The 139,102-nt window shown below is 53.7% G+C and overlaps 7 protein-coding genes, 1 non-coding gene and 2 pseudogenes across 13 annotated transcripts in view; 8 read left to right on the top strand and 2 right to left on the bottom strand.

The window, feature by feature from the left end:
* The window catches only part of Slc12a9 (solute carrier family 12 member 9), a 9,633-nt gene extending 1,832 nt beyond the window's left edge, over positions 1-7,801 (top strand). Inside the window, exons 4-14 of the mRNA XM_026413218.2 lie at positions 1-129; positions 478-786; positions 1,391-1,498; positions 1,602-1,713; positions 2,238-2,395; positions 2,503-2,585; positions 2,815-2,939; positions 3,089-3,281; positions 3,412-3,586; positions 4,201-4,347; positions 6,513-7,801. The exon at positions 1-129 is cut by the window's left edge and continues 3 nt beyond it. Of these exons, the coding sequence (XP_026269003.1) occupies positions 1-129; positions 478-786; positions 1,391-1,498; positions 1,602-1,713; positions 2,238-2,395; positions 2,503-2,585; positions 2,815-2,939; positions 3,089-3,281; positions 3,412-3,586; positions 4,201-4,347; positions 6,513-7,396 (2,423 nt within the window). The 3' untranslated portion in view covers positions 7,397-7,801. The remainder of the gene's footprint in view (positions 130-477; positions 787-1,390; positions 1,499-1,601; positions 1,714-2,237; positions 2,396-2,502; positions 2,586-2,814; positions 2,940-3,088; positions 3,282-3,411; positions 3,587-4,200; positions 4,348-6,512) is intronic.
* Positions 7,802-8,144: 343 nt separating this feature from the next.
* Positions 8,145-11,486, top strand: Trip6 (thyroid hormone receptor interactor 6). Of its 4 annotated transcripts, none has more exons than XM_077802611.1 (9): positions 8,145-8,393; positions 8,678-8,755; positions 8,878-9,015; positions 9,171-9,554; positions 9,819-9,912; positions 9,996-10,165; positions 10,584-10,762; positions 11,016-11,136; positions 11,246-11,486. In XM_077802611.1, the coding sequence occupies exons 3-9, from the start codon at positions 8,959-8,961 to the stop codon at positions 11,375-11,377; spliced, it is 1,137 nt and encodes a 378-aa protein (XP_077658737.1). In that variant the 5' UTR covers positions 8,145-8,393; positions 8,678-8,755; positions 8,878-8,958; the 3' UTR covers positions 11,378-11,486. The 4 variants fall into 4 exon arrangements, with proteins under 4 accessions (XP_077658737.1, XP_077658738.1, XP_077658739.1 ...); XM_077802613.1 differs by having other exon boundaries at positions 8,207-8,393; positions 8,903-9,015; XM_026413227.2 differs by having other exon boundaries at positions 8,207-8,393; positions 8,628-8,755.
* A 1,457-nt stretch (positions 11,487-12,943) lies between these two features.
* Positions 12,944-25,067, top strand: Srrt (serrate, RNA effector molecule). The gene is made up of 20 exons (XM_026413223.2): positions 12,944-13,200; positions 13,434-13,563; positions 17,923-18,051; positions 18,297-18,443; positions 18,647-18,835; positions 20,656-20,825; positions 20,942-21,126; positions 21,276-21,374; positions 21,458-21,575; positions 21,735-21,892; positions 22,179-22,240; positions 22,338-22,416; positions 22,676-22,864; positions 23,218-23,391; positions 23,477-23,630; positions 23,752-23,945; positions 24,134-24,290; positions 24,469-24,558; positions 24,672-24,798; positions 24,890-25,067. The coding sequence occupies exons 2-20, from the start codon at positions 13,442-13,444 to the stop codon at positions 24,963-24,965; spliced, it is 2,619 nt and encodes an 872-aa protein (XP_026269008.1). The 5' UTR covers positions 12,944-13,200; positions 13,434-13,441; the 3' UTR covers positions 24,966-25,067.
* Positions 25,068-25,139: 72 nt separating this feature from the next.
* Ufsp1 (UFM1 specific peptidase 1) lies at positions 25,140-25,782 on the bottom strand. Its single transcript, XM_026413200.2, has one exon. The coding sequence runs from the start codon at positions 25,688-25,690 to the stop codon at positions 25,241-25,243; it is 450 nt and encodes a 149-aa protein (XP_026268985.2). The 5' UTR covers positions 25,691-25,782; the 3' UTR covers positions 25,140-25,240.
* A 78-nt stretch (positions 25,783-25,860) lies between these two features.
* Positions 25,861-31,891, bottom strand: Ache (acetylcholinesterase (Yt blood group)). 3 transcript variants are annotated; one of them, XM_026413226.2, is made up of 6 exons: positions 31,794-31,874; positions 30,529-30,712; positions 29,150-30,239; positions 28,309-28,793; positions 27,411-27,580; positions 25,861-26,591 (listed from the first exon to the last, which is right to left on the bottom strand). In XM_026413226.2, exons 3-6 carry the CDS (start codon positions 30,215-30,217, stop codon positions 26,470-26,472), a joined length of 1,845 nt encoding a protein of 614 aa, XP_026269011.2. In that variant the 5' UTR covers positions 30,218-30,239; positions 30,529-30,712; positions 31,794-31,874; the 3' UTR covers positions 25,861-26,469. The 3 variants fall into 3 exon arrangements, with proteins under 3 accessions (XP_026269011.2, XP_026269010.2, XP_026269009.2); XM_026413225.2 differs by lacking the exon at positions 30,529-30,712 and having other exon boundaries at positions 29,150-30,242; positions 31,794-31,891; XM_026413224.2 differs by lacking the exon at positions 30,529-30,712 and having other exon boundaries at positions 31,794-31,868.
* Positions 31,892-32,818: 927 nt separating this feature from the next.
* Positions 32,819-35,504, top strand: LOC113199973 (WASH complex subunit 3 pseudogene; annotated as a pseudogene).
* A 5,333-nt stretch (positions 35,505-40,837) lies between these two features.
* Positions 40,838-40,909, top strand: Trnav-uac (transfer RNA valine (anticodon UAC)). The gene has a single exon. It is a non-coding gene; the product is annotated as a tRNA-Val (tRNA).
* A 25,430-nt stretch (positions 40,910-66,339) lies between these two features.
* On the top strand, positions 66,340-67,229 carry LOC144256958 (uncharacterized; annotated as a pseudogene).
* Positions 67,230-68,719: 1,490 nt separating this feature from the next.
* Positions 68,720-74,678, top strand: Muc3a (mucin 3A, cell surface associated). The gene is made up of 11 exons (XM_026413132.2): positions 68,720-70,286; positions 70,394-70,582; positions 71,877-71,992; positions 72,093-72,151; positions 72,628-72,776; positions 73,137-73,202; positions 73,532-73,694; positions 73,852-74,025; positions 74,109-74,200; positions 74,449-74,501; positions 74,637-74,678. The coding sequence occupies exons 1-11, from the start codon at positions 68,720-68,722 to the stop codon at positions 74,676-74,678; spliced, it is 2,670 nt and encodes an 889-aa protein (XP_026268917.2).
* Positions 74,679-91,988: 17,310 nt separating this feature from the next.
* Muc12 (mucin 12, cell surface associated) lies at positions 91,989-111,119 on the top strand. Its single transcript, XM_077802891.1, has 17 exons — positions 91,989-92,671; positions 93,266-93,354; positions 93,439-93,738; positions 94,294-94,512; positions 95,893-96,016; positions 97,580-97,663; positions 104,009-104,082; positions 104,446-104,547; positions 105,008-105,135; positions 105,412-105,476; positions 107,499-107,650; positions 107,980-108,051; positions 108,158-108,320; positions 108,964-109,125; positions 109,653-109,729; positions 110,871-110,959; positions 111,046-111,119. Exons 1-17 carry the CDS (start codon positions 91,989-91,991, stop codon positions 111,085-111,087), a joined length of 2,625 nt encoding a protein of 874 aa, XP_077659017.1. The 3' UTR covers positions 111,088-111,119.
* The last annotated feature ends 27,983 nt before the right edge of the window (positions 111,120-139,102 follow it).

Below are 139,102 nucleotides of genomic sequence, written 5' to 3'. Positions count from 1 at the left end.
TGATCAGCAGGACTCTGGGGCCCGAGGTTGGGGGCAGCATTGGCCTCATGTTCTACCTGGCCAATGTCTGCGGCTGTGCTGTCTCCCTGCTGGGACTGGTGGAGTCAGTGCTTGACGTCTTTGGGGCAGGTTTGTGTTCTCCCAACCTGGTTGGGGCAGCCTTGTGGGTTTGCAGGGTCTGGGATTGTGGGATGAGGAAGGCAGAGTTCTGGTTTTCTTCTCCTTTGTGGCCAGCTTCATATAGGAAATATGGACATCCCAGTCAGAGAGACCACCCTAATCCCTAAATGATAGAGCAAGATTGGTACCTATCAGGGAGAACTAGGTTGCTGGGGTAAAGCAGCTCAGTGGGGAAGTGGTGAAGATGGGCTCTCAGACAGCAGTAGGCAGAGGGGTCTGCTTCTGTTTTCAGTCATTTCTGGGGCTGGGGCCTTCCCTGGGGTCATGCCTTCTAACTGTATCCCTTCCTTTCTCCAGATGCCACAGGGCCCAGTGGGATCCGGGTCCTGCCCCAGGGTTACGGCTGGAATCTGCTCTATGGCTCCCTGCTCCTGGGCCTTGTGGGTGGTGTGTGCACATTGGGAGCTGGCCTCTATGCCCGCGCCTCCTTCCTGACATTCCTGCTGGTCTCTGGTTCTCTGGCCTCAGTGCTGGTCAGCTTTGTGGCGGTGGGCCCAAAGGACATCCACTTAACTCCTCGGCCTGGTACCAATGGCTCCTCGCTGCCACCCCGATTCGGCCACTTCACTGGCTTCAATAGCAGCACCCTGAAAGACAACTTGGGCGGTGAGCTGGGTGCTGTGGTGCCAGGGTCCTTGAGTGAGGCGTGGGCAGGTATGGGGTCTGGGCACTTAGAATCTCAGGAGGAGATTCCCAAGTGTCAGAGAGACAGACTCAGGGGCAGGAGGCCTGGACCTCCAAATAGGGCAGGCAGATCACAAATGTGTGTGGCATGTATTGGGCCTGGTGGAGAGAGCGCAGAGCAGACTCTGCCTTAGAGGAACTTGCGTGCAGGTTGGAGAAACACAATGTGCACTCAGGAAATGATTAAGTAATTCAGTAAGACCCAGCGTGATTCAAGCAGAGGAGGGGACCAGCCCATGGGCTGCCAAAGGCAGGGGCAGGGGATCTGGTCTGAGCTGGGCTGGGGAATTCAGATAGCAAGGAGCAGGGAAGGGAAGCATATTTTGAAAGAGAGTGGATTTGAACCTGTAGGAAGGAATAGAGAACTGGGGAGCAGGCAATGCAGGGCCAGCAGAGGTGTCAGGGCTGGGGTCTCCATGAGGGCAGTGAAGAGGAGACAAGGGCATTATGGAATTGAAGGACTATAATACCTAGATACCAAGAGGGACACTGATATCCTCTTTGTCCTGGGAACAATCCTTTGCAGCTGGCTATGCCGAGGACTACACCACAGGGGCCATGATGAATTTTGCCAGCGTCTTTGCTGTCCTTTTTAATGGCTGCACAGGCATTATGGCTGGGGCCAATATGTCAGGTGAGAGTCTCTGCTGCAGCTTTCTGGGTGAGTGGGAAGGCCATCCTGAAGGATATGGGGCAAGCAGAAGGCTGATCTCTTCCCTCTGCTCCTCTCCCTCCAGGGGAGCTAAAGGACCCCAGCCGCGCAATTCCTCTGGGCACAATCATCGCTGTTGTCTACACCTTCTTTATCTACATCCTGCTTTTCTTCCTCTCCAGCTTCACCTGTGACAGGTGCCTGGGGTTGGGGGAGTGAGACAGGCCCTCAAGGGAGTGGGTGGGTGCTGGAATAGGCTGGTGCCTCTGGATCACCACCAGAAGCAAAGGTTGGGGAGCAGGTACTCAAGTTGTTGGGTGGAGGGGTGCATGGGGACACTCCCACGGGGAGAGAGACAGAACTGCTGCTGTCCTTGGGGAGGGCTGGCTCCATGATGGTAGCTAAACAGTAGCCAGCAGCTGCCATGTGCCTGATTTGGTTGTGAGCACTCAGTTGGGGGTGGACGTGGGGGATGGCTTTCCAGGACTTTGCATTTGTACAAATATTCTTCCTCTTGTGCCTGTACTATTGGGAATGACCAACCAAGGCAGTCCAGGATGACCATGGAATGCCAAGTATCACTCTGATCCTTAAGATCACAGCTAAGGTCAGTTAAGAGGATCAAGCTCTTAACCGATCATTGTCATGAGGAATTTTCTCCCAAGGACCTTCTGATGGGTGCATGGCGATTATCTATATCCCGCTCTGCCCTCCCTCCCAGGACCCTATTGCAGGAAGACTATGGGTTCTTTCGAGCCATCAGCCTGTGGCCTCCGCTGGTGTTGATTGGCATCTATGCCACGTCACTGTCAGCCTCCATGAGCTCACTCATCGGTGCCTCCCGCATCCTGCATGCCCTGGCCCAGGATGACCTCTTTGGTTTGTCCCCCTCTGTCTTCATGCCGTCTGTGAGCATGAGCTCTTGAGTCTGTCTCAGTCCCCACTTGGCCCAAGCTGATATGAATCCTATGATTCTGTTTTTATAGGAGTGATCTTGGCTCCAGCCAAGGTTGTGTCCGGAGGGGGGAACCCCTGGGGCGCTGTCCTGTATTCTTGGGGGTTAGTACAGGTAAGCCTTCCTCTGTGAGCTGCCCTACCCCTCACCCTCTAGCTGGGAGGATCAGGATCAGACTTACATGTAGGCTGGGAGACGTGTATGGAAAGGTGGCTACATTGGCATTTGGTGGGGTACACTGTTTTTTTATGATGTTCACTGGGACTTCTTGGGGTGCTTTGGCATTTTGTGGGGGATGCGACGGCACTTTGGATCCATGCCCCACCTCTTGGTCCCTGCCCAGCTGGTGCTTCTGGTAGGGAAGCTGAACACCTTGGCTGCCGTGGTGACTGTCTTCTACTTGGTAGCCTATGCTGCAGTGGACCTGTCCTGCCTGAGCCTGGAGTGGGCCTCTGCCCCCAACTTCCGGTGAGAAGCTAAGATGCCTGAGTCCCTAGAGAAAAGGAGGGAGGAATAGGAAGGACTGAGCCTAGGGTGGTGGGCTGGGGACTTGAGCACATGCCGTTTGTTGGACACCAGCCTGAGTTCCCTTCCTTCCTTCTCTCTGCCCACCCCAGCCCCACCTTCAGCCTCTTCTCCTGGCACACCTGCCTCCTGGGGGTGGCCTCCTGCCTGCTCATGATGTTCCTCATCAGCCCTGGGGCTGCCGGCGGCTCCCTGCTTCTCATGGGCCTGCTCTCTGCCCTGCTCACGGCACGAGGAGGCCCCAGCAGCTGGGGCTACGTCAGCCAGGCCTTGCTCTTCCACCAGGTTGGGGGTGCTTGTGGGAAGGGGTTGGGGAGGCGATCTATGAAAGCCCCCTGCCCGGGAATTGGTGTCCCCGTCCGGGAGGAGCTGACAGGCGGCTGCCCATTCAAACCCATCCTCTCTATCACCTCAGGTGCGGAAGTACCTGCTGCGCCTGGACGTCCGGAAGGAGCATGTGAAATTCTGGCGGCCCCAACTGCTGCTCCTGGTGGGGAACCCCCGGGGTGCCCTGCCTCTGCTGAGGTTGGCCAACCAGCTCAAGAAGGGAGGGCTCTATGTGCTGGGCCATGTCATCCTGGGAGATCTTGGTGAGCTGCCCTTCTGCCTGCTCCTGTCCTTTCTCTGCCTTCATCTTAGACGCCTCATGCTTGCTTGCTTTTTTTTTTTATATTAGGGGTTCAAGCCAGGGGTGCCCTACCACTGAGCTATATCCCCAGTACTTTTTATTTTTCATTTTGAGACAAGGTCTTGCTAAGCTGCTGAGGCTGGCCTTGAATTTGCCATCCTCTTGCCTCAGCCTCCTGTCACTGGGATGACAGGTATGTCCTAGCCTAGCAAGTGCTTCTTCTTAAATTGTTCTCCCATTGGGTGTAGTGGCTCATGCCTGTAATCCCAGTGGCTCAGGAAGCTGGGGTAGGAGGATTTCGAGTTCCAAACCAGCCTCAGCAACAGTGAGGCGCTAAGCAACTCAGTGAGACCCTGTCTCTAAATAAAATACAAAATAGGGCTGGGGATGTGGCTCAGTGGTTGAGTGCCCCTGATTCAATTCCTGATACCAAAAAAAAAAAAAAAAAAAAGAAAGAAAAAGAAAAAATTGTCCTTCAACCAGTCATAGCCCTGCCCATACCTATCATTTGGGATTTGGACTCATTAAGAAAGAATCAATGAGTGTGGCTCACAGTGTTATTTTCCTTCTCGGCAGATTCCCTGCCTTCAGACCCTGTACAGCCACAATATGGGGCATGGTTGAGCCTGGTGGACCAGGCCCAAGTGAAGGCCTTCGTGGACCTCACCCTGGCATCCTCTGTGCGCCAGGGGGCTCAGCATTTGCTGCGAATCTCGGGCCTTGGTGAGTGCCCCTCCCTGGGTCCCTTTAGCCTCCTCTATGGCCCCTTCCAATCTCAGCTTCCTTCCCACAGAGAATAAACCACAACCCTGCAAGCAGAACTCACGATGTGGTACAGATAAGACTGTGCCCGATGATAGTGGCTGCAAATGGTGCGATATGGTCTAACAGAGGAGGCTGAGGGCTAGATATGGAACGATCCTATTTTGTTTCATTTTCTTCCTTTTTTTTTTTTTTTCTCCCCTGAGCAAAAAATTGGAGGGTAGGCTCTGAAGAGTGTATTTCTTGGGACAATGGGAGAATTATCTGAGTCTTGGACTGCTCCATTGAAACAGATGGTTGCTAACCACCAGGGTTCAGAGCCAGCATGACCACGAGGCACTGATGTGGCCAGCAAAGGTTTTGTGGAGAGATGGTAACTAAGCCAGGCCTGAAAGGGCCTAAGTGGTAGGGAGGGGCGTAACATGGTCCCTGACACCACAAAGGGTGCTGGAGGGTGTGTGGGGCTGATCCTTTTAGATGGAGTGGAACATTCCCAGCTTTGTGATCCTCATTGCTGAGGTTTCCAGCCTTGTACCTCAGGTTCCTCTGAATCCATGCTCAGCCTCCTCCTTCTCCCTTAATCCCAAGACTAGTAGTGTCTGTCACCTGGGTGCACACCTCCTCCTCTGTTTAGAATCTGGCTAAAGTTCAACAGCATTGGACATTGCCCTGCTTGGTGTGAATCAGAACCCAGGAAAATGCTCAGGAGGGGTTGTGACTAGTTTGATTTGTAAGATCAGTCGTACTTCCTGCTTGCTGAGAGATTTAGGGACAGTACCAAGTATGTTGAGACCCCCATCCCAGCATCTGAGAGTGTGGTCTTTCTTGCTTTTGTTCAGAGAGACCATTGTATTCGTGTGTTCATGAAACTTCTCCTGTGGAAGATGCTTCCAACAAGAGGGAAAGGACTTCCTCTGTAAACTCCCTGAGCATGTAGGATTTGATCTCAAAGATTTTGAGCCATTTATTTCATGAGAAGGGGTTTTAGAAGAGGTCTCGGTCTCTCTCTCTCTCTCTCTCTCTCTCTTTTTGTACAAGGGATTGAACCCAGGGGCATTTAACCACTGAGCCACATCCCCAGTCCTTTTAATATTTTATTTAGAGACAGGATCTTCCTAAGTTGCTTAGGGCCTCACTAAGTTGCTGAGGCTGGCTTTGAACTTTCGATCCTCCTGCCTCAGCCTCCCAAGCTGCTAGGGTTACAGGTGTGCATCACCGCACCTGGCAGAAGAGGTTTCTTGAGTCTGGCTGTAAACTTAGCCCTGTTGAAGGGGGGTAATAACCCGAATGCACACTGGTGGTTCCAAAATTAAAAACCAGAAGCTATGGGTAGAGACTTGGGTTGTTGAAGTCATCCACACCCAGCTTGGTGGCCCAGAGAACGACCTCTGGTGTGGGTGGACTGTGTTTGTCTGTTTGCCCTGGGACTCACCAGTGTGAGGCTCTGGGCCAGTGACTTCACCGCGTGGGGCCTCGGGTTCCTTCTCTGTTCAAGGGGGCGATAAATAGTATCTATCTCATAGCTTTACTTCAAGGCTCAAAGGAAGAAAAATACAAAGAGCTTTCATGCAGATATTAGCTCTTTTTTTTTCAGGGCCAGGCTATGGATCACCATTCTCAGGGCTTTGCAGTAATACAAGCAAAAGGCAGAGCCCAGCACTTTTTCTGATCCTCCCCCCTGTGGGGCCTGGGGTGCTGTTTCTCTGGGGTTGAGACCCTGTGCTTGAATGACCAGGGTGTCTGGTTTGCTGGGTGGAGTTCAATTCTCATTTCCCATCCTGAGAAAGGTGTGCTGCTTTTGGCTTGCAGTGGGTAACAGCTGGGGTCCCCGGCATCACAAACACTAATTAGTTAAAAGAATCCTGAGGTGAACTTTGTCTATTTAAGGGGAGAAGATTAGCCATGGAGATAATCAAATAGATGCATGTGAAAGTGTTTAGGAAAACTAAGTCATTCTCCAAGCATGCGTCATGTTTGCACCATAATGGCCCTGGTGCAGCAGGGACCTAATACCTTATGGCTGACACACGTTGATGACAGCGTGTGTGAGTGGGTGCGGATCAGCGTGCAGTAAACTCAGCCTGATTCCTGTCTGTTCCTTTCTGCCTCCCCCTCTCTGCCCCCAGGCGGCATGAAGCCCAACACGTTGGTCCTAGGTTTCTATGATGATGCTCCCCCACAGGACCATTTCCTCACAGACCCAGCATTCTCTGAGCCTGCGGATGGCACCAGGGAGGGTGGGTCTCCTGCCCTGAGCACCCTGTTCCCCCCACCCCGGGCTCCTGGGAGCCCCCGGGCTCTCAGCCCCCAGGACTATGTGGCCACCATGGCAGATGCCCTCAAGATGAACAAGAATGTGGTTCTGGCCCGGGCCTGTGGGGCCTTGCCCCCAGAGCGGCTGAGCCGGGGGTCCTGGAGCACCGCTCAGCTTCATCATGTGGACGTGTGGCCCCTCAACCTGCTGCGGCCCCGGGGTGGGCCTGGCTATGTGGATGTGTGTGGCCTCTTCCTGCTGCAGATGGCGACCATCTTAGGAATGGTGCCTGCCTGGCACAGTGCCCGGCTCCGGATCTTCCTGTGCTTGGGGCCTCAGGAGGCCCCTGGGGCGGCTGAGGGGCGACTCCGGGCACTGCTGAGCCAACTGAGGATCCGGGCTGAGGTGCAGGAGGTGGTGTGGGGTGAGGGTGCTGGGGCTGGGTCGCCAGAGGAGGAGGAGGAAGGGGACTTTGTGAACGGTGGGCGGGGTGAAGCTGAAGCCGAGGCCCTGGCCTGTAGCGCCAACACCCTGGTGCGGGCCCAGCAGGGTCAAGGCTCTGGAGGAGGGCCTGGGGGGCCTGAGGGTGGGGACCAAGGTCCTGCCACAGCCCTTACCTTCCTGTACCTGCCTCGGCCGCCTGCTGATCCTGCCCGCTACCCCCGCTACCTGGCACTGCTGGAGATACTGAGTCGCGACCTGGGCCCCACGCTGCTCATTCATGGTGTCACCCCTGTCACCTGCACTGACCTCTGAGGCTCTAGGTGGCTAGTGAAAGCCCTTGCTCATCCTGATTAACGGACGATCCGCCTCCCACTGGCCGGGACCTTGGGTCATAGAACCTAGCAGATGTTTTAAGCAGATGCTGAGTTCTGGATGGCCCAGTGTTCTTTGAGAGAGGGACCTAGTGCACTAATGCTGGGTAGCTGTCCCCACTGAGCAGGGGTCAGCATCTGCAGCCCTTCTCCCCAGCTGGGCTTCTCCCTTCACTGGTGCCTTGACGGGAGGGGCTGGTCTCCTCTGCGACTCTAGGCTACCTCAGTGTCCCCATCCTCGTGACAGACACACTGGCCCCTGGGGTGGTGATGTTCTAGTTCTGTTTTATTTTTCTAACTCTGCTGACCATGAATAAAAGACCGAAACACTAAGGTCTGGCTGAGCACTGCTGGCGGGTAGGTGAGAGGGAGGCGGTGGGAAGGGAGGGGTCTGGATGGGGTGGAGACCCGGAGCTTCCAGCAACCCACAAGGAGGCTGCCACGTGCAGAGCTGGGGCCCCGGGCCTGGGGGGAGTCCTTGGACTTGGAGGCTGGCGCGGCCTGCGCTTCCCACCCCAAGCTGCCTGCAGCCCCCGGTGACTTAGCTCCGATGGAGAGCCCTCCCCTCTGGGCAGGAGGGGGCCGACTCGGGGAGGGACCGCAGATTAGGGCCTAGGGGCCCACGTGACCCTCCCCCAGGAATGTGGTGACGTCACCTGGGGCGTGGCCATCCCCAAAATTGGGGAGGAAGGGAAAAAAAAAAAAAGCCAGAAAAAAGTTTCTTTCCCGGAGTCCCGAAAGAGGTGTGGGACGGAAGAGGAGGGGTCTGGGCCACTGTCCCAGTGCTCTGTGGGGCCCTGATTGCTGTCCGGAGTCCCAGTTCCAGGCCATGTCGGGGCCCACCTGGCTCCCCCCTAGGCAGCCGGAGCCCGCCAGAGCCCCTCAGGGGAGAGTGCTTTCCCGAGGCGCTTCCGGGCCTCCACCAGCCCAAGGAGCAGGTAAGGAGGCTCCCAAAAAGCCACCGGCCACCCACACTCACCTCTGCTCACCAGCCCTTGCCCCTGCCCCGCCTGCTTCCTGCTGTCCCTTCCCCAGGTCAGCTGTGGCCAGCTACCCAGCCCTCCGCGGGTTCCTAGGTGCCCTGGGAGGAGAGAGGTGGAGAGGACGGCCTCCTAGAGGGTGCACCCTCCTTTCCTCCATCCCCACCTCTGGTCTTTCTTCCCTCACTTCAGCACTCCAGCCTCACCCCAGGGTCAATTTTTGCCCCCTCCCATCTGAGCAGTGTTACCAGCCCCCCGGGGGATCAGAGGATCGGGGGCCAACCTGGGTGGGTTCCCATGGAGCATCTCAGCGTTCCCAGGTGAGAACCCGGGTTGGAATGGGGTGTGCAGGGGAACCCCCCCCCCCCCCCCCCCGAGCTGAGGGTGAGCAGGACCTAGGGCTAGAGAGAAGACACTGTGACCTGCATTCTCCTTGCTTTAGCTCCATCCCCAGGGGCTCCCCCCAGACAGAGGGGGCCTGCGCCCAGGAAGTCTGGATGCTGAGATAGATTCACTGACCAGCATGCTGGCTGAACTGGACGGAGGTCGGGGCCATACTCCAAGGCGACCAGACCGACAGGTGACTCCCCCATTCCTGTCCCTGCCCCTGCTTCCCAGCCTGCCTCTCAGCACTCTTAGCCCCAATCTGCCCCCCTCTGTGGGTGGCAGTGCTTCCCTGGGGGCCTGCACGTGGCCTGGGCCTTGCTCATGCTTCTGCTCTGCCTCTCTCCCCAGGCTTATGAGCCCTCTCAGCCCCCTGCCTACCGCCCAGGCTCCCTGAAGCCCAATGGAGGGGGTGCTCCACCCCTCCCTCTCCCAGCATCCCCCTATGGAGGCCCCACTCCGGCCTCCTACGCTACCGCCAGCACCCCAGCAGGCCCTGCCTTTCCCGTGCAAGTGAAGGTGGCACAACCTGTGAGAGGCTGCGGCCCGCCCAGGCGGGGGGCCTCTCAGGCCTCTGGGCCCCTCCCAGGCCCCCACTTTCCTCTCCCAGGCCGAAGTGAAGTCTGGGGGGCTGGCTATAGGAGCCACCGCGAGCCAGGGCCAGGGGGTAAGGAGGAGGCTGCTGGGGTCTCTGGCTCTGCAGGAAGAGGACGAGGAGGCGGGCATGGGCCCCAGGTAAGCCTGGGGCATGGGGGTATGGGGGCTTTGTAGACAACTGGACACTGATGTGGGGGTGTGGCTGGGAGCTGTTGAAGGTCTTGGTTTTTGAATAGAATCAGAGGTTAAGGACATCTAGAGGGGAGGGGAGCCGCCCACTGGCTCCTGGGCTGAGATGCTCTCAGAGGCGCTCTCTAGCTGGAATGGCCTGGCTGACCTTGGGCGTGTTTTTAGCATTGGGGACTAGTGGTAGCAGTGAATCCTTCTGATTCCCACCTCCAGGTCCCTCTAAGCCAGCCTCCAGAGGAGGAGTTGGAAAGACTGACTAAGAAGATGGTGCACGACATGAGCCATCCCCCCAGCGGGGAGTACTTTGGTGAGCTCATGGGAACAGGCAAGAGACAGTGGATCTGGCATCCTGGGTCTGTGCAGACTGACTCCATCCCTCCCTGTCCTCAGGTCGATGTGGCGGCTGTGGAGAAGATGTGGTTGGGGATGGGGCTGGGGTTGTGGCCCTCGACCGTATCTTCCACGTTGGCTGCTTTGTATGTTCCGCATGCCGTGCCCAGCTCCGGGGCCAGCATTTCTATGCCGTGGAGAGGAGGGCGTACTGCGAGAGCTGCTATGTGGTAAGCTGCTGGGGTCAGGGGTGCCAGAGTCGGCACATGGGGCATCTATTCAGAGGAACGGGGCTGGACGCTGGAGGACCCCACCTGTTGTGCAAGAAGGAGAGAGGAATTAAATTAAATGGCTGCTGGAGGGGAAGGACAAGGGTCCGTTACACGTGGGAGGCATTTTAGAGTTAAGTGAATATAGGAAATTCCCACAACACCCTGTGGGGCACAGATGATTCCTGATTGGTTCTATAGGAAGTGGAAGCTCAGAGAGGTTAAGTTCCTTGTCTGTGGTGCTGGCATGTGAACTCAGATCTGCTCAAGTCCCCTTTCATTGGATCATATGCAGAGGATACACACAGATGAATGGCTGGTTGACAGGGTACCTTCCTTGCCGTCATGGCTCTGACATTCCTGTCCTCTTTTCCAACAGGCCACCCTGGAGAAGTGCTCCACATGCTCCCAGCCCATCCTGGACCGGATCCTGCGGGCTATGGGGAAGGCCTACCACCCTGGCTGTTTCACCTGTGTGGTGTGCCACCGTGGCCTAGATGGCATCCCTTTCACAGTGGATGCCACCAGCCAGATCCACTGCATTGAGGACTTTCACAGGTCAGGCCTGGGCCCAACCCAACCTCAGGATGTCTGACCTTTCCCATCTCTCTTATCTCTGCTTCATGTCCCAGGACTGGCCCTTCCCATTTCCAGCCCCTGGACGTCTCTCCTCTCTTTGACATCACTCTCTTTCTCAAGACTGTGTCTCTGGCCTGTCCTCTTCCTTGCTATACCCTACCTTTTCTGAGCTCATTGTGAAATCCCTACAACCCTGGGGCCTGACAGCTTCCCTGGTTCCCTCACATGCCAGGAAGTTTGCCCCACGATGCTCAGTGTGTGGTGGTGCCATCATGCCTGAGCCAGGTCAGGAGGAGACGGTGAGAATCGTTGCTCTGGATCGAAGTTTTCACATTGGCTGTTACAAGTGTGAGGTGAGGGGGTGTGGGTAAGAGCAAAGGGCTCTCAGGGACAAGTGTGTTTGGGTAGGGTGAAAGGGTCTGAGAGTCTGGGGCTGATGAAAACTGTTTCTTCTTCCAACAGGAGTGTGGGCTGTTGCTGTCTTCTGAGGGTGAATGTCAGGGCTGTTACCCACTGGACGGGCACATCTTGTGCAAGGCCTGCAGTGCCTGGCGCATCCAGGAGCTCTCAGCCACCGTCACCACTGACTGCTGAGTTTTCCTAGAAGCATCTGCTACAAACTTGGTCCCCATCCATTGCCCTCCCTGACATCTATCTTTACAACTTTGTCACCAAATGCTGTCTCTTCTTTATCCAATCATGAAATAATAATGCCTCAAGAGTTTACAAAACACTTTCAAATCCATTGTCTTTTCTGAGTCCCACAGCAGCCCATTGAGAGCCAGATCCCAGATTGTATGGTTCTCAGCTGGCAGAACCAAGGTCACTTCCTGGGTTTTAGCTTTGGTCTTATCCAGTGTTACCGCTGTTGGCCAGTCCTTGCTTCCCCAATGTTGAAGAATAACACCAAAGAAGCACGCTGAGGCAGGGTCAGAGTAGAAATTAGAAGTTTATTAAAGGACAGCAGAAAAGACTTCTCCCAGAGGAAGAAGGGGACCCAAGAGGTGGAATCCGTGGAAGTGCGGATTGTCTCCCCTTTTTATAGTTTTGGTGATGGAATGTAGGTGGGACACAGGTAATCTGGGCAGGAAGGACTTCATTAACACTTCTTTTGGATGGGCTATCTCCAAATCTGCTGGGGCTGTTCCCGGGGTTCCATTAACATTTCTTTGGGGTGGACTTTGGCCTAGGGCCTTTCCATGAGTTGTCCTGTTTCTCAGAATCATCAGCATGGCCTCCATTTTAGATTTCACTCGATATTATATTAGACCCGATTTACTTAACTACACTGACTACCTACCTAATTTTAAATCTGGCTTCACCAGTTGCAGTTCTACTGTAATTTTTTTTGGGGGGTGGTGGTGCTAGGGATGGAACCCAGAGCCTCAAGCATGCTAGGCTGCACCTCCAGTCCTGTACTACATTTTTTAAATTTGTATTTTAAAAATTCTGTGTTTTGTTGTGAAGACACCTCTTCTCAGTACGGTAGAGAGGCTGCTTCAGGGAGGCAGTATTTGCCACACTTGAGCCTCACGGTCCATTCTTTGTGAGGGGACTTGGGTTTTTCCCTGGGGGTGCTGTTGCATGTATTTCGGGACAGGCCAGATCCTGCTTGTTGCTCAGCGGTGTGACCTCCAGCTTCTGTAGTCAAAGTATATTTAGATTTGTCCATTTTGCGGCCGTCTTTGTACAAGGAGAGGAGGAACAACGGGGTTTTGCAGGTGGCGCTTTCTGCGGCACCAATAAAGGCTGGTTCTCTGGTGGGTGCAGAAAATGGTGGGAAGAGATGCTTTAAAATGGTTGCTTCTATCCTCTAGTCCCTAAACGCTTAGGTTCCCCAAGCCCGTGCCCTGCGCGACGAGGGGGTGAAACCACCCCGCCGGGGAGGTCAGGAGGCGCCGGGTGCACAATGTGCACAGAGGGAACCGGCGGGATGCGAACTGACTCTGAGTGCCGTGGGGAAACACCACCCTCCTCCTGCGCCCAAGGACGCGCTACCTTCAGGCTCTGAAGGCGGTACCGTTTTCGCGAGACCCACGTTGATCCAGCTCGGCTCCCGTAGTTCCTTCGCATTCGCGTTCGCGTAGTTCTCGTCGCGGAAGCGCGCGAGACTTCCATGTCTCCGCCCCTTCCCGTCACTCCTTATTTTCCCCTCTTCGCGGCCCTTTGGTTCCAGTTCGGGCCGCGCGTGGCCCGTTTGTGGTCTGGTCAGAGCCCTGCCCGTGACGCAGGCGCAGCGCTAGCGGTGTGCGCGACCGCCCATTCTCTGTGGTCTCCCTCTCCTCCCTTGTTTTCGGCCCCCTGGCTGAGAGCCCTGCGCCTCACTCTCACCCTCTGCGCCTCCCTCGTCGCGCGCCCGTGTCGCCTGGAAGACAAGCCCGCCCTCCCGCGCGACCAACGGCCGCGACCGCTCCCAGGTGGGGGAGGGGAGAGGCGAACTGGGGGTCCGGCTGGTGCGGCCTGAGGCCGGGGACTCTGCCCGCGGGCGACCAGGAGACCCTCGGGGCGAGTGGGAGCCATCCGGGATGGCGGGCCGCGGAAGGCTAGCTTTGGAAGGAGGGAGGCGGGCGTACTGGCCCTGGGGGACCGTCACTCTTCTAGTCCTTGCTCAACTCCCTGCCCCTCCTCCCCGGGCCTTTGGCCCCCTCAGACCGCGCCATGGGTGACAGTGACGACGAATACGATCGAAGGCGCAGGGACAAGTTCAGAAGAGAGCGCAGCGACTACGACCGATCCCGAGAAAGAGACGAAAGGCGGCGAGGAGACGACTGGAATGATCGGTAATTGTGTCCCCTACCTCCCGGGTTTCCTGCCCCGCCCCGCCCTCATTGCCTTTCCCCCTAGTTTAGCTAGGACGGACCCTAGTGAAGTTCGTCGTCGGACCGTTTTCTGTGGTTTAGCTTATTTGCTGTTGCCAAAGAACTAGCCGTGGCTTAATTTTTGAAAAATCCTCAAGATCAAAGCACTAGAACTTTGAGGATGAAAAATATTGTTTACACAGGGACCCCAAAGTGAGAGTTTTTGTTTGTTTGTTTTTATGGCGGGGAGGGTACTGGGGATTGAACTCGGGGTCACTCAACCACTGAGCGACATCCCCAGCCCTGTTTTCAATTTTATTTAGAGTCAGAGTCTTACTGAGTTGCTAATGACCTTTGCTGAGGCTGGCTTTGAACTCATGATCCTCTGCCTCAGCCTCCCAAGCTGCTGGGATCTTGTTTGTAAATTATACCTCAAAAAGATTGGTTCAGAGAAAGGATAATATGGAATTGATTAGATAAGAGAGATTGTAGACCAGTTCTCCTGCAAACCATGCTTAAATTTCTTATAATCCTTTTGCCTAAAATCTTAGAACTCTTTGGGCAGCGCCAATTGGATTAATTGATTAGGTTTGAATGAGCTAAGAGTGGCTCGATTTTGAAGAAAGTTTGAAATGACTTGTGATAGAATTTATTCATTTATTAGAGACAGAGTCTCAATGAGTTGCTAATTGCCTCACCTTTTTTGAGGCTGGTTTTGAACTCATGATCCTCCTGCCTCAGCCTCCCAAGCTGCTGGGATTATGGGCATGCACCATCTTGTCCAGGTTCAGGTGGTGGTTTCTAAGGGGAATATTAAAGATGCTATTCTGAATTGTGAAACTAGATAAGATGTAGTTACTGCTCTTAGAAGCTGTGTGGGGCTGCTTGGCATGGGGGCCAAAATGACCTTGGGTGCATGCTGCAAATGCATATATGTAAGAACATAGGGAAGATGGTAAGTGTTGAGGGAACAGATGTTCCAGGCGGGGGAGTAGTGCTGGAGGTGGGGTGTGAGAGAGAGATGTAGGATAGTGATAATTAACTAGACTTGGAAAGGTGAGTGGGAATTCCTTAGACACTACTAACGGGAACAGGTGGGTGTTGTGTACGTGATGTTTGCAGATCAGCATGGATTCAGGTTTGGTCAGTGTTAGTGGTTCGCAAAATGCCTAAAACCCTAGTCCGTCTGTGAGGCTAAAATTTTGGGTGGGGGGTGGTGGTACTGGGGATTGAACTCAGGAGTGCTTAACCACTGAGCCACATCCATATTTTTTTTTTCTTATTTTTGGTACCAGGGATTGAATTCAGGGGCGCTTGACCATTGAGCCACATCCCCAGCTCTTTTTTGTATTTTATTTAGAGACAGGATCTCACTGAGTTGTTTAGTACCTTGCTTTTTACTGAGGCTGGCTTTGGACTCATGATCCTCCTGCCTTAGCCTCCTGAGCTGCTGGGATTACAAGTGTGCACAACCGTGCCTGGCCCCATTTCTTTTTGTTTCAAGGTGGGGGTCTTGCTAAGTTGCTTAGGACCTCACTAAAATGCCGAGTCTGGCTGGGATCTTGGAATTCTCCTGCCTCAGCTTCCTTGGAATTCTCTGGGATTACAGGCATGTGTCACCACAGGAGGCTAAAAATTTTTTTTTTCTAAAGAGAGAGAATTTTTTAATATTTATTTTTTAGTTTTCAGTGGACACAGCATCTTTATTTTAATTGTATGTGGTGCTGAGGATCGAACCCAGTGCCCCGCACATGCCAGGCGAGCGCGATACTGCTTGAGCCACATCACCAGCCTAAAATTGTCTTTATGGTCAACTGAGATAGCATTGTTTTAATTGATGGCTCTCTGGTAATGGTGGGTAAAACTGGGGGTACAACAGCGTTTAAAAAAAACAAAACCAATTTCATTTAATATTCTTGATAAAGGGCTGGGGATGTGGCTCAAGCGGTAGCGCGCTCGCCTGGCATGCGTGCGGCCTGGGTTCGATTCTCAGCACCACATACAAACAAAGATGTTGTGTCTGCTGAAAAATAAAAAATAAATATTTAAAAAAATATTCTTGATAAAAACAATTACAGATTTTCATTTGATGACTTGAATATGTGTACATCTTTTCAGTACCTATGATGAAATGAGAAATATTCATAAACCATTTTGAATATAGAAAGACTGTGGTTTTCTTGAGCAAGAGCAGTTGTGTGAGTTGAACTGAACTGAACTTTTTCTATTTGATGCCATTTTATTTGAATGGTTTTCAGTGTTGGTTCATATTTGGTAATTTGTCCTGACAGTTTGGGAAAGTGAATTAAGAGACCCTGTTACTTTGAAAAAAGTTGTCAGAATTTGTTGCCAATGATGACATAGATCTTTCTAGTAAAAAATTAATATTTTCGAATACTTGTATCTGCCAATGTGAGCTTGACAGCTTCTCAGTACTTAGACTTTTCTGATCAGATAAGTAATATACTAAGGAGTATGATATTTTGATATTGTATTAAGAGACATGTCAAGAGCAAGGTAAAACATGGGGTAAAATGAATGTAGCAGAGAATAGAATGTTCACTGGTCGTAGGTTGAACATTCTAACTACCCTTAAAGAAAACTGAGGCAGAGCTGGAAATGATGGTGCATGCCTGTAATCCTTGCAACAATGAAAGCTAAGGCAGGAAAATCACAAGTTTAGGACCAGACGCAGCAACTTAGCAAAACCCTGTCTCAAAAAATAAAAAGACTAAATAATGACCAACAAATTAAATGCAGAAGCTATCTTCTCTTAAGCCATATCTTGAAGAGATTTGTAAACATGTAAAAACAATGGCACTTTTTTTTTAAATGGTAGTTTTTCATAAAAACATGAAATTTATATCTTTATAATTTATATTTATATTCCTAAGTATTAAATTGTCTTAACTTTAAATGTAGAGGGTGTTGATAGACACAACACACATAAGCAAAACCTCTTTGTTATCTTAAGTAATTTGTAAGAGTAGGGCTCAGGGTACAGCTCAGTGAGAGTGCTGGCTTATTATGTGTGAGGCCCAGGGTTCCATCTCCAGAACCATCAAATAAAATAAAAATAAAATTCCCCCTAAGCATATAAAGTGGGTCTCAAGAGCAAAGATTTTTTTTTTTTTTTTTTTTTGTTGTTGAGATTGGGAATCATAAAAAACTAAAGGTGGAAAGTTCTTTCTGATATGCAGATGTTTACACATAATAAGGAAGAAGAAGGGAAGAATAGAAATTTATTACATTAGAAAAAGGGAATGAAGGGAAGGGAAGGGAAGAGGGATGAGAATAGGAAAGACTGTAGAATGAATTGGACATCACTTTCCTGTGTTCATATATGAATACTTGATCAGTGTAACTCCACATCTTGTACAACCACAAGAATGGGAAGTTATACTCCATGTATGTTTAATGTACCAGAATAATTTCTACTGCCATGTATAACTAAAAAGAACAAACAAACAAAAAAAGATGGGGTTGGGAACCAGACATAGTGGCACAGGCCTGTAATCCCATAGATTGGGGAGGCTGAGGCTGGAGGATCACAAGTTCAAGGCCAGCCTCAGCAATTTAGGGAGGCTCCGGCTAAAAATAAAAAGGCTTAGATTCAATCCCTAGTGTCTCTCCTGCCCCCCCCCCCCCCACACACACAAAAGATGAGATTGGAAGTGGCTGGTTACCAGTGGGGAGATTGGAGTGACAGGCAGGAAAGCCAGAGTTTTGAAGAGGTTATTTAGTGGCATTTAAGCAAGGGGGACATGGTGTAATCAGGTTTGTGTTTGGGAAGGATTACTTTGACAGAGAGAAGGGGAGAACGTAGAACAGGTAACCAGTGCTGGAGAAAGGACAGGGACAAGGACTCAGGGCCAAGGCTGGGGATGGCGGAGAAACAATAACATCAATGGTGAGGATAATGCTTGATAACTGTGTAGCTGGTAATTTTTTCTGAGACAGTAGGTGGTAGGGAGCAGGAAACAAGTTTGGGCCCATAATGGTGGGAACCACAGGCTCAGTTCTGACAAGCTAATTCGAGGTGACCAAAAAATATATAGGATTTTTTTTCTTTGTGGTGCCAGGGCTAGAAGCCAGGGCCTGGGCACAGTGGGCGTGCTCTCTACCACTGAGCCATGCCCTCACCCACCAGTGGGGAAAGTTCAGTGGGCTGGGGTGGGGGAGGCCACAGTGATGGAAGGAGGTGAGTCTTTGTGTTTAGAGAGTCATTTCATGGTTTTTGGCGTTTTGTGTCAGGATAGGAAGGGCCTGCCCAGGATGGTGGCCTCGGCCTGTTCAGCTGTGTCTTTCATTGTCATTACTCCTTTTGTTTCTTCTGTCCAGGGAGTGGGACCGGGGCCGGGAACGCCGCAGTCGGGGTGAATATCGAGACTATGACCGGAATCGTCGGGAGCGCTTCTCTCCTCCGCGCCATGAGCTCAGCCCCCCACAGAAGCGCCTGAGGCGAGACTGGTGAGTTGGCTTCAGCTTCTCTTCTTCAGTGTTGGTTCCGGGGCCTCGGCTCCCTTCCCTTGCCTCTGCAGAAAGCTGCTCGTTTTCTTCTCTCAGACTCATATGACCATTGTTTCTTAGTCCTTTAAACTCTTGGGTGGGAGACGTGTTCTGTGTTCTGTGCGTGCCCCTCCCTCTGGCCCTCCTCTGTGCTCTGGAAAGATGATTCTGGTTCTTTGTCTGATTTTTGTGTCCCCTACCCTCAGGGATGAGCACAGCTCTGACCCATACCACAGTGGCTATGACATGCCCTATGCTGGGGGTGGTGGGGGCCCAACTTATGGCCCTCCTCAGCCCTGGGGCCACCCAGATGTACACATCATGCAGCACCACGTACTGCCTATCCAGGCCAGGTAAAGACGTGGGGTTCTGGGAAGAAGGCTTGGGGAACAGTTTGGGCTGCTGGAGCCGGGGAGTAAGCTAGGGAGCAGGGCTGCCTGTGGGTGGTAGCACTTGGTGCTGGGGGTGGTGGGCCAGGCAGGCGAGCAGCTGGCTACCTTGGTGCCCCTATTCCCCCACCTCTTCTCCCACAATCAAGACTTCCTGTCCACCCCAGGCTGGGCAGCATCGCTGAGATTGACCTAGGTGTGCCGCCACCGGTGATGAAGACCTTCAAAGAATTCCTCCTATCGCTGGATGACTCTGTGGATGAGACCGAGGCTGTCAAACGCTATAATGACTACAAACTGGATTTTCGCAGGCAGCAGATGCAGGATTTTTTCCTGGCTCATAAAGATGAGGAGTGGTAAGTGCCCCTCCTTCCCTGCCACCTTTCCCTGGCATGTTTCCCCTGGCCCTGCCAGTGGGGCTGCAGCCCTCTCCTACTCCCATTCCCCAACCTGGAATTTCCTGGGGGTGGGGGAGGGAAGTATAACAGCATTGGCTGATGGGGTCTCCTCCTTACTTTGACTGCCAAGGCCCCCTCCCATGCTCCCCCAATCTCCCTTCTCCACTGTCCTCACCTGGGACACCTCCAGGCAGCTGGCCAGAGCCACCTGGCTCCTGGGGGCAGCAGATTGCTTCCCACTTTCTGGTATTGGGTCATTGTCATCCCTGATCACCAGGACCCAACGTGGCTGTGGCATCCTCCCAAAAGCGACGAGTGACTCCAGACAAGAAAAGCAAAGATCTCAGGGTCATTTGACAGAAAAAGAATTTTAATTTTTTTTCCTTTTGTGGATGTTTTAATTTTAATCAACCATCTTTTCCCCCCTTCCTGCTCCTCCTCCTCCTCATCCTCTTTCTGCTCCTCCTCCTTGAAAAGAGCCAGAACTGGGAACTACACCCGCTCATCGACGGAGCTCGGAGCAAACCCACCTCCACCCCCACCATACCCAGCCCATACATGAGCCCCTGGGCTGAGCCGCGCTGCCCCGGCCAGGCAGACAGGCAGGGCACTGCTGTGCACAATGCAGCATTTAGCTGAATGTGATTGCTCAGGCAGTTAGTCAGTCAGGGCCCCCACCGCGGAGTCCCGCGGGGGTGGGGCATCTGGGCCGGGCGCCCCAGCCAGGAGCCAGCCGGTGGCCCACCAGCCAGCATGGGCCCTGGGCGCCACTAGTTAAATCTTGAGCTCTGTTTGACCAAGCAGCCAAGGTAAAGATCCTGGAGATGACGCCTGCGGCTTTCCTTTCCTCTCTGCTCAACTGTGGTTCTGTTCTGTCCTCACCGTGCCTTCTTCCTGACTACCCTGTGTGTCTTGTCTTGATCTCACACACCTCTCATTCTTTCTCTGTCCCTGTTCTTGCTTTCTGCCTAACACTTCCTTCTTCTGGTTTTTTCATTTTGTCTAATGCTTAGTTTTTTCCTTGGTTTTCAATTTCTGGGCCTTTCTCACTCTTCCTCCTTCCTTTCTCTTTTTTCTCATATTCCTAATTTCTTCTGTTTTTTCCTCCCCAAGGTCCTATTGAAATGTTTTATTTTCATGCCCCACCCTAACCCTCCAGCACTCCTTTTTCTATCCCGGGGGCAGTTCCTGAGGCTGTGTGGGCACTTGGTTCTCCCTTTGGTCTTTTCCTGTCCCTTCACCATCTTGCTTATCTTCCCAAGGGGGGAGAAAATGGCCTGCCTTTTGGCTTTTGCTATCCAGTGCACTTCAGGTTTCCTCTGTCTTCCACCGAGGGGTGGAGGGAATTGGTGGGCACCTTTCTCATAATGACTGTAGTCTGGGGTCAGCAACAAGAGGGAGGTTCTTTGGGGTCTGCAGTTACTGTAGCCCTCCTCTCTGGAGCTTGGGAAACTACTCCTGTTTAAGTTAGTGTTTCCCAAAGACTTGAAGCTGTAAATCTGCCTCTCCAACCCTGGCCTCCCCCTGTAGTTGTTGGTCTTTGCAAATCCAGAGCTCTTAGTTCCTGGTTGTTCCCCAGGTGTTTGCAGAGCATAACCTCTGGTTCCTTTTGGGGTGTTGGGTGGTTCTAGTGCACCTCTGTCCCATAATCTCTCTGTTTTTATGACCTTTTATGGGTGTGAGGATGGGGGCTATGCCCTGACTTTCCTGGGCCCCGCCCCACAGACTGGCCCTGGCTTCTGGTGACTATTTTGTCTTTTCCCTCCCCGCTTTCTTAGGTTTCGGTCTAAGTACCACCCAGATGAGGTGGGGAAGCGTAGGCAGGAGGCCCGGGGGGCCCTGCAAAACCGACTGAGGGTATTCCTGTCGCTTATGGAGAGTGGCTGGTTTGATAATCTCCTCCTGGACATAGACCGAGCTGACGCCATTGTCAAGATGCTGGATGCTGGTGTGTGGACTTGGCTCATAGGGTGGAGGCTGTTTGGTTGGGATCTGGGTTAGGAAACAGAAGGAGATTGATAGCAGCCAGGGCCCTTGGATTGTGACTTCTGCCTTTGTTGGTAGCTGTGATTAAGATGGAAGGGGGCACAGAGAATGATCTACGCATCCTGGAGCAGGAGGAGGAGGAGGAGCAGGCAGGAAAGCCTGGGGAGCCCAACAAGAAAGAGGAAGGCCGGGCTGGACCAGGCCTGGGGGATGGAGAGCGCAAGGCCAGCGATAAGGATGACAAGAAAGAAGAGGGCAAACAGGTTAGTGTGTGGCCTCCAGAGGAGCTGGCAGTAGGGCTGTGCATTGGCTGCGGTGGAAGGGGGGACCTCTAGACTTGGCTGTGGAGGGTGAGAAGGGCTCTGAAGCAGGTGAAGGGGAGATAGGACTCTCCAGGAATCTCTACCTGTAGGCTGAAAACGATAGTTCCAATGACGATAAAACTAAGAAGTCCGAGGGCGATGGGGACAAGGAAGAGAAGAAGGAAGACTCTGAGAAGGAAGCCAAAAAGGTGGGGTGTCTTTCATGGGGGCAGCTGGTGAGGGCTGTGGTCAGGGCTGTCTTGACTTGACCCTGTTGCCATGGCTCCCACAGAGTAGTAAGAAACGGAACAGGAAACACAGCGGTGATGACAGCTTTGACGAAGGCAGTGTGTCAGAGTCGGAGTCTGAGTCTGAGAGTGGCCATGCTGAGGAGGAGAAGGAAGAGGCTGGTAGGTCTTACTTTCTGCGTCTAGTCCTCCTCCTGCATGGGCCTCTGTGGGGCAGGGGGCTGATGAAATTGAGGGGAGGTGTTAGGTGGGGACAGTGACTGTGGTTGGGGGTGGTAAAAAGCTCTTCTATCTGCTGCATTCTCACCCCCTCACGTGTAGAAGAAGCACTAAAGGAGAAGGAGAAGCCCAAAGAGGAGGACAGGGAGAAGCCCAAGGACGCTGCTGGGCTGGAGTGCAAGCCCCGGCCCCTTCATAAGACCTGTTCCCTCTTCATGCGCAACATCGCGCCCAACATCTCCCGGGCGGAGATCATCTCTGTGAGTGGGGAAGCTGGTATTAGTGCAGGGCTGGCCCCAGGTTCAGGTCCTCGGGGTAGCGGTGGAAACAGGAGGTCTGGTGCTGCTGTGGTTGCCTTTGATAAGGGAGGCCCCTGCCTCTTGCGCTGTGGCACTCAGGTGGTGGTGTTCTTGAACTCTTGGCTGGTTTTTCCTTGCCTGAGGATGGGAGGGGTTAAAAGGCACTTCCCCAGGGTTCTGAGTGGGGATTGGAGGAAGAGGTGAGTTCTGAATCATTAAATGGGGTCTGTTACTTTGCTTCCTGCAGCTTTGTAAACGGTACCCAGGCTTTATGCGTGTAGCACTGTCGGAGCCTCAACCCGAGAGGAGGTGAGGAACTGGACCCCTTGGAGAGAAGATGCAGGGGCGAGGTTAATGGCTAGCACTTCTCCATTCCATGACCCTGCTGATGTTCGTTCTTGTGTAGGTTTTTCCGTCGTGGCTGGGTGACCTTTGACCGCAGCGTTAATATTAAAGAGATCTGTTGGAACCTGCAGAATATCCGAGTGAGTTCTAGGAGTGGGGCTTATCGGAGGATGGGACTGTGGCTCTCTGTGCCCACGTGACCTGACTCCCTTGTGTGTTCAGTCTGCTCGTTTTACTTACTTCTGTTCCTGGATGAGCTCTGAGGACAAGACAGACACTTTTTGGTCCCTGTCCTCAGGGAGCTCACAGTCTAATCACTGATATTCGCAATGGGGGTCAGTCTCTGAGTTGCTGCTTCTGGGACAGTAGGCCAGCTTTCTGATTTTGTGTTCTTTCTAGCTCCGGGAATGTGAACTGAGCCCCGGTGTGAACAGAGACCTGACTCGTCGTGTCCGCAACATCAATGGCATTACACAGCACAAACAGATAGTGCGCAATGACATCAAGCTGGCAGCCAAGCTGATCCATACGCTGGATGACAGGACTCAGCTCTGGGCCTCTGAGCCTGGGACACCTCCTCTGCCAACAGTCAGTGGCCCAAGAAGCTGTTTCCAAAGCAGCTGATACCACCTCATTCTCCTGATCCTTGATCTCCCCTAATCTGTAGCAGTGATCCCTTGGGCCCACCCACATCCTCACTTAATTGCCCCTTTCTGCCCCTGGGAAACATGTCCAACTTCCAGCAGGACAGACTGATGGCGTTGTTTGTGGGCTAGGGCAGGACAAGTATAAAAATAAGAAAAGTGTTAGGAGGCGGAGGTCAGAATTTATCCAGGGAGCTCTGAACTCCTTTCCCTTCCACGGTGCCTTCCATTGCTGGCAGTCCCTGGGCTCCCTGCGCTAAGGTTTGCTCTTTACTTCTCTGGCTCCCTCCCGACCAGAGTCTGCCTTCGCAAAACCCAATATTGAAGAATATCACTGACTACCTGATTGAGGAAGTGAGTGCTGAGGAAGAGGAGCTGCTGGGGAGCAGTGGAGGGGCCCCCCCAGAGGAGCCGCCTAAGGAAGGGAACCCAGCAGAGATCAACGTGGAACGAGATGAGAAACTGATCAAGGTGCCAGCTATAACTGTGGGGTATGCAGGGTGGCTCATCAGTGAAGGGGTGGAAGTGGTGACCAGTGGCTTCCTTTTGCCCATAGGTGTTGGACAAGCTCCTTCTCTATTTGCGCATCGTACATTCCTTGGATTATTACAACACCTGCGAGTACCCCAACGAGGACGAGATGCCCAATCGTTGTGGCATCATCCATGTTCGGGGGCCCATGCCTCCCAATCGAATCAGTCATGGAGAAGGTACGCTCCAGCGCCCCATTCCGTTTCCCATTTTCTCCCCAGTGGCCTCTGCTCCCCTCCTTTCCTGTCCCTTGCTTCCAGCTCCTGTCTCCAGAATAACTATCTCTGGTCCCAACCACAGTGTTGGAGTGGCAGAAGACCTTTGAGGAGAAGCTGACTCCACTACTCAGTGTGCGGGAATCCCTCTCAGAGGAAGAGGCTCAGAAGATGGGTCGCAAGGACCCTGAGCAAGAAGTGGAAAAGTTTGTCACCTCGAACACCCAGGAACTGGGCAAGGATAAGTGGCTGTGTCCTCTCAGTGGCAAGAAGTTTAAGGTCTGGGATGTTAGAGAATTAGTGGGGTAGAATGTTGGGAGGAGAGGGTCACAGGAAGGCCCCCAAAGGCCCTGGAAGGAAATAGTCATTGGCCTAGCAGGAGGGAGGCTGTTGGCCTTCCAGGTTGGGTCTGGGAATGAGGGAACCCATATCACTTGCTCTGTCCTGACCCTCTCCTCTCCACCCAGGGCCCTGAATTTGTTCGCAAACATATCTTCAACAAGCATGCAGAGAAGATTGAGGAAGTAAAGAAAGAGGTGGCATTTTTTAACAACTTTCTCACGGATGCTAAGCGCCCGGCTCTGCCTGAAATTAAGCCAGCTCAGCCACCTGGCCCTGCCCAGAGTAAGATACGATCCATGGGGGGTCTTGCATCTCCCCTTTGCCTGTCCATGGATTCCTGTCACCCCGCCCCCCAGAAGTGTCTACCCCACCCTCAAGCCTATTTCTAGAAGTCATTTGTTCTTGCATTCCCCTCTCCCCGCAGTAATTCATGTCCCTTTCCGTGTTGTACTCCCCCCAGGCTTGACCCCGGGACTCCCCTACCCACACCAGACTCCCCAGGGCCTGATGCCCTATGGTCAGCCCCGGCCGCCCATCTTGGGCTATGGAGGTGAGTGTGGGAGGGAGCTGAAGGGGTGTAGTGGTTGCACGTAGCTGGGAGGAAGAAAATTGAGGCCCTGGCTGAGGTCAGGGTTTTCAATTCAACACTGATCTTTCTCACAGCGGGTGCTGTCCGCCCTGCAGTCCCCACAGGAGGGCCTCCTTACCCGCATGCCCCATATGGTGCCGGCCGAGGGAACTATGATGCTTTTCGAGGCCAGGGTGGTTATCCTGGGAAACCTCGAAACAGGTGAGACTGAGCTCAGATGTCCAAGTTTTCTTGCCTCCTTCAAAACTTGGGGACCTTCAATTCTTATCCTGCTTCCCCTCTTATCTTACAGGATGGTTCGTGGAGACCCAAGGGCCATTGTGGAATATCGTGATCTGGATGCCCCCGATGATGTTGATTTCTTTTGAGCTGTGTCCCCTGTCCCCCATTCCTATCATCTGTAATTGTGATTGCCCTGTCCCATCAGCTGAGAATTTTTTTTGTACGTTCAGACATACTGCCAATAAAAGCACTTCAGTAGTGACTTGTAACTCAGCGAATGTTATACAACTTCCCAAATCATCCCAGACACTAGCAGGGGCTGAGGTTAGCTGGGCCTTGCCACTTTATTTTTGATGCTGACAGTCCCACTCTGCTGGGACACCTCTGGGAAGTAAATAAGAGCACATGTATGTAATCAGTCTCAGTCCAGGGTGTGCTGATTCTTGTCAGAGTTAGGTCTGGTCAGGCACAGGTTGTAGAAGGAGTTGGGGTCAAAGGCTGTGCTTACCTCTTGCCAGCCAACCCGCCTGGCAGCCTGTAGTTCACTAGGGTGTTTTGGAGTGCCCCAGTAGTGAGGGTCCAGTATCAGGACATAGGCTTCGGTGCCTGGGCCCAGGCAGACTCCCAGCAGGGCCTTGGACTGGGCATCCACATCCCCTCCCACCATCACTGGGCCGCCGCCTGAAGTGAAGTGTGAGTAAAGCCTCTCCAGCTCCCCTTGAAGCCCTGCTCCACGGGGCACATGGCACAGGCGCCCCTGGGGCCCTCTGAAGTGTGCGAGGCAGAGGCTGGCTTCTACGCAGCCGATCCAGCTCTGGGAGCCCCGGAACCCTGGGGGCTTGTCGCCCATGTCCTCCAGGGCCGCCTGCATGGCGACCAATCCAGGTACACCTGTAGACTGGCCCTCTGGCCACGAGCACAGCGTTTGCAGAGTACGGTAGCCACAGCCCCAGCCCCGGTCGTCCAGCCCGTCGCAACCATAGTGATAGTAGAGGTAGTGGCCCGACAGGAGGGCCAGGCGAGCGGCGCCTCGGCAAGGCGGGGCTAGGCCCAGGTGGACGTCCTTCAGCGGCGCCAGGGCGGCCAGATGCGTCTTTTCAGCGGCGCAGGGAGAACTCCGGGTTCCAATGCTTTCTCAGCCTCAGATGCTGGGCTAGCTGCAGGCAGGACAGGCCCCAGACATGTGCGCGGGGACGGAATCCAAGCCACCAGGCGACCCAGACCCACAGACTCCCACCATGCACTGGTGCTCCGATCCGCCAGTCTCACTGCGCAGGCGCGAGATTCGGCGGGACCGGGCCCTAAGCGCAGGCGCCGTGGGCAGCGCTACGGAGATGGCGAGTTAGGCGTCTTCCAGCCCCCCACTCCTCTACCAAGTCGGCCCCGGTGATCCTGGCGTTCTGCCTAGACCTCGGCTCCCCAATCTCGCAAATTCCGGTGGCTGTAACAGTTTATTGGCAGCCCAGAGGGGCGAAGGCACCGCGGGGGAGGGAGCTCGGCCCGAGACATGCAGAGGAGGGGGAACCCCGGGGGGATTCGGGGTCGGGTGGGCAGGGACTGGGGCTGGTCTGTTATATCCCAGCCCTTTAATAAATAATATATACAGCGAGGGGGCCGGGCGAGGCGGAGGGACGTGGGGTCTCGCCGGAGTCACAGGTCTGAGCAGCGATCCTGCTTGCTGTAATGGTCGAACTGGTTCTTCCAGTGCACCATGTAGGAGCTCCAGAGGTGGAACTCGGCCTTCCACTGGCGCTCTGCTTCGTCCAGCGTGTCTGCGGCCAGGGCACCCGGCAAGTGGTGGGAGGACGACAACATCGAGAAGATTGGGGAACAGACATGGAGGAGGGGCGTGAGCGCAGGGCGGGGGGGGGCACGGGGAATGTAGGAGGCCACGTGGGATGGTGGAAAGAGGATCAGGAAAGACAGTAGAGGGAGGACGAAGGTGGAGGCGGGGCCAGAGGAATATGGTAGAAAGGAGAGGAGGAGGAAACGACCAGAAGACCGGAGGGACACACAGGATCAGAGTGGGGAGGATCCATGGGTTGGTGGGGAAGAGAGGAGAGACAGAAATGGTTGACGGTTATAGCCCCGCTGGAGGGGGTGGGGGTGTTATCCAACCCCGGGTCTTCCCTCTGCCCCCACATCAGGCTCAAGCTCCAAAGGATAATTATATATATATATATATATGACTTTTTCATTTCCACGTAAACAAAGGCGTGTGGGTCCCTGAGACTTTCCAGTTTGTGTCTCTCGGTTTGAGGAGGGAGGGGGCGCTGGGTCCCTGAGAAGGGCCTTTCCCCGCGGTCCGACCATGCATAAGAGGAGGGGCCCCCCATGGCCGGAGGGGGAAGAGGCCGTGGTCACAGCCGCTGAAGCCGGGAAAGGTGGAGGTGGAGGAGAAGGAGGGACAGGGAGAGGCCGGGCCTGGGCCTCGGGGCAGCCTCCCCATGGGCGGGGCCTGGGCAGGTGCAGGGAGCCTCCGAGGCTGGGGGGAGAAGAAAGGGGTTATACCCAGCAGGCTCCCACTCCCTTCTCTTTGCGACCCCTTTCTCTCCCTTGTTCCCAGCCCCTGCCCGCTGGCCCCTGCGTACCAGTGGCGCTGAGCAATTTGGGTAGAAATCGGTTCCAGAAGGCGCAGGCCTGGGCGCGCAGCCCCCGCCGCACCTCCAGCGGCCGCAGATTGAGGCTCACGTACTGCTGCGCACCTGCAGTGTATGGTGGCCACTGCGGGCCCTTGGTGTTGCGCGGGTCATTGGGGTCCCTGCGGAAGGAAAGGGAAGGCTCAGTCCCATTCAGGCTTGTGGCTCCCAGATGAGGAACGAAGATGGGGACGGCGCGGGAAGCATTCCCTTACTGACCCTGGGCTCTCTTTAACCTCTTGGGGGCCACCATTCCTCCCTTCCACCCCAGCTCCAACCCTTTCTTTTCCTTCTCCAGTGTCCCCCGTCATTTAGGAGTCAACCCTTTCCTCCTGCATTTCGTCTCTTTTGTACCTTTCCCTCAGTTTTTCTGCTCTTTGTCTTTTCCCATTTAAAAAAAAAAAAAAATGCTAGGATTTATTGAGCCCTTATTGTGTAACCAGATGCTGTCCTGTCTCTACAAACATCACCTTGGCTTTGATGCCAGATTTGTTGCCCTCTTCTTAAGACAAACTGGTGTTTGTGCGCGCACGATGTGTGTGAGTGTATGTGTGTGTGAAAGAGAGGGAGAGGGAGAAAATCACTGTTGGTCCAATTTAATCCAGCTCTACATTCCACTCCTAACTCTCCTAACTCCTTTGTCTTGGCCTTGATCATCTACCTCTTGTCTTGCCTTCCTCTGAAGGAGGCCCCATCCTGCCTGCCTTCTCTAGGTCTTCTTTGTCTTCTCCACTCTTCCCCTTTGTCTCATTTCCTTTGTGAAAGTTTGCTCTCCTCTCTTGCCTTTCCTCTATGTGCTCCCTTTGTTCCCCTAGCCCCCAGAGACCCTCCCTTTCCCAGCGCTGCTGACCCTGTGCGGGCAAAGTTGGTCCAGTATCTCATCAACCGCTGGGCAAAGATTCTTTCCTGGACAGTGTAGTTCAGTGAGGGGTCCAGGGGAAGCCCAAAGATGAACTCAATCTCGTAGCCATGGGGCACCCCCATCCAGAGGGGCCAGGAGAGCGTGGAGGCACGGTGTTCAAAGATGTAGGCATAGACTCGGGCCCCCTGGGCTGCCAGTCGCCCAGCTAGCTGAGCCGCAGGGCACACGACATTGTGGTCACCCACCACGGCACTCATGGCTTCCCTCAGGCGCTCCGGGTCCTCAGGGTGCAGCCAGTCTGTGTAATGCAGGACCACAGCCTCGGCCGCCAGGTCACTCACCTGGGGGACCCCGACCCGCACCCCAGCCAGGAACTGGGCCCGACTGATGAGAGATTCGTTGTCTTTGCTGAAGCCTGGGACCCCATAAACCAGAAAATAGGAGCCCTCATCCTTCACCACACCCACCAGCACCTGGGGGTGGAGGACAGGATGGAGGGAAGGGGCACAGACAGACAGGTGGAAAGAAACAGACAAACAAAGAGCCAGAGAGATGAACAGTTATAGACCCAGAACCACGGAGGTCGAGTGAGATTGGGGAAGGGACTGAGAAAAAAAGGAAATGCACCCACAGTTCCTGTCCTCTCCACCCTGCTGACCACCCTTGGATCTGAGCCCTCAGGGGGAGGGGATGGCCACGGCCCGGGAAGCCTGGACCTCTGAGACTGGGTCTGGAGGAGCCCACATCCCCAGCTCCCTGGGGGGCAGGGAAGGGGCAGGGTGGGTGAGACCCAGAGGAACCCAGTCCACCCCTGACAGCCACTAGTCACCTGCAGGCCGTGGAAATCTCCAGCATTGATGAGGGCCTCAGGCGTGTCACTGAGGAAGTCTCCGTCCACCACAGGCACGAAGGAAAAGCGGAAGATACTTTCCGTGGGCAGCACGTGCCACTCGTGGTCTACCAGGTCTTGAGCTGGCCGTGTCCGCAGGCAGGCTACTAGCTCTGTGTCATTGCCACCAGAACCCCCCGGGGGACAGCCAACGAGGCGGGCCAGCAGTGTGGCCCTGCGGCGGGCCTCCCCCATGCCCACAGTGGCCCAGGGTCCATTGGGTGCACCGCTCTGCAGCACAGCCCTATGGAAGAGGCTCCTGCTGGGTGGGGACAGCAGGTGCATGCCCACTGAGGCGGCGCCTGCACTCTCCCCAAACAGAGTCACCGACGTTGGGTCACCCCCAAAGGCTGCCACATTGTCTTGCACCCACTGCAGTGCTAGCCTCTGATCCAGCAGACCCACGTTGCCTGGGGCCTCTCGGCTCCCTGGCAGAGCTAAGAAGCCAAAGGCTCCCACTCGGTAGTTCATGGACACCAGCACAGTCCCCTCAACCTGTGCCAGAAAGCGGCCATCATACACGTCCAAGGAGGAAGCCCCACTGTAGAAGCCACCACCATAGATCCAGACAAGGACAGGGGTGGGGGATGCAGGCCGGGGGTATGGTGTCCACACGTTGAGGTAGAGGCAGTCCTCGCTTAGCTCACGGTTGGGGTTCCACATCTCGGAGCCCTCAAATCCAGGGTACAGGGTGTCCACATATTGGTAGCAGACACTCTGGAAGGTCGTAGCGTCCAGCACCCCTGTCCAGGGCCGCTTGGGCTCCGGTGGTAGAAAGCGGCGGGGCCCCACAGGTGGCTCGGCAAAGGGGATGCCCAGGAAAGCAGAGACGGGGCCCCCAGGGGCCTTTAGGCGGATGCCCCGCAGCCGACCCCCACGGACAGTTACCAGCAGTTCTGGGTCCTCTCGGCCCTCAGCCCCGGCCCCTCCTCCCAGGAGAGAGAGGAGGAGGAAAAGGAGTGGGGAAGCTAGGGAGGGCGTGTGCAGGGGACACCACGGGGGCCTCATGGCTGCCAGGGCAGGCGGTCGTCTGCTGGGAGAAAGAAAGGCAAAGGGTAAAGGCTGCAGGCCGCCAGGAGGGAGGAGATTAGGTAACAATCTTGCCCAAGGATTATCTCTTTGCTGCAGAGGAGGTGGGGCAGGTTGGCAAGAGGAGGAGAAAAATAAAGGGAGGGAAGAAGACAGGCAGAGACAAGGACATAGACAGGCAAGAGGGGACAGAGCAGGCAGACACACACACACCCAGACAAATGCAGGTAACAGAGAGAAGATCTGCCAATGCATACCCTCCAGGGCCCCGTGGAGCCCACCGCCCTCACCTTCCTCTGGCTCTGTGGCTTGGGCTGGGCAGGGTGCTTGCAACGCGGGCACCAGAGGCCGCAGTCCACGCACAGGCCACAGGACAGGGGCGGGGCCCTCACTGACGGGCGGTTCCAGCTGGGGGAACTTGCGCGGCCTAAAGGCACAGCCCTAGTCTCTCCTGGGTTGGCCAGCGCCTTGGCCCTAGGGGAAGTGGTTTGGACATTCAAGATGTGGGAGTTCCAGATCCTGGAGCACCCCAAATCCTGCCTACTCCACATCCTGCCCTACCCTGCCTCGCCCCATCTGCTGTCTGGCATCGCGCGCTGGTACCCGTTGGTTCCCATCAGCAAAACCCCGCCTTGCCTACTCCCAGCGAACAGGTTCGTAGGCCCTGGACCCCAGAATGCGAGACCCTATCCGCCCGGCGTTGCAGTACACGCTGTTGCCGGCGGGGGGCAGTAGAGACCGAGAAGAGGACTGCGCTCTCCGCCCCGAGCCCGGGAGCCGGGAACTTGGGGTGGGGGCCTGGGAGCTCGCGGGTATCACACAGGGGCCTGAAGGGCGAGCCGGGACGCCTGTGTTCCCGGAGCTCCGGAGATCCCCGGCCGCAAGGGCGGGGGCGCTATTTTGGGGTAGCAGCTGCTGCAATTCCGGCATCTCCAGCCAAGGGATCAAAATTCCCCGGGTCGGAACTCCCCCCTCTTCGCCCGTCACCCCTCATCCAGCCCTGTCTCCCTGAGCTGGGGGTTGGTGGTGGTGTTGGAGATTAACTAGGAAACCCGAGTGGGGCTAATTATAACTCGGGGCTTCCGCTGAGCGTCCCCTTCCCCCAAAATAGAGACGGAGTCTCCGCGGGAGGGGGTCCCAGGCCTCGGAGGGGGCCTGGGCTGGGCTCTGCGCAGGGACTCTGGGGTCGCTCCACTCTGGGTACAGGGGCATCCAGGAGGGCGCCAGGAACCTGCGCAGTTTGGGGTCCGCCCCAAACAGGGGTCATCTTCTAGTGGTCTCAGACTTGGGGCTAGCGGGGAAGGGGCGCTCGGGGGTCCCGCAGGAATTGTAACCTCTGGAGAGGCAGAGGACGGCCCAGCGGGCTTCGGTAAGTGTGCGGCGGCGAGGGAAGAGTTACCCAGGAGTGCGGGGCGGCGGGGGACGCCGCTGGGCAGGCCCGGGGGCGCGGTGGGCGCCAGGTTTGGAGGCCTAGATCGCTCCGGTGGCGCACGGTCCCCGGCACGCCGAGTGGCCGCCGGCTGGGGGAGGGTCCCGGGAGGGGCGGGAGACTCACCTGAGGCGGCCGAGCCGGGCCAGGCCGCGCCGGGAGCAGGAGGCGGCCGATGTTCCCCGGCGCAGGCTGAGCCGACTCTGGCAGCCGCCGCCTCCGGCCCCCCGCACACACCCCTCTGGGCCGCACAGCGCCCCCGCCCGCCCCCGCCCCCGCCCACTGTCTCCGCCCCCGCCCCTCCCCTCTGCCCTGGGCTGCCACCTCCCCTCCTTCTCCCTCCCTCTGAGCCAAGACCCGTGGACCCGGGGGGCCCAGACGCACTCCAGAGAGAGTCGCCCACAGACGGACAGACACGCCGTGACAGGCGCGACCTGAAGACCCGCAGCGGCGGAGCAGACACCCACGTGACAAACAGACGGACAGAAGCCTGCCGAGATAGACACACACGCAGGCGACAGTCTCCTGTAGTGACAGAGATAAACCGACTTTCACAGACGGACCCACACACTGACAGCCTCAGCGCAGGCTCGGAAGTTATTGCTAGGACGAGGGGTTGAATAATTGAGCCTCTCTGGCCCCGACACAGCCAGGGGTGGCATGGGAGGAGCGACACGTGAAAGTGTGACTGAGGACCCCTTCAGGGTGGCACTGGTGGAGAAAAGGTGACGTGGGGCACTCCTGGGGCTGAGGGGACACCTGTGGGAATGAAGACGGGAACACAGGATCTTGATGGAAATCAGGGGTTCTCCCACGGGGAAAGGAGACCCTCAGGGAAGAAAGAGGTGACACGGGGACACCCCAGAAGGAAGGCCAATGTGGTGACACGCTCAAGGTTGCTGGGCGAGGCTGCACTCCGCTGCAGCAGTGGAAACTTCCGGAACCCCCGCGGGTGGGCTTGCGCTGGTCCCCAGACGGGTGACCTCGGACTTTCGTCACCACGGTCCGGCAGGGGCATGACATCACCAGGCCAAGTTTTCATTGGTCGCCGCGGCCAGCAGGTGGGAGCGGCCTGGCCCGGGCGCCCCCAGCCTGCTCCAGCGGGCCTGAGTCGCACAGACCCCCGCGCCCCTCCCTCCATGGGGTCGTCCATGAGAGGTGCTGTCGCGGCGGGGTCCCCGCGTCCGAGGTGTCGGTGGAAACGGGACGCGGCACTGTGCCCACGCGAGTTCGCCGAGTGCCAGGGCCTGCTTATCCGGGACCGTTGGCTGGGGAGCTCCCGGGCAGTGGCGTGGGAGACCCGCCGGCACGGGCGAGCGTCGGGGCATGCGTGCGCGCGCGCGTGCGGTGCGGGGCGCTGCGTGGGGGGGGACGCGCACGCACATGCTTTCTCTGGCTCCCCTGCGACCCACAGCATCCCTGGTCTGCGTCCGCCACCAACTGGGAACGAAGGCATCGGGTCTCAAGGGCTCGCGGAGAGTGGCGGGTCCGCCTGAATCCAGAGTCGAGCCTTTCCTGGGCCACGCGGAACTGGCTCTCCAAGCTGGACCGTTCCCAACACCCTCCCCCGGGCTCGCGGGAACCCGCCCCCGCAGGCCGCGCGGGATACCTGCGCGGGGTCTGCTCTCAGCTCCGCATCCCTGGCCGCCAGATGGCGCCAAAGGCAGCCTTTCGGGTCCCGGAGTCTGGGACCGGGCAGGGGGCGGAGGACAACTTCTCATCATCTCTCTTGGTTCTCTGATTTCGTTCATTCATTCATTTATTAATGCAGTGTAGGTGATGGAACCCAGGGCTTCGCATCCCGGCTCTACCACTGAGCTATAGTCCTGGTCCTTTTCATTTTGATTTAGGATTTCAGTGAATTGCCCATGATGGCCTCAAACTTGAAATCCTCCTGCTTCAGCCTCCACAGCACCTGAGATTATAGGCATATGCCACCGTGCCAGTTCGGGCTCCATTCTTCAGGCACTCTGCCAGGTTTTGCGGTGGAGACCGGGAGGGTAGGGACAATTTATCACCCAGTGCTATCACCAAATAATGATAGCTTAGGTGACTTAGCAAGTGAAGGGACTGAACAGGTTCTGGGAGAGGGCAGTGTTGAGCCTGCTGCTGCCCAGTCAAGGAAAAGACAGCCAGTGTGGGCCGGAATCCCTGGCTGAGGCAACTGGGTTGAGACAAGTGGTTTCAGCCCAAGGGAACTGTGCCCAGGTGTGTGCGGGGCTGGACGCAGCACCTGCTTGTTGTGGGACAGTCCCCGTGGGGAACCAGTGGGGAAGGGGTGGGTCGTGGAGCGTTCTGAAGCCAGTCAGAACTTAGTTGTCTTCTCAGAAACTGAGGGAGGTCAGTGAGCAGGAGAGAAAGAGAAATTGAGATGAAGTTCTTAGTTCTTAGGGACAGGAAGGGGGTGCTGTGGCTCACATCAGCACGTTCCCCCAGTGCCAGGCTGGGGGAGTGCAGAGCCAGGGTTGCCCAGGCAGCCAAGATGGAGGAACAGGTAATGTCCCCCCTGTAGAGAATAGGTTGGGATTTGAGGAGGGCGTCTTGTTCCTGAATGGAAAGTCCAGTGGGGTGAGTGTGTGAGTCTTCAGGGAGCCCTGCTGTGCTCCGGGAGATGGGCCCAGGGCCACCAGGGTGACTTTAGCTTACGGTTTGTCTTACCAGTTGGAGGATGGGGACACCATGAGGATGCTGCGCTCATCTCAGAGGGTTTTTAATTTTGCAGGGATCCCCCCATTTCCAGAAGTTTCAGGATAAAACTTGCTGGTGTTGGGTGATCCTCACATGCATTGGAAGAAGCCCTGGACTGGAGGTCCTGACTCCTGGGTGCTTGCCCAGTGCTCTGCTGACTGGCAGTGAGACTCTGGAGAGTCACGCTTCTTGTATGACCCTCAGTTTTCCCAGAACAATCAACTGAATTTGAGAATAGATCAGCATCATGGGAGCTGTGCCCAGGGGCTGGTCCCTTGGGTGTTGGGTAGGGTTCTTAAATCAACATTCTTAGCAAATCCTCAAGGAGGTCCTGGGAAGGTGGTCTGAGGCCACATGAAGAGTTATGCTGGACTGTGTGGCCCCAGGGTTAGTCTAGTACTGACCTTTCCAGGAGCCACAGGCTGTATGGCTCAGTAGGAAGAGGGTGGTCTAGAAAGTAATGAGGACTTCGGGTGGATGTGGATCTGCCCTTGGTCATAAAAGGTGGATAGAGGGGCCAAGCGAAGAGAGGGGAGATGCTGTTCCTTCCAGTAGGAAGGCCTGAGAGGCAGTGGGTGGGCTCTGGGTCCCCCACCCGGTAGGGAGATGAGACAGGCTTCCATTCATGGGTTCAGGCATAGATGTGACCAAGGTGCCACCTGTTCAACAGAATAGATTGGTGGCATTTCTAAATCAGTTTGTGGTGCACTTTGACTTTTCTTCTATTTGTGAGGAGAAACCAGCAGACCTTTCTCTTTGGATCCAACAGATTGAAACAACTCTCAACATTTTAGACGCCAGGTTGCAATCTATCCTGGGCCTAGATGATGTCACATTTGAAGCCTGTCCTTTAAGTGTCACTGGTGTCACGGATTCTGAAACCATTTCAGTGCGGTCTCAGCGGAACGGTACACAAGCCTCTGGAGCCCAGGAAAGTGAAGTATCATCCGAAAATATCTGACTTGTAGCCAGGGACCCGAGACCTGCCAGGTAGGTCAAGATGGTTCAAGTGAGTGTTCCAGCAGTGGCAGTGAGAAACCTTCTGGTGTTTGATGGTGAAAGTGAAGAGACTGAAAGAAAAGTTCAGAGAGTGAATCTTCTTGCAGTGAAGAAGCTGAATTTCTTTTTTCTTTTGGTGCCGGGGATTGAATCCAGGGCCGCTTAACCATTGAGCCACATCCCCAGCCTTTTTTTTTTTTTTTTTTGTATTTTATTTAGAGGCAGGGTCTCACTGAGTTGCTTAGCACGTCACCATTGCTGAGGCTGGCTTTGAACTTGCAATTCTCCTGCCTCAGCCTCCCGAGCTGCTGGGATTACAGGCATGCACCACTGTGCCCCAGCAGGAAGCTGGATTTGGATAAGAATGACATCTATGTGTGTAAGGTCATGTTCCTATTCTATGAGAGTCTGAACTCACTTCTTTGTAGAAGTGTCAAATAGCCTCATCTATACCACCAAGCTTCCTCCACGTTAAAAAGCATAAAGCACTTATAATCTGCCCCGAACAAAACAAACAAGCGAAAACATGGACAGAATTTTCCAGAACAATCCTTCCTAGCTTGAGTCTCTCCCCAGCCTTTTGTCAACACAGGGACCTGGCCTGCCTCCAACTACAGCAACTTAACCACACGGTCCAACGTTGCCCCTCCGGGCAGTCTCAGGGGCCCCTACCCTCCACCTGTCTCTGCAGGAATGTCCTCTTTCACAACTTCTGTTTATCCCAGAATCAACCAGGCTTCTGTCCTCAGTTCTGCCGGTTCAGGGAACCCCTCCCCCTTTCTCTTACAGTCCTTGTCCCACCTCTGCTAACAAAAAGTATTCTCATCTCCATTTATTGGTAAAGATTCAGTTCAGCTGTGTGAGACAGAAACCCAAATAATAATGGCTTAAGCAAAACATAAGGGGAAAGTATTTTTCTCTTTCATAAAAGAGAGCCAGAAGTTAGCCATGCAGGACAGGCTCAGTGTTGTCGATACCAGGGACCAGGTTTTCTTACACAATGTCTTGTTAACTTCACCATCTTCGGCCCTGACTTCCACTGCATGGTGTAAGATGTCTGCTAGAGCATCAGACATTACATCTGCATTCCAGCCGGAAGGAAGGAGGAAGGTTTGAAGAAAGACTTCTCTCCTTTTACAGACATTTCCTGGTGACTACACATAGCACTTGATTTTTATATCTGCTGGCCAGATCGTGATTCTAAGGTCTTAACGGCTGTGAAGGAGGTTCCAAGAGGTAGTCCTCATTCTGATAACTATGTACTTATCTGAAATTTGGATGTCCTAGTATTAGGAAGAAGGAGGAACAGCCGTTGTCTGCCAAATCCCATGACACCTTCCTTTGCCTCTGTCAGTGCAGGAATGAGAAGCACTCATGAATCCCCCCTATTCCTCTGCCTCCGGCATTTCTATGACCTGTGGCCACCTTCCCCGCTGGTGATGTCTCCAGGACACGCTGGTTCTCCTGCGACACTGCCAGGTATTTTGTAACTAACCTATTTACAGCATTTCTGTTCACTGAGGGTGCTGTTTGGGACCTGTGGGGCTCCCAGAGGAGGAGCATCCAGAGCAGAGACCCACAAAGGTATTGAGGAGGGGTGAGGGCAGTCACAGGGTCTTAGAGTGGTCCTGGGCCATGATTCGGCTCCTTCCACCATCCCCGAGTGCAGATGGGTTGGCTCAGGCAGAGAATGCTCCAGGCTGCCCTGCCTAGGGCTGGGTGGCTGCTGGGGAGGTAATTCTCTAGCTCTCTGACGTAGTAGGGTTGTTGTTCAGCAGGGTGGGGAGCCCGAGGCCACACAAGGGACACTCCTTCTTCTGCCCACCCTTTCCTGTCTCCCCTACTTCAGCTTGTCCCAAAATTCAGGGCTAGGGCCATACAGCTCAGTGGTGGAGTGCTTGCCTAGCTTGTGTGAGACCCTGGGTTCCATCCCCAGCATTACACGCCCACAAATTCAAACCTGATCCAAGCAACATCATTTCGCATGGGATGGGATGGTTCCTCCTTTGGGCTCATCCACTCCGTTTGTGCCTTTCTCTCTCTCTCTCTCTCTCTCTCTTTTTTTTTAAAAGAGAGAGAGAGAATTTTAATATTTATTTTTTAGTTATCGGCGGACACAACATCTTTGTTTGTATGTGGTGCTGAGGATCGAACCCGGGCCGCACGCATGCCAGGCGAGCGCGCTACCGCTTGAGCCACATCCCCAGCCCAACCTTTCTCTCTTTTGCTACTTTTAAGCATTCTATGCATTTTTAAAACTTGTCTCTGCCCAGTCTTACTTTTCATAATTTTATAATTTTTTATAATTTTCATAAATTTGTTAGTTATTATTGCTGAACTACAGTTTACATTATTGCCTATGCAATTCATCAAAGGTCTTTCTGCGGCCAGGCACAGTGACATAGGCCTATAATCCCAGCAGATCAGGAGACTGAGGCAGGAGGATCACAAATTTGAAGCCATCCTCAGGAGCTTAGTGAGACCCTGTCTGAAGATAAAAAAACAAAGAGGGCTGGGGTGTGCCTCAGTGGTAAAGTACCTCTGGGTTCAATCCTTACTACCTAAAAAACAAAACAAAGCAACCCAAAACATTGTTTTGCTTGTTCAAGCTCCTTTTCCAGCTGAAGGTGGCAGGAGGTGTGGGGTTTTCATACCCTTGAGCTTAGGATTGATGACTACCGTTGGACCTTTTTTGTTTTCTTCCTCCCAGTACTGAGGATTGAACCCAGGGACCCTTTACCACAGAGCTCCATCCCCAGCCCTTTTTATTTTTTATTCTGAAACAAGGTCTCACTAAGTTACCCAGACTGGACTTGAACTTGTGGTCTCTGGCTTCATATAGCCCCTGAGCTTTATTTAATAGTTCTCACGGCGGGGGTGGTGGGGGTGGCGGGGGTGGGGGTGGGGGGTGGGGCGGGGTATGTAGTTTAGTTGAACTCTGGGTTGCCACTGGTCTTCTTGGTGTTGGAATCCTCCAGGAACTCCCTATGGACTCCAGCCCTGGCCCATCCCTGGCCCGCTGGCCCACCTCCCGCAGGCCCCAGCCAGCCCTGATGCGGTTTCTGTTTACATGTCAGCGATGTGTCTAGGATGACTTCTTGGGAACAGCTGGCGAGGTCCCACTAGGAGCTATCACAGTTTGACACCCAGAAAGCTCTGTAAATTGTCCAGGCTGGTCCTGGCAGGCCTGCAGGTATCAGTTGGCCAAGTGAGAGCCAGGCCGGAAGCACATGTTCCTTAGATGACCTGGGGTGTGGTTCCAGGACACTGGGTAGTAGATACAGGGTTGGCATAGAAGTGGGAGGACCTATCTGGGATCCCCCACACAAGGCCCTGGGGACAGTGCAGACTCATTGCAAGGTAGATGTTGTGGCCAGCCATCCCGTGGCCAGCTGGAGCCTCTAGGTGAATGTCTGTGACATCAGGGACACCAGGGTGGGCTTGGTGAGTAGTCTAGATCTAGTGTTAGGTCCGGGGACCTGGGAGCTTCTGAGCCAGGCGCTCCCTGGACACTGTTCACTTCCTCCTCCCTCAGACCTTCCCCGAGGGCAGGCCCTGTCACCACTGCACCTTGACAGGCGGAAAATGAACAGTGATGTCTAGGGACATTACCTGTAGACTATGATGCCACGTTTGTTCAGTTTTTCAGCTGGTCAGTCAGAGGGATCCCAGACTTTGGGTGAGAACTCTGACCTTGAAACTGGAATGCTTTGGAGCCACCTCCCCTTGTGTCTGTGACTTCAGAAAATTACCTCCCAGGGTCTCTCAGGCTCTCCCAGCCCCTCCTTTCTAAAAAGAGGGCTGTGGGGGTCCCTGTGTGGGTCTCCCGTGCTTCCTGGGTACCCTTCCTCCCGCCTTCCTAACTCTCCCGCCATCCTCCATCGGTCAGTCTGTCTGTCTCTCTCCATTTCTCTCTTCCTTTATGGCCTCAGAGGGGGACCCAGCACGTCAGAGCTGTTAGCCATCCTGGACTGGGGTGAGAGGTGTCCCAGTGTAATGAGGCTGAGCAGGCACCAGGATACCCAGGCTGAGCCAGGGCCTCTGCGGTTTCCTCAAGCTTGGGGCCTCGCACCTCCCCTGACTTCCAGGCCCTGAGTCCTCTCTGCCTAGCAAGACAGGGCTGGCCTCAGCCAGGCCAGGGGCTGAGGGCAGGGGATGCTGACCTCCCTGGGTCGGTCAGCTTCTAGTCCTTGTGAACAAGATGCCAACAAGAACAACTCAAAGGAGGAAAAGTAAAATTCAGCTCATAGTTTCCAAGGTGCAGTCCGTGGTGGGCCAGCTCCACTGCTCTGGGCCCAGGCAGAGGCAGAACATCATGGCGGAAGGGTGTGGGGAGGAAAGCTACTCTTCATGGAAGCCAGGAAGCAGAGAGCGGGGAGGAGGCAGGATGATGTCCCCTTCCTGGGCAGTCCCAGTGACCTGCCTCCCCAGCCACGCCCCATCTGCCCACTGTTCCCACCCAGGAAGTTGCATTCAAACCAGGAGAGACCCATAGGGTCACAGCTCTCACAATCCAGTCATTTCATCTCTGAACATTCCTGCACCAACCCAGGAGCTTTGGGAGGACGCTTCATATCCAAGCCACGATGTCCCCTGTGGCTGGAGAGTCACTAGTAGGTAGTACCTCCTGAGCCTGTGCAGCCTCGCCCCAGCCTGAGCCCAGGGCAGCCTTTGTCTGTCAGGGCCCTGTCGCCCCACCCCTGCCCTGTTGCCCCTCCACTGCCTGACCCCTCTTTCCTCAGGGACCACTTGTGGAGATCCTGTCCAGAGGATCCCATTTCCAGAGGCTCAATTCTCAAGGGTGGAGGTTCAAGGGCATAGGGACCCTGCCCCAGTGTCCCCTGGAGAGGAAGGAGGTGGGAAGGAGGACACCAGAACCACAGGAACCCTGGTGAGAGGAAGGTGGGAGCTGCAGTCTTGCCACCATAAGCACTTCCAGCCCCCTGGCCAGCACCTCACTGCCCTGCCTTTCCCCTCCCAGATCGCTTGGGCCTGGGGCTCAGCCACAGTAGTGGGGTGGGGGCCTGGAGCAGCGGCAGGGGCTTCCTCCCACCTGTGTGCTGGGAAGGGTCCCAGCAGGTCCAGGTGAGGGACTGAGGCTGCACGGAGGCTGGGCCACTGGCATGTGGGAGCTGCAGCAGGCAGTGGACCAACTCATAGCATCCGGGCTCTCTGGTCAGGAAGGACACCCTCTCTTTAGTTCAGTAGTGACCCCTTCCCAGCTCTCGCACACACTATAGATGTCTGTACTGCAGGCAAGTAAATGCTGAAGATCTCAGAAGAGTGAGACAAGTTATTTCCTGGCTGGGGATTGTGATTTATGTTACCTTTTATTTCTTTGGACAGTAATGGATTCTTAAAACTCAAAAGGTTGCGTTGGGGTTGGAGCTCAGAGGTAAAGCACTTGCTTAGCTTGAGTGAAGCCTAGGGTTCATTCTTAGCACCACATTAAAAAAAATAAATAAAATAAATTCTTGAGCTGAGGATGTAGCTCAGTTGGTAGAGTGCTTGCCTTACATGCACAAGGCCCTGGGTTCAATCCCCAGCACCACACACACACACACACACACACACAAAAAAAAAAAAAAAAAACCTCAAAAGGTATAAAGATAAAAGACCTCTTACCTTCGTTTTCATCCCTAGGAGCAAGGTTATATGTCAGTTCTTTTTTTTTTTTTTTTTTAAGATAGAGGGGAGAGAGAGAGAGAGAGAGAGAGAGAGAGAGAGAGAGAGAGAGAGAGAGAGAATTTTTAATATTTATTTTTTAGTTCTTGGCGGACACAACATCTTTGTTTGTATGTGGTGCTGAGGATCGAACCCAGGCCGCACACATGCCAGGCGAGCGCGCTACCGCTTGAGCCACATCCCCAGCCCATGTCAGTTCTTTTTTTCTTTCTTTTTTTTTTTTTTGATACCAGTGATTGAACCCCATCCCTTTTAAAATTTTATTCTGAGACAGGGTCTCACTGGAGTTATTTAGGGCCTTGCTAAGTTGCTGAAGCTGGCTTTGAGCTAGTGATCCTCCTGCCTCAGCCTCCCAAGCTGCTAGGATTTCAGGTATGCACCACTGTGCCTGATACATGTGTTAGTTCTGTAACATGCATTTCTCAATAGATCCTTCTGCCCCCAGCCTATATTTCCACATAAATTATAGCCTCCTGTATACACTGAATGCTGGGGTTTTATACTCATGTTGAAATTTGATCCCCTTCAAGGTGATCAGGGCTCTGTCCTCATGAATGGATTATTCCATTCATTTGATGTAGATTAATGAACTGATGGGCTAATAGATTAAATGTGCATTGGGTCCCCTTAAAGCCAGTTTGGCTGCCAAGCGATGGTCTGAGCTGGACTCTGCCAGCAAGTGAGGCCGTCATCAGACAAGCTTCCTTGGCCTTGGACCAGAACCATGAGCCAGGATAGCATTTTTTCTTTATAACATGCCAGTCTTTAGTGTTGTGCTATTAGCAAGAGAAAAATGGACCAAGACACTCTTGTTTTGCACTTGATTTTGTTAAAAAAAAAAAAATCCCCCCTTTCCCCGAGTGCTGGGAATTGAACCCAGAGATGCTCTACCACTGAGCTCCGTCCCCAGCCAGGGTCTGGCTAAATTGCCCCACGATTCTCTTGGCCCAGCCTCCAGGGTAGCCAAGCTGGGCTGACAGTTGACCCCACTGACTTTTGCATATTTTTAACCTAGTGACATATTTCAAGGATAGTTACACTTTAGTACACAGAGGTCCTCATTCTTTATTTTCTCCCTTTTAAACAAAAACATTCCCACTTTCCATCATCTCAATCTGGACAGTTGCTCAGTATTTCTTTGTCTTTCATGACCTTGACACAGGGAAGAGCAGTTGTCGGCTATCTTGTAAGTTGTCTTTCCATTTGCTTGTGTCCTGTATTTGCTTATGATTAGGTTCAGGCAATAAACTTCTGTCTAAAACTCTCCAGAAGCACAGTGGGCCCTTCTCTGCACATCTGAGGGTGAGGTCCAGGATCATGACCTGTGGTGCTGCTTGGTTAAGGGTGCATCTACCAATCCCTCGGCTGTGTGGTTACAATATTATTTTGGTCTTTGTAATTAATAAGCATCACGGCATTATTTATTTTTTTATTTATTTTGGTATGGGGGATTGAACCCAGGGGTGCTGTACCACTGAGCCACCTCTCCAGCCCTTTGGTTTTTTTTTTTTTTTTTTGAGATGGGGTCTCCCTGAGCTGTGGAGGCTGCCCTTGAACTTGTAATCCTCCTGCCTCAGCCTTCTGAGTTGCTAGGATTACATGACTGTACCACTGCTCCCTGCCCCTAAAGTCTTATGTATGTACATATGTATGTACTATTACCATTATTATTATTTGTGGTACTGAGGACTGAGTCATATCCCTAGGCTTTTTTATTTTTTATTTTGAGACAAGGTCTCGTAAGTGGCCAAGGCTTGCTTCAAACTTATTATCCTCCTGCCTCAGCCTCCTGAGTCTCTGGGATCACAGTCACTGCCACTGCCACTGCGCCTAGCCTAAAGTCTTTTATAAAAATAAGTAAGCTCACTGGGCACCATGGCATGTGTCTGTAATTCCAGTGGCTCGGGAAGCTGAGGAGGAGGATCCCGAGTTCAAAGCCAGCCTCACAATTTAGCGAGGTCCTAAGCAACTCAGTGAGACCCTGTCTCTAAATAAAATACAAAAAAGGGTCAGGCTGTGGCTCAGTGATTGAATGCCCCTGAATTCATTCCCTGGTACCAAAAAAAAAAAAAAAAAAGTGAGCTTAATTCATTTTCTTTTATTTATATGACAGCTATTTTTCTCTTTTTAAATGCTTTTTATTTTCTAACTTAAAATACTCTCATTATGTGATCTATGCTTTCCTGTGTGTATTTTTTAAAATACTTTTTTTTAGTTGTAGTTGGATACAATACCTTTATTTTTTAAATTTATTTTTATGTGGTGCTGAGGATAGAACCCAGCCTCTTGCACATGCTAGGTGAGCGCTCTACTGCTGAGCCCCATCCCCAGCCCCCAACCTTTGTTATTTTTTTCTGATAATATGGAATAGCTCAAGTTTGTTATGAGTGGTTTCTGTTACAATAAGTATGATTTCTATTATAGGCTTGACTCTGTTTCTTCTGTTGATTTCTTTTTTTGAGAAATAAAGTGGTCAATATACTTTTCTTTTTCCAGGTCCCTCCCCTCCTCTGTGTCCGGTTTAATTATCGTTCCTTTGTACAGTCAAATATTTTAATACATTTATTGCTTGTTTAATCAGCTTTAAGTGATATTAATGGGTCTCTAGCAGTGAAAGGTGAGAAAATCAGTATACATACCTTTCTAATTTTTTTCCTCTCAAATAACAACAGATATGATTTTCACATTGTCAAGTTTCATAATGTCTTCACTACTTTTTAAAAAAAATAAATATTTGACGGTTTGTTGAGCACATAGTTTGTGATACTCTTGTTGGATGTTTACATATGACATCTTGACATTATGAGTCTGGCATCAGACTGAAATGACTTCTTGCATTTCCTTGGTTCCATAGGGAGTACCCATTTAAACAAGCTGTTGCTCAGAGACGCTCACCATTTCGCCCAAGGCCTCACAGCTCCCGAGAGGCTGAGCTGGAGTTCCAGCTCCTGGCTCTTCTCGCCACCCAACACTGTAGATGAAGTTGGGAGTTGTTCTGTGTCTTTTATTCATTAGTAAAACATCTATGTTTAATTCTATAAATGACTACCTTACCCCCAAATATAAAACTTAAGTTTTCTGAGGTCTCTTCTGAAGAAGAGCAGCAAAGCATGGCCCCCAAGACATGGACTTGAGCTGGAGACTGTCCATTCTCACTCGACCTCTGCCATTTGCCTAAGGTGTGTGGCCTGAGGAAGCCTCTTAATTTCTCTTTTGTTTCCTCATCTGTACGATGAGACTGATGATAATAATAATGATAATAATAATAATTATCATCATGTCCAGGGGCCTCTGTGAGTAGGAATGCACCCTTAACACAGTTCCTGGCACTCAGTGAAACACAGTACATGGCATTTAGCAATTACCAGGGACTGTATTAATCAATGGAATAAATAAGAAACAATAGACTATTTCAAAGTAACAAAACACCTGAGGCTGGGTAATAATATAGAGAAAAGAGGTTTATTTAGCTCATGTTTTTGGAGGTTCAAGGGCATCAGTGCTAGCACGTCAGCTTAGTTATGGTGACAACCTCAGGTCAAATGGCATCACAATGGTGAGAATGTATGTGGGAGGGAGAAATCAGGGGGGAGAGACAGGAAGCCAGAGAGCCTGGGGAAGTGTCAGTCTTGTTCTTGTTCCTTTATAATAGTGGTCTTCATTTTTTCAGGGACTAAGGTCCCAGGAGAACTGCATTAATATAAGGGCAGGGACCCCAATGACCTAATTGTCCTCTACTGAACTCCACCTTAAGAGGGCCCACACCACCCCTCAATGCCAGGAACGAAGCTTCCAGTACAGAAAACCTCAGAGGACACACATAAACCCCATTCAGACCATAGTAGGGGTTATATTTGAGTATTCTCTTGGGCTCTCATTTACTTCGAAATATTCTATTGTTTCTTATTTATTCATTAAATAGTGTTTATTCAAAACCTCCCAGGTGGTTGCCACAGCACACTTGGGGAAATAGAGAAGCCAATACACAGCACACACAGGAACGACAGGCCCCTGCCTGGCAGGTCACAGTCACACGGAGTGTGTACAGTGCCCACGGCGCTCAAGGTGCTACAGACCCTTTTAGACTTCCCCAGGTGGCCTTGGAGGGTCAGGGAGCAAAACCCAGGTTGTGGTTGGAAACTTGGATAACACGATGCAAAACAAATGGGCTCTTTGCCTTTTACCCTCACTTTTAAAATTGTGGTACAGTATGTATAAGGTCCTTGCTTAACATCTGGATGGCCATCTTAAGTGACAGCCACCATTTTAAGGAAAAAGTTTTGCTTTCCTGCTCAAGGGTCTTTCTGAGAAAGGCTCACCACTCCCTCCTACCAACCCAACCCCTAACCGCCTGCATTAGGACCCAACAGGCTCTGATTCCTGAGCCTGCCCTGCAAAAGTCCCAGAACCCAAGCCTGTTTTGCTCTCTCTCCCTCAGACAGATGGCCTTTATTTCAGCTCTGACAGGTCAACTCTCATGTGTACCTCTGCCTGGTCTCCGTCTCTCATTCCTCGCTTTCCCTTCAACAGGCATGCACCACCACACTTGGCTGTAGTTTTAGATTTTATATTTAGGTCTTTGATGCATTTTGAATTAATTTCTTTTTGTTTTTGGTGGTGCTTGGGATTGAACCCAAGGCTTCTGGTGTGCTAGGCAGGTGCTGTACCACTGAGCTACACGCCCGCCCAGTTAATCTCCGAATGTGGTGTTAGGTAATGTCAACCTTTTACACCTATGTGTGAATTTCCCCAGCTCTACACGTTCAAAAGACTGTTTTTCATTGAATGGTTTTGGTGTCCTTGTCAAAAATGGACCATACTGTGAGAATTCATTTCTGTGATTTCCATTCCAATCCCTTAGTCTGTGTGTCTGTCTACACGTACCGTGCAGTTTTGATAACTTTTGATTTGTAATAGATTTTGAAATCAGGAAATGTGAGTCCTCCACACTTCCTTTTCAAGATTCACTTTTGGCTATTCATGATCCCAAAGATTCCCTACAATTTTTAGCATGAGCTTTTCTATTTATGAAAAAAAATTGGCATTTGATAGAGATTGTGTTGAATCTGTATATTGCTTTGGGTAGTATTGACATCTTCCAATCCATGAATATGGGATGTATTTCCATTTATTTGTGACTTCTTTGTCTCAGTGTGTGTGTGTGTGTGTGTGTGTGTGTGTGTGTGTGTGTTGCTGGGTGTTGAACCCAGGGCCACATGTGTGTCAGGCAAGTGCTCTAAAACTGAATTAATCTTCCAGCCTCTCAGCAATTTTATTGTATAAGTTTTCCATCTTCTTGGCTAAGTTAATTCTTAGGAATTTTCTTTTTTTTGATACTGTCATAAATAGAATTGTTTTTGTAATTTCATTTTCATGTTGTCCAATGTTAGTGTATAGAAATGCAAATGATTTTTGTGTATTGATCCTGATACCTTGCTGAATTCATCGATTTGTTCTAATAGTGTTTTTGTGTGGCATCTTTAGGGTGGATTACAGGTGTGTGCCACCGTGCCTGACATCTTTAAGATTTTCTCACTATAAGATCATATCTAGAGCTGGGGTTATAGCTTAGTTGTAAAGCATTTGCCTCACATGCATGAGGCCCTGGTTTCGATCCTTGCTACCACATTAATAAAAGCAAATATATTATGTCTATCTACAACTAAAAAAAATTTTAAAAAGATCATATCTACAAACAGAGTTGATTTTACTTCTTCCTCTCTAATTTGTATGCCTTTTGTTTCTTTTTCTTATCTAATTGCTTTGCTAGAACTTCCAGTATTATGTCAGATAGAAGTGGAAAATGGGCCTCGTTGCCCTGTATCTAATCTCAGAGGGGAAGCTTTCAGTCTTTCACCATTGAATATAATGTTTGCTGTGATTTTTTCATATATGGCTTTTATTATTTTGAGATAATTCATTTCTGTTCCTAGTTTGTTGAGTCCTTTTATTTTTTTAATTATGAAAGTGTTGAATTTTGTCTAGCATTTTCTCTGCATCAATTGAGGTGATCATGTAGCTCTCCCTCCCCACCCTATCCCCCTTGTTGGGTTAAACACCTACCAGTGCCCAGGAAAATGTACCTTGAGATGAGATAAGGTCTCTAAAAAAAATGTGGTAACTAGGGAAATGGAGAGGGAGCTGGCCACTCCCCCAGTCCTTGGGAGAGGATTAGAAGAGTGATGTTGGTTGTAAAGTAAGGGAATGTACTCTTTAAACATCTGAAGAAAGCACCTGTGCAGTGGACATGTGACCTAGCCTGTATTCCCCCAGCTCCTAGGCATCCTGGCCCACTACTGCCCACCAGTGAATAAGTAATAAACTGTCTAAAATCTCTCATTGAATCCTGGAGTCCTATCTTTGGGATCCTGAATAGTGTGCTTGAGGTCTTTGCAGCCTGGGGGTTTGAACACCCCTATTTTGTTAAACTGGCATATTACACTGATAGGTTTCCAACATATTGAATCAGGAATAAATTCCACTTGGTCACATTGTATAATCTTTTCCACATACTGCCTATTTGATTTGCTAGTATTCGTTGAAGATTTTTGCATCACGTTCATAAGGAACGTGCTGCGTAGTTTCCTTTTCTTATCATTCCTTTGTTTGTCTTGATATCAAGATTGTACTGGTCTCCTAGAATGAGTTCAGCTTTTTGGAACAGGTTGAGAATTGAAGAATTCACAGGTGAGGCCATCAGGTCCAGGGATTTTCTTTGTTAGGAAATCTTTGATTTACTAATTCCATCTCCCCTTTTTCATTTTTTATTTTGAGACAGGGTCTTGCTAAGTTGCTGAGGCTGGCGTTGCTTCATGATCCTTCAGACTCAGCCTCCTGGGTTGCTGGGTTTACAGGCGTGTACCACAGTGCCTGGCTTTTATTTATTTAATGTTTTTATTAGTGCATGATAGTTATACATAATAGTGGGGTTCATTTTGACATATTTATAAATGCATATAATATCATGTGTTCCATTTCAGTCTCCAGTACTTCTCCTTTTTCTCCCCTCCTCCCTCCATTTTTAAAAGATGGGTTCTCACTAGTTGCCCAGGGTGGCCTTGAACTTAGATAATCTTCCTGCCTCAGCTTTCCTCCTGAGCATCTGGGACTACAGGTGTATGCCTCTCGTACCTGGCAATGAGCACTTTTCGAGTACCAACCATCGCTACCCCAACAAAACCAAAATAAGAATTTGGAAGTCGCAAGGCTACAACTCCCAGGAAGTAAAAACTGAGAATGGCAGTTTTTGATATCTGATACTCAACAGAATGTCCTTTTAATTTCTCTGTTTTGGTCTGAAGCGTCCATCATTATTTTAGGTGAGTGTGTACTGTTGAGATTCTGAGGGGCTGGAAGGAGCAGGTTGGTGCCACCCTGGGTATTTTTAGGACAGTAATATGGCACAGGCTCCTGCCCACAGGACTTTGGGAGGTACTGCACCCTGGGAGAAGATGGGGTAAGAGAGAAGAAATTAACATCAAAGAAAGAAAGGTAAGACCCAATTTCTCTGATTCAGTTTGACTTGGAACCTTCAGAAAAATCCTCAGACTGCCCTGGTCTGCCTTTTACGCAATGCCGGAAAACAATGGCTATATGAGAAATGTTTGCACAGCCTTCTCTGAATTTTTTTCAACCTCATAAATCCATAAATGAAGACACTCATTAATCTGTACTTAATGTGAGCAAATCCTTCTCAAAGCACAGTCTCAGACTTCAATTTATGAGGCTATTAATATCCATTAGACTCAGGAGTGATAGGGTATAAAGTTATGTCTCAAACAGAGACTGGCCAGCTCTTGTCCCCCCACACCCACATTGATTATGATGCATTCATCATACAAATTCAAGATGAAACATGTGGAAACTATATCAAAGTGATAGTGATAAATGAGATGACCAATAAGAAAGTTAAAAGCAGAACTGGCTATTGCTTGAAATGCCACTTTGTGATCTTAGGTTCCCCAAGATTTGGGTGCAAAGTGGTAATTTTTTCTCTAGGTATCACCATGCACGCCCAAACCAAACAAGGAAGGAGAAACAGAAACGTGGGGCAGGGGCAGGTTGGGGAGAAACTGCACACGGAAATAGAAGTTTGAAAAACCTTATTGAAAAAACATTTAACTCAGGATCCCTATATCATAAGCATAAGTCCACTACCACTAGACTCTTACGTAACCAGCAAGATTATATCATTAACTCTAAAAGAACCAGTTATTCATGTTAGAAATTATTTTCTCCAACTTATCTTTTTTTTTTGGTCTACATTGTATTGTTTGGTAACTTCATGCCACAATCTGCTCTTTTCAATGTAGTAGGCTATGTCTGATTGTGATTTTTATTTTTTAAGCTTTTTGATTTCTTTTTTTTGATTAAAATTGTCAGCTCCCAAATTATGCATTATTGGTTTTCCTAAATTTTCCTCTAGGGTTTTTACATGTCTCCTCCCCCACCTCCCATGTCTTTGATTTACTTTAAAATTTAACTTAGTAAAATAAAGATCCTGGTTTATTTTCTGTTATGTGGATAGTCAGGTATGTGATTAAATAAACCAGTCTTTCATCTGAATTATATTCCACCTTTGTTGTATATTAAAATAAAGGGACTAGGGGGAGGGTGTAGCTTAGTGGCAGAGCACTTGACTAGCAGGGTTGGAGCCCTACAAGCCCTCCTTCACCCCAGGACCTCTCCTGGCTCTTTTATCTTTTCTTTTTCTTTTGTGGTGCTGGGGATGGAACCCAGGGCCTTGTGAATGTGAGGCGAGCACTCTGCCAACCGAGCTTTTTTTTTAATAATATTTTTTTAGTTGTAGATGGACACAATACCTTTATTTATTTTTTTTTATGTGGAGCTGAGGATCGAACCCAGGGCCTCACACCCATGAGGCAAGTGCTCTGCCACCGAGCCACAACCCCAGCTCCTACCAACTGAGCTTTTTACTGTTTATTCTGTGGCAACACCATACTGTTTGGATTGTACAAGTTTCATAGTATGTTTCAATATCTCGTGAGACAAACTCTCTTGCTTTTTTTTTTACTCTCACAATTTTCTACTATATTCCTAAACATTTGTCTATATGAGCTTTAAGGTAATTTTTTTTTAAAATATTTATTTATTTTTAGTTCTTGGCGGACACAACATCTTTGTTTGTTTGTGGTGCTGAGGATCGAACCTGGGCCGCACGCATGCCAGGCGAGCACGCTACCGCTTGAGCCACATCCCCAGCCCCGATTTAAGGTAATTTTATCTATTAAAATAATTCAACCCTGTGGTGATTTTATTTAAAATTGCACTAAAGTTATGCATCAACCGACTAGACACATTTGTGTTATAGAATCTTCATATGCAAGAACTTGGGGCATCCTTTCACTTGTTTAGATCTTGCTTTATGCTTTTGAATAAAATCCTACAGATTTCTTCACTTTTTTTTTTTTTTTTTGTACCAAAGATTGGACCCAGGGGTGCTTTTCCACTGAGCCACATCTCCAGGCCTTTTTATTTTTTTTATATAAATGGGGTCTTTGCTAAATTGCTTAGGGCCTCACTAAGATTGCTGAGCCTTGGCCTCAAAGTTGTGATCCTCTTGCCTCTGTCTCCCAAGTCACTGGGATTACAGGCATGCACAATGCACTTGACCAAGATGTGTTTTTTCTTGTTAAATTTTTTTCTCAATATTTTTACATGTGAGTTTCCACAGTGAGTGGAATATTTCAATTTCCATTTCTACCTGGTAATTTCTAGAATGGCAAAAATTACTTATTTTATGGTATGTCCAACCAACTTATGAAGACTTTTCATTAATATTTTTCCCACTAGTATTCTTTGATTTTCAAATCAATTTCATCAACAAAAATGAGAACAGCTTAACTTTTTCCTTTTGTTTATGTTTATTACATCAGCTGAAATTTCTAAAACAATGTTGAAATGATAATGGCAATAGTGAGCATCCCTTTCTTTTTGATTTTGGTAAAAATAGCTTGAGTGATTATTTGGGATATGTAATGTTATTATCTATTCACTTACGTTGTTATTATTATTTGGCACTGGAGATTGAACTTGGGGGCCCTCAACCACTGAGCCACATCCCCAGCCCTATTTTTAAATATTTTATTAGAGACAGGGTCTCACTGAGTTGCTTAGTGCCTTGCCATTGCTGAGGCTAACTTTGAACGTGCGATTCTCCTGCCTCAGCCTCCAGAGCTGCTGCAATACAGGGTGTGTGCCACTGTACCCGGCACAGATGAGCCCTTTACAAAATTACCTGAATGGAATTATTGTGCATAAATTCCTCAGCAAATTGATTCTTATCCTTTGCATTGCCCTATTTCTCATACTAGTACCAAAGAACTTTCCATTACCATTTCATCTCTTCTACAAAGTGACCAGAAGTGACAGTTATCATCTCTGCTTCTTGTGTTGACAAGTGACCCTGTATTGATCACAGTGTCCAGTTCAATGTAGGAGTGTCCCCTCCTGTGTTGCTTGGGGTTCTTCGACATCCCTGACCACTGGGGCCAAGCCCACCAGTACCCCAACTATCCTTCCTCATTCTGTCATCAAAGGACCCTCTCAACTTTGGCTTTGACTAAGACTCACCAAGGATTCAATCCTATCTGCCAGTGTCCCTGTTGGAATCTTTATATATGTATATTTTAGTTGTAGGTGGACACAATGCCTTTACTTTATTCTTATGTGGTGCTGAGGATCGAACCCAGTGCCACAAGCGTGCCAGGCACGTGCTCTACCCCTGAGCCCCAGCCCAGCTCTCCTGGTGGAATCTTGAATAGCATAAGCCATAACCATGCCAGGATCCCAGCTATGGCAGGCTGTGTTGCTGTTGGGACTATTTGCTTTCCCTTCCTGGGGTGGATTAGACCTCCCCGCCCCTCTGATATCATGATTGATGTCTATTTGACTGATAGTCTTTAATCTCCTTGTCCTGTCAAACTGCAGGAGAACCAGGTGACTTGCTTTGACCAACAAAACATGGGTCGGAATGTGCATGTCATTTCTTTTTTTTTTTTTTTTTAGTTGGACACAATACCTTTGTCTTATTTATTTTTATGTGGTGCTGAGGATCAAACCCAGTGCCTCACACGTGCTAGGCAAGCATTTTAGGCAACCACTGAGTCACAACCCTAGTCCTGCATGTTGTTTCTTGAGAGCAGCCTTATCTGCCCTGGCTTCAGAGGGCATGTGGTTCAACTGGGGATGTACTCAAAGGAGTAAAAAGAGCATCCAAGTGAAGTGGCGCCCACAGCCACACAATGACTCCATTGCTGTGGCCCAGGACACAAGACTATTCTCAGAGTCCATTTGCCCAGTGTTAAGACAGATGGTCCTTGACCCTACAACCATCTGTATTCCACAATATTCAATAAAGTACCTGAGAAATTCGACACTCTGGTATAAGGTAGGCTTCAAGCGAGATGTTTTTGCCCCACATAAGCCAACCTAAGTGTTCTGAGCACACCGGAGGTAGGCTAGGCTAAGGTGTGATGTTTGATAGGTGAGGTGAATTAAATGCACTTTTGACATTAAGATATTTTCAATTTCCAGTCAGGCACAGTGGCGCACACCTGTAATCCCAGTGACTCGGGAGGCTGAGGCAGGAGGGTCACGAGTTCAAAGCCAGCCTCAGCAAAATCAAGGCATTAAGCAGCTCAGCGAGACCCTATCTCTAAATACAAAATAGGGCTGGGGGTGTGGCTCCGTGGTCAAGTGCCCCTGAGTTCAATCCCTGGTACCAAAATACCCTGGGTTCAAACAAGGAAGTAACCCTACCAATAGTCAAGGAGAATCTGTATTTGTTTTCAAAAAGTCGTGTTGTTTTCCAGAGCAGTTTCCATGGAAACCACCAAAGCCATGTAGTCAAGCACGAACCAAGACGCTGAGAACAACTGGAAAGTTGGGGAGTTTCTGCTCTATTTTTTTCCCCCTTTTTAAACTATCAGACACCATAAAATGCTCAACGTGATGCTGGAGCCACACTATGACGGGTCCTTGTTGAAACACAGGCTCCCTGGGACAAAGACTGTGGTCCCTCACTCTGCTCCATTCCCCTCTGCTCACACCTTCCTTCCTGCTCCCACCAACAGGGCCCCTAGCTGCCCTCCCCCCTCATTTACCTCCTCTGGGCCTCTGCCTGAGCTGTTCTACCCCCAAGTGCCCTCTGCACCTCTCTTCCTCTTTCTGACCTTCACATTCCGGGCCTTTCTCACTTTTACCAGAAAGCAATATATCAATCAGGAAGTGAACTCCTGCAATTCAGTGGTGCCTGTTACTGGTGGCTCCCCCATGGCACTTGACAGTTCAGCCATTTGAATGCCTGCCCACAAGGAAGAGGGGATCTCCCCTGTACTGTGCGCTGGGGCGGTGGCTGCCGTGTCTCTAGAGTCATGGTAGCACCATGGGGGGAGAGGGCCGGTTAAGGCTGCTACAGTCCCTCACTGCCGATGGAGGCTTGGTGGGGAGGCTGGAGAGCACAGTGGGCAGGGCCCTGTGGTGCTACACCCGCAGGAGCTGGGAAGCCCTGCTGAACTGCCTTTGTCTGGGCCGCCTCCATGCAGCTGAGACCCAGACATGAGCCCAGACATTAATACAAACCCAGCAGAGCAGAGTGCCAGGTGAACCAGCAGGCTCCTTGAGAAGCAAGAAAAGGCAGAGGTGGGGAAACAGGGGCTGAGGATGATCTTCAGTGACACCCACTGTAGGGGCACCTCACAGTGCCTCAATCCACAGGCCAGGCAGTATGAAAGTGGGACTCCCGGGAAGTTAAAGGGAGGCACAGGCTTCTCTCGAAAGTCTGGCCATTCACAGGGATCTGGGGGAAGCTGCAGCCATCCCCCAAAGGCCAAGGTTTGGGGGCAAAGTGTTGAAAGTAGAGCCAGGAATGGGTTACCCTTTCTCTCCAATTTTATTACCATGAGGCCTGTGACAAGTGCCAGCCAGAGTTGGGTGCTGGGTGTTCACGACCCCTGTCCTCCCAGTGACTGGATCTAGACAAGGTCTCCCAGGAGTCAGGACAGCACAGCCCCTGGAGGACCTCCCAGTGAGCCTGGCCTCTCCAGCTGCCTTTGCAACCCTTTTGCCCCCTCTGAGCCCTGGGCCTGCTGGGAAGCAAGGGATTTCAGGCTTCCTCTCTGCACAGCCTCATCCCAAGGTCTTAGGGATGGTCCCACCCCCAGCCCCCTTCATTTCACCTGGAACAGAGGAACTGCTAACTGTGTCCCCTTTAGGTACTGAAGCCAAGGTCACCTGGATGTGGGGTTGCAGCCCCAGAGCCGAGCTGAGGTGGGGTGCAGAGAGGGGGGCAGCAGGGATGAGAGGGTCCACGTCCTCCCTTGGCAGGTGGGGCTGACGCTAAGGGGTGGCTGCAAGCTTCCCCAGACTCCAGAGATCAAGCCTCAGCCAGGTGTACCTGACTGGGGAGGGGAGGGGGAGGAAGGAAAGCCGCGTCCTTGGACTGAAAGGCTGGCGTGGGCTTGGCCGGCTGGGGCGGGCCCTTGTTAGCTCTCCCTGCCTGACCCCTGGAGCTTGTCTCAGCCCCTCTTCTCCCTTCTCTTTGCACAGCGCTGAGGTCCCGGATTAGGGAGAAGGGGTGGGGAAGGCTGGGCTGTGCAAAGGTGACACGTTGGCCCTCACGCCCAGCAGGGCAGGTAATCACGACTTTCAGTTGCAGCCACGGCCGGGCTCTGCTGTGCAGGCCCTGGCTGTGTCCCTGCTGCCACCCCAGTCCTGGCACCTGCTCTGCTCCCAGGCTCCTCCGCCCACCCGTCCATGCTGCTGCTCAGGCTCCTCGGCCTCCTCTGGATGCTCAGGGCCTCCCCAGGGGCCACAGGTGAGAGGGACTGCGAGCAGGAAGGGAGCTGCTGTTCTGAGGCGCAGTGGGGGTGGCTCTGAGGCTCACACTGGAGGGCTGAGGAGGGGTCGCTGTGGTCCCTCCCCCCCTCGGGTGCACAGGAGGGCGGCTGAGCTGCTGTGCTCTTGACCAACAGCTGAGCAGGCTGTAGGACTGGGCACTGTTGTATCAGCATCTGGAGGGTGGGAGTGCACCTTCCAGAACCTTTCAGGGACAGTGTTCCTCTGACTTGGTCCCCCTCATGCCCACTGCTGCTGTCTACCCCAGCCTTGGTCTTCCTCCCACCCTGGACCTCCGGGACGGCACCCTCTGCAGTCCTGGCCATCCTCTGTCCCCGGCTCCTCTTTCCCTCTCTTGGGCTTTTCTGCCTTTGGTTTCCCTACTTCTCTCCCCAGTTCTGCCCCTCATGTCCCTAACCCAGCCAGGTCATAGCTGTTGTGACCAGGGCTGGGGTAGATACGGTCCCCTTTGTTTCACCCAGAGGGTGGCTCTGAGACCACCCACCCTAGGCCACCCAGGTTTGTGCCTCTCACTCCTTTTCAGGGCCACATTCTGGCTGTAAGAGGTCCAGGCTTGCTTTCCTCATGATTCCTCCACCCCACCTCCCTGACATCCCCAGCCAGCCTGAGAAGTGACACCCAGCCCTTAGGAGGAAGCACCACGGGTCCCCATCTGAGAAGGACTGTGGCTGAGTGGCAGGAGGGGGGATGCTTCCTGCCTGTCTCCCCCACCCCTCACCCCCAGCCCAGCCGATCCTCAGTGTTACCATGTATAAAATGGGTTGGTGATCTCTAAAGAACGAGGGGGTACACTAGTTAACCCAGTGGCCGGAACAGAACTGGCTGTAAGAAAATGTCCATTTTAAAAAAATTAACTGCAAGGACTTAGGTCTTCAGAACTCCTGCCCGATGGCTCCTGTTTCCTCTTTTTTGGGGAGTTTGTCCCTTTTCTGTGCTCCTTGACGTATCAGTTCCTCAATCTCAGCACAGTCTGAGCTGCAATCTCTTTTCCCCCTTCGGGGTCCTCTTTGCACATCTCCCTCTCTGATCCCTGACTTCTGATTTCTGTGACATGCCCCCTCGCCCAGCACAGCCTTGAGAGTTGTCTCTCCTTCTCTGGTGTGGGGGAGGAGGGGCTGGAGGACTCTGGGCAGCAGATGGACAAGGGGAAGAAGGAGGGGAAGGGAAGGGCCCCGGGGTGTGGAGGAGGGAGGAGGAGTGAACTGGGGTGCTCAGCACCGCCTAGCAAGGGGCTGAGGGTGTCCTCTGCTGTGCGGGGGCAGACGTCTAGATGGTGGGCTTCAGGACCCCAAAGCCCCCAGCTCCAAACTGCCCCTGATAGGGAAGGAGCTGGGATATGTGTCAGGAAGCTGAGAGAGTGACTAACTTACGTGGTGTGACTAGGACAAATGACCTGCAGATTCACTCATGGCTTCTCTGTTGCTCTACTGCCAACACAGGGGCTTTCTCCACGGCCACATCTTCCTCTGCTGCAGCCTACCCTTCCCCGCACTCCAGGGGTGCAGCATGGGGGCCCCTGGGTGCTCCCCACACAGCTCCTCCCACGCCTGGCCACAGAGGAAACACACCTAGGCCTCTCACGTCCACTCACCTCAAAGCCGGTTCTGAAATAGGGCCCAAATCCCCAGTCAATGCCAACCCCTCCACCACCCCCGGGGCCACGTTCGCCATCAGGGTTGGAACCACGCCCCCTACAGTCTTTGTCTACAAGTCTACCACTGAGTGTATAAATCCCACGACCCTTGTCTTTACCGCCACCTACCCCACCACCACCTGTATGACCATGATCACAGTGCCCCTCACTGGTTCATACACTACCACTCCCGTGACACAGAAGCCAGTGACAACCATCACCAGGACTTACCCTGTCACCACTACCCAGAAGGTGACCTCAGCCATGACCTCTTCCCCCACCTCTACCACTATGGGGGGCACCTCCATGATAATGGCCATACCCTCCTTCTCTTCTTCAACCTCAGATACCACCAGGGACTCTGTGACCTCCTCTACAAAGGGGACCACAGGATGGAATACCCTGACCCCATCAGGTGTCCTTGCAACCAAGTCTCCAACCCCAGGATTGACCTCTCTGACTGCTACTGTCCCTTCTCTAATGCCAACAAAAACCTTCCTAACAAGAGTCACTGAGAACACCTCATCACCCACCACCAGGGGTAGCTTGGTCACAACACAGTTTCCTAACACCAGCAGCACATTTGAAACAGAAACTGCCACCACGCATTCAGCCGGTGCCACCCACAGATTAACAACACCTGTTGCTTCGGCTTCTGTGCAAACACACACTCATCCAGACAAACCAACAATGATAATGACGTCCAGGAAAACCACACACACTCCCATCGCTGACACTCCCAGAGAAACTCCCACCACAGAAACAATATCCTCCTCCCCAGGGATGTCAACTGTCACACTGGCCGGTACAGTCCTTACCTTGAAACCCAACACTGCTCCACCAATGGCCTCAGAAACCTTAACAATACCAAAAAGCACACTTCCATCTTCCACAAACCCCACTACCAACCACACGAGGTCCACCATGTCCACAACTGGCATCACCTCAGCTCCCACCACCTCAGGTACCATGGAAACTTCCAGAATAGTAACAGCAGCTTCAACGAGTAGAGGTTTCTCCACCACAACACCGACATCTAGCAGTCACTCAAGTGAGATCACAACAGGCTTGTTCTCTGTGGGGACAGGACTCATTTCAACCCAAACAGCAACCCAGAGCCATTTCATTTCCTTGTCCCCCACTGTCCAGAACACAGAAACACCACGGGCTAGCACCACCCTGACCGCCACTCCCAGCGTGACCACTAATCTCATGAGTCCTGGAAGCTCCCCAACAGGTTCCCTGGCAACAGGGACTCTAGCCACATCTGCACCCTCCTCAACCATGGCAGCCAGCAGCTCTTCTGCCATGACCAGCAACATGGTCATGTCCCCGACAAGTACAATCCAGTCTTCTGCCCAATTCCCAGGCACACACCCAGTCACTGCTGCCACCACGCACACCATTTCATCATCTCCCTTGGTCACCACACTCCCAACCACCACTGCCACGTCTACAGGGACATCAGAGATATCCTCAGCCAGTTCTCCCTCTAGTGGTGTCACACATTCCACATCTGATGTCACCTCTCCTTCCACCATGTCACACACACAGACCAGCAGTGCTGCTTCCTTCACTCCCACCTGGCCCTCTGTGTCCACCTCAGAAACCTCCAAGACTTATCTCACAATGCAGGTGACTGTGGCCACCATGACCACCTCTCATGGCACACACAGCGTCACCACTTCCAATGTCTACCCCACTCATAGCACATCCCCAACTGTCATCTCCACACCCCCCAGGACCTCAGATAGTACAGAAACCTCCACACCCAGGCTCACACCTTCCTCCAGTCCAGGCCTCCCTATGGTCACAGTGACAACCAATGCCACCTTATCTACAGATAACACTGGTCCATTGACCACGATGACAGGGATGACCTCCACCTCTACAACTTCCAGCAATCCAGCAACCCTCACTAAGACCCTTGGCGTGTCCCCCACTTTCCAGAGCACGCAGACAACACCAATGACTAGCACCACCCTGACCGCCACTCCCAGGGCCACCACGAGTCCTGGAAGCTCCCCAACAGGTTCCCTGTCCATAGGGACTCCAGCCACATCTGCATCCTCCCCATCCATGGCAGCCATCACCTCTCCTGCCATGACCAGCAACATGTTCACATCCCCCACAAGTACGATCCTGTCTTCTGCCTCTGTCCCAAGCACAGACCCAGTCACTACTGCTAACACTCATAACACCCTATTATCCACCTTGGTCACCACAGTACCTACGACAGATGCCAGGTCTACAGGGACATCAGAGATGTCCTCAGCCAATTCTCCCTCTAGTAGTGTCACACATTCCACATCTGTTGTCACCTCTCCTTCTACTGTGACACTCACACAGACCAGTACTGCTTTGTTCACACCCACTTTGCCCTCTATGTCCACCTCAGACACCTCCAAGACTGCTCCCACTATGAAGGTGACTGTGGCCACCATGACCACCTCTCATGGCACACACAGTGTCACAACTTCCAACGTCTACCCCACACATAGCACATCCCCAACTGCCACCTCCACACCCCCTAGGACCTCAGAGAACACAGAGACATCCACACCCAGGCTCACACCTTCCTCCAGTCCAGGCCTCCCTACGGTCACAGTGAAAACCAATGTCACCTCATCTACAGACAACAGTGGGCCATTGACCATGATGACAGACATGACCTCCACCTACACAGCCTCCAGCAATCCAGCAACCCTCACCAACACCATTGGCTCGTCCCCCACTGTCCAGAGCACAGAGACAACACCACTGACTAGCACCACCCTGACCGCCACTCCCAGGGCCACCATGAGTCCTGGAAGCTCCCCAACAGGTTCCCTGGCCACAGGGACTCCAGCCACATCTGCAACCTCCCCATCCATGGCAGCCATCACCTCTCCTGCCATGACCAGCAACATGTTCACATCCCCCACAAGTACGATCCTGTCTCCTACCTCTGTCCCAAGCACAGACCCTGTCACTACTACTACCACCCATAAGACCACATCAACTACCTTGGTCACCATAGTGCCTATGACAGGTACCACATCTACAGGGACATCAGAGATGTACTCAGCCAGTTCTCTCTCTAGTGGTGTCACACATTCCACATCTGTTGTCACCTCTCCTTCCACCATGACACACACAAAGACTAGTGCTGCTTCCCTCACTCCCACCTGGGCCTCTGTGTCCACCTTAGACACCTCCAAGACTGCTCCCTCAACGGAGGTGCCTGTGGCCACCATGACCACCTCTGATGGAACACACAGCTTCACCACTTCAAGTGGTTACCCCACTCATACCACATCCCCAACTGCCCTCTCCTCCCCTCCAAGCACCTCGGGTACCACAGAGACATCCACACCCAGACTCACACATTCCTCCAGTCCAGGCCTCCCTTCAATCACACTGACAACAAATACCACTTCATCTATGGACAACACTGGGCCATTGACCATGATGACAGAGATGACCTCCACCTACACAGCCTCCAGCAATCCAGCAACCCTCACCAACACCATTGGCTCGTCCCCCACTGTCCAGAGCACCCAAACACCACCACTGACTAGTACCACCCTGACCACCACTCCCAGGGTGACCATGAGTCCTGGAAGCTCCCCAACAGGTTCCCTGGCCACAGGGACTCCAGCCACATCGGCAACCTCCCCATCCATGGCAGCCAGTAGCGCCAGCACCACACACACTGGCAGTGTCTCCTCAGCTCCAACCACCCCCCGTTCACTTCACACGACAGCCACATCCACCCCGACACCCTCCACTGACACCACATTCAAGCCAACCTCATCTCCAGGACCACCTCCCACCACTGCACCAGTGACCAGAACAACTCAGGACCCCATCACCACCCCCAGGGCCTCGTCCCCTGCAGAATCCACACTGGCTCCTACCACACACGTTCCCACAGGATCTCACATGACAGAAGTCATTACTACTCCCCCGATCACTCCTTCAGTCCCCCTCACAAATACACTCACCATGGCCACTTCCAACACTTCTCCTGCATTGACCAGCAATGAGATCAGGTTCCCCACCAGTAGTACAATCCTGTCTTCTACCCCTGTCCCAAGCACAGACCCAGTCACTACTGCTACCACCCATAACACCCTATTATCCACCTTGATCACCACAGTAACTACGACAGATGCCATACCTACGGGGTCATCAGAGTTGTCCTCAGCTAGTTCTCTCTCTAGTGGTGTCACACATTCCACATCTGATGTCACCTATCCTTCCACCACGACACACACACAGACCAGTACCCCTTCTCTCACTCCCACCTGGCCCTCTGTGTCCACCTCAGAAACCTCCAAGACTGTTCCCACAATGCAAGTGACTGTGGCCACCATGACCACCTCTCATGGCACACACAGTGTCACCACCTCCAACATCTACCCAACTCATAGTACATCCCCAACTGCCACCTCCTCACCCCCTAGGACCTCAGATAACACAGAGACATCCACACCCAGGCTCACACCTTCCTCCAGTCCAGGCCTCCCTACGGTTACAGTGACAACCAATGCCACGTCATCTACGTTGACCCCGATGACAGACATGACCTCCATCTACACAGCCTCCAGCAATCCAGCAACCCTCACCAATACCCTTGGCTCGTCCCCCACTGTCCAGAGCACAGAGACAACACCACCGACTAGTACCACCCTGACCGCCACTCCCAGGGCCACCATGAGTCCTGGAAGCCCCCCAACAGATTCCCTGGCCACAGGGACTCCAGCCACATCTGCAACCTCCCCATCCATGGCAGCCATCACCTCTCCTGCCATGACCAGCAACATGTTCACGTCCCCCACAAGTACGATCCTGTCTCCTACCTCTGTCCCAAGCACAGACCCTGTCACTACTACTACCACCCATAAGACCACATCATCTACCTTGGTCACCATAGTGCCTATGACAGGTACCACATCTACAGGGACATCAGAGATGTCCTCAGTCAGTTCTCCCTCTATTAGTGTCACACATTCCACATCTGTTGTCACCTCTCCTTCCACCATGACACACACACAGACTAGTGCTGCTTCCCTCACTCCTACCTGGGCTTCTGTGTCCACCTCAGAAACCTCCAATACTCCTCCCACTATGGAGGTGCCTGTGGCCACCATGACCACCTCTCACAGCACATACAGCGTCACCACTTCCAACGTCTACCCAACTCATAGCACATCCCCAACTGCCACCTCCACACCCCCTAGGACCTCAGAGAACACAGAGACATTCACATCAAGGCTCACACCTTCCTCCAGTCCAGGCCTCCCTACGGTGACAGTGACAACCAATGCCACGTCATCTACGCACAACACTGGACCATTGACCACGATGACAGAGATGACCTCCACCTACACAGCCTCCAGCAATCCAGCAACCCTCACCAACACCATTGGCTCGTCCCCCACTGTCCAGAGCACCCAAACACCACCACTGACTAGTACCACCCTGACCGCCACTCCCAGGGTGACCATGAGTCCTGGAAGCTCCCCAACAGGTTCCCTGGCCACAGGGACTCCAGCCACATCGGCAACCTCCCCATCCATGGCAGCCAGTAGCGTCAGCACCACACACACTGGCAGTGTCTCCTCAGCTCCAACCACCCCCCGTTCACTTCACACGACAGCCACATCCACCCCGACACCCTCCACTGACACCACATTCAAGCCAACCTCATCTCCAGGACCACCTCCCACCACTGCACCAGTGACCAGAACAACTCAGGACCCCTTCACCACCCCCAGGGCCTCGTCCCCTGCAGAATCCACACTGGCTCCTACCACACACGTTCCCACAGGATCTCACATGACAGAAGTCATTACTACTCCCCCGATCACTCCTTCGGTCCCCCTCACAAATACACTCACTGAGGCCACTTCCAACACTTCTCCTGCATTGACCAGCAATGAGATCATGTCCCCCACGAGTAGTATGATCCTGTCTCCTACCCCTATCCCAAGCACAGACCCAGTCACTACTGCTACCACCCATAACATCCCATCATCCATTTTGGTCACTACAGTACTTATGACAGATGCCAGGTCTACAGGGTCATCAGAGATGTCCTCAGCCAATTCTCCCTCTAGTGGTGTCACACATTCCACATCTGATGTCACCTCTCCTACCACTGTGACACTCACACAGACCAGTACTGCTTTGTTCACACCCACTTTGCCCTCTATGTCCACCTCAGACACCTCCAAGACTGCTCCCACTATGAAGGTGACTATGGCCACCATGACCACCTCTCATGGCACACACAGTGTCACAACTTCCAATGTCTACCCCACACATAGCACATCCCCAACTGCCACCTCCACACCCCCTAGGACCTCAGATAGCACAGAGACGTCCACATCCAGGCTGACAGACATGGCCTTCACCTCCACAGCCTCCAGCAATCCAGCAAGCCTCACCAACACCATTGGCTCGTCCCCCACTGTCCAGAGCACGGAGATAACACCACTGACTAGTACCACCCTGACCGCCACTCCCAGGGCCACCATGAGTCCTGGAAGCTCCCCAACAGGTTCCCTGTCCATAGGGACTCCAGCCACATCTGCATCCTCCCCATCCATGGCAGCCATCACCTCTCCTGCCATGACCAGCAACGTGTTCCCGTCCCCCACAAGTACAATCCTGTCTTCTGCCCCTGTCCCAAGCACAGACTCAGTCACTACTGCTAACACTCATAACACCCTATTATCCACCTTGGTCACCACAGTACCTCCGACAGATGCCAGGTCTACAGGGACATCAGAGATGTCCTCAGCCAGTTCTCTCTCTAGTGGTGTCACACATTCCACATCTGTTGTCACCTCTCCTTCCACCATGACACACACAAAGACTAGTGCTGCTTCCCTCACTCCCACCTGGGCCTCTGTGTCCACCTTAGACACCTCCAAGACTGCTCCCTCAACGGAGGTGCCTGTGGCCACCATGACCACCTCTGATGGCACACACAGTGTCACCACTTCAAGTGGTTACCCCATTCATACCACATCCCCAACTGCCCTCTCCTCCCCTCCAAGCACCTCGGGTACCACAGAGACATCCACACCCAGACTCACACATTCCTCCAGTCCAGGCCTCCCTTCAATCACACTGACAACAAATACCACCTCATCTATGGACAACACTGGGCCATTGAGCACGATGACAGAGATGACCTCCACCTACACAGCCTCCAGCAATCCAGCAACCCTCACCAACACCATTGGCTCGTCCCCCACTGTCCAGAGCACCCAAACACCACCACTGACTAGTACCACCCTGACCGCCACTCCCAGGGTGACCATGAGTCCTGGAAGCTCCCCAACAGGTTCCCTGGCCACAGGGACTCCAGCCACATCGGCAACCTCCCCATCCATGGCAGCCAGTAGCGCCAGCACCACACACACTGGCAGTGTCTCCTCAGCTCCAACCACCCCCCGTTCACTTCACACGACAGCCACATCCACCCCGACACCCTCCACTGACACCACATTCAAGCCAACCTCATCTCCAGGACCACCTCCCACCACTGCACCAGTGACCAGAACAACTCAGGACCCCTTCACCACCCCCAGGGCCTCGTCCCCTGCAGAATCCACACTGGCTCCTACCACACACGTTCCCACAGGATCTCACATGACAGAAGTCATTACTACTCCCCCGATCACTCCTTCGGTCCCCCTCACAAATACACTCACCATGGCCACTTCCAACACTTCTCCTGCATTGACCAGCAATGAGATCAGGTTCCCCACCAGTAGTACAATCCTGTCTTCTACCCCTGTCCCAAGCACAGACCCAGTCACTACTGCTACCACCCATAACACCCTATTATCCACCTTGATCACCACAGTAACTACGACAGATGCCATACCTACGGGGTCATCAGAGTTGTCCTCAGCTAGTTCTCTCTCTAGTGGTGTCACACATTCCACATCTGATGTCACCTCTCCTACCACTGTGACACTCACACAGACCAGTACTGCTTTGTTCACACCCACTTTGCCCTCTATGTCCACCTCAGACACCTCCAAGACTGCTCCCACTATGAAGGTGACTATGGCCACCATGACCACCTCTCTTGGCACACACAGTGTCACAACTTCCAATGTCTACCCCACACATAGCACATCCCCAACTGCCACCACCTCACCCCCTAGGACCTCAGATAGCACAGAGACGTCCACATCCAGGCTGACAGACATGGCCTTCACCTCCACAGCCTCCAGCAATCCAGCAAGCCTCACCAACACCATTGGCTCGTCCCCCACTGTCCAGAGCACGGAGATAACACCACTGACTAGTACCACCCTGACCGCCACTCCCAGGGCCACCATGAGTCCTGGAAGCTCCCCAACAGGTTCCCTGTCCACAGGGACTCCAGCCACATCTGCATTCTCCCCATCCATGGCAGCCATCACCTCTCCTGCCATGACCAGCAACGTGTTCCCGTCCCCAACTAGTACAATCCTGTCTTCCACCTCTGTCCCAAGCACAGACTCAGTCACTACTGCTAACACTCATAACACCCTATTATCCACCTTGGTCACCACAGTACCTCCGACAGATGCCAGGTCTACAGGGACATCAGAGATGTCCTCAGCCAATTCTCCCTCTAGTAGTGTCACACATTCCACATCTGTTGTCACCTCTCCTTCTACTGTGACACTCACACAGACCAGTACTGCTTTGTTCACACCCACTTTGCCCTCTATGTCCACCTCAGACACCTCCAAGACTGCTCCCACTATGAAGGTGCCTGTGGCCACCATGACCACCTCTCATGGCACACACAGTGTCACCACTTCCAACGTCTACCCCACACATAGCACATCCCCAACTGCCACCTCCACACCCCCTAGGACCTCAGAGAACACAGAGACATCCACACCCAGGCTCACACCTTCCTCCAGTCCAGGCCTCCCTACGGTCACAGTGAAAACCAATGTCACCTCATCTACAGACAACAGTGGGCCATTGACCATGATGACAGACATGACCTCCACCTACACAGCCTCCAGCAATCCAGCAACCCTCACCAACACCATTGGCTCGTCCCCCACTGTCCAGAGCACAGAGACAACACCACTGACTAGCACCACCCTGACCGCCACTCCCAGGGCCACCATGAGTCCTGGAAGCCCCCCAACAGGTTCCTTGGCCACAGGGACTCCAGCCACATCTGCAACCTCCCCATCCATGGCAGCCATCACCTCTCCTGCCATGACCAGCAACATGTTCACATCCCCCACAAGTACGATCCTGTCTCCTACCTCTGTCCCAAGCACAGACCCTGTCATTACTACTACCACCCATAAGACCACATCAACTACCTTGGTCACCATAGTGCCTATGACAGGTACCACATCTACAGGGACATCAGAGATGTACTCAGCCAGTTCTCTCTCTAGTGGTGTCACACATTCCACATCTGTTGTCACCTCTCCTTCTACCATGACACACACAAAGACTAGTGCTGCTTCCCTCACTCCCACCTGGGCCTCTGTGTCCACCTTAGACACCTCCAAGACTGCTCCCTCAACGGAGGTGCCTGTGGCCACCATGACCACCTCTGATGGAACACACAGCTTCACCACTTCAAGTGGTTACCCCACTCATACCACATCCCCAACTGCCCTCTCCTCCCCTCCAAGCACCTCGGGTACCACAGAGACATCCACACCCAGACTCACACATTCCTCCAGTCCAGGCCTCCCTTCAATCACACTGACAACAAATACCACCTCATCTATGGACAACACTGGGCCATTGAGCACGATGACAGAGATGACCTCCACCTACACAGCCTCCAGCAATCCAGCAACCCTCACCAACACCATTGGCTCGTCCCCCACTGTCCAGAGCACCCAAACACCACCACTGACTAGTACCACCCTGACCGCCACTCCCAGGGTGACCATGAGTCCTGGAAGCTCCCCAACAGGTTCCCTGGCCACAGGGACTCCAGCCACATCGGCAACCTCCCCATCCATGGCAGCCAGTAGCGTCAGCACCACACACACTGGCAGTGTCTCCTCAGCTCCAACCACCCCCCCGTTCACTTCACACGACAGCCACATCCACCCCGACACCCTCCACTGACGCCACATTCAAGCCAACCTCATCTCCAGGACCACCTCCCACCACTGCACCAGTGACCAGAACAACTCAGGACCCCTTCACCACCCCCAGGGCCTCGTCCCCTGCAGAATCCACACTGGCTCCTACCACACACGTTCCCACAGGATCTCACATGACAGAAGTCATTACTACTCCCCCGATCACTCCTTCGGTCCCCCTCACAAATACACTCACCATGGCCACTTCCAACACTTCTCCTGCATTGACCAGCAACGAGATCATGTCCCCCACCAGTAGAACAATCCTGTCTCCTACCCCTATCCCAAGCACAGACCCAGTCACTGCTGCTACCACCCATAACATCCCATCATCCATTTTGGTCACTACAGTACTTATGACAGATGCCAGGTCTACAGGGTCATCAGAGATGTCCTCAGCCAATTCTCCCTCTAGTGGTGTCACACATTCCACATCTGATGTCACCTCTCCTACCACTGTGACACTCACACAGACCAGTACTGCTTTGTTCACACCCACTTTGCCCTCTATGTCCACCTCAGACACCTCCAAGACTGCTCCCACTATGAAGGTGACTATGGCCACCATGACCACCTCTCATGGCACACACAGTGTCACCACTTCCAATGTCTACCCCACACATAGCACATCCCCAACTGCCACCTCCACACCCCCTAGGATCTCAGATAGCACAGAGACGTCCACATCCAGGCTGACAGACATGGCCTTCACCTCCACAGCCTCCAGCAATCCAGCAAGCCTCACCAACACCATTGGCTCGTCCCCCACTGTCCAGAGCACGGAGATAACACCACTGACTAGTACCACCCTGACCGCCACTCCCAGGGCCACCATGAGTCCTGGAAGCTCCCCAACAGGTTCCCTGTCCATAGGGACTCCAGCCACATCTGCATCCTCCCCATCCATGGCAGCCATCACCTCTCCTGCCATGACCAGCAACGTGTTCCCGTCCCCCACAAGTACAATCCTGTCTTCTGCCCCTGTCCCAAGCACAGACTCAGTCACTACTGCTAACACTCATAACACCCTATTATCCACCTTGGTCACCACAGTACCTCCGACAGATGCCAGGTCTACAGGGACATCAGAGATGTCCTCAGCCAGTTCTCTCTCTAGTGGTGTCACCCATTCCACATCTGATGTCACCTCTCCTTCCACCATGACACACACACAGACCAGTACTGCTTTGTTCACACCCACTTTGCCCTCTATGTCCACCTCAGACACCTCCAAGACTGCTCCCACTATGAAGGTGACTGTGGCCACCATGACCACCTCTCATGGCACACACAGTGTCACAACTTCCAACGTCTACCCCACACATAGCACATCCCCAACTGCCACCTCCACACCCCCTAGGACCTCAGAGAACACAGAGACATCCACACCCAGGCTCACACCTTCCTCCAGTCCAGGCCTCCCTACGATCACAGTGACAACCAATGCCACCTCATCTACAGACAACAGTGGGCCGTTGACCATGATGACAGACATGACCTCCACCTCCACAGCCTCCAGCAATTCAGCAACCTTCACCAACACCATTGGCTCATCCCCCATTGTCCAGAGCACAGAGACAACACCACTGACTAGCACCACCCTGACCACCACTCCCAGGGCCACCATGAGTCCTGGAAGCTCCCCAACAGATTCCCTGGCCACAGAGACTCCAGCCACATCTGCAACCTCCCCATCCATGGCAGCCATCACTTCTCCTGCCATGACCAGCAACATGTTCACGTCCCCCACAAGTACGATCCTGTCTCCTACCTCTGTCCCAAGCACAGACCCTGTCACTACTACTACCACCCATAAGACCACATCATCTACCTTGGTCACCATAGTGCCTATGACAGATACCACATCTACAGGGACATCAGAGATGTCCTCAGTCAGTTCTCCCTCTATTAGTGTCACACATTCCACATCTGATGTCACCTCTCCTTCCACCATGACACACACACAGACTAGTGCTGCTTCCCTCACTCCTACCTGGGCTTCTGTGTCCACCTCAGAAACCTCCAAGACTGCTCCCACTATGGAGGTGCCTGTGGCCACCATGACCACCTCTCATGGCACATACAGCGTCACCACTTCAAGTGGTTACCCCACTCATACCACATCCCCAACTGCCCTCTCCTCACCCCCTAGGATCTCAGAGAGCACAGGGACATCCACTTCTACCCCCTGGTCTTCTTTTCATCCAGGCGTGCCCTCCATCACTCCTGCATCCAACACGCCCCCTTCTATCAGTCCCTCATCTGTGGACGACACCAGTCCATTGAGCACAGTGACAGGCAACTCCTCCCCCCACACTAGGACCATCGCCTGGTCTCCCACTGTCCAGGACATAGACTCCACACCACTCGTTAGTACAATCCATATCACCCCCAGTATGCAAACTACCCTGGCAAGTACTGAGAGCACCTGGGGAAGTTCTCTTGATACAAGTATTCAGGTGACATCTGACACCTCACTGCCAATGTCCTCCTCTGCTATATTTACCTCTGATGGAGGGTCCTCCTTTTCTCCTGTACATAGTACTTTTTCTCCTATAAGTACGGATTCTTCCCTCTCTTCTCTTCCTACCTTCACTCCATCACCACACTCGAGTAGTCTCATGTCAACGTCACATGTCTCTATGACACATAATGACTTGTCCACTCTTAAAACCTCTGTCTCCACCCCTCCAGTGGTAACCTCACTCACTACCTCCCGTGAGTCCAGCACAGAAGCCTTCACTAGGGAGACCACTTCCACCAATGCAATAATGACGTCCTTTGGGACCTTGATCTCTTCTACACCCACAGTAAGACTGTCCTCTCCTCTCTCTTCTCCCACCAGCAATTCCATGCTCCCCACTACCACCAATGCTGGCCCCACCTCCCCACCTATCTCCAATACAGAACAAGTCAGCTCTTCCACCACCACCTCTTCTCTGTCCTCTTTTGCAACTACCAGAACTTCTCCAACCATTTCCTCGCTGACCACAACTCTCACCGAAATAACCCCCTTTTCTTTTATTTCTCTTCCTTCCTCCACACCCTGCCCAGAAACTATCACCATTACAATAGTCCCCACCTCTCCCACTCCTCCATGCATAGAAGTTGATCCCAGCACTGATGTTACCTCTTCTCCCACCACGCCATTCTCTGTCCTTCCCTCTTCTACTGAAATGGTCACCCTTCCCAGTTCTACCAGTATAAGAACCATGTTTCCAACACATCCGGATGCTCCTACTTCCATGACTCCGGAATCTGAGCCCACCAACATTATAACTGATGCTCCTAGTTCTTCTGGCCCTACAACTGTACCCATGAGCACAGATTTAATGAGCACCCAAATGCCCTCCAGTGAGACCCCACCTAGCTCCGACTCTGTCACCACCCCACATATGCCTGGCTCCACTAATCTCCCACCGACCACAAAGCCAAGCAGTAGCCCTCCAACGGTCATGACTTCCAGCGAGTTGACACACCCCACTCCACCCACCACCAGAAGCCCAGAGACACCAGTGGCCACCACGAAGACTCCCACCACCCTGACGTCCCCAAGAACAACTCTGACCACCACTCAGATGACTACAGTGTCAAGAACAACCCCAGGTTGGACCTTCTCTCTCCCTCCTCTCTTTCCTTCCTCCTCCTGCCAAATTCCCATGTCCCCAAGAGCAGGTCCTTTTGGAACTTCAACTTTTCTCTGTGCTTTCCAGGTAACTGTGACAATGGTGGCACCTGGGAACAGGGCCAGTGCTCTTGTCGCCCTGGGTTCTCTGGGGATCGCTGTCAGCACAAGGATATCGGGTGCCAGAATGGGGGTACATGGGATGGCCTTAAGTGCCTCTGCCCCACCACCTTTTATGGCCCTCTCTGTGAGTTTCCGGCGGAACAGTTGGAGCTAGGTGAGTTGCTAAAGCCCAATGCTCTCCGCTTCCTCCTGCGTGTGCCTCTGGGGGATCTGAGCTACCCATGTACCATCTTTCCAGTCCTCCCATCCTTGGCTTCTCTCCCATGCCCTGTGCTGTCTCATGCCATGTCCTACTCCCTTACTAACGCCTCCTGGTTGGGGCTGCTTGGTGCTGTCTTCTTTCCTGTATAACAAATGACCCTAAACCTATCAGCTGAAACAACACACGTGATCATTTCACACTTCTGTGGATTAGATGTCAGATGTGGTTCTCACTGGTGTCACCAGGGCTGTGTTTTTCTCCAGCAGATCTGGGGAAGAATCCAATTCCTTGCTACTTTCCGTGTCTAGAGCTTCCTATATTCCTCGTGTCATGGTCCCCCCCCCCTCCGCAAAACCACCTGGGTCCTCTGTGTCTTTCTTCCATAGTTGTCTTCCTCTGATTGATTCTGATCTCCTCTGCCCTCTGCCTCCTTCTTCTACTGTTGATGACCCTTGTGATCACATGGGACCCACCTGATTGGGCCAGGTTAATTTTCTCATATGGAGGTAAACTGATAAACAGTGGAATTTTATCTTCATTTTTAACATGGATTATCTGTAATCTAATGGGGTGCAGTGGCTCACATCTGCAATCTCAGGTACTTGAGGGTCTGAAACAGGAGGCTTGCAAGTTCAAGACCAGGCTGGGCAATTTAGCAAGTCCCTGTCTCAAAATAAAAAATAAAAAGGGCTGGGGATGTGGCTCAGTGGTACAGTGTCCCAAGTTCACTCCCCAATATCATACACAAAAATAATCTGTAATTTTTTTTTGGTATCAGGGATTGAACCCAGGGGCACTTAAGCACTGAGCCACATCCTCAGCCCTTTTTAATATTTTATTTAGAGACAGAGTCTCACTGAGTTGCTTAGGACTTTGCTAAGTTGCTGAGGCTGGCTTTGAACTCGAGATCCTCCTGCCTCAGCCTCCCAAGCTATTGGGATTACAGGTGTGCACCACTGTGTCCATCTGTAAATTTAATTTTATACTGTGGCTTTTTCTGGGGACCAGGGCAGGACAACTTTGGGGGTCATTACTCTGCCTACCCCAGGAGGGCATGCCTCTGGACCACTTTCCCTTACCTCCAGACAACTTGTCCCAGAATTTCTTCTTTTCTCCCTACTGCCATTCAGTCAGTCCTCAGAGACAAGGAAGCAGGCAGAGCTGGGAGCCTGGGGGTGGGGGTGTGGATGGTGGGGGTGGTGACGACAGATGGGGTAGTGACCAGAGCAGAGTGTGCTGTATGCAGGCACAGTGGAAGCCGAAGTGGGCATGGAGGTGTCTGTTGACCAGGAATTTTCTCCAGACCTCAATGACAACACTTCCAAGGCCTACAGAGATTTCAACAAGACCTTCCAGGATCAGGTGAGGGGCAAAGGGAGGGGAAGTGAAGGGTCCTCCCCTGCAGCGGGTGCCCTCAGGTCCACAGGTTCAGATGTGAGCCCAGGGATTCTTGAAATTTCAGATGATGAAGATTTACAAAGGCGTGCAGGGGTTCAGGGCTGTGAAAATCCTCTCCTTGAGGTAGGAGATCCTGCTGGGGATGTGGAAGCAGCCTTAGGAGGGGATAGGGGCGTGAAGAAGGGCTGGGGCATCTATCCCTTGCTTCTTGAAGCATTTGCTTTCATAAAGAGAGGGGTGGAGGAAGTACACAGGGACAGGCAGGGAAGTGTCAGGACTGTTGTCTTGTCCTCTGTCTGGCACTGGCTCTGCTTGAGTCAGTCAGCATGAGAGAGACGGATGGGGAAGACAGAGAGCCCCGGAGAAACAGCTTTGGTGGTTTGGTGACGGCTTGATGTCATGCAAAGAAAACTCCCATTATCAGGGATACTGGCAGCCCCTTTTGAAAAGCATGTGTGGGTAAAAAGAAAAGCATGGGTGGCTTTTCACCTCGGGACCTCTAACCCTTTTGCATGCACTGTGGTTGGTTCTGGAGGAGCCCCTCCCAGGACCTGTGTGCCCCAAGCCTGGGCACCCTCTAAGGTTCCTGGCCCCCTCAGGAGTGGCAGCATCGTGGTGGATTATCTGGTCCTACTGGAGCTGTCCTTCAGCCTGCAGTTGGAGAGCCAGTATGAGAAGGTGAAGACGGTCCTGAAGGAGGAGCTCCAAAGTGTCATTCAGGATGGGGACAGCTGCCAGCATAACCAGAGTGAGCAGAAGCTGAAGGGAGGGGTCAGAGTGGTCATCCCAGCTTGCTCCAGCTCAGTCCAGGGGACTCTTAGGGTTCAGGGGCCGTCCCATGGTTCCTCTGGCAGGGGCACAAGTCTACACCAAACTGGGTCAAGGGTGGGCTCAGGAGGGCTCAGAACTGGGGTGCTAGGAAGAGACCCCCTGGCAGGTATGCTCAGTGCTTCTGGGATGCTTGGGTGTCTGATTATTCAGCGGGGAGGAGGGAGGGAGCAGCAGCAGCCTTCCCTAGTTGCCCCTCCACATCTGGGGAGTATGGAGAGAGCCCTCTTAGCCCTCCCCATCCCTGTCTGCCCCATTTCATCTGAACCTGTTTCCCCAGCCCTGTGCTTTAAACCTAACTCCGTCAAAGTGAATGAGAACATCAGGACAGAGCTGACCCCAAAAGGTAAGGAGGGGGCAAAGGGCTGAGTGGCTTCAGGTGGCCATGATCCTTCCCACAAGGGACACTTGTCCATTGAAGTTCCCCTGGGGGAGCAGGGGGAGAACTTTTGGGGAGGCAAGAGATGAGGACCCTTCCTGCCCTTCTGGGCTCCAGGCTTACACCTGAGTTCCCGCAAGGCAAGGTGAGAGGGTGGGGAGCGGGAGGTTGCCTTTCCCGCTTCTAATCCCAACACCCGCGCTCCGAAGAGTCCTCCCCATGCGTTTCGGTCCCCACAACCAGGCCCTGAGAGGAATGAATGAGACCCTGGTCTCTACACCCCCCTCCTCCCCCAGCCATCTGTAGCAGAGCGGCTGCCAAGGGCTATGAGGAATTCTACTTCCCCCTGGTGGAGCAGAATCGGCTCCGTTGCGTCACCAACTGTACGCCCGGAGTGGACGGTGCCATCAACTGTGGACAGGGCCAATGCCTTCTGGAGAGGAGCGGTCCTGTGTGCAGGTGAGGCCCCGCCCTCGCTGGAAGCCCCGCCCCTCGTTCAGGGACACGCCCTCCAGGCCCGCGCCCCGCCCCAGGCCCTGCCCACTCGCCTTAGGATGGAGCCCCGCCCCTGAGGCCCCGCTTGTGACCTGTCTTGAGACCTGTGACCTTTCCCCAGATGTTTCTCCACTGACACTCATTGGTTCTCGGGGTCGCGCTGCGAGATGGCCATCCACTGGAGGGCGCTGGTCGGGGGCCTGGCGGGGGGCGCCGGGGTGCTGCTGCTGCTCCTGGGGCTGCTGAGCGTCTGGTTGGTGCGCTCCCGGGGAAAGGACCGCCAGCGCCGAGGACAGTGAGTGCTCTAGGGCCGCGGTGGGGGCGGCCAGAGGGGCCCAGGGACTGGGGCTTGCCTGACCGCATGGCGCCGCCATCTAGGTCCTGGGACAAGGACAGGCAATGGTTTGAGATCTGGGATGAAGACACCGTGGGGACTTTTTCCAACATTGGCTTCGAGGACGACCGAATAGGTGAGTCTTTCTTGGGAAGATGGCAGGGTTTCCCTGGGCATCACTGTGGCCTGGGCAGGATGGGACAGTTTTGTATGTTGTATCAGGGAGTTTGTGTCATCCCTCCTGAGAAAGGTCCTGTTCCTGCGCAGGCCATCCCCAGGCAGAGCAGCCAGCCACTTGGGGCCCTGCCTTTGGACATGGAGTTTCCACCACGTCCAGTCTCACTCCTTTTCTCTCCCCTTTGCTTCTCTCTCTTCTCTCCCTAGTCAATGACAAAAGCTTCCACGTGGCCTTGGATAATGTGGACACCAGCACGAAGGTGAGGGGGCAGAGGGAGGATGCTAAGGACCTCTCCCAGCTCCAGTGCCGGATTTCCCCCAGCCACTGGCCATCTGGCCAGCCCACGCAGGTGGTCCCCTGTTCTCAATCCCTCTCACCCTATACTCTGTGGCAGGTACACATTCAGAGACCTGAGATGGCCTCATCCTCGCTCTGAGCCCCGTGGGGCCTCTTCACCACCCCCTCTACCCTGCCCAGGACTGCAGGAGGGAACCATCTACACTGCATCCATTTCCAGAGGTGGCCTCAGGCGCCTGGTGTCCTTGGGGCAAATTGAGACTGTTCCCTTTATCCCCATCCTCCCAACTGGGCTGAAATCCACCTGGAGACCCAGCTCACATCCAGGCTCTTCTGCTGTGGGACCTTGAGCGACTCAGTGTTTTCTCTCACCTCAGTTTTCTCACCTATAAAGTGGATATAACACACTTGTCCTGATACCTCCTACTGTTACTGTGAAAGCCACGTGTTTGGTCAGTTTTGTTCCAATCTATCCACTTGTGTCAACCCTCATGTTTAGGTCACCTCCCTCAGGTCCCCCTTCCCCAGGTTCTTCCCCTGGTCTCCAGCCTTGGTCCCTATTTTTCTGTTTGCACCCAATTACTATCCCAGATGTTTCGGGTCCCTCACCCTGAACCCATAGGCAGCCCACCCGTCTCTTACTCTCTCTCCTAGATAACTGCTTCTGTGCCCCTTGTCTTTCCCTTACTGAGCCAGTTCCTTAAACCAGTCCACTCCCCCAGCCCTATATCTCCCCCAGTTTTTGAATTCCCCCTCTCCCACCCTGGTATTCTCAGCCCTGAATCCTTGCCTCCCCCATCCCAGCGCTCCCGTGTAATCTTATCTCCTCCCCACATGCCTGTTCCTAGACACAGACAGATACTCCTGGCTTCTGAGGGTCCCCCAACTGGCACTCCCCTAGCCTCATCATTCTGAGGCTCTACCCCTTCCTCTCACCCCAGGGCATCTGGATCCCTGTGGGCAGGGGTGGAGCCTGAGTTTCCAGAGCTCCCAAGGATGGGGGGAAGTGAGGCCCCCTCCTCCTTGTTTCCCTGACCCGCCTCCTCCCCTCTCCCCTCAGCCTCACGGCCTCCTTCCCATCGCTCCTGCTTCTTCTTCTTCCCCTCTCTCCTTCGGATTACCCCATCCCTGCAGCGATCTCTGAGCCTGAAGCCCTCGGACCTCCTTTGCCAGGAAGATCAAGTTTGGGGATGGGGAGTTGTGGAATCTCCAGTTCCCCAAGTGAACACAATATAGCATTTATTATCAAAGAAACTGTTCGGTATTCGGTGTCTTTCTCCCCTGCAGCCCCATCTTGTCCCCAGCAGTGTCCACTTGGTTGGAGAACAGGGACTTCCTGATGAGATGTAGGAGGGCCAGGGAAGCATCCCTGTCTCCCAGGGTGGAAGGAAGATCTGTGGGCAGCCCTCAGGGCCATGACTACCTCAAGCTTGGTGGGGGGACCCATTTTGTTAGCTATTGGTTGGGTGGCAGGGAGTCTCTCCATTAGCAGCAGGTGAGGGTCTCTTAGATTTTGTCACCTGTGTCCTTCCCCTTTTGACCTCAGAAGCTTAGGGCTGGGTTTGGAAGGAGTTAGACCCTGGGACTGGGGCAGGGAAGTGTCCAGTTTGGGCTTGCTGCCTTTTCTGTAGAAATATAAAGTTGGGCCCCCAAAGACCTTGAGCATCCCAGATCCCTTCTTGCAAACACGTCCTCCCACCAGGGCCTGTCTGTGCGGGCTCAGACCCTCCTGTTGCCACCATTATGGGCTCTTGGTCCTGCTTGGCTGGGGCTGAGATGGTCAGAAATAATCTATCCCCGTGATCCTTTGGGTGGGGGTTTGGGAGAGGCCCCCATGGACCTTTGCCCTAGGCAGAAGCTGGCCCATGGCCTTTCGTCACCTCTGATTCTGGCCAGGGGTGGAGTCGGGCCATAAAGCCTCAGGTGTGAATGGGCGCCCCACCTGATGGGAAAGCACTGGGAATTCTGAAGGGGCAGCTGGAGGTGGGTGGTGGGGAGAGAAGGCCGAGAGCAAGGGGGTGCTCCTTGGGCAAGATTCTCCTTCACCTGTCCTGCGGGGTGTCCCTCCTGAGACACCCCTCCCTCCTCAGTCACCCCTCCCTGGCATTTCTTGGTCCCACCCCTCTGTCAATGTCTCAGGCTCACACCCCTGCCTGCCTCCTGTCCCTCCCTCTTGACTTGTCCCACCCTGTGACACTGTCTTCCTCTGGCTGGAGTGACCCTGGCTCAGGGGAGTCAGTGCGTCAGGAGTTAGAGGGGAGGAAGGTTGAGAGGCTGCCCTTTAGCCCACTCCCTGTAGTCACTGTGTGTCACCCATCCCGTGTCATCACCTTGCCCCCACCCTGGGTCAGGAGCTGTCCTTCCCCAAGGCAAAGGTCTCCAGGGTCCTTTTTATAGCTGCTCCCTCCTTGGGAGGCTCTCATTTCTTGGCCCCTCTCCTGAGAGGGAAGATCCTGGAGCCAGGGGCGCACAGCCCGGGAGATGCTGGTGACCTGGGTCCTGCTGCTGGCTCTCCAGCTCTCGCTGTCCACCAGCCCTTCATCTTCAACAACAACAATATCAGGTGAGTGAGACCCAGCCTGGTGCTTCCTGGCTTCCGGCAGAGCCGCAGGTGGTTGGCTTCCCTCTGTCCTTCCACCTTGTGTCCTCATCCTGCCTCTGGGGTGCTTAAGGGGCCCTGCAGAGGCTGTAGGTGCAGAGGAGGGGTGCATCCTGCGGTCCTGGAGCTGATGGCTAAGGCAGCTCCAGTTGGGATGTGGCTGGGAGCTGTCCCTGCTGCTCTCCGGCCTTCTCCAGAGGATGGGGCTCTTTCTTCACATCCACAGTGCTCTCTGCCCTCAGCCTCGGGGCTGCCCTGCCTGGAAACCTGGGTATTTCCAAGCCTCCCAGAGGCACCTCAGAAGCTCCTGGCCCTGGCAGGGAGGGAAGGTGTTGGGAGGCATCCGGCAGCTTCCCCACTTGACTTGGGAGGAGCTGCAGGTACACCTGGGAAAGGTGGAAATGACCATTAGAGATGGTGGGTGGGCCGTTATAAGTGGTTAGAGGCTGGCTTTGGAGGGTCCTTGTTGAGCCCGGCCACAGCCATGTCTGGGAAGTGACTAGTTATAAGCTGGTTTTGCTTGTTCAAGATATACTTTCTGATTCCCTCAAGGGAGGGCAGAGCTCTCATGGAATTGGGAAGGCTGAGAGGAGGAGAAGTGAGGTCCCAGGTGGAAGAGGGGGGCCTGAGTGAAGGCCAGGGAGTGGGCTGTGGAATGTGGGGTGGGGTATCTAGAGCCCTGTGGGGAGGCCATCAGGAAGTCCCAAGGCCTTAGGGGCCTCCTCAGGCCAACAAGCCCTGACAGACCTCCCCCTCCCCATAAGCCGAGGAGAGAGGAGCAAGGACATGGTGGACCTTGGAGATTTAAGGACATTATGAGAGGACATTAATACCAGGTCCATTCACTTTCAGTTAACATACCAAGAGGAGGAAGCTGCGAGCGGGGGTCTCTCTTAGGAAGGGTCCTCCTGTCCCTCCCCAGGCCTGTCCCAGCGTGGTACAGGACATCCCTCTGGCCAGGTTATCTGAGGGGCCGGAGGAGGTGATGTGTGGGTGGATGATGAGGGGCCCAACCAGGCTCATTACCCAGCTATGCATGGGAAACCCCAACCGACCAAAGCCCATGTCCCCCCAGTGCTTAAAACTGGGTTGAAATGATAACACCAGTGAATCCATGGGTGTGCAAAGAGGCAGGAGAACATCTGTCTACAGCAAGTGCCAAGGGCCGTCTGGAGGGTGAGGTCAGGCACGGGGGCTGCTGAGGGGGATTCAGGGGACTGCCCATACCCAGGGGCCCCCTCGCAGAGGGCGCTGCTCTCTCCAGAACCACTTCCCAGGGGGCAGCTCCTGGGATGATTCTCACATGGATGTGGAGGGAAGTCAGGACAAGGAGGAGACAGGCCCAGAGAGGGTGAGTGACTTACTGGGGGCCACACACACTGGGTTTGTGCCTGCATCCCTCCTGGGCGGGTCCTCTGCACCCTGCTCCCTCCCCCTAGGCATGTGTTCTGGGTCCTCAGGGAGCAGCTCAGGTGTCAGGCCAGGGACCGCTGTGGGAATTGGGGGATCGGTAGTTTCCTTTCCTTTCTACTTTGTCCCCCCTTCTGGTTACTCTCTGTGAGAACTGAGGAGGTTTTGGATAAGCAGACAGTTGGGGGGAAGAAAACCTCAGTGAGACTCTGGGGAAACCATTCCCATGGCTGTGGGGGGACCAAGGCCTAGGGAGGCCCCAGGAGGTGAGGAGGGGGCGTGTGCCAGGCAGAGCGAGTGTTCAGTGGGGTCGAGTGCTGTGGTGTTGGGTCATCTGTGGGTGGTGGGAACAGAAGAGCCAGGCTGAGGCTTTAGATACCAGAGGAACCCGTGTGGGCTGAGCCAGGCTGGGGACGTCCCTGCCATGGGGCAGACAGACATCAGAGGCCTGTGGAAAGGCACAGAGAGGAGCCACCTGGAAGGCAGAGGAAGGCTCCACCCAGTCTCCAGGGAATGGAGGCTTCCCTGGTAGAGGGCTGTGGGGGCACCCAGATGGATGGTTCTGTCGACTGGAAGGGCAGGAGCCTCTTGATGGTGGATAACAAGTGTCTAAAGTTGAGCCTGTTGGGTTTGGGATGAGCATGGGGTTTCTGGTGAAGCTGTCCTAGGGCCTCCGGGGAGGGGGACACAGCCAGGAATTCTCCATTCTCCATCAGAGAATTCCAGAAAGTCCCAGGGATAAACATGAGGGTCACAACCCAAGGCCTGTTTTGTGGACGCGAAGTTCAAGGTGTTTGTAGTAAGGTGTGGGGGAGGGGAGCTCCTTGGGTGACATGGAGCAGGGGAGAGTGTCCGTCCTGGAGGGGCTGGGGCAGGGGTCTGAAGGGACTAGATGGGTGGAGGTGGATGTAAAAATGTTCCCCATCTACAAAATCAGGAAGGACGTGGTGGAGGTGAGAATGGATTTCTCACAAGAGACAAGGGGCAACCTTTGAAACCCATGTAATGTGAATTCCGAGCCTCGAAAAGGAAGTGCTGCTTCCCAACCTGAGTCATAAACTTACTCATTCGGCAAACACCGGGGACCGAGGGCCAGCTCAACCTGGGCAGGTGCTGTGGACAAAGCAGTAGGAATAAAAAGTTTATAGTGGATTTAATGAGATGGGAACAGCGCAGTGAGCCACAGCCCCCTGTGGTGCTGAAGCTGAGGGAGGCCCAGGCTGGAATTGGGGTAGGGTTGCAGCCTGGGGTTCAGAGGCTGCTTTTGCTGGACCACCAGGCTCCAGGGAGAGGTGGCATTTGGGTCTGGTGACAACTGGGAAGTACAGGAAGGATTTTTTTTTTCATACTACAAATTGAATCCAGGGTTCCTTTATTACTGAACTGCATCTCTAGCCCTTTTTATTTTATTTTTTAAATTTGGAGACAGAGTCTTGCTAAGTCACTGAGGGTTTCACTAAGTTAATTGCCCAGGCTGGCCTCAAACTTGGGATCCTCCTGCCTCAGCCTCCCATTTGCTGGTGTGTGCTATCACAGCTGGCAGGAAGGATTAATAGATGCTCAAAGGCTTTAGATAAATATAGAACTAACCAAGCCATACATAGCTATGGAGAGAACTGGAATACTGATGAGCAAATGCTCCAGGGAACAGTAAACAGGGAAAACCATGCTGATTAATATTAATATTAAAACTTTCTGATGTTCAGTGAGGGTCTACTTTGTGCTAGGTACTGTTCTAAATATCTGCTATTTCATTTAACTTTTACAACAGTTTTAGAAGAAGGGTCCCATTATCAATTCTGTTTTTGTTCATGGGGACTCTGAGGCATGGAGATCATCATTAATTTGCTCTCAGTTATCCATCCATGAAGTGAAGGAGCCAGGATTTGAACACAAGTCTTCTGGCTCCAGAGCCCACATTCCTTACAATTTGCTGGAACTGGGGATCTCTGTGAGTATGAGTTTCCTGTAGCTGCTACAACAAATGACCCCAAACTCAGTGGTTTAAAAAAAAAAACAGATTTTTTATTCTCTTAATTGTGGGGCTGGAATCTGAAATTGAGGTCTCTCTAGTGTTAATTCCCCTAGGGCTCTTGTCTTTACAGTGTCTGGTGACTCCTGATGTTCCTTTGTTCATGGAACCGTCACTCCAGTCTCTGCCTTCAGTTTTCCCCTGAAATCTCTCTCCAGCTCCACCTTGGCCAGGGTTCTGAAAGGCAGGATGAATAAAAAGTTTATAGTAGATTTAATGAGGTGGGAACGGTGTCCTCTTGTAAGAACACAAGTGTTTGAATTTAGGGCCCACCCTAAATCTGATCTTGAAATCTTTAACTTAATTACACCTGCAAAGACCTTATTTTCAAACAAAGTCACATTCACAGCTACCTGGGTTTAGGATGTGAATACGTTTTATTGGATGGTGTGGGAGGGGACACTATTCAATACACTACACTGTACCTGGCAACAGGTGGCTCTTGCTTTAAGGAGGGAGTAGGCAGGGGCAAGGGACACAATACCTGCCGATACCAGAAAGTCAGGAAGCTTGTCCACTTGCCGTGATTGTGCAGGGGGTGGGAAAGAGCCAGGGTGGCCTTGTTTTACTCTGCTTGCAACTCTGCAAAGCGTGAATGACCCAAGCCACCAAGTTCACACATGGCAGGACTGAAGGTGCACCTGGGACTTCATGACTAAGATCATCCCACTGCCCCAACTTTTCCAGACTGTAGAATATGCTAGATCATTCTAGAATGAGCAGGGTGGTCAGGGCAGACATCATCTCTCTCTCTCTCTCTCTCTCTCACACACACACACACACACACACACACACACACACACATCACACACACACACATTTTCTAGGGGGAAATGAAATGGAAGTTTAGAGAGGTTCTCTGGATTGTCCCAGGTCACACAGCTGCGTAGTAGGTAGCAGCTGGGCTTGGTGACACCTGGAGCTGCCCACTCCACACACCTCAGGAACTTCCCACAGCACCACTGGCTCTTCAGGGGGGCTGCCCTGTGGACCCCAATGCAGAAATATGTTTTGGAGGTGGCAGGAGGGAGAGTCCCATTGCTCAGCAAGTCTTCAGACATCTTGTCCCCACAGTGCCTTCTAATGTTCTCCCCCCAGAATGCTGTGATGTGAAAGATCAGCACCACAAACCAGCCGCCCCGCCGTAATTAAATAATCTTTTAAGAGAAAAACCCAAATTCATGTAGAATGGAGAAGCATCACCAACTGCAAACTGGGCAGGAGGGTCCTGGGTGTTGACTACCAGGTTGTCTCAACAGCAGGTGCGCTGGCCGCAACTCCCTGACCTCTGGGCTCTCACATGGCAAATGGATAATTCTGTTAAGCGTTTTGACTATAAAAGTTTGGACAACCCCCAGCTTGGGAATCACCTATTGTGGGTGATTTTCCATGGGTTCTCCAAGGGATAGTATTGCACATCCCTAACATATATTTTTAAAAGTCTAAACCTTTCTTGTATGCACCTTTCTCTCTCTCTCTCTGTGTGTGTGTGTGTGTGTGTGTGTGTGTGTGTGTGTGTGAGAGAGAGAGAGAGAGAGAGAGAGAGAGAGAGAGAGAGAGAGACTGGGATTGAACCCAGGGGACTGTACCACTGAGCTGCATCCTCAGCCCTTTTTAAATTTCTAATTTTGAAACAGGTCTCACTCAGTTGCCCAGGCTGGCCTTGAACTTGCCATTGTCCTGCCTTAGCCTCATCTCCCAAGTCGCTGGGATTATAGACCTTCCCCACCACACCTGGCTTCCTTTATACATGTATAAAAATTATTACATGGGGCTGGGCGCAGTGGCGCATGCCTGTAATCCCAGTGCCTTGGGAAGACCACAAGTTCGAGGCCAGCCTCAGCAATTTAGCAAGACCTTTAGCAACTTAGTGAGCCCCTGTCTCAAAATTAAAATAAAAAGGACTGGGACAGTAAAGTGCCCCTGGGTTAATTTCTCAGTTAAAAAAAAAGTATATATATATATATATATATATATATATATATATATATATATATATAAATAATATACATAATAGATATAAATAATATATTAATAATATATAATATGTATAAATAATATATTAAAATATATAAATAATTATATATTATTTATATATTTTTATATATTATTTATACATATTATATAGGGGTGTAGCTCAGTGGTAGAGTACTTGCCTAGCATGTCCAAGGCCCTGGGTTCCATCCTCAGCAACACCATCAATCAATCAATCAATCAGTAACATGAACACATATTTGTTGTGGTATATTTAGAGAATATAAAAAAAAAGAACATTTCTCTTAAACCTGCAGCTCAAATAAACATTGTTAACATTTTTGTTTATTTCTAAGTGTGTATTTAGATTTGTTTTGTAGAAAATTTATTTATTTGTGCTTTTAATTTATTATTATTATTATTATTATTATTATTATTTTGGTACCAGGAATTAAACTGAGGGGCACTTAACTACTGAGCCACATCCTCTGCCCCTTTTTATATTTAGAGACAAGTTCTCGCTAAGTTGCTTAGGGCCTCACTAAGTTGCTGAGACTGGTTTTGAAATCAAGATCTTCCTGCCTCAGCCTCCTGAGCCACTGGGATTATAGGCATGCACCACCATGTCCAGCTGTGTTTTTTTATTTTTTATTCTTGCCGTGCTGGGGTTGGAGCCAGAATCTCATATATGCCAGGCAAGTGTTCTACCTCTGAGCTGCACCCTGAGTCCGGTGGTTTATATTTTAATGACTGATTAATATTGCATTTTGTAGAATACCACAGTCTTCTATTCAGTTTTGGATATGTTTACCCCAGGTTATCACAATGATAAAGAACGATGCAATGTACACTTTTGTATAAAGTCTTTTACACCTGCATAGATTACTCTAGGATAGGCAGCTAGAGATGGCACCCTTAAAATGATATTCCTGATCCTAAGGTCTCTGATGCATCTTTCAAACTTATTCTTTATTTTTATATTTTATTTTTTTAAGTGGGAGAGGGAGGAGAGAGAGAGAGAGAGAGAAGAGAGAGAGAGAGAGAGAGAGAGAGAGAGAGAATTTTAATATTTACTTTTCAGTTTTCGGCAGACACAACATCTTTGTATGTGGTGCTGAGGATCGAACCCAGGCCGCACGCATGCCAGGCGAGCGCGCTACGGCTTGAGCCACATCCCCAGCCCCCAAACTTATTCTTTAGACACTTGATACCAAGTTAAAGTCCGAAGCTGTTATTACCCTTGGGGTGATTCCATAGGTAAAAAATAGTGTCTTGTTTTGTTTGGAACACCTTTGCTTCCTGGTGAAGCTTATTTATTTTTTCCTTCTCACAGGCTTGTCCACCACTTGGATTTCTTTGCAGAGGAGATGAGCTTTTTTCCTTTGCTCGCCTTCTTAGCAGAGCATCCCTGACCTTGAGGTTGACCTTGGGGAGGACAGCCTCCCCTGCTTCGCCTTGTCCTTAGGGGGTGCTGTTGCCACTAGAATCCTGGGCTGGGCTGGTCTGGGTCTGAGTGTCTTCGTCCAGGGCACCTTCGGTCCCTCCCAGGAGCGCGTGGGAGAGCCCTGGCATGAAAGTGCTTGCTTGGCAGAGGGTGGCAGGTGGCAGAGCCCAAGACTTTAGTTTGGGATTTCCCCTTAGACATGGAGCAGAGAAAAGCCACAGGAGCAGAGGACACTGAGGGCTTGGTGATGCCTTGGGCATGGTGGTGGGGAGATCAGAGACTAGAAAGAGGAAGGACAGCTTGATGAAATGGACATATTCGGTCACTCAATGCTCAGCATGACCTGAGAAGACAATTGTATAGAGAATTAATTGGATGGTTAAGGACAGACCCAATAGTAACAAAATGAAGGAATAATCACAAAAGGTAGTGCAGGTTTGCCTGGAGCACACCTCTCCTGCATTCCGCAGAGTGTTCCTGTTTTCCTGGGTCCCTCAGTGGCCCACCATGTCACAGTCATGGCTTCTGGGTCTCCCTGACTCTGCATCTTCTCACAGTCTCCAGGGCACAGCCTTAAGTTGAGATCATGGCTTTTTGCTGAATGTTCTTCTCTGCTGCTCAGCCCAGTCCAAGCCCCACCCTCAGGCTGGGTTTGTGCCCAACCCGTCCTTCCCTCTGCCCTTACTCAGTGCCTAGCCCCATCCCAGACATGCCGGGAACACTCTTAACGCACCTCACATGCTGTTCCTTCAACTTGACACCCTTCCCTTCCTCTTCTCTATTCCCTGAACTCTTTCCTTGTTCTAAAAGTGAAATCCAGCTTCAGCATGTGCCTGGCTTTCTGTCCTACTAGCCAAGGGACCCTGGGAAGTATTCCACCCGCAGAACCTACAGTCCTAGGTAGGCTAGAAATGGCAGTGTCTCGGGCTAGGCTTGTGGCTCCATGGCATAGTGCTTGCCTGGCACATGAGAGGCCCTGGCTTCAGTCCCCAGAACTGCAAAAGAAATATGAAAAAAGAAAAAAATGAAAAACTGGCAATGTCTGCTCTGTACAGTGTAAAGATGGCATTTGACCAGGAGGAGGAGGGGCTGGCAGATTTTCAGGAACTCGCTGACTCACTGATTTAAGAAGTTCTCACTTTGGGTCGGCCGGAAAGGGCTGAGCGCGCTGTACTCTCAGGGTTTACAGCCCAGAGAGGCAAAGGCACCGCCGAGGTCGTCACAAAATCACTGAATTTTAACTGTGTTAGGTCCTGGAGGGTGGGGGTGAGGGCGGGAGTGTGATTGACAGCCAATCAGTGCCACCTTTCCTCACCCCTATTCATTCCTGTGAGTCAGTTAAGGAGAGGGCCATAAACGGCTCTTATATAACTTTTTATTGTTTGACTTGTCACAACAAACATGTTCTACTTTTATAACCCAAGAAGTCCGGTAAAATTTATGAGTAAATCCAAGAACTGCTTTTTTTTTTTTTTTTTTTTTTTTTAAATAAAGAAGGAAAACACAATAGCTTACATCTGACCTCCTCCTAGAGTCCTTCCTTAACAACAGGCAGAGGGACTGGCCCCCTCCCTCCAAGGACTCCTGTTGGCTCCTCACAGGGGCCTCTCCTACCTCCTCACTGACCCAGGGCTCCAGGACCCCAGGGACGGGTGGGGGCTGATTTGTCTTTGACCCCAGGGCCTGGCATGGTGCCTGTGGTCACCTGCAATTGTTTGGGTGGAAGCAGGAACGAGGGGTGCTCAAGGGCAGGTGAGGGCCGCGGTGGCCTCTGGGTGAGCTCCGTGGTGGCCTCTGGGTGAGCTCACTCACCGACCCCCTACCTACCCAAGCTCAGCGCCCCCATTTCCTTTATGTCAAATGAGACAAAGTTTAGCTCAGTAGAGATGACGGGGCTGAAGTAAACGTATTTACTGACTTCAAAAAAGGTTGGGGTGGGTCTCTGTGGCAGCATGTTTGCCTCGTATGCACCAAGCTCTGGATTTGAGTCTAGCAGCAAAAAAGAAAAAATGAAATTTAGAATTCTAAAAATCTGAGGCACTATTGCACCTTCGACCTGAACTTCATTAACTAGGGACTTGATAGTCCTCTTCTCCGGATGTTTTGCAAAGTCTTGGATCCAGAACTACTGATTTCATTGACAGGACTGTACTACTGTTGCCCCCGCCCCCACTCTGTCCTGTCTCTTTCAGGACCCTGTGAAAACGAGGCTGTCACAGGTAGCAAAGAGTGCCTTTGCCCTAGGATGCCCCAGTCCTCTCTGCTGGGGAATGAGGTTGGCTCTTTTCAGAGGTGACAGAGACATAGTTCTAAGGCATCTCTGGGCAGGGGAGGGACAGAGAGTAGGGACAAGAGGTCCTGTGCCCTGCCCTTGTGAGGACGTCCCCTGTGTGCCATCCTGTGTGATTCCTAGTCACCCCTAGATTAATGGCACATTAGGGCTAAAGGTCCTGTCTGCACCCCGCCTTATGCATCACATGGGCAGGATGAAGAGGACCCAGGGTTGATATTCTCACTTTACATAGAAAAACTGTCCTCAATGTACAGCTGCACATTCTCGGTGTCACAGAGAGGACGGATATGACCTCTGGCCACAGGTCAAGTCTAACCCTCATACTTCCACATGGAGGCCCACTAATGTGGACCCAAGGGGAGGAGAGCTTGCGGAATTTAATGGTGGGGACAACAGAGTGGCCAGGGAGAGGCATTGGTATTCTGGGGAGGGTGATTAGTCCTCATGTATGCAAATGTATCTCGGGAGAAAGGATACCGAGAAAAATTTTGCATGGTCACAGGTGACCGCCTTAGCTCTCCTGTTGCTCAGAGGTTGGTGGCAAATGCTGGATTAGAAGGGAGTTTGAGAAGTAAAGAATGGAGGTGGGTGTTCATCGGACTGAGGAAAAGCCAAGGATGTAAGGCAAGAATGTAACCTGTAAAGGACAGAATGTGAAGAGCAAAAGGAATGTTCCTGGGGACACTGAAAAGGACAGGCCAGCGTCACTGTCATGAGCTATGCCTCAGCCCAGCAGCTGCGGGAATGAGAGTCAAGGAAAATGAGAAATTCATAATATATGTATCTCCTCTGATTATTCTCAATCCAGAGTCAACAATATATTCTACTTTTACATCATATACAAGTGGATCCAGAACAAGCTCCACCAGTGATGGATCAACAGCCACCACAAACAGCTCAATTTCACCTGCCAGCTCCCAGACCTCATCCCTGGCAGAAGGATCTACCACCTTGCCAAGCAGCCCAGGGTCAGAACGCACCACAGGGGCACCTGACAGCAGCCACACCACAACCCCACCTGATGCAGCTACAACCACGCCAAGCAGCTCAGGGGTGGCACACACCACACTGACCACTGGTACTTCCCAAGCCACAGTTGAGGGGTTAACTAGCACCACGGGAAGCCCAGCTGCAGAGAGCACAGCCTGGTCCCCTGAGAGCCCCCACTCCACTGTCTTAACTGGAGCATCCACGGCCTCCCCCCATGGCTCTGTGTCTGCCCTCACTACACTGTCATCTGGGAGCTCCCAGCCCACGGGGACAGTTAAGGCATCTACAGACTCACCAAGCAGCTCAGGGTCAGCACGCACAGCAGCGACCTCTGAAAGCCCCCAAACCACGTTGGTGTCTAAAGGATCTACACCTTTCCCAGGCAGCTCTGCTTCTGAACACAGCTCAGTGACAACCGTGATTTCTCAGTTCACCTTCACGACTAAAGCATCAACAACTGTGCTGAGTAGTCCAAGCTCTGTACCCACAGGGGTGTCACAAGACACCTCCCAGGCCACAGTCCTGACCCCAGGGCCAACCACCCCTTCTGGCAGCCCTGCTGCAGTGAACACAGCCACACCCTCTGACATCTCCCACAGTCCTGTCTCCACTGGAGCATCTTCGACCTCTCTTCGGGGCCCTGGGTCAGCTGTCACTCCCCTGCCATCAGAGAGTTCCCAAACCACAGTGAGGGATGAAGGATCTACAAGCTTGCTAAGCAGCCCAGGGTCAGCACCCGCATCCACGCCCTCAGACACTCACCAAACCACGCTGCCCTCTGGGGGGCCAACAACCTTCTCAGGCAACACTGGATCAGCCCTCCACACAGTGACCACCAGGAGCTCCAAGTCCACCCTCCTGACTGAAGGGTCCACACCCTTGCCAGGCAGCTCAGGTTCAGCACTCACAGAAGTGTCACCTGACAGGTCCCCAACTACTGTCTCCACTGGAGGATCCTCAACCTTCCTGAGCAGCCCTGGATCAGCCCATACCACACTGCCATCAGATAGCACCCCAACCCCAGAGCTGGGTGCAGGATCCACAGGCTTCCCAAGCAGCCCAGGTTCAGCACACCCAGTGGTGTCGACAGAGAGCTCCCAAACCACTGTGATATCTGCAGGATGGACAATGTTGGGAAGCAGCCCAAGTTCAGCACGAACTCCAGCACCACCCTATACCTTCCAAACTTCAGCCACGTCTGAAGGATCAACAACCCTGCCAAGAAGCCCAGATTCAGCATCTGAAAACTCCCAAAGCACAGTTCCAAAGGAGGCATCTCCAGGATTCTCCAGCAGCCCTTCTTCAGCTCACACAACAGAGCCAGCAGACACTGCCCCAGCCACTGTCCTAACTGAAGGATCCACGGCCTTCCAGCCCAGCCTTGGTTCAGCCCACACGACCCAGCTAGCTGACAGCTCCCAGACCACACCTGGGCCTGAAGGATCTACATCTGTGCCAAGCAGCCCAGGGTCAGAACGCACCACAGGGGCACCTGACAGAAGTCACACCACAGCCCCACCTGATGCAGCTACAACCATGCCAAGCAGCTCAGGGGTGGCACACACCACACTGCCCACTGGTACTTCCCAAACCACAGTTGAAGGGTTAACTAGAACCACGGGAAGTCCAGCTGCAGAGAGCACAGCCTGGTCCCCTGAGAGCCCCCACTCCACTGTCTTAACTGGAGCATCCACGGCCTCCCCCAGTGGCCCTGTGTCTGCCCTCACTACACTGTCATCTGGGAGCTCCCAGCCCACGGGGACGGTTAAGGCACCTACAGCCTCGCCAAGCAACTCAGAGTCAGCACGCACAGCAGAGCCCTCTGTCAGGCCCCAAACCACGTTGGTGTCCAAGGGATCTACAACTTTCCCAGGCAGCCCAAGTTCAATACCCACAGCAGTGTCACCTGACACCTCCCAAACCTCAGTCCTGGAAGAGGCATCTACAACCTCACCAAGCAGCTCAGGGTCAGCACGCACAGCAATGCTGTCTGACAGCCCCAAAACTACGTTGGTGTCTGAAGGATCTACACCAATACCAAGCAGCCCAAGTTCAAGACCCACAACAGTGTCACCTGACAGCTCCCAGACCTCAGCCATGGAAGAGGCATCTACCACCTTGCCAAGCAGCTCCTATTCAGCACATGTGACAGTTACATCTGACAGTTCCCAAGGAACTACCCTTTCTGAAGGACCAAGCGTGTTCCCAAGCAGCCCAGGGTCAGAACCCACAAGAGTGACATCCCCCAGCTCACAAACGTCTATTCCAACCAGAGAATCTACCAGGTTTCCAAGCAGCCCTGCTTCAGCACACACAGCAGAGCCAACAGACAGCTCTCAGACCACAGTCCAGACTGAAGGACAGACCAGCCTCCAGACCAGCCTCCAGACCAGCCTTGAAGCAGCTCACTCTACAGCACCAGCAGACGCCTCCCCAGTCACAGTCCTTCCAGAAGGATCCACAACCTCCCAGAAAAGCCCTGGTTCAGCCCACACTGCACAGCTGTCTGACAGCCCCCAAACCACACGGGTGCTGGGAGGCTCTACTTCCTTTCCAAGCAGCCCAGGGTCACAGCACACCACAGTGGCCTCTGACAGCTCCCAGCCCACAGTCCGGCCTGACGTGTCTACATCCAGGCCAAGCAGCTCAGGCCCAGCACACACCGCAGAGCCCACGGAGAGCTCCCCAGTGACAGTGCAGTCTGGAGGGTCCACGGCCTTGCTAAGCAGCTCTGGATCAGCACACACCAGAGCGCCACCAGATAGCTCCCCAGCCACACTCCCAGATGAAAGGTCAACCACTTTCCTAAGCAGCCCCAAGTCAGCACAAGCAACAGTGCCAACTGATAACTCTCAAACCACAGCTCTGACCCGGGAAGCCACCACCCTACCAAGCAGCTCAGGTGTGTGGCAAACCACAGCGCTCACGGATATCTCCCAAACCCCAGTCCCTGCTGATGGGAGAACAACTGCCCAGGGCAGCCCAGGTGTGGTGAGCACATTGATGCCATCGGGCAGCTCCCAGCCCACTCTCTACACTGAAGCATCGACAGCTTCCCCAACAAGCCCTGGGTCAGCCCCCACTACGCTGCCATCAGACAGCTCCCAGACTGTGAGGGCTGGAGGATCCACCACCTTAATAAGCAGCTCAGGCTCAGCCCCCACAGCAGTGTCACCTGCCAGCTCCCCAACTACTGTCCACACAGGAGGATCCTCAACCTTCCTGAGCAGCCCTGGATCAGTCCATCCCACACTGCCATCAGACAGCACCCCAACCCCAGAGCTGGGTGCAGGATCCACAGGCTTCCCAAGCAGCCCAGGTTCAGTACACCCAGCGGTGTCACCTGCCAGCTCCCAAACCTCAGCCCTGGCAAGTGGTTCTACAGCTCTCCCTGGCAGTCCAGATGCAGCCCATACCACAGTGCCACCTCAGAGCTCCCAAACTTCAGTCCAGACACAGGGGTCAACCACCCTGCCAATCAGCTCACATTCAGCCCACTGGACCGTCAAAGCTGACAGCTCCCAAGGCACCCTCTTGTCTGAAGTGTCAACCACATTCTCAAGCAGCCCAGGTTCAGAACCCACAAGAGTGACACCTCACAGCTCACAAACCACAACTTCCTCTGAAGCCACTACAATATTTCCAAGCAGCACAGCTTCATCCCTCACAACCATATCAGCTGAGAGCCCTAAAATCACAGTCCTGGCTGGGGGATCTACAACCACCCCAGCTGCAGCCAGCACAGCCACGCCCTCTGACAGCTCCCACACCCCTGAATCAACTGGAGCATCTGCTACCTCCTTTCGGGGCCCTGGGTCAGCTGTCACTACCCTGCCATCAGAGAGTTCCCAAACCACAGTGAGGGATGAAGGATCTACAAGCTTCCTAAGCAGCCCAGGGTCAGCACCCCCATCCATGCCCTCAGACACCCACCAAACCACGCTGCCCTCTGGGGGGCCAACAACCTTCTCAGGCAACACTGGATCAGCCCTCCACACAGTGACCACCAGGAGCTCCAAGTCCACCCTCCTGACTGAAGGGTCCACACCCTTGCCAGGCAGCTCAGGTTCAGCACTCACAGAAGTGTCACCTGACAGGTCCCCAACTACTGTCTCCACTGGAGGATCCTCAACATTCCTGAGCAGCCCTGGATCAGCCCATACCACACTGCCATCAGATAGCACCCCGACTCCAGAGCTGGGGGCAGGATCCACAGGCTTCCCAAGCAGCCCAGGTTCAGCACACCCAGTGGTGTCGACAGAGAGCTCCCAAACCACTGTGATATCTGCAGGATGGACAATGTTGGGAAGTACCCCAAGTTCGGCACGAACTCCAGCACCACCCTATACCTTCCAAACTTCAGCCACGTCTGAAGGATCAACAACCCTGCCAAGAAGCCCAGATTCAGCATCTGAAAACTCCCAAAGCACAGTTCCAAAGGAGGCATCTCCAGGATTCCCCAGCAGCCCTGCTTCAGCTCACACAACAGAGCCAGCAGACACCGCCCCAGCCACTGTCCTAACTGAAGGATCCACGGCCTTCCAGCCCAGCCTTGGTTCAGCCCACACGACCCAGCTAGCTGACAGCTCCCAGACCACACCTGGGCCTGAAGGATCTACATCTGTGCCAAGCAGCCCAGGGTCAGAACGCACCACAGGGGCACCTGACAGAAGTCACACCACAGCCCCACCTGATGCAGCTACAACCATGCCAAGCAGCTCAGGGGTGGCACACACCACACTGCCCACTGGTACTTCCCAAACCACAGTTGAAGGGTTAACTAGAACCACGGGAAGTCCAGCTGCAGAGAGCACAGCCTGGTCCCCTGAGAGCCCCCACTCCACTGTCTTAACTGGAGCATCCACGGCCTCCCCCAGTGGCCCTGTGTCTGCCCTCACTACACTGTCATCTGGGAGCTCCCAGCCCACGGGGACGGTTAAGGCACCTACAGCCTCGCCAAGCAACTCAGAGTCAGCACGCACAGCAGAGCCCTCTGTCAGGCCCCAAACCACGTTGGTGTCCAAGGGATCTACAACTTTCCCAGGCAGCCCAAGTTCAATACCCACAGCAGTGTCACCTGACACCTCCCAAACCTCAGTCCTGGAAGAGGCATCTACAACCTCACCAAGCAGCTCAGGGTCAGCACGCACAGCAATGCTGTCTGACAGCCCCAAAACTACGTTGGTGTCTGAAGGATCTACACCAATACCAAGCAGCCCAAGTTCAAGACCCACAACAGTGTCACCTGACAGCTCCCAGACCTCAGCCATGGAAGAGGCATCTACCACCTTGCCAAGCAGCTCCTATTCAGCACATGTGACAGTTACATCTGACAGTTCCCAAGGAACTACCCTTTCTGAAGGACCAAGCGTGTTCCCAAGCAGCCCAGGGTCAGAACCCACAAGAGTGACATCCCCCAGCTCACAAACGTCTATTCCAACCAGAGAATCTACCAGGTTTCCAAGCAGCCCTGCTTCAGCACACACAGCAGAGCCAACAGACAGCTCTCAGACCACAGTCCAGACTGAAGGACAGACCAGCCTCCAGACCAGCCTCCAGACCAGCCTTGAAGCAGCTCACTCTACAGCACCAGCAGACGCCTCCCCAGTCACAGTCCTTCCAGAAGGATCCACAACCTCCCAGAAAAGCCCTGGTTCAGCCCACACTGCACAGCTGTCTGACAGCCCCCAAACCACACGGGTGCTGGGAGGCTCTACTTCCTTTCCAAGCAGCCCAGGGTCACAGCACACCACAGTGGCCTCTGACAGCTCCCAGCCCACAGTCCGGCCTGACGTGTCTACATCCAGGCCAAGCAGCTCAGGCCCAGCACACACCGCAGAGCCCACGGAGAGCTCCCCAGTGACAGTGCAGTCTGGAGGGTCCACGGCCTTGCTAAGCAGCTCTGGATCAGCACACACCAGAGCGCCACCAGATAGCTCCCCAGCCACACTCCCAGATGAAAGGTCAACCACTTTCCTAAGCAGCCCCAAGTCAGCACAAGCAACAGTGCCAACTGATAACTCTCAAACCACAGCTCTGACCCGGGAAGCCACCACCCTACCAAGCAGCTCAGGTGTGTGGCAAACCACAGCGCTCACGGATATCTCCCAAACCCCAGTCCCTGCTGATGGGAGAACAACTGCCCAGGGCAGCCCAGGTGTGGTGAGCACATTGATGCCATCGGGCAGCTCCCAGCCCACTCTCTACACTGAAGCATCGACAGCTTCCCCAACAAGCCCTGGGTCAGCCCCCACTACGCTGCCATCAGACAGCTCCCAGACTGTGAGGGCTGGAGGATCCACCACCTTAATAAGCAGCTCAGGCTCAGCCCCCACAGCAGTGTCACCTGCCAGCTCCCCAACTACTGTCCACACAGGAGGATCCTCAACCTTCCTGAGCAGCCCTGGATCAGTCCATCCCACACTGCCATCAGACAGCACCCCAACCCCAGAGCTGGGTGCAGGATCCACAGGCTTCCCAAGCAGCCCAGGTTCAGCACACCCAGCGGTATCAACAGACAGCTCCCAACACACAGCCCTGGCTGGGGCATCCACAACATTCCCAAGAAGGCCACATTCAGATTCCACCACAGCACCACTCTATGGCTCTCAGTCTACTGTGCAGTCTGAAGGATCAACAACCTTGCCAAGCAGCCCAGTTTCAGCACATGTAACAGATGCATCACAAAGCACAGTTCCAAAGGACACATCTCCAGGATTCTCCAGCAGCCCTGCTTCAGCTCACACAACAGAGCCAGCAGACACCGCCCCAGCCACTGTCCTAACTGAAGGATCCACGGCCTTCCAGCCCAGCCTTGGTTCAGCCCACACGACCCAGCTAGCCGATAGCTCCCAGACCATACCTGGGCCTGAAGGATCTACCTCCTTGCCAAGCAGCCCAGGGTCAGCAGACACACCTGTGACATCTGACAGCTCACATGCCACTGTCTTTCCTGGAGCTCCTACAACCTCCCTAAGGGGCCCTGTTTCAACCGTCACTTCACTGCCACTAGACACTTCCCTCACTACAGTGAGCGTTGGAGGATCTACAAGCTTGCCAAGTAGCCCAGGGTCATCACCCACATCAGTGCCCTCAGACACCTACCAAACCATGCTGCCCTCTGAGGGACCTACAACAGGCAGCACTGGATCAGCACTCAACACAGTGACCACTGGAGGCTCCAAGTCCACCCTGCTGCCTGAAGGATCCACTCCCTTGCTAGGCAGCCCAGGTTCAGCACCCACAGCAGTGCCACCTGACAGCTCCCAAGCCACAGCCCTGGCTGGTGGTTCCACAGCTCTCCTAGGCAGCCCAGACACAGCAGTGCCATCTCAAAGCTCCAAACCTACAATCCAGACAGAGGGGTCAACAACCCAGCCAAGCTCCTCAAATTCAGCAAACATGACAGTCACATCTGACAGCCCCCAAAGCACCAGCTTCTCTGAAGGATCAGCCACTTCCTCAGGCAGCCCAGGATCAGGACCCACAAGAGAGACGTCTCCCAGCTCACCAACCACAATTTCCCCTGAAAGATCTTCAGGGTTTCCAAGCAGCCCTGCTTCAGCACACACAGCACAGCCAGCAGACAGCTCTCAGACCACAGTCCAGACGGAAGGACAGACCAGCCTCCAGACCAGCCCTGAAGCAGCTCACTCAACAGCACCAGCAGACGCCTCCCCAGTCACAGTCCTTCCAGAAGGATCCACAACCTCCCAGAAAAGCCCTGGTTCAGCCCACACTGCACAGCTGTCTGACAGCCCCCAAACCACACGGGTGCTGGGAGGCTCTACTTCCTTTCCAAGCAGCCCAGGGTCACAGCGCACCACAGTGGCCTCTGACAGCTCCCAGCCCATTGTCCGGCCTGATGTGTCTACAGCCAGGTCAAGCAGCTCAGGCCCAGCACACACCGCAGAGCCCACGGAGAGCTCCCCAGTGACAGTGCAGTCTGGAGGGTCCACGGCCTTCCTAAGCAGCCCTGGATCAGCATTCACTTCATCACCACCAGACAGCTCTCCAATCCCAGGGTTGGTTGAAGGATCTACAGTTGTGCCAAGCAGCTCAGGTTCGGCACACACAAAGGTGCCATTGGACACCTCACTCAGCACAGTCCTGCCCGAAGGAGCAACAACACACCCAAACAGCCTTGGTTCAGTCCAAACAGCCGTGTCGTCTGACCACTCCAAAACCACAGCTCTGCCTGATGTGTCTACAACTTGGCCAAGCAGCTCAGCTTCAGAGCATACCACAGTACCCCCTGAAAGGTCCCAAACCACAGTCCTGGGTGTAGAAACAACATCCGCCCCAGGCAGCCCAGCTGCAGCCAGCACAGCCATGTCCTCTGACAGCTCCCACCCCACTCTCTTCACTGAAGCACCCACAGCCTCCCCAAGCAACCCGGGGTCAGGCTTCACTCCACTGCCATCAGACAGCTCCCCAACCCCAGGGCTGGTTGAAGGATCCACAGGCTTCCCAAGCAGCCCAGGTTCAGCACACCCAGCAGGGTCAAAGGCCAGCTCCCAAACCACAGCCCTGCCTCGGCCATCGACAACTTTCCTAGGCAGCCCGGACACAACACACACAACAGTGCCACCTGAGACCTCTCACACCATAGTCCTGGCTGACGGATCTACTATGTTGCCAAGCAGCTCCAATTCAGCACACATGTCAGTCACATCTGACAGTCCCCAAACCACAAGGGTGCCTGAAGGATCTACACTTATGCCAAGCAGCCCAGGGTCAGCACCTCCATCAGTGCCCCCAGACACCTACCTAACCACACTCCCCTCTGGGGGGTCAACAACCTTCTCAGGCAGCACTGGATCAGCCCTCCACACAGTGACCACCAGAAGCTCCCAATCCACCCTCCTACCTGAAGGGTCCACTACCTTGCCAGGCAGCTCAGGTTCACCACCCACAGCACTGTCACCTGACAGCTCCCAGTCCACAGTCCTGGCAAGTGGTGCTACTTTCCCAGGCACAGCCCTCACAACGGTGCCACCTCAGAGCTCCCAAAGCTCAGCCCCGGCAGAAGGATCTACAGCCTTGCCAAGTAGCTCCTATTTAGCACACACGACCATCCCATCTGACAGATCCCAAAGCACCCTCCTCTCTGAAGGGTCAACCACATTCTCAAGCAGCCCAGGTTCAGCACCCACAGGAGTGTCACCTGACAGCTCCCCAACTACTGTCCACACAGGAGGATCCTCAACCTTCCTGAGCAGCCCTGGAACAGCCCATACCACACTGCCATCAGACAGCACCCCAACCCCAGAGCTGGGTGCAGGATCCACAGGCTTCCCAAGCAGCCCAGGTTCAGCACACCCAGCGGTATCAACAGACAGCTCCCAACCCACAGCCCTGGCTGGGGCATCCACAACATTCCCAAGAAGGCCACATTCAGATTCCACCACAGCACCACTCTATGGCTCTCAGTCTACTGTGCAGTCTGAAGGATCAACAACCTTGCCAAGCAGCCCAGTTTCAGCACATGTAACAGATGCATCACAAAGCACAGTTCCAAAGGACACATCTCCAGGATTCTCCAGCAACCCTGCTTCAGCTCACACAACAGAGCCAGCAGACACCGCCCCAGCCACTGTCCTAACTGAAGGATTCACGGCCTTCCAGCCCAGCCTTGGTTCAGCCCACACGACCCAGCTAGCTGACAGCTCCCAGACCACACCTGGACCTGAAGGATCTACCTCCTTGCCAAGCAGCCCAGGGTCAGAACGCACCACAGGGGCACCTGACAGCAGCCACACCACAACCCCACCTGATGAAGCTACAACCATGCCAAGCAGCTCAGGGGTGGCATACACCACACTGACCACTGGTACTTCCCAAGCCACAGTTGAGGGGTTAACTAGCACCACGGGAAGCCCAGCTGAGGATAGCACAGCCTCATCCCCTGAGAGTCCCCACTCCATTGCCTTAACTGGAGCATCCACGGCCTCCCCCAGTGGCCCTGTGTCTGCCCTCACTACACTGCCATCTGGGAGCTCCCAGACCACAGGGACAGTTAAGGCACCTACAGCCTGGCCAAGCAGCTCAGGGTCAGCAAGCACAGCTGCACCTTCTGACAGCCCCCAAACCATGTTGGTGTCTAAAGGATCTACACCTTTCCCAGGCAGCTCTGCTTCTGAACACAGCTCAGTGACAACTGTGATCTCTCAGTTCACTGTCCTGCCTGAAACATCAACAACTGTGCTGAGTAGTCCAAGCTCTGCACCCACAGGGGTGTCACAAGATACCTCCCAGGCCACAGTTCTGACCCCAGGGCCAACCACCCCTTCTGGCAGCCCTGCTGTGAGCACAGCCACGCCCTCTGACAGCTCCCACAGTCCTGTCTCCACTGGAGCATCTGTGACCTCCTTGGGCCCTGGGTCAGCTGTCACTCCCCTGCCATCAGAGAGTTCCCAAACCACAGTGAGGGATGAAGGATCTACAAGCTTGCTAAGCAGCCCAGGGTCAGCACCCCCATCCATGCCCTCAGACACCCACCAAACCACGCTGCCCTCTGGGGGGCCAACAACCTTCTCAGGGAGCACTGGATCAGCCCTCCACACAGTGACCACCAGGAGCTCCCAATCCAGCCTCCTGCCTGAAGGATCCACTCCCTTGCCAGGCAGCCCAGGTTCAGCACCCACGGCAGTGTCACCGGACACCTCCCAAGTCACAGCCCTGGTAAGTGGTTCCACAGCTCTCCCAGGCAGCACAGACACAGTTCACGTGACAGTGCCATCTCAGAGCTCCCAGACCCCGACCCCAGCAGAGGGATCAACAACCTTGCCCAGCAGCTCAAATTCAGCACAGACAACAATCACGTCGGACAGCCACCAAACCCCTCCAGTGGCTGAAGGATCTACCACCTTGCCAAGCAGCCCAGGGTCAGAACGCACCACAGGGGCACCTGACAGCAGCCACACCACAACCCCACCTGATGCAGCTACAACCACGCCAAGCAGCTCAGGGGTGGCACACACCACACTGACCACTGGTACTTCCCAAGCCACAGTTGAGGGGTTAACTGGCACCACGGGAAGCCCAGCTGCAGCGAGCACAGGCTCATCCCCTGAGAGCCCACACTCCACTGTCTTAACTGGAGCATCCACGGCCTCCCCCCGTGGCCCTGTGTCTGCCCTCACTACACTGCCATCTGGGAGCTCCCAGCCCACAGGGACGTTTAATGCACCTACAGCCTGGCCAAGCAGCTCAGGGTCAGCAAGCACAGCTGCGCCTTCTGACAGCCCCCAAACCATGTTGGTGTCTAAAGGATCTACACCTTTCCCAGGCAGCTCTGCTTCTGAACACAGCTCAGTGACAACTGTGATCTCTCAGTTCACCGTCCTGCCTGAAACATCAACAACTGTGCTGAGTAGTCCAAGCTCTGCACCCACAGGGGTGTCACAAGACACCTCCCAGGCCACAGTCCTGACCCCAGGGCCGACCACCCCTTCTGGCAGCCCTGCTGCAGTGAGCACAGCCATGACCTCTGACAGCTCCCACAGTCCTGTCTCCACTGGAGCATCTGTGACCTCCTTGGGCCCTGGGTCAGCTGTCACTCCCCTGCCATCAGAGAGTTCCCAAACCACAGTGAGGGATGAAGGATCTACAAGCTTGCTAAGCAGCCCAGGATCAGCACCCCCATCCGTGCCCTCAGACACCCACCAAACCACGCTGCCCTCTGGGGGGCCAGCAACCTTCTCAGGCAGCACTGGATCAGCCCTCCACACAGTGACCACCAGGAGCTCCCAATCCAGCCTCCTGCCTGAAGGATCCACTCCCTTGCCAGGCAGCCCAGGTTCAGCACCCACAGCAGTGTCACCGGACACCTCCCAAGTCACTGCCCTGGTAAGTGGTTCCACAGCTCTCCCAGGCAGCACAGACACAGTTCACGTGACAGTGCCATCTCAGAGCTCCCAGACCTCGACCCCAGCAGAGGGATCAACAACCTTGCCCAGCAGCTCAAATTCAGCACAGACAACAATCACGTCGGACAGCCACCAAACCCCTCCAGTGGCTGAAGGATCTACCACCTTGCCAAGCAGCCCAGGGTCAGAACGCACCACAGGGGCACCTGACAGCAGCCACACCACAGCCCCACCTGATGAAGCTACAACCATGCCAAGCAGCTCAGGGGTTGCACACACCACGCTGCCCACTGGTACTTCCCAAGCCACAGTTGAGGGGTTAACTGGCACCACTGGAAGCCCAGCTGAAGCAAGCACAGCCTCATCGTCCTCTAGGAGCCCACACTCCACTGTCTTAACGGGAGCATCCACGGCCTCCCCCAGTGGCCCTGTGTCTGCCCTCACTACACTGCCATCTGGGAGCTCCCAGCCCACAGGGACGGTTAATGCACCTACAGCCTGGCCAAGCAGCTCAGGGTCAGCAAGCACAGCTGCGCCTTCTGACAGCCCCCAAACCATGTTGGTGTCTAAAGGATCTACACCTTTCCCAGGCAGCTCTGCTTCTGAACACAGCTCAGTGACAACTGTGATCTCTCAGTTCACCGTCCTGCCTGAAACATCAACAACTGTGCTGAGTAGTTCAAGCTCTGCACCCACAGGGGTGTCACAAGACACCTCCCAGGCCACAATTCTGACCCCAGGGCCAACCACCCCTTCTGGCAGCCCTGCTGCAGTGAGCACAGCCATGACCTCTGACAGCTCCCACAGTCTTGTCTCCACTGGAGCATCTGTGACCTCTTTGGGCCCTGGGTCAGCTGTCACTCCCCTGCCATCAGAGAGTTCCCAAACCACAGTGAGGGATGAAGGATCTACAAGCTTGCTAAGCAGCCCAGGGTCAGCACCCCCATCCATGCCCTCAGACACCCACCAAACCATGCTCCCCTCTGGGGGGCCAACAACCTTCTCAGGCCGCACTGGATCTGCTCTCCACACAGTAACCACCATGAGCTCCAAGTCCACCCTCCTGACTGAAGGGTCCACACCCTTGCCAGGCAGCTCAGGTTCAGCACTCACAGAAGTGTCACCTGACAGGTCCCCAACTACTGTCTCCACTGGAGGATCCTCAACCTTCCTGAGCAGCCCTGCATCAGCCCATACCACACTGCCATCAGATAGCACCCCAACTCCAGAGCTGGGTGCAGGATCCACGGGCTTTCCAAGCAGCCCAGGTTCAGCACACCCAGTGGTGTCGACAGAGAGCTCCCAACCCACTGTGATATCTGCAGGATGGACAATGTTGGGAAGTAGCCCAAGTTCAGCACGAACTCCAGCACCACCCTATAGCTTCCAAACTTCAGTCACATCTGAAGGATCAACAACCCTGCCAGGCAGCCCAGTTTCAGCATCTGAAAACTCCCAAAGCACAGTTCCAAAGGAGGCATCTCCAGGATTCCCCAGCAGCCCTGCTTCAGCTCACACAACAGAGCCAGCAGACACTGCCCTAGCCACTGTCCTAACTGAAGGATCCACGGCCTTCCAGCCCAGCCTTGGTTCAGCCCACACGACCCAGCTAGCTCACAGCTCCCAGACCACACCTGGGCCTGAAGGATCTACCACCTTGCCAAGCAGCCCAGGGTCAGAACGCACCACAGGGGCACCTGACAGCAGTCACACCACAGCCTCACCTGATGCATCTACAACCAGCTCAGGGGTGGCACACAGCACACTGCCCACTGGTACTTCTCAAGCTACAGCTGAGGGGTTAACTAGCACCACGGGAATCCCAGCTGCAGAGAGCACAGCCTCGTCCTCTGAGAGCCCCCACTCCACTGTCTTAACTGGAGTATCCACGGCCTCCCCCAGTGGCCCTGTGTCTGCCCTCACTACACTGCCATCTGGGAGCTCCCAGACCACAGGGACAGTTAAGGCACCTACAGCCTGGCCAAGCAGCTCAGGGTCAGCACGCACAGCTGCGCCATCTGACAGCCCCCAAACCATGTTGGTGTCTAAAGGATCTACACCTTTCCCAGGCAGCTCTGCTTCTGAACACAGCACAGTGACAACTGTGATCTCTCAGTTCACCGTCTTGCCAGAATCATCAACAACTGTGCTGAGTAGTCCAAGCTCTGCACCCACAGGGGTGTCACAAGACACCGCCCAGGCCACAGTCCTGACCCTAGGGCCGACCACCCCTTCTGTCAGCCCTGCTGCAGTGAGCACAGCCATGACCTCTGACAGCTCCCATACCACAGTCTCGACTGGAGCATCTGCAACTTCCCTTCGGGGACCAGGGTCAGCTGTCACTCTCCTGCCATCAGAGAGTTCCCAAACCACAGTGAAGGATGAAGGATCTACAAGCTTGCTAAGCAGCCCAGGGTCAGCACCCACATCCGTGCCCTCAGACACCCACCAAACCACGCTGCCCTCTGGGGGGCCAGCAACCTTCTCAGGCAGCACTGGATCAGCCCTCCACACAGTGACCACCAGGAGCTCCATGTCCACCCTCCTGACTCTAGGGTCCACACCCTTGCCAGGCAGCTCAGGTTCAGCATTCACAGCACTGTCACAGGACACCTCCCAAGTCACAGTCCTGGCAAGTGGTTCCACAGTTCTCCCAGGCAGCACAGATGCAGCCCACACCAGAGTGCCATCTCAGAGCTCCCAAACTGCAGTCCAAACAGAGGGGTCAACAACCCTGCCAAGCAGCTCCAATTCAGCACACATGACAGTCACTTCTGACAGCCCCCAAACCACATGGGTGCTGGGAAGCTCTACTTCCTATCCAAGCAGCCCAGTGTCACAGAGCACCACAGTGGCCTCTGACAGCTCCCAGCCCATGGTCCGGCCTGACGTGTCTACAGCCAGGCCAAGCAGCTCAGGCCCAGCACACACCTCAGAGCCCACGGAGAGCTCCCCAGTGACAGTGCAGTCTGGAGGGTCCACGGCCTTGCTAAGCAGCTCTGGATCAGCACACACCAGAGCGCCACCAGATAGCTCCCCAACCACACTCCCAGATGAAAGGTCAACCACTTTCCTAAGCAGCCCCAAGTCAGCACAAGCAACAGTGCCAACTGATAACTCTCAAATCACAGCTCTGACCCGGGAAGCCACCACCCTGCCAAGCAGCTCAGGTGTGTGGCAAACCACAGCGCTCACGGATATCTCCCAAACCCCAGTCCCTGCTGATGGGAGAACAACCGCCCAGGGCAGCCCAGGTGTGGTGAGCACATTGATGCCATCGGGCAGCTCCCAGCCCACTCTCTACACTGAAGCATCGACAGCTTCCCCAACAAGCCCTGGGTCAGCCCCCACTACGCTGCCATCAGACAGCTCCCAGACTGTGAGGGCTGGAGCATCCACCACCTTAATAAGCAGCTCAGGCTCAGCCCCCACAGCAGTGTCACCTGCCAGCTCCCCAACTACTGTCCACACAGGAGGATCCTCAACCTTCCTGAGCAGCCCTGGATCAGTCCATCCCACACTGCCATCAGACAGCACCCCAAGTCCAGAGCTGGGTGCAGGATCCACAGGCTTCCCAAGCAGCCCAGGTTCAGCACACCCAGCGGTATCAACAGACAGCTCCCAAACCACTGTGATATCTGCAGGATGGACAATGTTGGGAAGTAGCCCAAGTTCAGCACGAACTCCAGCACCACCCTATACCTTCCAAACTTCAGTCACATCTGAAGGATCAACAACCCTGCCAGGCAGCCCAGTTTCAGCATCTGAAAACTCCCAAAGCACAGTTCCAAAGGAGGCATCTCCAGGATTCCCCAGCAGCCCTGCTTCAGCTCACACAACAGAGTCAGCAGACACTGCCCCAGCCACTGTCCTAACTGAAGGATCCACGGCCTTCCAGCCCAACCTTGGTTCAGCCCACACGACCCAGCTAGCTGACAGCTCCCAGACCACTCCTGGGCCTGAAGGATCTACCACCTTGTCAAGCAGCCCAGCGTCAGCAATCACAGCAATGCTGTCTGACAGCCCCAAACCTACGTTGGTATCTGAAGGATCTACACCTTTCCTAAGCAGCCCAGGTTCAAGTCCCACAACGGTGTCACCTGACACCTCCCAAACCTCAGTCCTGAAAGATGCATCTACCACCTCGCCAAGCAGCTCCTATTCAGCACACGTGACACCTACATCTCACAGCTCCCAAAGCACTGCCCTTTCTGAAGGACCAAGTGTGTTCCCAAGCAGCCCAGGGTCAGAACCCACAAGAGTGACATCCCCCAGCTCACAAACCTCTATTCCAACCAGAGAATCTACCAGGTTTCCAAGCAGCCCTGCTTCAGCACACACAGCAGAGCCAACAGACAGCTCTCGGACCACAGTCCAGACTGAAGGACAGACCAGCCTCCAGACCAGCCTCCAGACCAGCCTTGAAGCAGCTCACTCTACAGCACCAGCAGACGCCTCCCCAGTCACAGTCCTTCCAGAAGGATCCACAGCCTCCCAGAAAAGCCCTGGTTCAGCCCACTCTAGACCACCCTTGGATGTCTCCCAAACCTCCGTGTCAATTGAAGTATCTACAGCCTTGCCAAGCATCCCAGGTTCTGACCACACCATGGTGCCATCTTATATGTCCCAAACCACGGTCTCGACTGAAAGATGGACAGCCTTCCCCAGCAGCCCAGGTTCAGGATACACAACGGCACCACCTCGCAGCTCTGGAACCACGGTCCTGCATGCCACCTCTTGGAGTTCTTTCTCGATGTCCTCCTTCTCAGCAGTCTCTAATGCTTCTGTTCCTACAAGTTCTCCTGGTTTTTCTTCTCCTCACTCTACTTCATCCCCAGCCCCCGTGTTCCCAACCAGTTCCACCGCTGGTCCTGCATTCACCAGCAACCACACCACTTCCATGACCACCAGCTCTTCCTCTTTGCCACCAGGTGCGTCTCTGTGTGTGTCATCTGTGTGTCCCGTGCTCTGATCACCTGTTCCCGTTGTCATTTTCCACTTTTTCTGCTCTCTCTGGCCACCATGCCTTTCACCCACATTGATAGCTGTTGTCCTTCTGGTGTTCTCAGGGCTCTTCTTTGTCTATTTCTTGTTTCCTTGCTCTCAGCCTGTCTCCTCCTTCCCCTACTTACTCTGGGAACAGGGTGGGACCTGAGGGTCCTCAGTGGCTGCAGGATCACCTGGTCCTATCTTTCTCTTTAATGTAATGCCTGCGTGCTGAGACCTGGCTGGGAGCCAGTGTTTCTGCTCCTCGGGCTTCCTTGATGACCTACAGGAATTCTGTCCCTCCACAGTGGATTGCTACAACGGTGGACATTGGAATGGAAAAGAATGCGTCTGTCCCCAAGGCTACTTTGGTTACCAGTGCCAGACCCTCCTGTATTCCTTCCCCATAGGTAATGACCTCTCAGACCTATAGATCCTTCCATGCCTCTTAGCGCTTAAAATAAGATGGTAGTGTTGGAAGCACTGGCCACGTCCTCGCTGGGCAGGCAGAGGCCATGATGAGATTTGTCCAGGCTACAGCTCGGGTAGGACATGAACCTTCGGCCACCATCTTTAGGGGCCTTTTCACTAGTTCTCCTGCCCATTCCATCAGGGGGTTTCTATCTCCCAACTTCCTGGAGTCTTCCACTTAATTCCCTCTGGATCTCAATCCTGGCCACTAGCTTCTCATGGGATTGGGAGATCAGGGACAGAAGTCTCAGTGACCCTACCTGACTCTTGATTTTCCCATCCTCTGGTCCTAACCCATGTGGTTCACTGCCATGAGACCCAGAGGCAGAGAATTTACCAGTCCCCAGAGGTACTCTGGGAGGTTGTTCTCTCATGCACAGTGTGGCCTGTCCCCTACAGAAGTCCCAGACGTCCTCAATGCCACCGTCACAGTGATAGTGAAAGTGATTCACAGGAACTTCACAAATGACCTGAATAACGCATCCTCCCAGGCGTACCAGAATTTCACAGAACTTTTCAAGCAGGAGGTAAGAGCAGGGGTGCCCAGGGGTGCAGGGCTGGGGGACTCACCCGTGCTCTGCAGCTCATGGGCCTCTCTGTCTCCCAAGTCTCAAGAGGGGACCCTCTGATAGCCTCCACCCGGGAACCCCACCCACCCTGCACGTGTCTGGCAGAGTGGGCTTCCTGTGCCTTTCTGTCCTCTCTCCTGTGGGCCCCGCAGGAGAGAGCCTGGGGCTGCCAGGAGATGGGGGCGTGGCCTCTGCACTCTGGGGCCCTGTGTTGATCTCAGCAGTTTCTTTCAGATGAACAAAGTCTACATGGGGAAGGACCTTTCTGAATACAGAGAGGTGATCATCAGGAAATTGCTGTAAGTATGTTGGGGGGCAGGTTTATACGCTGTAGGGAGCCCCTCTCTCTATCCCTGCTGTCATGCCTCCTCCGTTATGAATGGTTAGCATGTCCACCCCCGGCTGGGCCACACCTGAGGAGTCCATGCCTCCATTCATCCACCTCGTGATTCATTCTTTTGTTTAGCTCTTTCATTACTTGTTCATTGATTCTTGATTAATTATCCACTGACACTTGATGCTTCATTCACTCAACAAACTTTTATTAAAAGCCAGCCCTGTGCTAGATAGCGGGAGCACATGAGTCCCAGTTTCCTGGAGCTCAGAGTGGCACAATGGCTGTGCAGTCTGGAGAGAGGTGGGGTCAGGGACCCTCGAGGTGGCACCAGAGGGGTCCTGAAAGCAAGCCTGGGGAGATAGGAGGATTCTTCCTGGGAGATGGGGCAACTAAGTCAAATCTTGAGGGATGTTGGAGAGTGAGGCAGGGCCAGGGAAGGGAGGGGGAGAGAGGGACAGCCAAGGGCAGAGACCAGGACGAGGAGCCCAGAGTTCAGGGCGGGGTGGGGGGGGAGGGGAAGATTCCAGGAATGTAAAGGTGCTCAAGTCGGCTGGCGGCCTGGGGAAGAGCAGGCGCATTGGGACAAGGTTGGAGACCTGGCGGGTGCCAGGTTAGTTAGACCTGAGTCGTTTACAGGTCCAGCCGTGACAGGGGGTATCTGACTTTCAGGGCAGGCTGCTCAGGGTGGAGAACGGGTGCCCAGGGGTCTAAACTGGAGGTGAAGGTGGTAAAGACCAGAGAGGTGACAGTCAGGAGAAAAGGAGTTCAGTGGGAAAGGTCATGGGAGGCAGGACCAGCCCCAGAGGATGACGGGTGTCTGTTATTGGGGGTGGAAGAGGAACCGATGAGGATCGGCCACGATTCTGGGATGCTGGGGTGTGGGGTGCTCTGTGCTGGGACAAGGAGAAGAACAGAGAAGAAGTCAGAGTGTGGTGTGGGCTGTGTCCAGGTTCGAGTGCCCGAGCCCAGCCATGGGCTGATGGGGACTGAACTCTGAAGAGCCCTGATGGAAACACTGTCACCGAGGCTGGCTTTGAACTCTCGATCCTCCTGCCTCAGCCTCCTGAGTCACTGGGATTACAGGTGTGCACCACAGCCTTCAGTTTTATTTTTAGTCTTAATTTACCTTTTGTTGGTGCATTATCATGATACATAACAGTGTGATTCCTTATACCACAGTCATAACATAATTTGATCAATCTGCTGGGTGGCGCATGCCTATAATCCCAGTGACTCAGGAGGCTGAGGCAGGAGGATTGCAAGTCTGAGGTCAGCCTCGGCAACTTAACGAGGCCTTAAATAACACAGTGAGAACCTGTCTCAAAAATAAGTAAATAAATAAAAAAGGCTGAGAATGAGAATGTGACTCAGTTGCAAAGGCCTCTGGGTTCTGTTTCTAGAAAAAAAAAACATATTATTAATCTCATTCCCCAGTACATTTCCTCTGTGAACCCTCCTCCCTTCCCTCATCCACTTGCTCTACTCCTACCAACCTCCCTTTCATCATTATTATTATTATTATTTTAGTCCGTGCATTATCATAACATACATAGGCAGGCTCCTGGTGGTGTGTTCGTACATGGACACGTATGATTTGGTGATCTTGCTGTCCAGGTCCTCTGCTCCCCTTCCCCATCTCCTTCTCTTCTCCATCAGTCTCCTTCTATTTTCATGAGATCTACCCCCTCTCTTTTCATTCCTCCCTCCACCCCCCGCCCCCAGCCAGCTTCCGCATCAGGCGCCTCTGGGTTCACAGAGATGGATTCCACCTGTGGACATTACAGTGGCTGCTGCTCTTTCTGGACCATAACTGGTCTTGCTCCACTGCCTCCTCGATGGTTAGCGGCTCAAGAGAGGAACTCTCTTCTTCCCTGTCTCTGGGGCTACTTTGTCCCCCGTTTCTCCTCCGGCTTCTTCGGGGGGGCCCCCCTTGCTGGGCGGGTGGGTGACATCGGGGACCTGAGGAAACAACTCCTCATTCCAGCAACGGCAGCATCGTGGTGGAAAGTGACGTGGTCCTGGAGACCAACTATACCTCGGAGTTTCGGACACACTTCCAGAACCTCAAAAGTATCGTGAAGGCCAAGATCACGAATGCAACCAAAGAGATCCAGAGAGATATTCTCAAGTGTCAAAGTAGGCTCCCCCAAAACTCCTTGGCATCGGTGGTAAAGGGGGTCTCGGTCTCGGCCTCCTGCTCCCTGACTCCCGAAGCTTCATGTAGAGAAATCTAGAACCCAGGTCAGGGGACCTCCCCTGACCCCCATCCTCCTTCCTGCCTTCATTACCCTCAATGGCCCCCCTTGAGCCTGTCCACAGGCCCTTTGCATATCCGGGGATGGGCCACCACCCCTCTGGTGCTGGCCCAGTGAGGAAGGTGTGGTAGAGATTGGGGAGCCCTGGCTACACCCGTGGAGGTGGAGGGAAGCATTTCTCTTGATTTTCTTCTCCCTCGTCCCCGGCAGATTCCATATTGTGTTACAACTCAGAGGACACTAAGGTGGTAGAGGATGTGAAGTTGGGCTACGACCCCCAGGGTGAGCATCTCGGGTGGACAGAAGGGGGTGGGGTGTGGGCAGTGAGCCTGGAGTCGGAGGGGAGCTGTAGCCAGGCTGACACCCACTGCCCGTCCCTCACCTCCAGAGCAATGCGCCCGGGGAGCTGCCCAGGGCTACGGCCAATTCTACTACGTGGACGAACTGGACGGAAGACTGGCCTGCGTGACCAAGTGCACCCCAGGGACAAAGTCTCAACTCAACTGTAACCAGGGCGAGTGCCAGCTGCAGCAGAGTGGCCCCCGCTGCCTGTGAGCACCCACCCTCTCCTGGTGGAAAGGCCCTCCCCTCCCTTGTCCGCTCCCATGGGTCAGGTGGAGGTGGCCGAGCTTGGAAGGCACCTTCTCTTTCCTCCTCTCCGTGTCTTCTCCCTCTACCTGGGTCTGCCATCGCCCCTCACCCCCATGAGAGTCAAGGATGGGCACATTGTAGAGTCGGGCATCTGTGGCCAAGCCATCCCCTTCCTGATAAAGCTCAGCCGGTCAACTCCCCCCCCTCTCTTTTTGTCTACCTGTCTCTGTGACTGTCACTTATGTTATCTCGCTGTGGTACCATTATCACTTTCAGCTGTGGCCTAGACTTAAGTTCCCAAGACCATAAATTAAAGTATAAAATCTAAAACAAGATAACAAGCGCATCAGATGCCAGCTACTTGGAGATTAGATGGGTAAACCTCACTGCCTGGGCCAACTTGCCCAGCTCCCTGGGATCTCTCTGAGCCCGAGTCTTCAGAATTCCTGTTCTGCTGGCCCTGAGTCCCTGACCTTTAGGAGTCAGGCTTTCTGGGTACCCAGTCTCTGTCCCCAGCTTTGGAATTGATGTTTGCTTTGGAGATGAGCCCTCCTTGACCAGAGGCATGCCTGTGGACTGGCTTGAGTTTGTGTGTGTCCCCAGGTGCCCGAACACGAACACACACTGGTACTGGGGAGAGACCTGTGAGTTGAGCCTCAGCAAGAATCTCGTGTATGGGATAGTGGCTGCTGTGGTGGCGGTGATGCTGATCGTCGTGGTCATCCTGACCATCCTCCTTGGTCGATCCCAGAGGAAACTGCACAAGTGAGCAGTGGGGATGGCACAGTGGGCCCAGAGAGAGGAGACAGAAGGAGAGAAGGGACCCTGGGCAGCCAGGGTCCTGAGGCTCTGTTCCATTCAGCCAGACAAAGAGGCCAGCAGAGGCCAGACGGGGTGCAGGGCCCCTTCCAGCCCAGGGCCTTTGGATACATCTGTTAGGCCAAGAAATGGAAACAAAAACTTAAGCCCTGGAGTTAGATTGTGCAATGAGATCATTTGCGGTTTATTATCACCTGGCCGGCTCTTGAGCAACTTAGCTGTACTGGATAGCTGGGAACGCGCCAGCTCGGTCCTGCTTTCCCAGCTATAAATAGAATAAGACACGCGTGCGAAGACTGAGGTGAAATACTGGGTGCAGCACCTGGCCCCAGGTCTGTAGCTGGAGGGATCCACCCTGACCCTATGGCAATGTCCCCATCACAGAGTCAAGGAACTGAGGGGACTGAGGGGCACCCAGGAAGTCCAGCCAGGGCCTCCCCGCTTCCCGCTGCTCACCACACTTCTGTTAACAGGCAAGAGTACGATCCTTCTCGGGAGTGGCAGAGAGAAGGCATCCCTGGCACCTTCCAGAACACAGACATCTGGGAAGGTACCTGTCGTCAGGGCACAGGGCGGGGGAGCCTGGAGGGAGCGCCTCGGTGACCCTCCGTCTTCTCAGCTTCTCCCTATCTTCTCAGCTTCTCCCTATCTTCTCAGCTTCTCCCTATGGGATTGCTGGGTCCTGCACCGCCATCCTCCCCCTCCTGGCCTTTGCACATGCTGGGGCACCATCTAGAACATTCCCACTCTGCAGGCCCCGATCCCAGTCTGTTTCCAGGATCTGATTTAGACACTGGCCCCTCCAGGAAGCCTCCTTGTCCTTCAGCCGACTCTGGCTCAAGAGTCGCTCAGGAAGCCCCTCGTGCCATGTCTGCCCCTGTCCCTGCCTCCATAGCCTCTCCCCCAAGAGTGTGGCTGGCCTCTGCCCTGTCCCTGTCCCTGAGCAAGCCCAGCCTTCCGGGCTTCCCAGTTCTTTCTGACGCGCCATGCTCTGCCCTGTACACAGTGGAGTGGAGGGTGCTGAGGGCAGGCTTCTGCCCCAAAAGAGCACCTGGCAACCGTATCAGACATGCACTGCACCAAGTGAGATGGCAGGGTGGTGCCCAGCCCGTGACTGGAACATGGAGGAGGCCTGGCCCAGCCTGGGTGGGGGTCAGAAAAGGCTTCTGAGGAGGTGCCACCTGAGTTGAGTGTGGTTCTCCAAGCAATGGGTCAGAGGTGGATTTCCTGCTCCCAGAAGAATCCCATTAAGACAGGGAAAGGGCTGGGGAAGCTTCTGCCTCACACAAGGAAGGGGACAACCCAACATTCCTGGCCAAGCTGAGCTCTTCCTGTTGTGGTTACTGTTGCTATGGGTGGGGCAGGTTGGGGACACCTGCTGAGTCAGGTGGCTGCCTCCTGTTCCAATCTATAACCTCATTACATGGTACCATGGTGCACCAGGCCCCTGGCCGTGGCCCCCACTTCCTGGGCTGTGACATTTGACCCCTGTCATGTGATGGTGGGCTGCTGCTCAGCTTGCCTTCTGTCCCTAGGTCCTGCTGGGCCAGCTACCCAGGCAAGCTCCAAACCCCCCAAGACCCCATCAGAGGGCTGAATGGTGGGAGGATTCTCTTTCTTTTTTTGGAAACTACCCCCTGTGTCACCCAGCCCCTCCCTGATCCCCTCTCACTTCACACCTCTCCCTACAGGCAAGAACCTGAAGGAGGACAAATTTGGCCTTGAGAATGGCTACAGTCACTTCCGACCCTCCCTGGAGAAGGTGGACCCCACCGCAGAGGTGACTCAGATAAGCTTGTCCCAGCCCCGGAGTTTCCCCAGCCCTGGGGCTGCCCCTTGTCATCACCTGTCCCTTCTCTCCACCAGCTCCACATTCAGAAGCCAGAAGTGGTGACAACGGCTCTGTGAGGGACATGGCTCCCACCCTCCATCCAGATTTGGACAACAGAGAGAGGCCCACCGCAGGCAACCCAGGAACAAGCCGAGGCCAGGCCTGCAGATCTGCTCAGGGGTGGTGGACTCGCCAGTGGTCCCTTGCCCTGGGCCATGAAGAGGCAGCAGGGGCCAGGAGCCCTCAACCCTCTGTCCAGGAGCCCCCACCCCTCTGTCCAGGAGCCCCAAGGTTTCCAGACACCCTGCTGTCTTGTTTGCTCTTGGGTGATTCCTCGGTCTGGAATTTACCTCTAATAAAAGCAACTCTTAAAGTGCAGAATGACGTCAGAGCTTTCCTCCCCCCTCCGTCCCCACCCTCCACGGGGCTGGCTGCAGGCCTGGGTCTGAGGGCTGGTGTTGGGGTGATGGTGGGGGAGGCGGGGCAGGGAGACAATCCTCCCAGGACAGGGGTCCTTTCCTGTATCCAGATATGAACCTCTCACCTGCTCTAGCTGGGGCAGGGCCAGGCCCACCTCTGCCTGAGGACAAGCTCAGGGTCAGTTTCTGGGGACCTCAGGCCCAAGGAGTGAGGGGTGGGAGCCCCCAGAAGGCCAAGGAGTGAGCACTTGGCTCTGCTCACCTGAGGATTTGGTGGGTCACTCTGGATGGCCACGGGGGGAAGCCATGTTTACCTTTGAACATATATCCCAAGGACCCCTGGCCATCCCAGGGTTGGGCCTGGCCTGAGTCTGGCCAGGAACTGTACCCTATGTCCTGCTGGAGCATCCACGGGGTAAAGAAGGCCTTTAGGAATGTGGTGTCCTTGTCAGGGGCTGGGGGAAACCCAGGTTGTCCTCCTCTCCTGCTCAGGCCTAGTCCCTTGGGTCATTTCACCTCTCTCCTCTCTCCTGAGGGGTAGGGGGTCTTCTCAGTTCTCCCTGGGTACCTCAGCTCCCCTGGTGCTGCCCCTCTAGTGGTGATAAATCTGATTGCCTGCGTGCCTATGCGCTGCCCGTCCAGGGAGGGGTTCTCCTCCCTTTGCCCTTTGGCCCTGCACCCCCAGTCATGAGGGAAGATCCTTGGATTAACTCAGGTTTGGATTGGCCCCAAGATTTTCAGTCTCGGAGCTCAAAGGTCTCCGGGCCCTTTTTATTTGTGGGGTTCCCCTGTGGCAATTCATTTTGCCAGCTTCCACAAGGGGTGAAGGGCAGACGCGATACTCCGTGTTCCGATGCCGAGGCTGGCAACTGCGCTGCTCTGCCTGGTCCTCTCCCACTGGCACCTGCCCCACCATGCTGCCGCTGAGCAGGGTGAGTAACATTGACAATGCTGTCCCCACAAGCCTGCTCCTGGACCTGCCCACCCCAGGGCCCAGGTGAGGGGCGCCCTCCACCCAGGGCACAGCCTTATGCCCCCTGGACTCCCCTCCTCTCCCAGAAACCTTTCTGGTAAGTATGGGACCTTGGAGCCTGCTTTGGGTTGGCCTCTCTGTTACCTCCCAGCAGGTGAGTTCAAAACACCTGCTTGTTGATCTGGCAGCTTCAAGGATCTAACGGAACACGCCAGACACAATGCCTGGCACAAGATAGATGCTCCATCAGGAGCCTGTCTACAGTCTGTGAATGTCCCTGTCCCACTCCCTCTCACCTCCCATGCCTGCATCAAACACCCCAGGGTCTTCCTTTTTGGTACTGGGAATTGAACCTGGGGTGCTTAACCCCTGAGCAACATCCCCAGCCCTTTTTATGTTTTATTTAGAGACAGGGTCTCACTAAGTTGCTTTGGGTCTTGCTGAGTTGCTGAGGCTGGCTTTGAACTCACAATCCTCCTGCCTCAGCCTCCCCAGTGGCTGGGATCACAGGTGTGCATGTCTCCCTTCTGCCCAGGGTCTTCTTCTTCATGTACCATGAGACACTTTGCCTGAAAGTTCTGTTTCCTCTAACATCTGTCTTGACCGTTTCTGCATTACTTCACCCCTGCTTTGTGCCCTGAGAATGGTCACAGGTTGGGGTCTCAGGAGCCCCAGATTCTAATCCTGCCAGGAGCCAGCTACGTGCCTTGGGCCACTCCATTATCTCTGGCCTCTATGTCTTCCTTGAAAAAACAAGGGTTGGGCCTCTAGAGGCCCTTCTGGACTTAATTACCTTGAGCTCCACAGCCATGGGGACCAGGTTCACGGCAGCAGGAGATGACAGTGGATTGTGTTCAGACTATCAGGAGCTCCCTCTGTCCCTTGCCTGTCCCCAGAGAAGGAGGGAGGGAAACCGAGGCAGAAACCCAGCCCAAGGGCCTCAGTGTTTCCATCCCCTAGAACTGTCCCCTTGGGAGGGTCTGGGTGGGAAGAAAGGGGACTCGGAGCCAGAAGTGGAATTCTCTTGCCTAGCCCAGTAGAGGTCATCTCCAGAGACCCACCCTGGACTCTGCCCTGCCTTGAGGGCACTTCCTGAAACAGCGGGGGGCCCAGAGGAGGGGGCCGGTCCCTGCCAGCCTGCTGTTGTCTAAGGAGGACGTGCATGGGCATGGGAGGGAATACAGCTGAGCGGAATCCTTGGTTCTGGGGCTTTGGGTGGTGGCATCTGAGACACGGACATGAGCCTCAGTGGAGAGGAACTTCCCGGCTCCTCTCATCCTCTGTCCTCCCTTCTCTCCTCCATTCCCTTTTTTGTGGTAGTTGATTTTGTACCAGGGATTGAACCCAGGGGCGCTCTACCACTGAGCCACATCCCCAGGCGCCCCCCCATTTTTATGTTTTATTTAGAGACAGGGTCTCTCTGAGCTGCTTAGGGCCTCGAAAAGTTGCTGAGGCTGGCTTTGAACTCGTGATCCTCCTGCCTCAGCCTCCAGAGCCACTGGGATTGCAGGTGTGGCCACCGTGCCTGGCTCCATTTCCTCTTTCTGGGTTCTCTCCTCCTCATCCCCCCTTTTCCCCTCCCCACCTCCTTCCTCGCCTTCTGGCCTCTTCCCACCTGCTACATGCTGGGCCTCGTTGATCTTGACCTCCGTCTCCCCCTCCTGCCATGGGAGCTTGGAGGGCTCTGCCCCTGCTCTGCAGGATTCTGGGGTTTCCCCCATGTCTGGGCCTGGGATCAGCTGTTCCCTTGGGCCCCCGGCCAGCTCTGAGAGGCATCTGATTCTTCCCTGTTCCCTCTCCAGAGATTCAATGACTCATCCCTCAGGGCTGCTGGACTGGAGGTGCCGGGATAGGGTGTGTGTTCTAGAGAAAGAGCTTTGTGGCCTCAGCCCAGCCCTTCCCAGCAGATGCCCTCTCACCTCCCAGAGCAACGGGTATATGGCCTATTAACAAACACAGTGTTCCCTGGTCAGGCCCAGCCCTAAGTAAGTGCCCTCTCACCCCCACACCCAGCATGAATGGACCTGGAGGTCAGTCCCCAGTCCCCTGCGTGTGTCCCTCTGCCCTCCCTCACCCACCGACCCCACCGCCTGTCAACAGGGCCCAGCTCCTCTGAGAAGCCTTCCCAGGCCCCCCCAACTATCTCCTCTCCGCTGAAACCCACCCTGCTACCAAAGGTGACAGATAAGAAGCTAGACTTGCTTCCTGGGGCTGCTTAGAACAATTGAAATGTATTGTTTCACAGACCTGGATAGAGGTCTAAGGTCCAAGGGCTCAGCAGGGCCACACTCCCTCTGAAGGTGCTCAGGAGGCTCTGTTCCAGGTCCCTTCTCGGCCTCGGGTGGTGGCTGGAGTTCGTCCTGACCTCTTCCTGTGTGGATCTGTCTTGTGCATGTGTCTGTCTCTGTGTTCAAACTTCTCCATTTTATAAGGACACCGGTGATACTGGAGTAGGGCCCGTGTTAAAGACCTCAGTTTAACTTGGACACCTGCAAACGCGATCTCCAAGTAAATTTGCCCTTGAGGTATTTGGGCTTCAGTTCAGCTCCTAAGAGGAAGGAGTGGGAGGAGACCCCAGGGGTGGGGAAGGGGTCTGTTTATTTTTGAGGTCCTGGGGATGGAGTCCCGTGCCCTGTGCATTCTGGGTAAGCACTACCCAGGGACTTTTTTTTTTAAAAAAAGTAATTGATATTCATCAGAAAGAAGAGCAGGGGAGCTGAGCTGGTGGGGAGAAACTGGTGGGGTGACCCCCGTTCCCCTCTTTTCCCACACCCTCATTCTCCAGTGTAGAGGCAACTTCTTTGTCTGCTCAGCCCCCAAGCTTCTGAGACCCAGTTGACCTCTCCCGCCTAAACTCCCACCCTGCAGAGCCTGTGCTTCCTCCCCACTCACCCTCTCCACATCACTCAGGAGTCAGGGGGGTCAGGACCTACTGGGGAGGGTCAGGCAGGGAGGGAGGGGTGGGCTGGTTCTAGGAAGCCGCCACTGCAGGACCCGGGACTTTGGCCCTTTGGCCCATCTCTGCGGTAAGAAGGCTGGTTCTGGGAGCCACCAGGTCCTCTAGGTCATGCCATGATGCTCGGCCTCCCTGTCCTCAACCCTGGCCACAGGCAACCCACCAACAGAGCAGCTGCAAGCAATTCATGCCCTTGAGATGATGGGGCTGGAGCCTCTCACCTCGCTCTGGGTGGGATTGGTGATATGATTCACAGGGCTCAGCACAATATGGGCATATTGTTCAAAGATTATTAAGATTTTAAGCCAGTGCAGTGGCTCACGCCTGCAATCCCAGCAACTCAGGAGGCTGAGGCAAGAGGATTCAAAGTTGAGGTCAGCCTCAGCAATTTAGTGAGACCCTGTCTCAAAATGAAAAATAAAAAGGGCTGGGGAGGTAGTTCAGTGGTAAAGAGCCCCTGGGTTCAATCCCTGGTACAAAAAACAAACAAACAAAGCCCCTGGGTTCAATCTCCAGTGCCACAAAAATAAATAAACTTTAAAGAAAAGATTATTAAGAATTTCAATGCAGGGGCTGGGGTTGTGGCTCAGCAGTAGAGCACTTGCCTCACTTGTGCAAGACCCTGGGCTGGATCCTCAGCACCACATAAAAATAAATTTATTAATTAAAGATACTGTATCCAACTACAACTAAAAAATAAATATTTTTTAAAAAGAATTTCAATGCAAAGTCAGATGAGCACCTGATAAACACAGGGTCCTTCACAGAAGCTGGCCCAGCTGCTCAGACAACTGAAAAACACACTGTAGGGCAGGAGGTGCCACTCTGTGTAGAGCATGTATTTAGCATGCAGAGGGCCCTGGGTCCAATCCCTAGTAAAATAAATAAACAAACAAACCAAGAAAAAAAAATCTGACTTGAACAATTGATTTTTTAAAAATATCATTGTAGCACAACATTTTCCCCTGCCAAAATGGTGACACTGTAGAAGGGGGGCATTTAAAAACACTTTAAATAATTCTTTGAGAACTTTTGACTGTTTTTCAGAAAGGGAGAGGCTTTTATTTACTCTTTTGATTTTTACATTTCGAGAATCAAAAATGTCAACATCTGACCCTTGAAAAAAGGCCAAATCTATCAAGAGAACAGTTTTAAATTTCTAGTATGTTTTCAGTATTTCCATAATTTTTACACTTTTGACTCTAGCTCTCAGCAAACAACTATGGAAAGTTAATTGACAGAAAAAATAAATACTTCCAGCCTGCAGCTCACGTTTCTTCCACTTTTCGTACACTGCTAGGGATGATCGAACTGCGAGGGTCAATGTTCTGATTTTAGAGCAATCTTATCTGCTTTGGGGCTTAGTTTGGTTTTAAATGGGTTTTACAACCTGAAAACAAAAACTTCATTAATATTTACAATTTAGTTTAAATATTCATTATTGGAAGATACTGAAAATCCTGTCACATCATTCCAGGGTGGCTGGAAGGTGGTGGGTGTGTGTGGGAGGTGATGCAGGGTGGGCAACTGAGGCCACACAGCCTGCAGCCATAAGTCTTGAGTGTTGAGTAAGGCACAGGGAAGAGGGTGTGGGTGGCTGGGGCTGGGCTGGAGGAAGTACCTCACACTGGGTGGCTGAAATAACAAAAACGTGTTGTCTTAGGATCCAGGTGTTGGCTGGGTTAGTTTTTTCTGAGGACCGTTGGGGAGAATCTATCCCATGCCTTCCTGTAGCTTCTGGTAGTTAGCTGGCCATCTTTGGCATGGCTTTTAGAGGTTTCTTCTCCTTCCCCTCCACCTCTGCTCCTTTTCTTCCTCTTCTTTCCCTTCCTGCCTTTCTTTTCTTTCTTTCCCCGCCTCCCCCATCTTTCTTTCTTAAGAATAAACAAGTGCCCTGGGTAAGATGTTACACAGAATCCGAGCAGGCAGACGTCTCTGTCTTGTTCCTAATCTTGGGGGAAAGACTTCAGGCATTCACCATTAAGGATAGTGTCCACTGTAATTTTTCCCTAGTGGTTCTTTACTGGGTTGAAGGAGTTCCCTTTTATTCCTATGCCGTCCCCCCGACCAGCGCGGGCAGCTGAACTCAGATCGCTGATGTGAATTTACAGGGACACCAAATAAAACGCAGATACAATTTACAAGCTTCAGGACGGCTTCCCCGGGTCTCAGCCTCCGGTTCCCCTAAAGGGAGAGCAAGAGAAAGTCACGAGAGGCTGACAAGAGAGAGGGAGCATGTTCAGAAGTGAGCTTTTATGGGGGGGACACTGTTCTTAGAAAGTTCTATCCATAAAAGGGCAGATGGGGTAGGATTACAAGGGAACAGGTGAGTGTAACTCAACCCTCGGGGCACACCCACAAAGAAGACCTCCCTGCTATCCGAGTGGGTCTCTGTCCAAGCCACAACAAAGACAGTGGTTGGTCAGAGCCTGGTGCTTCAGGACTGAAAGGCGTGGTCATTCAGTGTAGCTCCTCACATTTGTAGTTTGCTCAAAATTTTTTCTTTTCCTGAAGTGCTGAGATTTTTAAATTGAAATGATCCTGTGGTGTCTCTCTTGGAGTTTGGTAAAATTGTGAGTCATAGGACCAGGGTGTGGCTCGGGAGTGGTGCGCTTGCCTAGCATGCACCAGGCTCTGGGGGTTCTATCTCCACCACCCTGACCCACGCTCACACACACACACAAGTGAATCACACTGTTCGAATTTTAAAATGTTAAACCAATAGTGCATTCTTAGAACTTCACTTGGGCATGATGTGTTTTTCTTTCAGTGTGTTGTTCAACTAAATTGGCTAAAATGATATTTAGAATTTTTTTTTTCCATCTGGGTTCACAAAGGATATTGGTCTGTGGTTTTTTTGTGTTTTTTTTTTTTTTCTTGAAATTTCTATGTCTGGATTTCATGTCCCAGGAATGCTGACCTCTGGAATAAATTCAGAATCTTTCTTTTCTTTTCAATTTTGGTCAGAGCTTGTGTAAGAATTGGTATAATTTCTTCCTTCACTACCGGGTAAAATTCACCAGTTCGATGTTTGGGGTGTAGTATTTTCTATGTGGGAAGGTTTTTACAACTATGGATGGCCTCAGTTTCCTTAATGAATACAGAGTTATTCAGGTAATGTACTTTCTGAGTGAGGTTTTGTGATTTGTTTTTCAGGGGATTTGTTCATTTAAGCTGTCGGATTGATCGATTGAATAGAGGTGTTTTTAAGAATTCATTTTTAGTATCTATAGAATCTGAACTCCTTGGAAGTTTTCTTCCTGTTTCTGTGTTGTCAAACTTCTCGACTCCTGAGACTTATAGTTTGTTTGAGTTTTGAACCTTGTGGGCTGTTATTTGTTCACATATTTCTTGCTTCCTTTCTGCTCTCCTTGCCTTCAGGGACTCTAGCTATTCATACACAAGGCTGCTTAAAGTTATCCCAAAGCTCAATGATGTCCACCCCACCCTCCACTTTTTTTTTTTTTTTAAAAGAACTTGGGATTGAACCCAGGCCCTTGCACAGGCTAGGCAAGCACTCCACCACCGCCGAGCCACACCCAGCCCCCTGAAGATCTTTTAAAATCTTCTGAGATTCATTTTTCTATGTGTATTTTGGACACCTAATGACTGGGCACCAGACAGAGTGAATTTTACCTTGTAGGGTGCTGGATGTTTTTGTTTTCTTATAAATCTCCTACCCTCCTTCCAGGATGCAGTTCAGCCACTTGGAAATAGTCAGATCCTTTGGAGGTCTTGCTTTTATGATTTCTTAGGACACGCCCAGCTTGCAGCTGTGTTTCCAATGATCTAAGCAAAACCATCCTGCGTACTCCCTCCAGTGCCCTAGGAGTTTCTCCAGTTCGGCACTGAGCCCTGGCCCTGTGTGAGCCACACCTCATTCCTTCTAACACTATCTGATATTATCTCCCTGGCCTTGAACATTTTCCTTACAGACATGCCCTGGTCAGTGTTGGGCTTCCAAGGGAGGATGCTTGGTTGGTCTCTGGGGTTCTCTGTCCTCTCTGCTCCAGGAACTCTGTCCTATGAAGTTGACCTGCCTTGGTCTCCAAGACCCTCATCCCTGCATCTCCCTCAATTCAGGGGGTCTTGCTCGCCTCTGGCTGGGTCCACTTCTCCTTGCTGCTTCCTGAAAACTCCTTCAAGCCCATAATCTGGGGCCATTTGTTTGCCATCTCTCAGGAATCACTGTCCCTCGGTGTCTGATATTGGGTGATTCATGTCTTTTGTATGCTGTTTCCTGGGGAGTGGGCGACCAGGTAGAAGGGTAAATCCAATCCTGCTACACCATCCTGGCCAGAAACAGAAGCAAAATCATTGCCTCTACGAAGACCTTTGTTTAGTGTTGATTCTATTTCATAGTTGGCTGATTAAATTCCTTGAAACATTTTCAATTGCCCTTTTAAAATCAATGTGTTGTATTTTCTGCTTAAGGGCTTCAGTTGTCTGATAAATGAACGGAAACTTCCCAATTAAGGAATTCTATAAATCCAAGAAATTAAATATGTATTTTAAAATATTTCACAAGATCCTGAGTGTTATAGTCTGTTTTGTGTTGCTGTAACAAAATGCCCAAGACTGAGTAATTTTTATAAGAGAATAGAGGTTTATTTTGGCCCATGGTTCTGGAGTATGGGAAGTCCAAGAATATGGTGCTGGTATCTGCTTGGCTTCTGGGGAGGGCCTCATGCTATTTCAATTCATGGTGAAGGGCGAGTAGGTATTGTGCAAGAGGCAAACCATGAGCCCTGCTTTATAATGACCTGCTCTTGTGGTAACTGGTCCAGTCATCTTGATAGTTAACTCAGTCCCTGTTAATCCCTCCTAATGGCCCCACCAACTTTGAACACCATTACATTAGGAATCAGATTTTGACAGGAACTTCGGAGGGCCCAAATCATAGTAGTAAGTCATTCTACAAGTCTATAAATTAAAGTTCTGAGTACAGTAAGTCTTCTTTTAAATAAATGACACATTCCTGTACTGACTGGCAAATTAATTTTGTTATACTGATGGATCTAAAAATACTCTGACCAGAAATAAAATCTTTAAAAAATTAAAGTAACGTGTATGTATATACATTAAGGCGAAATGGAAACATTTGATATTGGTACTCTTGACACTCAATAAATGGAAGTAGAATGAAAATTTTTGGAAATACTTACCCACTTTTATTAGTTTTTAAGCTATATTTATTAACACAGGGTCCCTGTTGATAATCTGAAGAATGCATTCTAAATATGGTTTTATGGCTGGAAATGATATTTTCACCAAAGTCACTGAAATTGTTTTTGAAATTACATTTTCGTCGTTGACAATTTGAAATTTTCGATAGACCAATCGATTCTTTTCTCCATTAAAACTCTGATTGAGAGCTAAGGAAGTACAGTAAATCTTAAATAAGAGCACCGCCCGTTCCCCCATCTTCTTGCTTGACTTCGATGGGGGACAAGGATAGGTAGGTGCCTGATTCCATGCTGGGAGGTAGTTTCCCGGGCCAGGGACTGGGCCTTTCAGGAGCAGGGATGGTAACTCAGAGGTTTTAAAGAAAGAAGGACCCAGAAACTCAAAGAAGATGGTGGCTCCAGGAAGCAAACTGGCTTCTCTGTCTTTCAGAACTCAGCGAGAGCGGGGCTGTGTGGGATGGAGGAGGGTGCCCACCCCAAGAGGACTCCCAGGACTCCCCGTGCCAGCGCCTGTTGGAAAGCAACACAGGAGGTGAGGCAAGGGTACCCTACAGATCCTGGGAAGGGGTCCCGCCTGTGAGGCACAATGAATGACACCGCCAGGTTGCCAAAGATCCGAGATTCTACAGCATCTGCCTCTTGGGAATGAGGAAAGACCCGCGAGGGGTGGAAGGGAGCCCGTCAGACAGACTGGGCAGAGGGCAATGGACAGCAGCCTAGAAAGAGAGGGCAACAGGGACAGACAGACAGGCAGAGGGGGTGCAAGCCTTCAATTCAGATCTGATAAAGAATTCCAATAAAATGACTCTATCTGAAACAATGGCCAGGGAAGAGCTTGAACAAACAGTAATTTAGCACATTAAGATGCGGGTGCAACCTAAAGAGCTGTGTGTATTTGAAGCAATTTTAAAGACACACATGACAGTGGGAAAGCTCAAAACGCCAAGAGAGATTGAAAACCTAAACAATATGTGAAGCTTCTGTTCTTTAAAATGGTACCTCTCCCCAAAATGACTGCAGGTGCACAGATATTTGAGAAGATGAACAAAGAAACGAGGGAAAATGATGGAGTTCCAAGAAGCATCAGCACAAGGTTGGGTAGATTCAGGGCCAGAGAAGCAACAATGACAACTACACAGTTCCATACAAACACATCCCCAAATACTAAAGACACATCATCGTTCAGCACTGGGAGGGAAACAAGCATACCTGCTCAGGGCTCCACAGAAGAGACCAGTTCGACGACAGGGGACACAGGTATATTCAACACCACGAAGAATACAAATACATCCACACGAGAAGCCTCTCCAAACAGCCAAAATGCCCAAACTGCTGTGGACAACAATCTGCCCATCATGAGGACCTCAACGGACAATACACAAAAAAGCTCTTCCCCGGCCAATGTCCCATCCAGCACCTCAGCTGTGACCTCTGCCTCCGCCACCACTTCTGCTTCCCCACATACTGAGGCCACCACTGCCACCACCACCATGACCTCAACTGCCACGACGCAAGTGCCCTCTTCTGCAGCCACCGTCCCAGCCAGTACCACAGGTGTGACTTCCAACACTGCCAGCAGTCCTGTGGCCAGCACTGCCACCACCACCGTGACGTCACCTGGCACGACTCAGGGAACCTCTTCCGCAGCCACTGAGCCAGCCAGCACCACAGGGGTGACCTCTACCTCCGCCAGCACTTCTACTTCCCCAACTCCTCAGGCCACCACTCCCACCACCACTGTGACCTCACCTGCCACCACTCAGGGGACGTCTGCCTCGACCACTCTCCCAGCCAGCACTACAGCTGTGACCTCTGCCTCCACCACCACTTCTGCTTCGCCAACTCCTGAGGCCACCACTCCCACCACCACTGTGACTTCACCTGCCACCACTCAGGGGACATCTGCCTCAACCACTCTCCCAGCCAGCACCTCAGCTGTGACCTCTGCCTCCGCCACCACTTCTGCTTCCCCAACTCCTCAGGCCACTACTGTCACCACCACCATGACCTCACCTGCAACAACTCAGGGGACGTCCTCCTCGGCAACTGTCACAGCCACAACCACAAGAGTGACTTCTGCCTCCACCACCACTTCTGCTTCCCCAACTCCTGAGGCCACCACAGCCACCACCACTGTGACCTCACCTGCCACGACTCAGGAGACCTCTGCCTCGACGACTCTCCTAGCCAGCACCTCAGCTGTGACCTCTGCCTCCGCCACCACTTCTGCTTCCCCAACTCCTCAGGCCACTACTGTCACCACCACCATGACCTCACCTGCAACAACTCAGGGGACGTCCTCCTCGGCAACTGTCACAGCCACAACCACAAGAGTGACTTCTGCCTCCACCACCACTTCTGCTTCCCCAACTCCTGAGGCCACCACAGCCACCACCACTGTGACCTCACCTGCCACAACTCAGGGGACCTCTTCCGCAACCACCGTCCAGGCCAGTACCACAGGGGTGACTTCTACCTCCGCCAGCAGTCCTGTGGCCACCACTGCCACCACCACCGTGACGTCACCTGGCACTACTCAGGGGACCTCCTCCTCAGCCACTATTCCAGCCACTGCTTCCCCCACTCCTGAGGCCAGCACTGCCACCACCACTGTGACCTCACCTGCCACGACTCAGGGGACCTCTGCCTCGACGACTCTCCTAGCCAGCACCTCAGCTGTGACCTCTGCCTCCGCCACCACTTCTGCTTCCCCACGTACTGAGGCCACCACTGCCACCACCACCATGACCTCAATTGCCACGACGCAAGTGCCCTCTTCTGCAGCCACCGTCCCAGCCAGTACCACAGGTGTGACTTCCAACACTGCCAGCAGTCCTGTGGCCAGCACTGCCACCACCACCGTGACGTCACCTGGCACGACTCAGGGAACCTCTTCCGCAGCCACTGAGCCAGCCAGCACCACAGGGGTGACCTCTACCTCCGCCAGCACTTCTACTTCCCCAACTCCTCAGGCCACCACTCCCACCACCACTGTGACCTCACCTGCCACCACTCAGGGGACGTCTGCCTCGACCACTCTCCCAGCCAGCACCTCAGCTGTGACCTCTGCCTCCGCCACCACTTCTGCTTCCCCAACTCCTCAGGCCACTACTGTCACCACCACCATGACCTCACCTGCAACAACTCAGGGGACGTCCTCCTCGGCAACTGTCACAGCCACAACCACAAGAGTGACTTCTGCCTCCACCACCACTTCTGCTTCCCCAACTCCTGAGGCCACCACAGCCACCACCACTGTGACCTCACCTGCCACAACTCAGGGGACCTCTTCCGCAACCACCGTCCAGGCCAGTACCACAGGGGTGACTTCTACCTCCGCCAGCAGTCCTGTGGCCACCACTGCCACCACCACCGTGACGTCACCTGGCACTACTCAGGGGACCTCCTCCTCGGCCACTATTCCAGCCACTGCTTCCCCCACTCCTGAGGCCAGCACTGCCACCACCACTGTGACCTCACCTGCCACGACTCAGGGGACCTCTGCCTCGACGACTCTCCTAGCCAGCACCTCAGCTGTGACCTCTGCCTCCGCCACCACTTCTGCTTCCCCACATACTGAGGCCACCACTGCCACCACCACCATGACCTCAACTGCCACGACGCAAGTGCCCTCTTCTGCAGCCACCGTCCCAGCCAGTACCACAGGTGTGACTTCCAACACTGCCAGCAGTCCTGTGGCCAGCACTGCCACCACCACCGTGACGTCACCTGGCACGACTCAGGGAACCTCTTCCGCAGCCACTGAGCCAGCCAGCACCACAGGGGTGACCTCTACCTCCGCCAGCACTTCTACTTCCCCAACTCCTCAGGCCACCACTCCCACCACCACTGTGACCTCACCTGCCACCACTCAGGGGACGTCTGCCTCGACCACTCTCCCAGCCAGCACTACAGCTGTGACCTCTGCCTCCACCACCACTTCTGCTTCGCCAACTCCTGAGGCCACCACTCCCACCACCACTGTGACTTCACCTGCCACCACTCAGGGGACATCTGCCTCAACCACTCTCCCAGCCAGCACCTCAGCTGTGACCTCTGCCTCCGCCACCACTTCTGCTTCCCCAACTCCTCAGGCCACTACTGTCACCACCACCATGACCTCACCTGCAACAACTCAGGGGACGTCCTCCTCGGCAACTGTCACAGCCACAACCACAAGAGTGACTTCTGCCTCCACCACCACTTCTGCTTCCCCAACTCCTGAGGCCACCACAGCCACCACCACTGTGACCTCACCTGCCACGACTCAGGGGACCTCTGCCTCGACGACTCTCCTAGCCAGCACCTCAGCTGTGACCTCTGCCTCCGCCACCACTTCTGCTTCCCCACGTACTGAGGCCACCACTGCCACCACCACCATGACCTCAACTGCCACGACGCAAGTGCCCTCTTCTGCAGCCACCGTCCCAGCCAGTACCACAGGTGTGACTTCCAACACTGCCAGCAGTCCTGTGGCCAGCACTGCCACCACCACCGTGACGTCACCTGGCACGACTCAGGGAACCTCTTCCGCAGCCACTGAGCCAGCCAGCACCACAGGGGTGACCTCTACCTCCGCCAGCACTTCTACTTCCCCAACTCCTCAGGCCACCACTCCCACCACCACTGTGACCTCACCTGCCACCACTCAGGGGACGTCTGCCTCGACCACTCTCCCAGCCAGCACTACAGCTGTGACCTCTGCCTCCACCACCACTTCTGCTTCGCCAACTCCTGAGGCCACCACTCCCACCACCACTGTGACTTCACCTGCCACCACTCAGGGGACATCTGCCTCAACCACTCTCCCAGCCAGCACCTCAGCTGTGACCTCTGCCTCCGCCACCACTTCTGCTTCCCCAACTCCTCAGGCCACTACTGTCACCACCACCATGACCTCACCTGCAACAACTCAGGGGACGTCCTTCTCGGCAACTGTCACAGCCACAACCACAAGAGTGACTTCTGCCTCCACCACCACTTCTGCTTCCCCAACTCCTGAGGCCACCACAGCCACCACCACTGTGACCTCACCTGCCACAACTCAGGGGACCTCTTCCGCAACCACCGTCCAGGCCAGTACCACAGGGGTGACTTCTACCTCCGCCAGCAGTCCTGTGGCCACCACTGCCACCACCACCGTGACGTCACCTGGCACTACTCAGGGGACCTCCTCCTCGGCCACTATTCCAGCCACTGCTTCCCCCACTCCTGAGGCCAGCACTGCCACCACCACTGTGACCTCACCTGCCACGACTCAGGGGACCTCTGCCTCGACGACTCTCCTAGCCAGCACCTCAGCTGTGACCTCTGCCTCCGCCACCACTTCTGCTTCCCCACGTACTGAGGCCACCACTGCCACCACCACCATGACCTCAACTGCCACGACGCAAGTGCCCTCTTCTGCAGCCACCGTCCCAGCCAGTACCACAGGTGTGACTTCCAACACTGCCAGCAGTCCTGTGGCCAGCACTGCCACCACCACCGTGACGTCACCTGGCACGACTCAGGGAACCTCTTCCGCAGCCACTGAGCCAGCCAGCACCACAGGGGTGACCTCTACCTCCGCCAGCACTTCTACTTCCCCAACTCCTCAGGCCACCACTCCCACCACCACTGTGACCTCACCTGCCACCACTCAGGGGACGTCTGCCTCGACCACTCTCCCAGCCAGCACTACAGCTGTGACCTCTGCCTCCACCACCACTTCTGCTTCGCCAACTCCTGAGGCCACCACTCCCACCACCACTGTGACTTCACCTGCCACCACTCAGGGGACATCTGCCTCAACCACTCTCCCAGCCAGCACCTCAGCTGTGACCTCTGCCTCCGCCACCACTTCTGCTTCCCCAACTCCTCAGGCCACTACTGTCACCACCACCATGACCTCACCTGCAACAACTCAGGGGACGTCCTCCTCGGCAACTGTCACAGCCACAACCACAAGAGTGACTTCTGCCTCCACCACCACTTCTGCTTCCCCAACTCCTGAGGCCACCACAGCCACCACCACTGTGACCTCACCTGCCACAACTCAGGGGACCTCTTCCGCAACCACCGTCCAGGCCAGTACCACAGGGGTGACTTCTACCTCCGCCAGCAGTCCTGTGGCCACCACTGCCACCACCACCGTGACGTCACCTGGCACTACTCAGGGGACCTCCTCCTCGGCCACTATTCCAGCCACTGCTTCCCCCACTCCTGAGGCCAGCACTGCCACCACCACTGTGACCTCACCTGCCACGACTCAGGGGACCTCTTCCGCAACCACCGTCCAGGCCAGTACCACAGGGGTGACTTCTACCTCCGCCAGCAGTCCTGTGGCCACCACTGCCACCACCACCGTGACGTCACCTGGCACTACTCAGGGGACCTCCTCCTCGGCCACTATTCCAGCCACTGCTTCCCCCACTCCTGAGGCCAGCACTGCCACCACCACTGTGACCTCACCTGTGACCTCGACGACTCTCCTAGCCAGCACCTCAGCTGTGACCTCTGCCTCCGCCACCACTTCTGCTTCCCCACGTACTGAGGCCACCACTGCCACCACCACCATGACCTCAACTGCCACGACGCAAGTGCCCTCTTCTGCAGCCACCGTCCCAGCCAGTACCACAGGTGTGACTTCCAACACTGCCAGCAGTCCTGTGGCCAGCACTGCCACCACCACCGTGACGTCACCTGGCACGACTCAGGGAACCTCTTCCGCAGCCACTGAGCCAGCCAGCACCACAGGGGTGACCTCTACCTCCGCCAGCACTTCTACTTCCCCAACTCCTCAGGCCACCACTCCCACCACCACTGTGACCTCACCTGCCACCACTCAGGGGACGTCTGCCTCGACCACTCTCCCAGCCAGCACTACAGCTGTGACCTCTGCCTCCACCACCACTTCTGCTTCGCCAACTCCTGAGGCCACCACTCCCACCACCACTGTGACTTCACCTGCCACCACTCAGGGGACATCTGCCTCAACCACTCTCCCAGCCAGCACCTCAGCTGTGACCTCTGCCTCCGCCACCACTTCTGCTTCCCCAACTCCTCAGGCCACTACTGTCACCACCACCATGACCTCACCTGCAACAACTCAGGGGACGTCCTCCTCGGCAACTGTCACAGCCACAACCACAAGAGTGACTTCTGCCTCCACCACCACTTCTGCTTCCCCAACTCCTGAGGCCACCACAGCCACCACCACTGTGACCTCACCTGCCACGACTCAGGGGACCTCTGCCTCGACGACTCTCCTAGCCAGCACCTCAGCTGTGACCTCTGCCTCCGCCACCACTTCTGCTTCCCCACGTACTGAGGCCACCACTGCCACCACCACCATGACCTCAACTGCCACGACGCAAGTGCCCTCTTCTGCAGCCACCGTCCCAGCCAGTACCACAGGTGTGACTTCCAACACTGCCAGCAGTCCTGTGGCCAGCACTGCCACCACCACCGTGACGTCACCTGGCACGACTCAGGGAACCTCTTCCGCAGCCACTGAGCCAGCCAGCACCACAGGGGTGACCTCTACCTCCGCCAGCACTTCTACTTCCCCAACTCCTCAGGCCACCACTCCCACCACCACTGTGACCTCACCTGCCACCACTCAGGGGACGTCTGCCTCGACCACTCTCCCAGCCAGCACTACAGCTGTGACCTCTGCCTCCACCACCACTTCTGCTTCGCCAACTCCTGAGGCCACCACTCCCACCACCACTGTGACTTCACCTGCCACCACTCAGGGGACATCTGCCTCAACCACTCTCCCAGCCAGCACCTCAGCTGTGACCTCTGCCTCCGCCACCACTTCTGCTTCCCCAACTCCTCAGGCCACTACTGTCACCACCACCATGACCTCACCTGCAACAACTCAGGGGACGTCCTCCTCGGCAACTGTCACAGCCACAACCACAAGAGTGACTTCTGCCTCCACCACCACTTCTGCTTCCCCAACTCCTGAGGCCACCACAGCCACCACCACTGTGACCTCACCTGCCACAACTCAGGGGACCTCTTCCGCAACCACCGTCCAGGCCAGTACCACAGGGGTGACTTCTACCTCCGCCAGCAGTCCTGTGGCCACCACTGCCACCACCACCGTGACGTCACCTGGCACTACTCAGGGGACCTCCTCCTCGGCCACTATTCCAGCCACTGCTTCCCCCACTCCTGAGGCCAGCACTGCCACCACCACTGTGACCTCACCTGCCACGACTCAGGGGACCTCTGCCTCGACAACTCTCCTAGCCAGCACCTCAGCTGTGACCTCTGCCTCCGCCACCACTTCTGCTTCCCCACGTACTGAGGCCACCACTGCCACCACCACCATGACCTCAACTGCCACGACGCAAGTGCCCTCTTCTGCAGCCACCGTCCCAGCCAGTACCACAGGTGTGACTTCCAACACTGCCAGCAGTCCTGTGGCCAGCACTGCCACCACCACCGTGACGTCACCTGGCACGACTCAGGGAACCTCTTCCGCAGCCACTGAGCCAGCCAGCACCACAGGGGTGACCTCTACCTCCGCCAGCACTTCTACTTCCCCAACTCCTCAGGCCACCACTCCCACCACCACTGTGACCTCACCTGCCACCACTCAGGGGACGTCTGCCTCGACCACTCTCCCAGCCAGCACTACAGCTGTGACCTCTGCCTCCACCACCACTTCTGCTTCGCCAACTCCTGAGGCCACCACTCCCACCACCACTGTGACTTCACCTGCCACCACTCAGGGGACATCTGCCTCAACCACTCTCCCAGCCAGCACCTCAGCTGTGACCTCTGCCTCCGCCACCACTTCTGCTTCCCCAACTCCTCAGGCCACTACTGTCACCACCACCATGACCTCACCTGCAACAACTCAGGGGACGTCCTCCTCGGCAACTGTCACAGCCACAACCACAAGAGTGACTTCTGCCTCCACCACCACTTCTGCTTCCCCAACTCCTGAGGCCACCACAGCCACCACCACTGTGACCTCACCTGCCACGACTCAGGGGACCTCTGCCTCGACGACTCTCCTAGCCAGCACCTCAGCTGTGACCTCTGCCTCCGCCACCACTTCTGCTTCCCCACGTACTGAGGCCACCACTGCCACCACCACCATGACCTCAACTGCCACGACGCAAGTGCCCTCTTCTGCAGCCACCGTCCCAGCCAGTACCACAGGTGTGACTTCCAACACTGCCAGCAGTCCTGTGGCCAGCACTGCCACCACCACCGTGACGTCACCTGGCACGACTCAGGGAACCTCTTCCGCAGCCACTGAGCCAGCCAGCACCACAGGGGTGACCTCTACCTCCGCCAGCACTTCTACTTCCCCAACTCCTCAGGCCACCACTCCCACCACCACTGTGACCTCACCTGCCACCACTCAGGGGACGTCTGCCTCGACCACTCTCCCAGCCAGCACTACAGCTGTGACCTCTGCCTCCACCACCACTTCTGCTTCGCCAACTCCTGAGGCCACCACTCCCACCACCACTGTGACTTCACCTGCCACCACTCAGGGGACATCTGCCTCAACCACTCTCCCAGCCAGCACCTCAGCTGTGACCTCTGCCTCCGCCACCACTTCTGCTTCCCCAACTCCTCAGGCCACTACTGTCACCACCACCATGACCTCACCTGCAACAACTCAGGGGACGTCCTCCTCGGCAACTGTCACAGCCACAACCACAAGAGTGACTTCTGCCTCCACCACCACTTCTGCTTCCCCAACTCCTGAGGCCACCACAGCCACCACCACTGTGACCTCACCTGCCACAACTCAGGGGACCTCTTCCGCAACCACCGTCCAGGCCAGTACCACAGGGGTGACTTCTACCTCCACCAGCAGTCCTGTGGCCACCACTGCCACCACCACCGTGACGTCACCTGGCACTACTCAGGGGACCTCCTCCTCGGCCACTATTCCAGCCACTGCTTCCCCCACTCCTGAGGCCAGCACTGCCACCACCACTGTGACCTCACCTGCCACGACTCAGGGGACCTCTGCCTCGACGACTCTCCTAGCCAGCACCTCAGCTGTGACCTCTGCCTCCGCCACCACTTCTGCTTCCCCACGTACTGAGGCCACCACTGCCACCACCACCATGACCTCAACTGCCACGACGCAAGTTCCCTCTTCTGCAGCCACCGTCCCAGCCAGTACCACAGGTGTGACGTCTAATACGGCCAGCAGTCCTGTGGCCACCACTGCCACCACCACAATGACGTCAACTGGCACGACTCAGGGGACCTCTTCCGCAGCCACTGAGCCAGCCAGCACCACAGCTGTGACCTCTACCTCCGCCAGCACTTCTACTTCCCCAACTCCTCAGGCCACCACTCCCACCACCACCATGACCTCACCTGCCACCACTGAGGGGACGTCTGCCTCGACCACTCTCCCAGCCAGCACTACAGCTGTGACCTCTGCCTCCGCCACCACTTCTGCTTCCCCAACTCCTGAGTCTACCACCGTCACTACCACTGTGACCTCAACTGCCACGACTCAGGGGACCTCCACCTCAAGCACTGTCCCAGGTAGCACCACTGTTGTGACCTCTGCCTCCGCCACCACTGCTACTTCCCCAACTCCTGTGGCCACGACAGCCACCACCACTGTGACCTCATCTGCAACTACTCAGGGGACCTCCACCTCGGGCACTGTCACAGCTACAACCACAGGAGTGACCTCTGCCTCCGCCACCACTTCTGCTTCCCCAACTCCTGAGGCCACCACAGCCACCACGACTGTGACCTCACCTGCCACCAAGGGGACATCTGCCTCAACCACTCTCCTATCCAGCACCACAGGTGTGACCTCCGCCTCCGCCACCACTGCTACTTCCCCAACTCTTGAGGTCACCACAGCCACCACCACCGTGACCTCACCTGCCATGACTCAGGGGACCTCTTCCGCAGCCACCGTCCAGGCCAGTACCACAGGTGTGACTTCTACCTCCGTCAGCAGTCCTGTGGCCACAACTGCCACCACCACCGTGACTTCACCTGCCACAAGTCTGGGGACCTCCTCCTCGGCCACTATTCCAGCCACAGCTTCCCCCACTCCTGAGGCCAGCACTGCCACCACCACGGTGACCTCACCTGCCATTACTCAGGGAACCTCTGCCTCGACATCTGTCCCAGCAAGCACAACAGCTGTGACCTCTTCCTCCACCACCTCTTCTGTTTCCACATCTCCTGTGTCCACCACTGTCACCACCTCCGTGATCTCACCTGCCACCACTCAGGGGACCTCTGCCTCGACCACTCTCATAGCCAGCACCACAGCTGTGACCTCTGCCTCTGCCAGCACTTCTGCTTCCCCAACTCCTGAGGTCACCACTTCCACCACCACCATGACCTCAACTGCCACGACTCTGGGGACCTCTTCTATGTCCACTGTCCCAGCCACAACCACAGGGATGACCTCTGCCTCCGCCACCACTTCTGCTTTCCCCACTCCTGAGGCCACCACAGCCACCACCACGGTGACCTCACCTGCCACGACTCAGGGGACCTCCACCTCGGGCACTGTCCCAGGCAGCACCACTGTTGTGACCTCTGCCTCCGCCACCACTTCTGCTTCCCCAAGTCCTGAGGCCACCACTCCCACCACCACTGTGACCTCAACTGCTGTGACTCAGGGGACGTCCTCCTCGGTAACTGTCACAGCTACAACCACAGGAGTGACCTCTGCCTCTGCCACCACTTCTGATTCCCCAACTCCTGAGGACACAACAGCCACCACCACCGTGACCTCACCTGCCACGAGTCAGGGGACCTCTTCCGCAGCCACTGTCCCAGCCAGTACCACAGGTGTGACTTCTACCTCCGCCAGCAGTCCTGTGGCCACGACTGCCACCACCACCGTGACGTCACCTGGCACTACTCAGGGGACCTCCTCCTCGGCCACTGTCCGAGCCACTACCACAGGGATGACCTCTGCTTCCTCCACCACTTCTGCTTCCCCCACTCCTGAGGCCAGCACTGCCACCACCACTGTGACCTCACCTGCAACGACTCAGGGGACCTCTGCCTCGACCACTCTCCTATCCAGCACCTCAGCTGTGACCTCTGCTTCCGCCACCACTTCTGCTTCCCCAACTCCTCAGGCCACCACTGCCACCACCACCATGACCTCAACTGCCACGATGCAATCGCCCTCTTCTGCAGCCACAGTCCCAGCCAGTACCACAGGTGTGACTTCCAATACTGCCAGCAGTCCTGTGGCCACCGCTGCCACCACCACCGTGTCGTCACCTGGCACGACTCAGGGGACCTCTTCTGCAGCCACTGTCCCAGCCAGTACCACAGGGGTGACTTCTACCTCTTCCAGCAGTCCTGTGGCCACCACTGCCACCACCACTGTGACCTCACCTGCAACAACTCAGATGACGTCCTCCTCGGCAACTGTCCCAGCCTCAACCACAGGAGTGACTTCTGCCTCCGCCACCACTTCTGCTTCCCCAACTCCTGAGGCCACCACCGTGACCACCACCATGACCTCACCTGCCACCACTGAGGGGACGTCTGCCTCGACCACTCTCCCAGCCAGCACTATAGCTGTGACCTCTGCCTCTGCCACCACTGCTACTTCCCCAACTCCTGTGGCCACGACAGCCACCACCACTGTGACCTCATCTGCAACTACTCAGGGGACCTCCACCTCGGGCACTGTCACAGCTACAACCACAGGAGTGACCTCTGGCTCTGCCACCACTTCTGCTTCCCCAACACCTGAGGCCACCACAGCCACCACCAATGTGACCTCAAGTGCAATGACTCAGGGGACCTCCACCTCAAGCACTGTCCCAGGCAGCACCACTGTTGTGACCTCTGCCTCCGCCACCACTTCTGCTTCCCCAACTCCTGAAGTCTCCACTGCCACCACCACTGTGACATCACCTGTCACGACTCAGGGGACATCCTCCTCAGCAACTGTCACAGCCACAACCACAGGAGTGACCTCTGCCTCCCCCTCCACTTCTGCTTCCCCCACTCCTGAGGCAACCACAGCCACCACCACTGTGACCTCACCTGCCATGAGTCAGGGGACCTCTTCCGCAGCTACCGTCCAGGCCAGTACCACAGGTGTTACTTCTAACTCCGTCAGCAGTCCTGTGGCCACAACTGCCACCACCACCGTGACTTCACCTGCCACAAGTCTGGGGACCTCCTCCTCGGCCACTTTCCCAGCCACCACCACAGGGATGACCTCTGCTTTCGCCACCACTTCTGCTTCCCCGACTCTTGAGGCCAGCACTGCCACCACCACTGTGACCTCACCTGCCACCAGTGAGGGGACGTCTGCCTCGACATCTGTCCCAGCAAGCACAACAGCTGTGACCTCTTCCTCCACCACCTCTTCTCTTTCCACATCTCCTGTGTCCACCACTGTCACCACCTCCGTGATCTCACCTGCCACAGCTCAGGGGACCTCTGCCTCGACCACTCTCATAGCCAGCACCACAGCTGTGACCTCTGCCTCTGCCAGCACTTCTGCTTCCCCAACTCCTCAGGCCACCACTCCCACCACCACCATGACCTCACCTGCCACCACTGAGGGGACGTCTGCCTCGACCACTCTCCCAGCCAGCACTACAGCTGTGACCTCTGCCTCCGCCACCACTTCTGCTTCCCCAACACCTGAGGCAACCACCGCCACCACCACTGTGACCTCACCTGCAACGACTCAGGGGACCTCCACCTCGCGCACTGTCACAGCTACAACCACAGGAGTGACCTCTGCCTCCGCCACCACTTCTGCTTCCCCCACTCCTGAGGCCACCACAGCCACCACCACCGTGACCTCACCTGCCACCACTGAGGGGACGTCTGCCTCGACCACTCTCCCAGCCAGCACTACAGCTGTGACCTCTGCCTCCGCCACCACTTCTGCTTCCCCCACTCCTGAGGCCACCACTCCCACCACCACTGTGACCTCACCTGCCACGACTCAGGGGACCTCTTCCGCAGCTACTGTCCAGGCCAGTACCACAGGTGTGACTTCTACCTCCGCCAGCAGTCCTGTGGCCACCACTGCCACCACCACCGTGACCTCACCTGCCACGACTCAGGGGACCTCTTCCGCAGCTACTGTCCAGGCCAGTACCACAGGTGTGACTTCTACCTCCGCCAGCAGTCCTGTGGCCACCACTGCCACCACCACCGTGACTTCACCTGCCACAAGTCTGGGGACCTCCTCCTCGGCCACTTTCCCAGCCACCACCACAGGAGTGACCTCTGCCTCCGCCACCACTTCTGCTTCCCCCACTCCTGAGGTCACCACTGCCACCCCCACTGTGACCTCACCTGGAACCACTCTGGGGACCTCGTCCTCAGCCACTGTCACAGCCACCACCACAGGAGTGACCTCTGCCTCCGCCACCACTTCTGCTTCCCCAACTCCTGAGGCCACCACCGTCTCCACCACGGTGACCTCACCTGCTACCACTCAGGGGACCTCCACCTCGGGCACTGTCCCAGTCAGCACCACTGTTGTGACCGCTGCCTCCGCCACCACTGCTGCTTCCCCAACTAATGAGGTCACCACTGCCACCACCACCATGACCTCACCTGCCACCACTCAGGGGACCTCTTCTTTGTCCACTCTCCCAGCCACATCCACAGCGTTGACCTCTGTCTCCGCCACCACTTCTTCTTCCCCAACTCCTGTGGCCACCACTGCCACCACCACCATGATCTCACCTGCCACAAGTCAGGGGACCTCTGCCTCGACCAGTGTCCCAGCCAGCACCTCCACCGTGGCCTCTCCTGCCTGGACTCAGGGCACTTCTTCCTCCTCCTCTTCGTACCCTGTTCTGGGAACCACTAGCATTGCTAGTGCAAATTCGAGCCCCAGCATGGTCACCTCCATGCCATCGCCCACATCCTCTTCTCCCTCTACCACTTCTAGGGTTACATCTACAACCACTTCAACTACCACCTCCATTGTTCCTAGCACAAGTGGTAAGTAATTTCTCATTTTTATTTTGTAATTTTTCTCTTTTTTTAAAGTTTTCTCTTCATCTTTTTGATTCGTATACTTTCATAGTTCATTTACTCTTTTTATATTTTCTGATCTTTTCCCTTTTAACATTTTAACTTTTTACCTTATTATGTCCATTTTTTTCTGTCTGGTTTCTCAATATTTTAATGCTCTTTCATCATATTAAATTTGAATTCACGGTTGTTTGTGCATGTGCATGAGATTTAATCTTCATGAGCTTGATGTCATTAGTTTTTATGTGTATGTTTGACATCTTTTTCACTCTCCACATTAACTCTCATTTTTGTCCTTCTTCTCTAGAGGAGGTATACTGTCTTTTATTCGTTTTTAACTCTACCTTCATGACCTTGAGGTATTGTCTCTCTTTATGTTGTAACTTTTTCTGACTGCAGATCTTGGACTTGTCTCTGTTTATTCTGCTTTTGGTGTGATATCTGCCCACACATTTTCTCTTAGAATGTCATGGCCCATTTATTTACTATGTATATTATATAATGTAAGACTTTATATATTTTTTCCAGATGAGCAAAGGATAGTTGTCCTTAATTAAATAAAATACAGTCATTATAACATTCCTTGAGCTAGATTTCTCCTGGGCCTTCTCATATATTTATGATCTGTTTCCTGCAGTATTTGCCCAATCCATGTTTAACTCATAAAAATAAAAGGATGTTCTTCCTCTCTTGGCCAGGGGATTCAGGACTTTATAGTTTCTTCTTAAGTTATCTGGGTTCTGCGCAGTTGTCTTTCTCTTGTTGAGCTCTTTGGTTTTCTGACAAGGGCCCCCAAGCTTCTTCAGGTCGGAGACCTGAGTCTTGTGTCTGTAGAACGTCCCATACGTATTGCCTCAGTTCATTTGTGTTGCTGTGACATATTACCTGATGATTGGTAAAGTATAAGCAAAGGGTGTTTATTTGGTTCATGATTCTGGTGACTAGAACAGCATGGAGCTGGCATATGGGCATTGCTTCCCTGGCTGCATCCCAATATAAAGAGTAAGCTCCAGGCACATGCAGAAGAGTCATGTGTGCAAGTTAGGAAGCAGGAGCTTGGGGACAGGCCAGTCTTGCCTTTTATTTTATTTATTTGTTTATTTTTGGTGGTGTTGGTGATTGAACCCAGGGCCTTGTGCACGCGAGGAAAGCACTTGACCAGCTGAGTTATATCCCCAGCCCCAGCCTTGCTTTTTTATAACAACCTCTTGAGGAAGACCCTCCTCACCCTGCCAGATCAGCATTAATCCATTCATGAGGATGAGGCCCAGATGGACCTAGTTAGCTTCTGTGTTGGACTTACTTCCTCAAGGTCCTACCACTCAATGGGGGACAAAGATTTCAGCATATGCATCTTTGGGGGGCACACCTCAACCCATGCAGGTGTTGCACAAAGTTGCCTGCACTCCCATGGGGCTCACCACTTGTGCTGGTCACCACTCTGAAGGCTAATGGTTTCCACTTCTGTCCTCTTTCTCTTCCCCAGAGGCTGTACTTCCCTTTAGGCTGTTAGGCAACAGATGAGGACCCCCAAGTTTTGTTTTTGTATCTTTTCACAAACCTGTGCTTGGTTTTGTGAAACGATATAACACTTAAATCAGGTCTGAGCATCTTCAGTAATGAGAGAGGGAGAAGGGAGAAGAACGAACTGATTTAGGATTTATGGCTCTCCCGTGTGCCGGGACCCTTGACTTAGAGGCTGCAGGATGTGGCCCCTGCTCTCTGAGTCTGGTGGGGTTAGAACAGAAAGCAGTCTTTGCAGAGTATACACGTCCTTCATGTGCACACCCTGAAATCTGCTCTACACGGGCACAACAATATTCCAGAAAAGTCAAAAAGTGCTTTAGATTTTGCATGTTGATTGGCACGATTCACCAAGAACTGAACCATGTCTTTTTTTTTGGGGGGGGTAATCAGGGATTGAATCCAGAGGTGCTTAACCACTGAGTCACATCCGAGCCCCTTTTATTTTTTATTTTTATTTTGAGACAGGGTCTCACTAAGTTACTGAGAGCTTCACTAAGTTGCTGAGATTGGCATCAAACTTTCGATCCTCCTGACTCAGCCTCCTGAGTCACTGGGATTACAGGTGTGCACCACCGCACCTGCCTCCACTTCCTGTCTTTTTAAACTATGTCTAGACTCTCCCTCAAGTTCCATGAGCCAGGAAATATGAGAAGCATCCTACAGAGATGTTAACAGTAATGAGTTCTTCTGACTCGGGGGTTGAGGGACAATGACCACGTTCATTCTTAACCTTCATGGAATCTCGATTGGTCCGGTTCCCTGATTTCCCTTATTCCGCCTCCTGTTTTCTCTTCCTGGGTCCTGATGGTGTCACCTGTCACGACACCAGGCTTCTCCTTCCTCATGTACTGAAGTAAAGCAAGCTGAACTCTGAGAAGGGGGATCCAGGCTGCCTCTGCCTGGACTCTTGGACAGGCCTCTTCCTGCCTCCCTTCTCCTGTCTGTAAAGTGGGCATGATCCTAACTCACCTGCGCACCCCAGGTCTCACGAGAGTATCCCATCAGACACTATCATATGCTGTGCAAATACGTGTGGTTGACCAGGACCTTCTGCCTTTCAGTGACCTGCATGAACGGAGGGAAGTGGACAGGAGTGGCCTGTGATTGTCCCCAGGGCTTCACAGGAGATCGATGTCAGTTATTGATCAATGTCTGCCTGAATGGAGGTCTCTGGGATGGGCTCAAGTGTCAGTGTACCAGCCTCTACTACGGGCCACTGTGTGAGATTGTGGTGGAGAGCATCGAGATTGGTACGTGACACCTCACACCCTTCCTCTTCCCAGCGCCAGGCCCAGGGCATCCCACTAGACCCCTGTTCCTGTCCCATTGCGGTGTGTGGCAGAGAGCATGGCCACTTTGGGGATTGATATTAACCTAGTGGTAAGAGAGTTTAAAACATTTTTAAGTGAATAAAAGAAGAAGGTATAATTTAGAACAAAATACCAATTTGACCATAAAATGCAACACAGACGTTCCCCAGCTCAGAATGGTTCGACTTAGGATTTGGGGGCTTTCTCTTGGTGCCCAAGTGATACGCATTCAGTGGGAACCGTACTGCAAAGTGTGAATGTGCATCTTTTCTCGAGAGAATATACCTGACATCCCTCGCTTGGGAAAAGATGCACATTCACACTGCAGTTCCAGCCAGCCCCACGGTCACCCGGGGGGTGCAGGGGAACGACGGGCACTCTACAGGGTTTCTGTTATGATTTTCTGTAGATTCGTGGATGCAACGCCTTTCAGTTTATGATATTTTTTATTTATGATGGGTTTATCCAGATGTAACCCTATCATAAGCTGAGGAACAGAGCACAGGGCAATATGGGTAGAATTTTCTAGGAGAATATAAGACCCAAGGCCCCTTGGGCTCCATCCCTTATCCCTGAGGACTACAGCATACTTAACCTCTCTTTCCAGGAGACAGAGGGTCGAGAGAGACCCAGGTTGCTGCCTCCACCCAGGGTGGGCTTCTGGGGGGTGCAGGTCTCCTTGGTAGGGAGCCCAGAGGTGATGCTTGCTCAGTAAGTGGTGCTCCTGTCACTTCCC

This window comes from Urocitellus parryii, chromosome 9 (genome assembly GCF_045843805.1).
Source record: "Urocitellus parryii isolate mUroPar1 chromosome 9, mUroPar1.hap1, whole genome shotgun sequence".
In the NCBI taxonomy this organism is placed as follows: Eukaryota; Metazoa; Chordata; class Mammalia; order Rodentia; family Sciuridae; genus Urocitellus; species Urocitellus parryii.
Note: the sequence above shows the minus strand (reverse complement) of the source record. Positions and strands in the feature narration are given on the sequence as shown.

Excerpts from the sequence above, each read along its gene's own strand:
- Trip6 (XM_026413227.2), top strand. The coding sequence starts at position 8,285 with ATGTCGGGGCCCACCTGGCTCCCCCCTAGGCAGCCGGAGCCCGCCAGA. Across the intron at positions 9,016-9,170 it reads CAAGGCGACCAGACCGACAG|GCTTATGAGCCCTCTCAGCC; the intron begins GTGACTCCCCCA and ends CTCTCTCCCCAG. Across the intron at positions 11,137-11,245 it reads TTGGCTGTTACAAGTGTGAG|GAGTGTGGGCTGTTGCTGTC; the intron begins GTGAGGGGGTGT and ends TTCTTCCAACAG.
- Srrt (XM_026413223.2), top strand. The coding sequence starts at position 13,442 with ATGGGTGACAGTGACGACGAATACGATCGAAGGCGCAGGGACAAGTTC. Across the intron at positions 21,375-21,457 it reads CTGAGAAGGAAGCCAAAAAG|AGTAGTAAGAAACGGAACAG; the intron begins GTGGGGTGTCTT and ends TGGCTCCCACAG. Across the intron at positions 22,241-22,337 it reads GAGCCTCAACCCGAGAGGAG|GTTTTTCCGTCGTGGCTGGG; the intron begins GTGAGGAACTGG and ends GTTCTTGTGTAG.
- Ufsp1 (XM_026413200.2), bottom strand. The coding sequence starts at position 25,690 with ATGCAGGCGGCCCTGGAGGACATGGGCGACAAGCCCCCAGGGTTCCGG.
- Ache (XM_026413225.2), bottom strand. The coding sequence starts at position 30,217 with ATGAGGCCCCCGTGGTGTCCCCTGCACACGCCCTCCCTAGCTTCCCCA. Across the intron at positions 27,581-28,308 it reads ACCAACTTTGCCCGCACAGG|GGACCCCAATGACCCGCGCA; the intron begins GTCAGCAGCGCT and ends TTCCTTCCGCAG. Across the intron at positions 26,592-27,410 it reads CAAATTGCTCAGCGCCACTG|ACACGCTGGACGAAGCAGAG; the intron begins GTACGCAGGGGC and ends CCCTGGCCGCAG.
- Muc3a (XM_026413132.2), top strand. The coding sequence starts at position 68,720 with ATGGAGGTGCCTGTGGCCACCATGACCACCTCTCATGGCACATACAGC. Across the intron at positions 70,287-70,393 it reads AGTGTCAAGAACAACCCCAG|GTAACTGTGACAATGGTGGC; the intron begins GTTGGACCTTCT and ends TGTGCTTTCCAG. Across the intron at positions 74,502-74,636 it reads ATGTGGACACCAGCACGAAG|GTACACATTCAGAGACCTGA; the intron begins GTGAGGGGGCAG and ends ACTCTGTGGCAG.
- Muc12 (XM_077802891.1), top strand. The coding sequence starts at position 91,989 with ATGCCAAGCAGCTCAGGGGTGGCACACACCACACTGCCCACTGGTACT. Across the intron at positions 92,672-93,265 it reads GTGTTCCCAAGCAGCCCAGG|CCCCAAGTCAGCACAAGCAA; the intron begins GTCAGAACCCAC and ends TTTCCTAAGCAG. Across the intron at positions 104,083-104,445 it reads CTCTTCCTCTTTGCCACCAG|TGGATTGCTACAACGGTGGA; the intron begins GTGCGTCTCTGT and ends GTCCCTCCACAG.